At 41.7% G+C, this 144,179-nt stretch overlaps 5 protein-coding genes across 7 annotated transcripts in view; 4 read left to right on the top strand and 1 right to left on the bottom strand.

Moving 5' to 3' along the window:
* Positions 1–22,372, top strand: part of susd5 (sushi domain containing 5) — a 26,300-nt gene extending 3,928 nt beyond the window's left edge. The window contains exons 2-5 of the mRNA XM_060942246.1: positions 8,976–9,150; positions 19,641–19,750; positions 19,910–20,098; positions 20,781–22,372. Coding sequence (XP_060798229.1) covers positions 8,976–9,150; positions 19,641–19,750; positions 19,910–20,098; positions 20,781–22,351 — 2,045 coding nt within the window. The 3' untranslated portion in view covers positions 22,352–22,372. The remainder of the gene's footprint in view (positions 1–8,975; positions 9,151–19,640; positions 19,751–19,909; positions 20,099–20,780) is intronic.
* A 7,253-nt stretch (positions 22,373–29,625) lies between these two features.
* On the bottom strand, positions 29,626–44,739 carry crtap (cartilage associated protein). Its single transcript, XM_060942081.1, has 7 exons — positions 44,246–44,739; positions 38,927–39,076; positions 38,483–38,654; positions 36,965–37,093; positions 35,825–35,970; positions 35,607–35,690; positions 29,626–29,940 (listed from the first exon to the last, which is right to left on the bottom strand). Exons 1-7 carry the CDS (start codon positions 44,699–44,701, stop codon positions 29,890–29,892), a joined length of 1,188 nt encoding a protein of 395 aa, XP_060798064.1. The 5' UTR covers positions 44,702–44,739; the 3' UTR covers positions 29,626–29,889.
* Positions 44,740–62,290: 17,551 nt separating this feature from the next.
* On the top strand, positions 62,291–81,622 carry fkbp9 (FKBP prolyl isomerase 9). The gene is made up of 10 exons (XM_060942888.1): positions 62,291–62,671; positions 68,460–68,605; positions 69,351–69,540; positions 69,639–69,784; positions 71,038–71,227; positions 73,000–73,145; positions 73,419–73,605; positions 73,723–73,868; positions 80,907–81,070; positions 81,166–81,622. The coding sequence occupies exons 1-10, from the start codon at positions 62,469–62,471 to the stop codon at positions 81,340–81,342; spliced, it is 1,695 nt and encodes a 564-aa protein (XP_060798871.1). The 5' UTR covers positions 62,291–62,468; the 3' UTR covers positions 81,343–81,622.
* Positions 81,623–88,954: 7,332 nt separating this feature from the next.
* On the top strand, positions 88,955–106,958 carry sytl1 (synaptotagmin-like 1). 3 transcript variants are annotated; one of them, XM_060942885.1, is made up of 16 exons: positions 88,955–89,323; positions 94,090–94,229; positions 95,675–95,817; positions 95,976–96,117; positions 96,199–96,253; positions 98,680–98,722; positions 98,818–98,882; positions 99,022–99,111; positions 99,717–99,854; positions 101,094–101,260; positions 101,351–101,453; positions 103,467–103,628; positions 103,737–103,815; positions 104,575–104,674; positions 104,823–105,016; positions 105,901–106,958. In XM_060942885.1, the coding sequence occupies exons 2-16, from the start codon at positions 94,114–94,116 to the stop codon at positions 106,035–106,037; spliced, it is 1,734 nt and encodes a 577-aa protein (XP_060798868.1). In that variant the 5' UTR covers positions 88,955–89,323; positions 94,090–94,113; the 3' UTR covers positions 106,038–106,958. The 3 variants fall into 3 exon arrangements, with proteins under 3 accessions (XP_060798868.1, XP_060798869.1, XP_060798870.1); XM_060942886.1 differs by lacking the exon at positions 99,717–99,854; XM_060942887.1 differs by lacking the exons at positions 88,955–89,323; positions 95,976–96,117; positions 96,199–96,253 and having other exon boundaries at positions 94,112–94,229.
* An 8,559-nt stretch (positions 106,959–115,517) lies between these two features.
* On the top strand, positions 115,518–134,813 carry LOC132900652 (digestive cysteine proteinase 2-like). Its single transcript, XM_060942883.1, has 11 exons — positions 115,518–115,681; positions 120,116–120,181; positions 120,262–120,354; positions 121,189–121,361; positions 121,554–121,803; positions 121,892–122,087; positions 122,977–123,167; positions 123,251–123,342; positions 123,594–123,755; positions 133,701–133,890; positions 134,159–134,813. The coding sequence occupies exons 1-11, from the start codon at positions 115,636–115,638 to the stop codon at positions 134,344–134,346; spliced, it is 1,647 nt and encodes a 548-aa protein (XP_060798866.1). The 5' UTR covers positions 115,518–115,635; the 3' UTR covers positions 134,347–134,813.
* Positions 134,814–144,179: the final 9,366 nt, after the last annotated feature.

Here is a 144,179-nt window from a genome sequence, read left to right as displayed (position 1 = left end):
GTGTGCATGTAGGATTGGATTTCTCTGGCACCCCTGCTGGGACCCTTAGCTTGATTACCGACAGCAGCTCGATTTGGATGTGCATGTAAACGCACTGACTGTATTCTCCATGGTGGAATGAGTTTGGGAGATTATGAAGAAGGTTTAGGTCAGAGATCTGTTCAAGGCATCTAGTGGACCAGGGATCACTAGCTGAAAGAAGATGCAGTAATTGCATGGGAGCTGTGAACGATGATTGTGTTGGTTAATAACCTGTTGTTTTGATTAATAACCTGTAAAATCTTAAATGGTCCATCCCTCAAGCCAGGGATTCGATTTTTGGCAGTGCAACTGTAATTTTATATATGCCAAACACTGGGAAAGTGTGTGAGGCTTTAGATAGACACAGCAGGAAGACGACTATATGCATACACATCTTAGTGTAAAGCTGACCAGCAGTAGCATTCTGAAAGGATGTGTGCGGTGGACTTAGTTGTATAATGACATTTTAAAAGTTGCTCATGGCAAAACCTAGGGTTCTTTTCTCCCCAGGAGCGCAGGTGTCAGATCCTATTTAGCCAGATGGATCAAGGTGTCTAATTCCCACTATACCATAGCAACAATGTATTAGGGTGGAATGTTAAACTGAATGTGTTTTGCCATGTTTTATACACAGGATAGATCATCCACATTTCCGTCTGTGTACCCTGAGCAAAAAGTATGAAATTGAATCTTGAGAAATATATGGTCCACCTGCCTTGTCGTGAGTTCAGTCTTTTGTCAGCTTCTCCATCCAGCCAGTTTTGCCATGTCTGCAGGGCTGGCTTGATGGGTAGCAATCCCCCCACATTGTAATTATGTCCTGTAAGAGTCAATTTTCTGAGAAAAAGGCACATAGAACCTTTTTGGCCAGCTTACCATGCTGTTAAGACAGGACTGCTCCCACTTATACTCCACTTTTACAATGATAGGTTTTGTGGGATCAGGATTCTTGAGCAGAGGTGCTGTGGTGAACTTGGTGTCTAGTACATCTAAAGCTAAGGCTGTCTTCTCTTTCCAAGAGACTTGTCATAATGTTACTTACAAAAAGAGATGTAAGAGAGGCTGCTACTGTACTAAACCCTCTTATGAATTTTCCTGTATAAAATATAATACTTTAAACACGCATATTTGCTTCAGACCAACATTGCGTTGCCATCTGCACACCATCTCTGCTAAAAATATAACCTTTGAAGAGATTTGATGAAACAGGCAGTTTTCAGGTTTTACATGTGTACTTTTCAAGGAGTCTATGTCACACTTTTACATTATATGCCCCTGTAGGGATGTTAAATAAATTAAGAGTGTCATTTATGTAGGCTCCCAAACTTGCCAGTTATGCCTCTGAGAACCTCATTAATGAATGCTTTAAAGACAGGGCATTAGAGAGCCCACACAGCATGCCCAGATGTAGTGGAAAATGCTGTTTTCCATTTGTTTCCCTCCTTCATACTCACCAGACGGTAGACACTGCATTGATTTAGTCTGGTAAAATAGATCCACATAGCTGGAGTGGGGCAGGTGAGAAGTAATTGTCCACAGTTTGGACAGCAAGAGGAAATTGATACGTGAGGCAGCTAAAGTTTGGGAAATTGAACACTATTCTATTCTACTTTCACATCTGATTCAATTGATGCAGACCATAGTGATTTAGCTGATAAGCATTTATTAGGAAGAAATATTAAAAGTGGCTCCAAGACTAAAACTGAGAAGCAGCATGTTACTGGTTTTATGTTGACATCAAGGCAATGAGAAATTAACTCACAATGCACTTTGTGATATTAAATAGTAGTGACAGTGCCATCCTATCCAGAAACATTGACTCACTCCGAACATCTCATACGATCACATCCCTGTAACAGACATTAAATCATTGTGGCATTTAACAGCAGAGAAAAAAATAATGACAAGTCATTTATGGCGTGTCAGCTGACGATTGCTCAGTGGTCTGATGGTTGGAATTAACCACATTATTAGAACTTTGTCATCTTCATCATTCTCTTGTGCTTGTGGTTATTAATATATACAGGATATATTACTGTTCGTTTCTAATGTAGTAAAATGTTTTCCTGTAACATTTAAGTTCTGGATTAGATCAATTCAGCTAATTACGTTTAGGTGTAGCTTCCATTTTTGGTCATAGCACTGTGCCACTAGCAGATTTGATGACTTCGGTTGCATTCTGCTTAATTTGTATGTTATTTTGGTTGGATAATCCCCAAATCTATCTATCTATCTATCTATCTATCTATCTATCTATCTATCTATCTATCTATCTATCTATCTATCTATCTATCTATCTATCTATCTATCTATCTATCTATCTATCTATCACCCATATCTCAACATTCGAAAATAAAATTTTATCTATCTATCTATCTATCTATCTATCTATCTATCTATCTATCTATCTATCTATCTATCTATCTCCCACCCATATCTCAACATTCGAAAATAAAATTCTATCTATCTATCTATCTATCTATCTATCTATCTATCTATCTATCTATCTATCTATCTATCTATCTATCTATCTATCTATCTATCTCCCACCCATATCTCAACATTCGAAAATAAAATTTTATCTATCTATCTATCTATCTATCTATCTATCTATCTATCTATCTATCTATCTATCTATCTATCTATCTATCTATCTATCTATCTCCCACCCATATCTCAACATTCGAAAATAAAATTCTATCTATCTATCTATCTATCTATCTATCTATCTATCTATCTATCTATCTATCTATCTATCTATCTATCTATCTATCTCCCACCCATATCTCAACATTCGAAAATAAAATTTTATCTATCTATCTATCTATCTATCTATCTATCTATCTATCTATCTATCTATCTATCTATCTATCTATCTCCCACCCATATCTCAACATTCGAAAATAAAATTCTATCTATCTATCTATCTATCTATCTATCTATCTATCTATCTATCTATCTATCTATCTATCTCCCACCCATATCTCAACATTCGAAAATAAAATTTTATCTATCTATCTATCTATCTATCTATCTATCTATCTATCTATCTATCTATCTATCTCCCACCCATATCTCAACATTCGAAAATAAAATTTTATCTATCTATCTATCTATCTATCTATCTATCTATCTATCTATCTATCTATCTATCTATCTATCTATCTATCACCCATATCTCAACATTCGAAAATAAAATTTTATCTATCTATCTATCTATCTATCTATCTATCTATCTATCTATCTATCTATCTATCTATCTATCTATCTATCTCCCACCCATATCTCAACATTCGAAAATAAAATTTTATCTATCTATCTATCTATCTATCTATCTATCTATCTATCTATCTATCACCCATATCTCAACATTCGAAAATAAAATTTTATCTATCTATCTATCTATCTATCTATCTATCTATCTATCTATCTATCTATCTATCTATCTATCTATCTATCTATCTCCCACCCATATCTCAACATTCGAAAATAAAATTCTATCTATCTATCTATCTATCTATCTATCTATCTATCTATCTATCTATCTATCTATCTATCTATCTATCTCCCACCCATATCTCAACATTCGAAAATAAAATTTTATCTATCTATCTATCTATCTATCTATCTATCTATCTATCTATCTATCTATCTATCTATCTATCTATCTCCCACCCATATCTCAACATTCGAAAATAAAATTTTATCTATCTATCTATCTATCTATCTATCTATCTATCTATCTATCTATCTATCTATCTATCTATCTATCTCCCACCCATATCTCAACATTCGAAAATAAAATTTTATCTATCTATCTATCTATCTATCTATCTATCTATCTATCTATCTATCTATCTATCTATCTATCTATCTATCTATCTATCTATCTATCTATCTCCCACCCATATCTCAACATTCGAAAATAAAATTCTATCTATCTATCTATCTATCTATCTATCTATCTATCTATCTATCTATCTATCTATCTATCTCCCACCCATATCTCAACATTCGAAAATAAAATTTTATCTATCTATCTATCTATCTATCTATCTATCTATCTATCTATCTATCTATCTATCTATCTATCTATCTCCCACCCATATCTCAACATTCGAAAATAAAATTCTATCTATCTATCTATCTATCTATCTATCTATCTATCTATCTATCTATCTATCTATCTATCTATCTATCTATCTGTCTATCTCCCACCCATATCTCAACATTCGAAAATAAAATTTTATCTATCTATCTATCTATCTATCTATCTATCTATCTATCTATCTATCTATCTATCTATCTATCTATCTATCACCCATATCTCAACATTCGAAAATAAAATTCTATCTATCTATCTATCTATCTATCTATCTATCTATCTATCTATCTATCTATCTATCTATCTATCTATCTATCTATCTCCCACCCATATCTCAACATTCGAAAATAAAATTTTATCTATCTATCTATCTATCTATCTATCTATCTATCTATCTATCTATCTATCTATCTATCTATCTATCTATCTCCCACCCATATCTCAACATTCGAAAATAAAATTCTATCTATCTATCTATCTATCTATCTATCTATCTATCTATCTATCTATCTATCTATCTATCTATCTATCTATCTATCTCCCACCCATATCTCAACATTCGAAAATAAAATTTTATCTATCTATCTATCTATCTATCTATCTATCTATCTATCTATCTATCTATCTATCTATCTATCTATCTATCTATCTCCCACCCATATCTCAACATTCGAAAATAAAATTCTATCTATCTATCTATCTATCTATCTATCTATCTATCTATCTATCTATCTATCTATCTATCTATCTCCCACCCATATCTCAACATTCGAAAATAAAATTTTATCTATCTATCTATCTATCTATCTATCTATCTATCTATCTATCTATCTATCTCCCATATCTCAACATTCGAAAATAAAATTTTGTCAAAACACTGAGTGTAGTGAGTGAGTGTACTCTGGCCCCACTACACTGACTACCTACTACTGTTATTTTACTCCTATGTGTGAAACCGTGATTAATTGTGAAAGTGATTATAGAAATAGGAGCATGTTTGTGGCAGTTTTTGTTATAAATTAGACTGCTTAACAGTGTGTGTGTGTGTGTGTATGTGTGTGTGTGTGTGTGTGTGTGTGTTGATTGGGGTGGGGTTATGGAATGGTGCTGACTGTGGTGTTTGTGTGTATGTGTGAATTCATATTTTCACCCTGCAGTCATACATCCTGTTTGGAGCTGAGCTTCAGTCCTGATTTTGGACTTACCTTTTGTTGAGAAACTCTTTAAGTTAGTGTCCATGTGGCACACCCTATCACTAAAAATAAAACCTTAACCCTCCCAGTTACACACACATACACACACGCAGCTACCCTCATTTAACCTTACTGAACCATCATGACATACAATATTCTTCTCATCTTAAATGAATGAATTTTTAGACTTGAGATGGCAGATGAAAGTTTTCTGCTCACCATGCCGAGCCTGTTTTTTTCCCCAGATCACTGCTAAACCCTTTGTAATTTTATTGACATTCATCTGACTGAATAAGCTAGCACACTCTTTCTTGAGCACTTATATAAATAGTCCCAGTCAAAAGTTTGTACACCCGTACTCATTCATAGGTTTTTCTATATTGTGACCATTTTCTACATTGTAGAACAATACTGAAGTCATCAAAACTATGAAATAACACATGGAACATATATGGAATTATGTGGTAAACAAAAAAGTGTTAAAAATATGCTTCATATTTTAGATTCTTCAAAGTAGCCACCATTGACCTTGATGACACTTTGTACACTATTGGCATTATCTTAACCAGCTTCATGAGGGAGTCACCCGGAATGCTTTTCAATTAACAGCTGTGCCTCGTCAAAGGATAATTAGTGCAATTGCTTGCCTTCTGAATGTGTTTAAGATCAAATAGTAAATAATAAATAATAAAATACAGTAAATAGCCTGATTCCACAACTGTCATAATCCATATTATGTCAAGAACCACTCAACTAAGTAAAGAGAAACGACATCCATCATTACTTTAAGGCGTGAAGTGTCTTAATTAATAAAAATAAAGAAAAACCATTGAATTAGAAGGTGTGTCCACACTTTTGACCGGTACAGACACATGTACATGTATATATACTGTATACTGGGACTATATATATATATATATCCATCCATTATCTGTAGCTGCTTATCCTGTCCTACAGGGTCGCAGGCAAGCTGGAGCCTATCCCAGCTGACCACGGGCGAGAGGTGGGGCACACCCCGGACAAGTCGTCAGGTCATCACAGGGCTGACACATAGACACAGACGACCATTCACACCTATGGTCAATTTAGAGCCACCAATTAGCCTAACCTGCATGCCTTTGGACTGTGGGGGAAACCGGAGCACCCAGAGGAAACCCACGCAGACACGGGGAGAACATGCAAACTCCACACAGAAAGGTCCTCGCCGGCCACGGGGCTCGAACCCAGGACCTTCTTGCTGTGAGGCAACAGCGCTAACTACTACACCACCATGTGTGTGTGTGTGTGTGTATATATATATATATATATATTACTGTGCAGAAGTATTAGGCCCAATCCCAATTCTAATTTCTACCCATACCCCTTCCCCTCCCCCTTCCCCTTGGCCCTTCCCCTTGAAACTGAGCTACAAGGGATAGGGCTTGAAATTCAACCCTTACGTATTGGGATAGCCCTTCAACGATCGCATACGTCATCGCGTACCTCCGTCAGCGTTTACGTTAGCAAAACGCGACCAAATGCGTCATTGGCTGCGACCAGCCGCTACAGTCAGAGCCAGAGGCAGAACCAGAAATCTCTGCTGGCAGGGTGTGATTTGTTAACTAACACCACTGAATGGGATATCTTTGGCGCTTCGTGCACCACATCCGACAGAATGAGGTGTCAGAACACTCATGTAAACAATAAAAGCGAGAATAACAGAACAAAACGTACGCAGTCAAGCAACCGAAAACAATACTCACTCCCAAAGCTTTTTAGCAGCAGCTTGGATTTCAGAAATCGCTGCTCATTCTCAGCTCGAAAGCGAATCAAGCGGCGTGTTTGCTCTGGATAACAACTTAAAACACGTAAATAATGGAGAAAATACATTTATGACAATCTTTCGCCGCGGGAACCGCCATCTTTCTGAAATCCGCATGAAATCTCGCTGAAATCCGCATGGCATTGTGGGAAATCACTCAAACCCCTTCGTTCGGAGTCAGCTCCAGGAAAATCTCCGTTTGGAGGGGTACAGAAGCCCTACCCCTTCCCCTACCCCTCCGCGTTAACTGGGATTGGGATACCCCTACCCCTTCACGTGAACGCGCAAAATGGAGGGGAAGGGCCAAGGGGTTGGTCCAAGGGGTGAAATGGGATTCGGCCTTAGTCACATGTAAAGAAATGCTGTAGACCAAAAATGGCTTCAAAATAATTAAATTAAATGTTTCAACATTAAATTTTTTTTATAAACAGCAGTAAGCCATAATAAATGAAACACAGTCAATATTTGGTGTGAGATGACCCTTTGCTTAAAAAAAAATAGTAGTCTCAGGTACAATGAGTGCAGTTTTACAAGGAAATGATCTGTAGGTTTTACTGAGCATCTTACAGAAGCAGCCACAGTTCTTCTGGACACTTTGACTGTCATACTTGCTTCTTAATTTTGCAGTAAAACCCAGTAGCCTTCATTATGTTTTCTTTTTTAATCTGAAAAGTGCTCTCTTATGTAATATGCTGCTCAGATACAAACATTTTTTTTCTGTAACATTTAATTTTGTGCTGGAAAATGAACATTTGGAACTCAGAAAAAAAAAATATATATAAAACACAATAATCTTCATATCTTTGTGCCACCGTGCAGTATGTACATAAAAAATATGTAAGTTAATCAAAATCATTTTAATTTTAAACCAGTTCGCCATTTTGACAACACATGTCAAGTCAGCGGGAAAACACTGAAAGTGACGTCATCAATTTCCTCATGAGTGAAGATACTGGAAAATATGTTACTCAGTTCTGGGATGTAGTTTGTATGAAAAATATGAGTTTTTTCAACACAAGAAGATAAACTTCATATCTTCAAGCCAATGTGTGATTTTCTTTTAATTATATAGACACATTCACAGACAAAAAGTATACAAGTTAATGAAAACAATTCAGCGATATCCTCACTAGTGAGGATATTGGAAAATATGTTACTCAATGTACCGGATGTAGTTCGTATGAAAAATATGAGTGGCATCTTTCCCAGTAAAATTCTCGTGTCGTGTCTATATAATAAATATATATACACACAGTATATTTAACAGTTATTCCATGAAATTGAGTCGTACATGAGCTGATAGCCAAAGAGGCGCATAGTGCCGAGTTGGCTATAATCCATGTACAATGAGATTGAGTAGAATAACTGTTTTATTCTATCCACATTCACCGGATTTTGAGAAACAGAGTATTTTTATCTTTATTTTTTTGCAAATTTGATAAATAAAAACTTTATAAGAAATGTCTGACAAAATCATTTCCATTTAGAATGTAAACATACCGGCGAAATGACCGTAGCAATTTGTGAAAAATGCTGTAATAAAAAAGGTACGTTCTTACCATCAAATACTTTTATTACATATTTTGTTGGGGTTTTTTTGTATTTTGGGGAGTTTTGTCTTCGAGTAGAGTTTTTATTTCGTCCTCGGTTGGTTGAGCAACGTGCTCCGCCATTTTGTTTTTCTCTACTCATGGTATATGAGCTGATAGCCTAGTAGTAGAGTAGCCAATCAGAGTGCATGATTGCTATATCCAGTGAATGTGGATAGAATAAAAAGTATATATATTGTGGATACACCTTAGATATAAAGATTGTTGATACATTAACTCTTACATTAATTCTCTCTCTCTCTCAGGCCGGGTCTTCCTGCTAGAGTTGAGAAATGGTTCAGATACAGGCTTTGAGGCAGCTTCAAGTGCATGTGAAGATCAAGGTGCTCGGATGGCATCAGCAATGGAGCTTCGTCATGCTGTCGTTGAGTGTGCATTTTCTGCCTGTGCACGTGGTTGGCTTACTGGCCCCAGCATTGGGTAAGAGCCCCAGTCACACATTCACACTTATTGAAACTAGTTGTCATTATGATTGTTTACATTTGAGAATAACAATCCACATTTGGTGGAAGGGTGCTTTTAAGCACATTTAGAAAGGACACAATATGTTTTACAGAAGCTTTCCATTTGCACCTGCAGGCATTCAGGCCCCTGAGAGAGCTAGAACTGAGGCAATGTCACAAAATACATTAGCACTTTCTCAGTGTTCAGTGGCTGTGCAATTCCACAGTTAATGTATATTGTTCAACATGAAAGCTCAAATCCCAGAGTAATTATCACATTCTGGATTTAATGTTAGTCGGCTTCTTCTTTTGAACATAAAATCACAAATGCACAACTTGCAACCTTTAAAAATCATTCATACTGTTTAATATATTTAATGTCCTACCACAATTTTATATGAATAAAGAATGCAAGGATCTATGAATATGCATAAATATGCAAATTTGAAATGACCCATTGATGTCCTGCTATCACTTCCAGTCACTTTTCTGGATATGCTATTGCAAAAAAAACCTCAAGAGCCCAAACTGGGGAAACATATCTCACTACACTCACTGGCCACTTTATTAAGTACGCCCATACACCTGCTGTTTTATGCAGTTCTCTAATCAGCCGATCCCTTGACACCAGCACAATGCATAAAATCATACAGATACAAATCAAGAGCTTCAGTTAATGTTCACTTCGAACATCAGAATGGGAAAACTTGTGATCTCTGACTTTCACTGTGGCATGGGTGTTGGTGTCAGATGGACTGGTTTGAGTATTTCAGAAAAAGCTGATCTTTTGGGGTTTTCACACGCAATAGTCTCTAGAGTTTATACAGAATGGTGCAAAAAACATTGAGCGAGTGACAGTTCTGTGTGTGGAAACACCTTGTTGATAAGAGAGATCAGAGGAAAATGGCCAGATTGGTTCAAGCTGCCAGGAAGAATACAGCAACTCATATAATCAGTTTTGACAACTGTGGTGAGCAGAAAAGCATCTCAGCATGCAACAGCAGAAGACCACATTGGGTTCCACTCCTGCAGTCAAGAACAGGAATTTTAGAATCAAGAACAAGTTCCTATTAAATTGGCCGGTGAGTGTACTGTATGTGTGAAGCTCAGACTGACTTAAGAGTTTGTAGGATAGACCTACTGTATGTCTAGATATACACTGAAATTGGAAATTGTTGTTTTCATAAGGGCTGAGTTTCCCAAACACATTGTGAACTTAAGATCGTCTTAACTGGCAAAGAAAGTGCTTAATGTGATGCTTGCTTGCACTACCTTACTATGATCTTTGTGCTGCAATCCTTCTGAGAAACTCAATTCGGAATGAAAAGTTCTGTTTGTGTTACATTGACTGCTACTGTAAAACTGCACTGCACTCTAATTAAGAACAACCATGTAGATTAAATGCAAACTTATCACAGATGCCTTGTAAATTTAATGTACATTGCAGTCCAGTATTCAGGCCCCTTCACTTCTTCCTTATTTTATGTTACAGCCTTAAGCAATTAACTATTTTTTTTAATGAGTAAGTAGCAAAAAATATTCCACAATGGAAAAGCATAAACAGGTTTTCACTGGAAAAAAAATTAAACAGCACATTTATACAAGTATTCGCACCCTTCACAGTACTTTGCTGAAGCACCCTTGACAGCATTAAAGAGGCCGACTCACCCTTCCCAGAATCCAATTTGTTGTTTTTGTTTTGAAAGCATGTTATCATACTTTCCAGCTCTCTATGCAGTAAAAACTCTGGAAATTCACTGTTAATTATCCTTTCAAAACCCATCTTGAACTTTTTATTCATCCGTGTGTTATATGTGGAAGCTTTGAGGAAAATATGCCTTCTCTTTTCTTTCTTTCAAAAATGGAATGGATTGGTCAAAAGAATTTAAAACATAGATACTTTGACGAAATATCCTCAATTTCATGTTACAGTTTAAAATCTATGGCCTAGGATGTTGCCGCATTGTTGTGGATTGTTTTTAGGATATCGCTAGCATCGAAAATGATGGCTCATCACTTGGTGGAGAGGGTTCTGGGAAGGCTGTGTTGGCCCCTTTAAGTCTTCTTCAGTATTAATGTATCAAACCTGCACTGTAAAAAAAAAAAATCCGTTGTTTTTACAGAAAAATACTGGCAGCTGTGGTTGCCAGAATAATCCTGTTAAAAATACAGTGAAATGTAAACAACATTACAGAATAACTTGTACATTTCACTGGGATTCCATGTACAATTAATGATAACTAAATGTAAATTTTACAGGTATTCAATGTACAATAATCAATACATAACTGTTAATTTTACAGATATTCATTGTACAATAAACAATGATGTTACAAGCAATGATCTACTAGACAGATATATTTTTTTTTTTAGAATCTTTTTTTGGGCTTTTTTCACCTTTATTGTATAGGACAGTGTAGAGACAGGAAATTAGCTAGAGAGAGAGATGGGGAGGGATTGGGAAATGACCTCGGGTCAGAATCGAACCCAGGTCCCCGGATTCATGGTATGGCACCTTAGTTGACTGAGCCATGATGGTGGGCATTTTTTTTTTTAACAGGGCAATGATGTAATTTTAACTATCACATTCTGTTTTAGTATTACAGTTTGTCTGTATTTAAACTACAACAATTTGTAAATTCTACAAAAAAATATGATCAATTCAACATATTCTTACTGTTAAATTAACAGTGGTATTTGGTTAGGAGTTTTACAGTATATTGATGTAAATTACACACTGCTTCATTGTTTTTGTATTTACAGTTTTTTATGTCATGATTTTACATAAATTCGCTGTTAATTCTACGGACATTGTTTTACAGTGTGGTTTTATGGATCTTGTCCGTTTCTGCAAACGTTTAAACCTTTTTCAGTTTGGATGGGAAACAGTGCTATATCATTAATCTCACATCTCTTCAAAGATGTTCAAACAAGTTCAACTCTGGCAATACAAGGACGATCACATACAGTGGATATAAAAAATTACACACCCCGTTAAAATGATAGGTCTTTCTGATGTAAAAAAATGAGACCATGATAAATAATTTCAAAACTTTTCCCACCTTTAATGTGACCTATAACCTGTACAATTAAATTGAAAAACAAACAAATCTGTTGGGGGGGGAAACATAAAAAAATGTGCAATAAGCTGGGTGCATAAGTGTGCACACCCTTAAACTAATACTTTGTTGAAGCAACTTTTGATTTAATTACAGCGTTCAGTCTTTTGGGGTAGGAGTCCATCAGCCTGCCACATCTAGACCTGGCAATATTTGCCCACTCTTCCTTGCAGAAGCGCTCCAAATCTGTCAGATTGCGAGGGCATCTCTTGTGCACAGCCCTCTTCGGGTCAACCCACAGATTTTCAATTGGATTTAGGTCTGGGCTCTGGCTGGGCCGTTCCAAAACTTTAATTTTCTTCTGGTGAAGCCATTCTTTTGTTGATTTCGATGTATGCTTGGGGTCATTGTCATGCTGAAAGATGAAATTCCTCTTCATCTTCAGCTTTCTAGCAGACACCTGAAGGTTCTGAGCCAAAATTGACTGGTATTTAGAACTGTTCATAATTCCCTCCACCTTGACTAAAGCCCCTGTTCCAGCTAAAGAAATACAATCCCAAAACATGATGCTGCCACCACCATGCTTCACCTTGGGTATGGTGTTCTTTTGGTGATGCGCAGTGTTGTTTTTGCACCAAACATACCTTTTGGAACTATGGCCAAAAAGTTCAACTTTGGTTTCATCAGACCATAACACATTTTCCCACATGCTTTTGGGAGAGTTGATGTTTGTTTGTTTTTTTGCTAAATTTAGCTGGGCCTGGATGTTTTTCTTTGACCCTACCCCATAGTCCAGACGTTTGGCCAATACAGGAGATTGTTGTCACATGTAGTACATAACCAGTACTTGCCAGAAATTCCTGCAGCTCCTTCAGTGTTGCTGTCGGCCTCTTAGCAGCCTCCCTGACCAGTTTTTGTCTTGTCTTTTCAGCAATTTTGGAGGGACGTCCAGTTCTCTGTAATGTCACTGTTGTCCCATATTTTCTCCACTTCTTGATGACTGTCTTCACTGTGCTCCATGGTATATCTAATGCCCCGGAAATTTTTTTGTACCCTTCTCCTGACTAATACCTTTCAACAATGAAATCCCTTTGATGCTTTGTAAGCTCTCTGTGAACCCTGGCTTTTGCTGCAGGATGCAACTGAGTAAATGTCTGAACTTTATTTGGGGTTAATCAGAGTCATTTTAATTGATGGTAGGTGTGAACCCAAAAAGACAGAACGCTGTAATTAAATCAAAAGGTGCTTCAACAAAGTATTAGTTTAAGGGTGTGCACACTTGTGCAACCAGCTTATTGTACGTTTTTTATTTTTTATGTTTTTCCCCCTAACAGATTTGTTTGTTTTTCGATTGAATTGTACAGGTTATAGGTCACATTATAGGTGGGAAAAGTTTTGAAATTATTTATCATGGTCTCATTTTTTTTTACATCAGAAAAACTTATCATTTTAACGGGATGTGTACACTTTTTATATCCACTGTACTTGTCCTGAAGCCACTTCTGCATTGTCTTTTTTTGGTGTATTTTTTTCCATTATGGATAAATATGAGGTTCTGAATGTTCTGGAGCAGGTTTCCCCTCAAGGGTTGTATTAATCACTTCACTGCTGCTGAAAAACATCCCCAGGTGATGAATGATATATGGTTCTCTCTAGATTTAAATGGTTGGCGTTCATGCCAGAGAATTCAATTTAGTTTAATAAAACCACAGAATCTTATTTCTCATGACTTGAGACCTCTTTAGGTACCAAGTAAGTAACGCAAACATTATGCACCTTTTACTGAGGAGAGGCTTCCATCTGGCCACTCGACTGTTGAAGCCTAATTAGTGGAGTGCTGCATAGATGGTTGTGCTTCTGGCAGGTTCTCACATTTTCACACAGGACTGATGGAGTTCATCAGAGTGACCTTCAGATTCTTGGTCACCTTCCTGACTGGAGACTTTCTTCCCCATTTGCTGAGATGACCTGAGAAGCTAGCACTAGGATGAGATTCTGTGGTTCAAAACTTCTTCTATTTAATAAAATTCTGGATGAAGGACTCACAATCCAGTCTCAGAGATCTACAAACAATTCCTTTAACCTAATGGCTTTCTTCTTTCTCTGACATGCACCATCAACTGTAGGGCTTAACATAGACAGAGGTTTGACTTTCCATATCCGGTCCAATGAACTGAATTTACCATAGGTGACCTGTAGTTGTCGAAACATCTCTAGGATGATTACTGGAAAGGAGATGCGCCTGAGCACAATAAAGAATGTGTCACAGCAAAGGGTCTGTCATCTTGTAAATGTGATATTTCAATTTTTATAGATAGATAGATAGATAGATAGATAGATAGATAGATAGATAGATAGATAGATAGATAGATAGATAGATAGATAGATAGATAGACAGATGTTCAGAAAATTTTATACTGATTTTCTTTGTAGATATATTAGGAAACAAATGAGTGGAATCTATTTTAGTTTATGTCTGTAATGTACCATGGCAGTCTTCAGTTCCAGTTTGGCTATACCTACAGTATAATAAGTGAACTCAATAATGGGACATTTCCAAGGTAACTTTGCACTGTCCTAATGTTTTCCCAAAGTAAAATCTTGACACCCCCATGCACACACACATGCACACACACACACACACACACACACACACACACACACACACACACACACACACACACTCCAATTCTGACTCACATTCTACAAGTGAATGTTACAATGTGGGATAAGGAACCAATTTCTTGTCATCTTCAAGCACTGAGGAAAATTCCAGTAGGGAAGCAGTAAAGGTTGCCTTTCACCTAAAACTGGAGATTAAAATTTTGACTCTTTTCAGTAACTTGTCACCTCAGTCTGTTCAGAAAATGATTTGTTCAGAGTCTTTCACCTATTTATTAAGTTCGGCCAAATGTGTGGCCTGATCATGTAGCTCTCCAGGACAGCAAAACATCTTGACTAATGTAAAAACTAGCTAACAATTGTTGCCATTTTGTGTTATTTATAATATGCTAGTATGTCTGTGTTTAGTAAAATAATTATTTTCACACCCAGTCCAATATAGGCTATTATTATACATACAGGTTACTTTTTTCATGGAATAAAAACATTCTATTCCCTTCTAGTGGGTTTATTGATGGCATGCAATATTGTTATCATATCGCTTATCCTCCATGTATTACGCCACTATCCCCAATGGAGAATGAGCGTACAATGTTGTTATAATATTGCACGTTGTCAAGACAACACGACGTCACACTTTAGAACTCATGCGAAGACCCAATGACAAAAATTTTCTGCTGCGTATGCACACAATCATTTCTTCATTGGCTGGGAGAGAAGGAAGACGGAGTTAATTCAGTGCTCGGTTTAAGCACTAAATAAATAAACTGAAAACTGAAATTAAAGATGCGCTGAACACCTGAAAGGCTACCAAAACTTCATTATATATTCTTCACGCATATTTACAAGAGAAAAACAGACCAACAGACATCAAAAAACTGGAAAAGAGACACGTCGGAGACGTAAAACTTCCACACTAGTGAGTGACTGTGACAATTTGTACACAAGCATGGCCGTGAAGTTGGCTTCATTAAAAGTGGAAGATTTAAAGAGACAGATGCGCTGAACACTTGAAAGGCTACCAAAACTTCACTGGATATTCTTCATGCATATTTACAAGAGAAAAACATGCCAACGGACATCAAAAAACTGGAAAAGAGAGCAATAGCAGAAATATTGTCAAAGTTCTACTTGGAGGTGAGGAAAAGTGACGGAGACTTTTACAAGAGGACTTCACTTGTGGACTTCACTCAGCAAAGCCCTTTTGTTTTGAACAACTGCAGTGTAACCAAAAGTAACTTTGAACTTGAACTGTCAACCTGTATATAGCTTGTATACAAGTTGGGTTGTTGTTCAGGCTTTTTGGACTTGTACCATTTTTATTGTTAGAACTATGACTTTGTACATGTGTACTGGATTGACAGAAAATTGAATTACATTCTATCAGAATCAGCGTTCAATATTGGTAAGTTACCCCCCTGTTTTTAACTTTTTGTAAAATCTATTATTGTTCCATCAAATGTGTATGTCTCATCTCATTATCTCTAGCTGCTTTATCCTGTTCTACAGGGTCGCAGGCAAGCTGGAGCCTATCCCAGCTGACTACGGGCGAAAGGCAGGGTACACCCTGGACAAGTTGCCAGGTCATCACAGGGCTAACACATAGACACAGACAACCATTCACACTCACATTCACACCTACGGTCAATTTAGAGTCACCAGTTAACCTAACCTGCATGTCTTTGGACTGTGGGGGAAACCGGAGCACCCAGAGGAAACCCACGCAGACAACATGCAAACTCCGCACAGAAAGGCCCTCGCTGGCCACGGGGCTCGAACCCGGACCTTCTTGCTGTGAGGCAACAGCGCTAACCACTACACCACCGTGCCGCCCAAATGTGTATGTGTAATAATAAAAAAAAATAATAATATTGGCTGGCTTTTTCCATGGCATATCAGATATATTCCATTCAGCTAGCATGATACTGAACGAGTCGAAAATTAGTTCAATATCATGCTAGCTGAATGAAATATATCTGATATGCCACGAAAAAAGCCAGCCAATATTATTTAATTATTGCAAGCACTCCAATAGTGGCAATGTCTCGCTCTGATTGAATAAACCAGATCAGGACTCACTGAATTCAGTGACTCAAATGATCCACTGAACGAGAGAGAAGTGAATCTCAGTCAGGATTCACTGACTCAAAGGACATGTATCAGGATTGGCACAGATGGTATTGCAAATACAACTTACAACAATTCATGGATGTTTAAATAAGTTCTGACAGGTAAACATATTCCATAAACCTACATAAAATCTCTGCCTACATGTTTGGTGGTCATGAAGCCAGTTATGGATATGGAAATCTGGGGCTGTAGTTTGCATTTTTCAATTTTGCATTTTGCAATTGCAAAGACTGTCATCACCAAGTGAACAAAAGTAAAACAAACAAACAAAAACTATCTACCTCATGTAGAAGAACTGCCAACATGAAGCCACACCCACAGCTCTGTTTTACTAATTCTCTGTGTTCGCTCCAGAAGTGAAGGTGAACATTTCTCTATGGCAGTCCTGAGTTATGCTGTTTAGGTTGTGCAATACCTTTTCACAGGGCAGCATCACAACAGACCCAGACAAAATCAGCACAGAGCGTACCTACAGTGGTGCTTGAAAGTTTGTGAACCCTTTAGAATTTTCTATATTTCTGTATAAATATGACCTCAAACATCATCAGATTTTCACACAAGTCTTAAAAGTAGATAAAGAGAACCCAGTTAAACAAATGAGACAAAAATATTATACTTGGTCATTTATTTTTTGAGGAAAATGATCCAATATTACATATCTGTGAGTGGCAAAAGCATGTGAACCTTTGCTTTCAGTATCTGGTGTGACCCCCTTGTGCAGCAATAACTGCAACTAAACGTTTCCGGTAACTGTTGATTAGTCCTGCACACCGGCTTGGAGGAATTTTAGCCCGCTCCTCCATACAGAACAGCTTCAACTCTGGGATGTTGATGGGTTTCCTCACATGAACTGCTCGCTTCAGGTCCTTTCACGACATTTCGATTGGCTTAAGGTCAGGACTTTGACTTGGCCATTCCAAAACATTAACTTTATTCTTCTTTAACCATTCTTTGGTAGAACAACTTGTGTGCTTAGGGTCATTGTCTTGCTGCATGACCCGCCTTCTCTTGAGATTCAGTTCATGGACAGATGTCCTGACATTTTCCTTTAGAATTCGCTGGTATAATTCAGAATTCATAGTTCCATCAATGATGGCAATCCATCCTGGCCCAGATGCAGCAAAACAGGCCCAAACCATGATACCACCACCACCACCATGTTTCACAGATGGGATAAGGTTCTTATGCTGGAATGCAGTGCTTTGCTTTCTCCAAACATAACGCTTCTCATTTCAACCAAAAAATTCTATTTTGGTCTCATCCATCCACAAAACATTTTTCCAATAGCCTTCTGCTTGTCCACGTGATCTTTAGCAAACTGCAGACGAGCAGCAATGTTCTTTTTGGAGAGCAGTGGCTTTCTCCTTGCAACCCTGCCATGCACACCATTGTTGTTCAGTGTTCTCCTATTGGTGGACTCATGAACATTAACATTAGCCAATGTGAGAGAGGCCTTCAATTGCTTAGAAGTTACAGTGGGGTCCTTTGTGACCTCGCCGACTATTACACGCCTTGCTCTTGGAGTGATCTTTGTTGGTCGACCACTCCTGGGGAGGGCAACAATGGTCTTGAATTTCCTCCATTTGTACACAATCTGTCTGACTGTGGATTGGTGGAGTCCAAACTCTTTAGAGATGGTTTTCTAACCTTTTCCAGCCTGATGAGCATCAACAACACTTTTTCTGAGCTCCTCAGAAATCTCCTTTGTTCGTGCCATGGTACACTTCCACAAACATGTGTTGTGAAGATCAGACTTTGATAGATCCCTGTTCTTTAAATAAAACAGGGTGCCCACTCACACCTGATTGTCATCCCATTGATTGAAAACACCTGACTCTAATTTCACCTTCAAATTAACTGCTAATCCTAGAGGTTCACATACTTTTGCCACTCACAGATATGTAATATTGGATCATTTTTCTCAATAAATAAATGACCAAGTATAATATTTTTGTCTCATTTGTTTAACTGGGTTCTCTTTATCTACTTTTAGGACTTGTGTGAAAATCTGATGATGTTTGAGGTCATATTTATGCAGAAATATAGAAAATTCTAAAGGGTTCACAAACTTTCAAGCACCACTGTAGTTAATAACGTATCCTGTGCGTGTTATTAAAATTCTCCAAACTGGGCTAATTCATCACAGGCTTTGCCAGTGGTGCTACCCCCTTGCCTTACCTAACTGAAAAGGAAGCAGAGTTCTGATCATTCCCAGAATGGGAGAAATGTTTTGGTGACCTCATGGTGGACTTCCTTACTGACACTACCCATTGTTGAAGACCAGAATGGCAAGAATCAAGACACAGGGCTGGTGGTGTTGTATATCTTTTATTCTATTACAGGTAAATGCTCAATAAACTTATGATCATGATGACAGTTTTGTGCCATCTCATGCTTCATCATGAATTTATCATTCATATCAAGCATTTATCATTCATACATACTGTTCATACACTGTTAAGTGTATGTATTTTGGACCAGTAGTGGTCATTGTGGCCACAAGGAAATTGTGACTATATTTTTGACCAAGAAGCAGTGGAGAGAATAATAAAATATTGAATTCAAACTGCATTCATTTAAAAGTGTCAATTAATGTGAATTCTAATTAATTTCCACCATTGAGTAGTAACTACTTTTCTAATTGGTCTGCGTGCAGGACAACAGTGTGCAGGAGCATGTCTGGAAGCTTACGGGCAGTGGACATGCAGGTCGAGAATGTGACTGAGACGTATGAGAGGCTGGCTGTGTTCTGTGTGAAAGACAGTGGTCAGTTCAAAATCTTGTAATGTGAAATGCTCAGTGGGACTTAATAGTGTTAATATTTTCAAAGTAGTATTCTATAATAAATTATTGTTAGCTAAAAGTGCTCATATTTTAAAAGAGAAGTTTATTTTTAAATCTATTTCCTTTATCTACATGCATCAGGGGCTCCTTGCGGAGGTCCACCTTCATTTCCTAATACGCGTCTGCAGGGACAGACAGGCCTGGAGCTGGGTGACGAGATTCTGTATACTTGCAATCCAGGATACATTCTGCCCACTGGAGAAACAGCTTTCAGTCTGTTGTGTGACAGCTGTGGAGAGTGGTATGGCCTGGTGCAGCTCTGTATGAAAGGTAAGAGGTTGAACAGTACTGAAATGTAACCAAATGATATTTAAACACATAAGTGATATAGATGGAGTGCATGTCAATGGGGAAAAGCTTTGGTTTATTAGTAGGTTGGCCCAACATTTTATGAATGGCTGCAATGTCTACAATTAGGCCTTAAAAAAAAAAAAAAAAAAAAAAAAAAAAAAATATATATATATATATATATATATATATATATATATATATAAAGCCTGATGAAACACTTGTGACTATTACTATCAAGCATTGAAGGTTGCACTGTGATGAAACCCTAGGTCAAGGGTCTTCAGTCCTTATCCACAAAGGCTTGATTTGGTTGCATGCTTTTATTCCAACCAAGCAGGGAACAAAACTGTTTTCACTTGTTTAATCAGTCCATTTTAGTCTCCAATCAACTATCAAGTATGCTTCCAGTTTGGCTGTAATGAAAGTCTGGAGTCACACTGGCCCTTTGCAGATAAGTTTGAAGACCCAAGTAATTCCAACAAATTACTTATTACTATACACTACTTTCATTACTATAAATTAATTTTTAAACCTGCAATAATTGTTTCTTTATAATTCCCAAGAGTAGTAATGTTTTGCTGGGACTAACATTAGTTAAGCTAAAAAAGAATTCTGAGTTTTAAAGGGAATTGTTAGCATTGGTGTATTTGATGTATTACAGATAAAGCCGAAGCTTTCATTGACTATGAAGACAAGCTCCCAGACAACCATCATCTCTATGATGGCCGGGAGGAGGTGCATCGTGTGAGTATGATGCCTAGACCTACTGATCATGGAGAGGAAGAAGAATCTACACCTGAACCAGATCATTTAGAGCCAGTTGTGGTAGTGGAAGCAATGGACAAGATTGAGAAAAACTCTGCAGTGTCTGTAACAGAGCCGCCGGTATCTCAACTCAGCCAGAAACACATGTTCTGGTTTCCCTCAGAGGCTTTTCAGAAAGAGGAGCATCCTTTCATCACGGCAGGCACACCTATTAAAGACCCCACCGAAGATAAGCATTACATCTCAGTCAAGGCTGGCGATGACCAGTCTGAGCCGGAGATAACTACAGAGGCTCATGATGGTGGATATATGACCCAGACGCCAACTGATAAACCTGCCAGTCACAGTGTAGACAGTACAGTAGAGTCATGGCTCGATGGTTATCCTGTTCCCCAGGAGGAGGAGAGAGCAGGTGGAGAGTCTACAGTGGAGACAGTACCAGGGCAGGGGGTGGATATGGAGAGTGCAACAGACAGTTTAAAAGATTCTAAAAGTGTGACTGACATCCCAAAAGAGACAGGTTTAGGAGGTGTTGTCCACAGCCACCAAGAGGAACCAATTGAAGGTGTTTCTGAGATACCTAAGGAGCAAGAATTTAGTAAAGTGATGAATCATCAGGATGTGGGGGTAAAGAATGTAACGGAAAGCCTTGGAGAAAAGAGTTACAGAGAAGTGTTTTACAACCAAGAGGAAGATTTTCACAGTGTGACTGATATGCCTCAAGCAGAGGTTTCTGAGGTAGTGCCTATTCTTTCAGAAGGAAGATATCTTATTACAGGGGCACCAACAGTGAAGGAGGTGGAAGGAGAAGTCAAGACACCAGTGGAGGTGGAACATAAGAAAGTAGATGATGGATCTAAAGACGTACAATTCCATGGTATAATTGAAGGAGCAAATGACGTTGGATTGAGCCCCACACCTTTAATCAGCCACACTCAGATCACAGTTGGCCTAGATGAGACAACTCTCAAAAACACACCCAGAACTGCTCCCGAGAATGTCAGCACCAGCCAAGAGGGTATAGGTTTTGAACAAACTACCACACATTCAAGCATGGCACCAACAGACACCACAACTGCTTCACCAGTGCATGCCATTAGCAATGTGGCCACAGCCACAGTGAGTGTCTCTTGGGAAACCAAAGATCTTGGCGATTTTGTGGATCAGACTCCCACTGTTGATCATGATGTACTTGTAGAAACCCATGAAAATCAGAGTGTGATGGAAGGAGATATGGATCGTACCCTGGATCAACCAGAAGACGATGGCTCTTGCTCTATACACCCCTGCCACTTAGCTGGCCATGGGCCAACTATCGCTGCTATCATTGTTGGCATTCTAGCAGCGATTGTGGGTGTGGCCTTGGGTGTATGGTGTTACAAAAGAAGGCAACAGAAGACCTCTCACTATCAGCTGAATGGAACTAACAGACAAACACAGTGCATCGAACTCCAGCAGACTGTGTAACCTAAAATGCATGGCTTACATAAACACCACGTTTGAACATTATGAAATACATGCACCTACATACATACTAATATGTGGGGGGCAGAATTCTTCATGTCCCTTCAAGTAGAAATCTCTTTACTGGGCAGTGAGAGAATTGCTTTTGTGCTTTGTTAAAACATATTTTATTTTTTCAGATTTGCAGTGCAGTGTGCATGTGTTATTTCTTGTGTTATACCTGCTTATATATGATGCCTAATTATTTCTTTGTGGGTTTCTTTCATTGTGTGGACTGCATTTGAAAGGTTATTGATGTTTGCGTTTGAGACGCTAGATGCTTATTGATATTTGAATTTTACAGTATGGTAATGTTTTTCAAAGAAATTTGTGTATCAGCCTTAGCAGATTCAATATAATGTGACCAGTATAGTGTTTGTACACAGAATATAAATGCTGAAAATTGGCGCCCAGACAAATCGAGACAGTGAAACTGTAGTGTTCAAAATTTTAGTGCTCCATCAGTGGGGAATATGTGGATGGAACTGATAATATATACTGCATATTCAACCCTGTATTAATATTCACATTCATCTGCAGTACTTATTGCATAATATAATTTTATAGCACCTCGAGCAAGTATCAGTCACATACAGTGGTGCTTGAAAGTTTGTGAACCCTTTAGAATTTTCTATATTTCTGCATAAATATGACCTAAAACATCATCAGATTTTCACACAAAGAAAAAGAAAGCACAACTTTTATTCATCACACACTTGTGAAATTTCCTCTCTGCATTTAACCCATCTGAAGCAGTGAACAGACACAACACGTGAGCAATGAGCACACACACATACCCAGAGCAGTGGGCAGCCATGCTAACAGCACCCGGGGAGCAGTTGGGAGTTAGGTGCCTCGCTCAAGGGCACTTCAGCCCAAGGCTGTCCCATATTAACCTAACCGCATGTCTTTGAACTGTGGGGAAACCGGAGCACCCACTCAGAGAACATGCAAACTCCACACAGAAAGGCCCTCGCCGGCCACTGGGTTCAAACCCAGAATCTTCTTGCTGTGAGGCGACCTTGCTAACCACTTACACCACCATGCCGCCCAAGTCCTGAAAGTAGATAAAGAGAACCCAGTTAAACAAATGAGACAAAAATATTATACTTGGTCATTTATTTATTGATGAAAATGATCCAATATTACATATCCGTGAGTGGCAAAAGTATGTGAAACTTTACTTTCAGTATCTGGCATGAACTGCTTGCTTCAGGTCCTTCCACAACATTTTGATTGGATTAAGGTCAGAACTTTGACTTGGTCATTCCAAAACATTAACTTTATTCTTCTTTAACCATTCTTTGGTAGAACGACTTGTGTGTTTAGGGTCATTGTCTTGCTGCATGACCCACCTTCTCTTGAGATTCAGTTCATGGACAGATGTCCTGACATTTTCCTTTAGAATTCGCTGGTATAATTCAGAATTCATTATTCCATCAATGATAGCAAGCCGTCCTGGTTCAGATGCAGCAAAACAGGCCAAAACCATGATACTACCACCACCATGTTTCACAGATGGGAGAAGGTTCTTGTGCTGGAATGCAGTGTTTTCCTTTTTCCAAACATAAGGCTTCACATTTCAACCAAAAAATTCTATTTTGGTCTCATCCGTCCACAAAACATTTTTCCAATAGCCTTCTGGCTTGTCCACGTGATCTTTAGCAAACTGCAGATGAGCAGCAATGTTCATTTTGGAAAGCAGTGACTTTCTCCTTGCAACCCTGCCATGTGCACCATTGTTGTTCAGTGTTCTCCTGATGGTGGACTCATGAACATTAACATCAGCCAATGTGAGAGAGGCCTTCAGCTGCTTAGAAGTTACGTTGGGGTCCTTTGTGACCTCGCCGACTATTACACACTTTGCTCTTGGAGTCTTTGTTGGTCGACCACTCCTGGGGAGGGTAACAATGGTCTTGAATTTCCTCCATTTGTACACAATCTGTCTGACTGTGGATTGGTGGAGTCCAAACTCTTTAGACATGGTTTTGTAACCTTTTCCAGCCTGATGAGCATCAACAATGCTTTTTCTGAGGTCCTCAGAAATCTCCTTTGTTCATGCCATGATACACTTCCACAAACATGTGTTGTGAAGATCAGACTTTGATAGATAGATCCTTGTAAAACACCTGACTGTAATTTCACCTTCAAATTAACTGCTAATCCTAGAGGTTCACATACTTTTGCCACTCACAGATATGTAATATTGGATCATTTTCCTCAATAAATAAATGAGCAAGTATAATATTTTTGTCTCATTTGTTTAACTGGGTTCTCTTTATCTACTTTTAGGACTTGTGTGAAAATCTGATGATGTTTTAGGTCATATTTATGCAGAAATATAGAAAATTCTAAAGGGTTCACAAACTTTCAAGCACCACTGTACACGTGAGTAATATGTATTATATAAAAAATACACAAAATAGTCATTCTTTAGGAAGTGTTTGAAATGTAATTATAATGTGTTTAAGTCATCAAAGACAGGTTTTGCCTGAAAAAGTGTTGTTTTGGGCTTTTATAAGAATCAGCATTGACAGAAAGGACAGGAGTACAGGTAACAGATGAATTCAATACTAGAGAACAGGAAAAGGCAGCCACAAAGACGCGCAATCAGTGGTAGGGTCTCAAATAATCAGGGAATTTGGTTCAGAAATGCTCCTTACATTTGCAATATATTGCAAAGTACTGTGAGAACTTTGGAAGTACGTATCTAAATCTTAATGACTCAGTGAAGGTGATAATCAGAATATGGAGCCAGAAGAGAAGCAGAGCAAGATAGGACCAAGCTGCTGTAGAGTATTCAGTGCTGTGTCTGCTCTAGGGTGGAGACTCTGTGACAGTTATATATTCAGATTGAAGGGTAGATGAGGTGTTTTTGTGGATGCTGTGGATACGGTGAAGACTAATTTAACCCTTTCGGGTCTAACCAAGACGTTAGTGTTTTATTGTTCTTGTCTAGCACTTTTCTGCTTCCAGCAGATGACATTGATTTCTTCGTCAGTTCTTTGTAGTTAATCAGAATAAGATATACTGTAGAGCTTTTCACATTTTGTCATTAATGACCGTTGAAGTGTGCATGCTAGCTAGGTATCCGTTGTTTCAAGTGGTCTGATAGCCATCTTCAAAATTCCTGTGTTACTTTTTACTAAGTAAAAGCAGCCACCCATAAATTTCCATAGGTAGTCACATTATGGGGTAGTAATATTACTCTGGAGTAAATGCAAATCATTATTAAGAATCTCTCTGATAGACCTGAGGTAAACAACACAGTGCCGATCAGTGTGACTGTATTTACTTTACTGAAATTGAAAATGAAAGTGTTTTTCGCAGTTCAAAAGTTTTTAATTGGCAATTTGTTTCATTAAGAAGTTTGATGGTCAATTTTATTGACCAGGTGACTATTTGAATGTCAGTTAATTTCACTGTTATGAATGGCATGCTTATCATTTTAAACGTCATTCTAAATGTCTTTCTTTTCAAAGGTTCTCTCTGAAAAGTTTAATTAACCAGTCAGAATAATTAAACAAATTATTTTTTTCTACATCCCAGATTAGTCACATAATTTTTCCGAAGAAGTAAGTTGCAAAGTTGAGTTGCTATCTTTATTTTTAATTCAGAAACACATATTTGTTCACATATTTTAAAGGAATTACCTTTTTGTACTTACTGTGATTCTTTTCAAAATAATCAGAAACTCGTAAAGGTCCTCAAAAATGCATCACCAGTGCCAAAAGCAACGGTGTGCTAAATAATATGACATGAAGCCTTTTATTTATTCAGGATTGTGATCAAGGTAGGTGCTTTATTTTATTTAACAAATGTGATTTTTCAGAGCTGATCTCAACTTGCCTGTGAATTATTTTCAGTGTACTCGTTTCAATCTAGTGTAGGTCTGTCTTCTATTGCACAACAGCTCCATTTGTATACTAAGTACCTGTAGACTCAGGTCTACAATACAGGTCTACAATACCTGACACTTCTCTGTGACCCGGCAGACTCTCAGCTTGTTACTAGTGATGCTGTTGAAAGTAATGCTTCTTTAATTGAGTACATGGGCGTGTTATGTTCTTCAGTCACGGATATCACTGTGTTGAATAAGTGTGAAGTGTTATAAGTCATATAAGTGTTGGAGCTGAAATGAATTTATTGTCTGGAGGTATAACAGGCTTACCAGTTTATGGTCTTTTTTCCTATGATTTTTTGATTTATGAAATGTTATTCCCTGTTATACAATTTGATCAGTACCATTTCTTTTTAGGATTTTGTGATGCATCAGGATATTTATCAGAATATTACACATTTGATCAATGGTTAATACATCTTCAAGGAGAGAAGCTCAAAGTTTTATTGTAGCACCTGACTCCTGCCTCACTTGTGTGACAAACTAACTCAACAATTACAAATAAAATCCACTTTATTCATTATGGGAAAAATTACATTTGTCCTTATTTGAAATATTTGTGTGTGTATATACTGTATGTGTGAATTTGTCTGTATCCATGGTAATCATATACATATTGGTAATTCAGTGAAGAGTATAAAAACTTACTGAGAAAAAATATCCATGGTTAAAGTCAAACACACTGATACACAGTAACAGGAGGAACAGAGGCTCATTTTAAAGTGTTTGAACATGGAGCATCTGTGCAGTTTATCACACCAAAGTAAGAAACATTCAGAGAGAGAGAGAGAGAGAGAGTCATGGGTCAGCATTTCAGGCAGAAAATAGGGCTTATGTGTGTGCGTACGTGTCTAAGTACACAGTCGCATCTAAAATTTTAACATTTGAGCATAAGCTTCACTGTTTAGTCTTTTGCTGTTAAATTTAGTCAGGTTATTTTAGGATCTGCACTCTTCATTTTGTGCTTCAGTCTAGGAATTTTGTGCCTTAGTGTGTATTTCCAATTTTGTAATTGCCATTTTCCAACATGCAACTTAACAGACATCTGATGATGTTAACCATTCTATAATATTTTCATTGTACAAGATGAATAAAATAAACCTTGGTCAATTTGTAAAACAAACCTGAGCGCATATATATATATATGCGCTCAGGTTTGTTTTACAAATTGACCAAGGTTTATTTTCTTCATCTTGTACAATGAAAATATTATTCATCTTGTGTGTGTATATATATCTCATCTCATCTCATTATCTCTAGCCGCTTTATCCTTCTACAGGGTCGCAGGCAAGCTGGAGCCTATCCCAGCTGACTACGGGCGAAAGGCAGGGTACACCCTGGACAAGTCGCCAGGTCATCACAGGGCTGACACATAGACACAGACAACCATTCACACCTACGGTCAATTTAGAGTCACCAGTTAACCTAACCTGCATGTCTTTGGACTGTGGGGGAAACCGGAGCACCTGGAGGAAACCCACGCGGACACGGGGAGAACATGCAAACTCCACACAGAAAGGCCCTCGCCAGCCCCGGGGCTCGAACCCAGGACCTTCTTGCTGTGAGGCGACAGCGCTAACCACTACACCACCGTGCCGCCCCATATATATATATATACACACACATACACCTGCTGTTTTATGCAGTTCTCTAATCAGCCAATCCCTTGACAGCAGCACAATGCATAAAATCATGCAGATACGGATCATGAGCTTCAGTTAACGGTCACTTCAAACATCAGAATGGGAAAAATTCTGATCTCAAAGTGTAACTTTCACTGTGGCATGGGTGTTGGTGCCAGATGGACTGGTTTGAATATTTCAGAAACTGCTGATTTCCTGGGGTTTTCACACACAACAGTCTCTAGAGTTTACACAGAATGGTGCAAAAAAACAAAAAACACTGAGTGAGTGACAGTTCTGTAGGTGGAAACACCTTGTTGATAAGAGAGGTCAGAAGAAAATGGCCAGATTGGTTCAAGCTGCCAGGAAGGATATAGTAAGTCATGTAATCAGTTTTTACAACCATGGTGATGTCAGGAGAAACAGACGAGGACCCAAGAGCGCAAGTTAAATGTTTGAGTTTTATTGACAACAGGGGAAAGGGAGGATGTGCGTGTGTGAAGTTCAGTGGCAGGAGGACCGAGAGGCAGGGATGGCTGGTGATGTCTGTGGGCTCCCACCCAAGCACTGACCAGGCTCAACCCTGCTTAGCAGCAGAGATCAGACAGGATCAGGTGTTGCCAGAGCAGTGAGGCTGTAAGCTGACAGCACTAGGTGTTCAGGCAGTCTCCCAGCGAACAGTCCCTCAGCAGACAGACAAGACAGCACAACAGGCAGGAGTAGGGAACAGGCTGGAACACAGAGTCACAGATCAGGTAGCAAGATAAGGGACAAAAATGCAGGGTCAGGTTACCAGGATTGAAGAGTTGACAGAGTCGACGTCTAGAAGACGATCTGACACTGAAGCTTGGGAGGACAGCAGCTTAAATACACACAGAGGAGGAGCAGGTGATAGGCAACAGCCAATGACAGCCACTGAGAGTTAATAAGAGGAAGTGTATGCGGGCGTGGCCGGTAATGCTGAGTGGAGAGGAGTGGAGATGCTACCTGAAGAGAGGAAACCCACAGGTAGGACCATGACAGGTGAGCAGAAAAGCATCTCAGCATGCAACAGCAGAAAACAACATTGGGTTCCACTCCTGCAGTCAAGAACAGGAATCTTAGAAGCAAGAACAAGTTCAAAGATTCAAATATTTTTATTGTCAATTCAGTATATATCCAGGACATATAGGAGAATCGAAATGCTGTTTCTCTCTCACCTTACTTGTAAAATCAGATAAAAATATTTATATTTTAAGTATAATAGAAATATATATAGAAAGTGCTTAGAAGAGTAGCTTATGAGGTGTACATGAACAGTAGTGGAAATGACCAATAGCAGCAGATACAACAATAATGTAAATTATTGTAGTGTCATGTGCAAACGAATGAGATAGAGTTCTTGTGTAAATGAACGTGTTACAGACCAGGGGCAGGGGGTGTAGTGGACAAAGTTCCTATTAAAGTGGCCGGTGAGTGTGTGTAATATATAATTTTAAACTTGTAACTTTACTTATTGACAGTTCCCAGACAGTGTTCATACTCTCAACACAAGGCAATATTAGTACCTCAGTCCTAATAATTTAATATTGCATAATTATGAGGATACGGGCCTGGTGTCAGTGTCGTAATCTGTACCTGAGAGTAGTATATTTTGTGATATGAAGTATACTGTAATATAAATGTACTTGCACTCTGTAAATCAAAGACAAAAAAAATTGACAGCAACAAATAGAGAAATTTGACATTTATTATAAAATATTATAAAGCAACAAACAGGATTTTTATTCATCCTTTTGAATTACAGTGACTGAACTGTAAGACATCATGGAACAAATGATGATCAAATCGTTGATATGGTTTGGTACCTATAGAATACAAAAGGACCCCATTGCCAGTAATAAATACAAACATATGCTGGAAGAAGATCATAGTTCACAAAACTGTTGTATTCCTATCGTGACTCTGTTATTTTCAGTGCACAAAATATCAAATCAATACTACTCCTCTTCAGCATCAAGATACTCGTCTAGAAACTCCAGAACTTCTCCCTGAAAAAGAGAAAGATAGTGATTTCAAGGTGAGTCACTAGAGGGCAGTGGAAATTAATGCGCGCCTCTCAAAACATGACACAAGTCTACACCGCACTCTAATGGTTAAATGTGTTATGATACGCACAAATGGAGTTATGCAGTGGCCTAAACCCTTCTATTCAGACTGTACAGGAGTGCAGGAGAACTGCGACTTTATTTCATTTAGCTTCTATGCAAGTAGAGCACAGCTCTCGTGCTATTATATGATGCAAATATAACATCCAACATACCACATCATAGTGTGGAATAATGATGATTAAATTAATGATGGGTGGCACGGTGGTGTAGTAGTTAGCGCTGTCGCCTCACAGCAAGAAGGTCCGGGTTCGAGCCCCGTGGCCGGCGAGGGCCTTTCTGTGTGGAGTTTGCATGTTCTCCCCGTGTCCGCGTGGGTTTCCTCCGGGTGCTCCGGTTTCCCCCACAGTCCAAAGACATGCAGGTTAGGTTAACTGGTGACTCTAAATTGAGCGTAGGTGTGAATGTGAGTGTGAATGGTTGTCTGTGTCTATGTGTCAGCCCTGCGATGACCTGGTGACTTGTCCAGGGTGTACCCCGCCTTTCGCCCGTAGTCAGCTGGGATAGGCTCCAGCTTGCCTGCGACCCTGTAGAACAGGATAAAGTGGCTAGAGATAATGAGATGAGAAATTAACGATGTACTACCCCAAACAAAAGTTGGGAAGGTGCGTAAAATGTAAAAAAAAAAAAAAAAACAGAATGTAATGATTTGCAAATTATGGACTCTATGTTTCATTGAAAATAGTACAAAGACAATATATCAGATGTTGAAACTAAGAAATTACATTACATTAATGGCATTTAGCAGATGCTCTAATCCAGAGTGACATACAACAGACCCAGAGCAGCCTGGGAGCAATTGGGGATTAGGTGCCTTCACGGGTGCAGATAGAGGGTGGGACGGGTGGGATTCGTCCCACCCAGATTTAAATTCACCTCGTTCGGTCCCCCCCACTTATAGGGAGGAAAAAACGTCTATGCTGTCTTTCTTTGCATAAGGCAAACCTCACGGAAAAATCAAAAGACTAATTACCATTCGGTTTATTGAGGTGCACAGCAGTACAGACATAGTTGCAACAACTCATAAAACAAAACAAAGACTGATATTCGGTTGGTTGAGCTGCGCAGACTGCACAGGTTGCGAGCTCGAGCTTGGTTGCTATGGTTACCCACAACAAGTTTGACAGGCATATCGGGGACAGCGCCTCCTAGTTCAGGACCCCAACACGGCATGATGAAGGGTGCCAAACCGAAAAGGCAGAAAACGATTGCATCGTTTTTTCAAAAAACAACGACTGTAAGTAAACTGTCATATCATATATTTATCATATCACCTTGCAATTTTTTGATAGTCTGTTCAAAGTAATGTCGTAGTGAAAGTAAAATCGTACGGAGTAGAGATGCCTTTCTGGTAGCCTCCTTCTTTCGGTGGTAGCCTGTAGATACAGTGCTCAGAAGGCAGTTTTAATGTTTAATCTGGCGTTCCCTGCCATAATTTCAGCGAGCATATTGTTTCATAAGGAAACTTTGCGAAGAGCTGTTGACTGACTGCCGCTCACGCAACACACAGGCATAATTAGAAAGTTAACACATGTTGACAACACATGTTGGGGGTGGGGTTGGGGTTGGTTTGCTGGCAGCTTTGTCCCCCCAGTTCAAAAAATGTATCTGCACCCCTGGGTGCCTTGCTCAAGGGTACTTCAGCCATTCCTGCTTGTCCAGGGAATCAAACTGGTAACTTTTTGATCCCAAAGCTGTTTCTCTAACCATTAGTCCATGGCTTCCCCCATGGACCTGTTTGAATTTGATGCCAGCAACATGTTTCAAAAGTTGGAACAGGGGCATGTTTACCACTGTGAAACATCACCTCTACTTTTAACAACACTGTGTAAATGTTTGGGAACTGAGGAGACCAATTGTTGTAGTTTTGAGAGAGCAATGGTGTCCCCTTCACTGAAAAAAATGGCCTGTTAAATTAACACAAAAAAATCTTGTACATCGTACAAGATGTACATTGTAAATCATATCCACTAAGACCAATTAAGCCATGTTCTGTTTGACTGGACATGACTTAATTGGTCTTAGTGGATATGATTTTAATAAGTGCAACCGATGTACAAGATTTTTTTGTGTTAATTTAACAGGCCATTTTTTTCAGTGTTCTTGCCTGTTATATAATTTCAATTGCTCAACAGCATGGGGTCTCCTTTGTCATATTTTGCGCTTCATAATGCACCAAATGTCATCAATGGGAGACAGGTCTGGACTGCAGGCAGGCCAGTTTAGCAACTGGACTCTTTTACTACGGAGCCATGCAGTTGTAATTTGTACAGACTGCGGTTTGGCATTGAATTAAGCAAGGTCTTCTCTGAAGAAGCCTTCATCTGGATGGCAGCATGTTGTTCCAAAACCTGTATATATCATTCAGCTGGTTGTAATACAGCAGTTTCAGACTACTTTAAAAAGAAATGCTTTAATTTCAGAATTGTAAAAAATCTTCTTTCCGGCATGTCAATTGCTAACTGCTGTGTTATCCTATATGCATTTGATTATGGAGCAAAATGTGTTCAAAGCTTTACTGTATTATGTGTAAGAAAAGAAACATAAGATGTTGGACTTAGTTTGATGCTAAATTTACAGGAAACCATTAAATGCTGAACAATTTGTCCAAATAATCAAGTTAAGCAGATATTAAAAACTTGTTTAAATCCCATTTTCATGACATTAATGTTGAGAGCATATAATACATATGGATAGATATGGATTAAAACATTGTGGGTGTGCTAATACAGGAAAACAATCAGTGACATGGTTGTGTGATGCAGCCTGATGCAAAGTTTCCCACAACGTAGGTAACTGTAATAAGATTGATTATTTTCCTAAAACAGCATGCCTCAGAGTGTTTTATTCCTCTTATAATTTTCCAACAGCCAGTTGCCAACACTAACAATTTTAATTTATTATTTAGAATAACACATTGTACATTTTTATCCTTTTAAATATTGGGCAACATCCATGAAACAAGTTACTTCTCTGTAGTAATTACATTATAACAGCTATAGTACAACCCCGATTCCAAAAAAGTTGGGACAAAGTACAAATTGTAAATAAAAACGGAATGCAATGATGTAGAAGTTTCAAAATTCCATATTTTATTCAGAATAGAACACAGATGACATATCAAATGTTTAAACTGAGAAAATGTATCATTTAAAGAGAAAAATTAGGAGATTTTAAATTTCATGACAACAACACATCTCAAAAAAGTTGGGACAAGGCCATGTTTACCACTGTGAGACATCCCCTTTTCTCTTTACAACAGTGTGTAAACATCTGGGGACTGAGGAGACAAGTTGCTCAAGTTTAGGGATAGGAATGTTAACCCATTCTTGTCTAATGTAGGATTCTAGTTGCTCAACTGTCTTAGGTCTTTTTTGTTGTATCTTCCATTTTATGATGCGCCAAATGTTTTCTATGGGTGAAAGGTCTGGACTGCAGGCTGGCCAGTTCAGTACCCGGACCCTTCTTCTACGCACCCATGATGCTGTAATTGATGCAGTATGTGGTTTGGCATTGTCATGTTGGAAAATGCAAGGTCTTCCCTGAAAGAGACGTCGTCTGGATGGGAACATACGTTGCTCTAGAACCTGGATATACCTTTCAGCATTGATGGTGTCTTTCCAGATGTGTAAGCTGCCCATGCCACACGCACTAATGCAACCCCATACCATCAGAGATGCAGGCTTCTGAACTGAGCACTGATAACAACTTGGGTCGTCCTTCTCCTCTTTAGTCTGAATGACACGGCGTCCCTGATTTCCATAAAGAACTTCAAATTTTGATTCGTCTGACCACAGAACAGTTTTCCACTTTGCCACAGTCCATTTTAAATGAGCCTTGGCCCAGAGAAGATGTCTGCGCTTCTGGATCATGTTTAGATACGGCTTCTTCTTTAAACTATAGAGTTTTAGCTGGCAACGGCGGATGGCACGGTGAATTGTGTTCACAGATAATGTTCTCTGGAAATATTCCTGAGCCCATTTTGTGATTTCCAATACAGAAGCATGCCTGTATGTGATGCAGTGCTGTCTAAGGGCCCGAAGATCACGGGCACCCAGTATGGTTTTCCGGCCTTGACCCTTACGCACAGAGATTCTTCCAGATTCTCTGAATCTTTGGATGATCTTATGCACTGTAGATGATGATATGTTCAAACTCTTTGCAATTTTACACCGTCGAACTCCTTTCTGATATTGCTCCACTATTTGTCGGTGCAGAATTAGGGGGATTGGTGATCCTCTTCCCATCTTTACTTCTGAGAGCCGCTGCCACTCCAAGATGCTCTTTTTATACCCAGTCATGTTAATGACCTATTGCCAATTGACCTAATGAGTTGCAATTTGGTCCTCCAGCTGTTCCTTTTTTGTACCTTTAACTTTTCCAGCCTCTTATTGCCCCTGTCCCAACTTTTTTGAGATGTGTTGCTGTCATGAAATTTCAAATGAACCAATATTTGGCATGAAATTTCAAAATGTCTCACTTTCGACATTTGATATGTTGTCTGTGTTCTATTGTGAATACAATATCAGTTTTTGAGATTTGTAAATTATTGCATTCCGTTTTTATTTACAATTTGTACTCTGTCCCAACTTTTTTGGAATCGGGGTTGTATAAACAGTCGTTCTCTCGCCAGCCTTTTTGCTTTTGTTTCTTTTTCAAGTTAATTAGATAAAAAATGCAGCTTGCCATGTTACTGTGAGACTACAGCGCCTTCAGTCCTGAAGACTTTTGCATGTCAGAAAACAAAAGAACAGCTTTACTTCTGACTATTACAAAAGCGGACATTAGAGACTCCTTCCACAAATGCTGAATAAATGTCTCCTTACAGAAAACACCACCATATCAACAATAATGTGTTTTTGAAAACTTTTGACTGGTACGGTATATACTACAAATCACTAGTGCTGTATAAATCACTGAAGGATTTATTATTTATTGCTTAAATGTAGTTTGCACTTTAAAAATCTACCTCTTCCTTTTGTTCATTACGCATATCTTGTATTCACTGTCTGTGCACTACTGTCTTTTATTTGTTTTGTTATACTGTACAGCCCTTGTGTTGGTATAATTACAATAAAAGATTAAAAAAAGAAAAATGATTTATAGGAGTGACCACCATACAAGGCAGGCATTGACATATACCTTAATACCTATATACCATTGATCTATGCAGCTGCTACTTTAGAAAATTAATCAACACCTTCTGACCAGTCGGATTTAAGAATTCAGCAGCGCTGTCACTGTGGTATAACATATGAAGTACAGCTCCCCTACCTTCTAATTCTATACACTATAATTGTGTAACACTATAATATGCTTTTCCAAATGGTTAACGTCAGGACTATCTACAACCTGGAGAGCATTTTTTTAAAAATACACATCATGCTCCCAAATAATAGTAATATTACTTAAGGTTATGTATTTACACGAAGATTATTTGCCCACTGTATAATGAACTCACAGAATCTTAAGACTGTCTTAAACATTTTGTTTTGTGAAGTGTTAATAATTAAACATAATTAAACAACTATCGATTCTGCTCTGCTCACCTCATCGTCCTGCTGCAGGTTTTCTTTGGCGAATTTTAACATCTGCAGCTGTAGTGTTGTCTGATTGTGGTATCGTATTGCCTCCTGTGAACAGGCAGAGAAATCAACAAGACAGAACATTACTCCTATAAATGCTACGCAAAACATGTCTGTGCATGTTCTTATAAACAGCATGTTTGTATAGATGCTTTGTATTGAGAAAGATAGGAAACACTGACTGATCTGGGTAGGAAGTCCTCATCAGCAAGACCCAATTTCTCTTTGTGATACTGATAATAATCTACATTATTCTTCATCACCTCATCATGAGGGTCAAAGAGCATGTAGCTTGCAACACATGGCACAGCATTCTTCAAGTCATTCACTGTGGTCAAGATCACACACACAAACCTTTTAATTATTAAACAGAAATGAGAAAAGCTCCTTTAATATATCACTTTTTCCCATTGAATGTTTATGTGTACAGGCTAAGGCCAAGAAAAAATAATTGTTTGTTTCCTATTACATCTTGAAAAAAAATAGGGTAGGTAGGTTTTTATTTTATTTTATTTATTTTTTTATCACACAAAATACCGGGTAGGTAGGGTTTTTTTTTTTAAATAAATTTTAGGTGTGGGACAAACAGTGGCACATAGTGGGGAAGTGTCATTCTGTGACTCAACCATCCAGAACCAGGCCTAAGAAAACCAGTGAAGCTTGTGGAATACAGGATTCGGAGCCCATGGATAAAATATGGAGTGCTCGGACGCTTAAAGGAACTATAAACATAACAACTACAAATGTTGAACCTTAACTTTATTAGGAACACTATGTTGTGAACTTGTATGTTTAATATGAATACAAAGAACATCGTGATATCGATACCGCCGTTAGCCTGGGCGCTGTGTGTATACTGTTTGCATGACTCGTCCAGCGGAGGATGATAATGTTCGTAGAGTTCTTTTACAGTTGAAAACTTATAAAATGAACTTATTGTCTTACAATCTTCCGTGTGGTCGCAACCGATCACGGTAATCGAGAACACTTCGTTGGCCGCCATGATGCCTAGCGTTGTGTACAACACAAGCCGGAGTTTCCCGGAAAGAGGTCATGACGTCAGATTGAGGCCGTGAGAAATCAATGAGTGTTTCTTGTCCGATATATGCGTTTTAGAATTAGTCACTTGTCAGATCGACAATATTATGCAAATCGTAATGCAGATATTTTTTTTTTAAAAATTTATTGTTGGTCGGCGAAAATACTTTTTTTTTTAAACATCTAACAAAAAAGTCTAGGGTCGGGGCATTTTTTAAACGGTCGGTCGGGTAACCGGAAACAAACAATTATTTTTTCTTGGCCTAAAAGACATTTTGGCTCACATTTATAATAGGCAAACTGAAGGTAGTGATACATGGTTGCCACAAACTTCTCCACAACGTATCCACCAACAACTGGAGTCAGATCGCTCTCACAGTGAACTTTCCGTTCAAGAACCTCAATGTAGTGATCTAAAGAGGGTGCAAGTGAGATAAGAAAAACATGACACTATGGTTATTCAGGTAGGTGGATAAGGTAGATACTAAAACATACCATACAGAAGGATGTAAAAAAGTCACAAATTAAAAGGAACAAGAGTGCTCTGAGAGCACTATATCCCCCGCTGGCAACTATATCTATGCTATAAGTGCTTAATACACCCTCATGAAATTGTCATAGTACAAGTTTGGTAATCAAGGGCCATAACTCTGGTGAAATGTGACCGAACTGAGCGAAACTGTAATATGCGCATTAATGACATATAGCAAAGCCTTTTGCAAAGCTTCAGAAAATTCCTGCAAAAATTGTGAGAGGAGTTGATTTCAGAAGACGAGCACACTTTCATGAAATTGTCAAAGTACAAGTTTGGTAATCAAGGGCCCTACCTCTGAAAAAATGTGACCGAATTGAACTAAATTGCAATATGCGTATTACCAACGTATAATAAAGCCTTTTGCAGAGTTTTGTGAAATTCCTCCAATAATTGTGAGAGGGGTTCATTTCAGAAGACAAGCACAGCCTCATGAAATTGTCAAAGTACAAGTTTGGTAACCAAGGGCCATAATTCTGGTAAAATGCGACCGAATTGAACGAAATTGCAATGTGCGTATTAACGACATATAACAAAGAATCCTGTCAAGTTTCATGAAATTCCTCCAAAATTTGTGAGAGGAGTTGATTTCAGAAGGTGAGTACCCTTCCTGGGATGGACAGATGGATGGACGGACAGAGAGACATCGCCACGACCTAATCCCCCTTCGGGCCTTTTGGCCAGCGGGGGATAAAAACTAGTGACTCTTATAAGGGGAATTTAACTGACTTACTTTGGATACATTTGTCCCCTTAGAGAGAAGCATCACTGCAAATCTATAATATAACATTCTTCTGACAGATCACCTTTTCCTACGATGAAACATTTCTCTTAATGATAGGAGTGGACAATGTCCCCATGCACAGGGTGCAAGAGCTCACTGAATGACTTCATGAATATGAAAATGATGTACATTACACTATGGCTTTCACAGTCACTAGATTTCAAACCAATTGAGGCTCTATGGGAAATTCTGCAGTGAAGTATTACATCACTCTCTCTACCAGCAGCATCAAAACACCAGTTGAGGGAACCTTTTAGAAAAATGGTGTTCATCACTCCAGTACAGTTCCAAAGACTTGTAGAATCTATAACAAGGCATACTGAAACTGTTCTGGTGGCCAGTGGCAGACCAACACCTTACTAAAACACTTTATATTGTTTCTTTTCCTTTAATTTGATTGTACATGGAAAATCATTGTCAGTATGTTTGGATAAGGATTTTGTCTCTTTTGTCTCTAAACATGGAGAATGTGAAGTGTTAGCCAACCTGCGATTGAGGGGTAAAAATCTTTAAAGTCTTTGATTTCCCTGGAACCCTCTGAGCCAGCAATGCATTCATCATAAGCCTTGAAGAAGTCTTGGAGTGCTAGCTCCATATCAGACACAGACGTTCGATAATTATCACCATTGTATGCCCGCACTGCTCGAATAAACAGCATCTGGAGCAGTGCAAGAAAACAACACACAAAACACAACCATCTGATAGAATGCCTCAATCATTAAAACTGACATTGGAAGTTCAGTCAGGAAGCTTGTGCTATTGCATTGATATTTTTCCAGTTGAGATGAAATCATTAGCAAATATGACAAATATACTGTGTCTCCTTTTCAGACAACATCCAATTTAAATGACATGGCAAGACATTTCATATGTAAGACAAATCTGTGTAAATTTTTATTTTACTGCTTTGTGTGTGTGTGTGTGTCTTGCCTCATACGACTTGGTCTCCAGGTCTCTAAAGTGCTCCTCAGCTCCAGGTAAACTTTTGTAGTAGTTCATATTCCTCTGCATCATCTCATCATCGGGATGCTTCACTAGGAAGGTGTGTGCAGCAGACACAGCTTTTGCCAGGTTATTGCTCTGAAACACATACAACCACCTCACACTGATCATCATTCCAACAGCTTTTCAAACATAACACAAAGCAAAAGTAACTGTACAAATGTGCTCACTTATAATAGTTTTTCATCTCATCTCATTATCTCTAGCCGCTTTATCCTGTTCTACAGGGTTGCAGGCAAGCTGGAGCCTATCCCAGCTGACTACGGGCGAAAGGCGGGGTACACCCTGGACAAGTCGCCAGGTCATCACAGGGCTGACACATAGACACAGACAACCATTCACACTCACATTCACACCTACGGTCAATTTAGAGTCACCAGTTAACCTAACCTGTATGTCTTTGGACTGTGGGGGAAACCGGAGCACCCGGAGGAAACCCACGCGGACACGGGGAGAACATGCAAACTCCGCACAGAAAGGCCCTCGCCAGCCACGGGGCTCGAACCCGGACCTTCTTGCTGTGAGGCGACAGCGCTAACCACTACACCACCGTGCCGCCGCAGAAGAAGTGAATATTGTTTATGTAATGATATGCTGAATATGCTGATATGGACAAAATACCAGAGTGAAATTATTTTTGCTACACAGTGCAAATATTAAAACTGGAAAAATAAAGAAAAAAATGGATTGACTTTATTTCTACCCACACATGGAAGATCTGATATTAAAAAAAATGTCTGAAGTCAAACATGAATAATATAAATTTTAATCTGACAGCATAAAACTAGAAAAATGCTATCAGTATGATATATAGTCCCCTCTGAAAGTACCGGACCGGCAAGAGGCTAATTCTTTTGTTTTTGCTATACACTAATATAGCATTCAATTCCTGATATTTATATCTAGATGTTAAGCAACTTAGAACATAGCACCTTTTGTTTGAACCCACACATTTTTCAACTGATCAAAAATACTAGATCATGTGACTGACAAGTGTTTCTTGTTTCCCAGGCGTATGCTGTTAGATTGATTGTTAAAACATCTCAAACCAAAATGTCTTCAGTGTATAGCAAAAACAAAAGCGTTGGCCTTGCCGTTCCAATATTTATACAATAATGAAGTCACAAATGTTGGTTGTTTGTCTATGAAAGTTATGGAATATAAAAGCTTTTGTGGCTCTAATAAATACAGAAAATGGCACATGCTTGCTTAATATGCCTAGTATTTTAGTAATTGGGCTTTGTTAATAAAATAAAAATGTTCTGTGATTATGAGGAGACATGGATTTCTTTTACACTGAAAAGATCCTGCAGGTGAAAATTGTGGAAACCAGTCCAGATGTCTGACGCTTTTCTAGGGAGATTTTATGATTAGTAATATGATTGTTTTCTAATTTAAAAGTATGTGGTGGTTTTCCTTGCACTGATATCTAGCTTTAATGATTGCTGAGACAGGACTGGCCAATTTTCTTTGTCTTTCGGCTGCTCCTGTCAGGATCGCCACAGCAGATCTGATCCGCATATTTGATTTGGCATAGGTTTTACACCAGATGCCTTTCCTGACGCAACCCTCCCCAGTCTATCCAGGCTTGGGACAAGCACCAAGTATGCACTGTCTTGTACAACCTCAGTGGCTAGGTATTTTACCTAATCTGCATGTCTTTGGGGAGGAAGCTGTGGGGGAAACCGGACACACAGACACGGGGAGAACATGCAAACTCCACACAGAAAGGCCCCCGTCGACCATGGGGCTCGAACCCAGAACCTTCTTGCTGTGAGGCGACAGTGCTAACCACTGCATCAATGTGCCTCCCACAGGACTGGCCAATATTCCATTAAAATATACCCTGCTGAAAAATACAGATTGATCTAGACAGCTTTGCCAGCTAGTAATTTATTTTGCAGCTTATTTATTACTTGGAGCGGCACGGTGGTGTAGTGGTTAGCGCCGTCACCTCACAGCAAGAAGGTCCTGGGTTCGAGCCCCGGGGCCGGCGAGGGCCTTTCTGTGTGGAGTTTGCATGTTCTCCCCGTGTCCGCGTGGGTTTCCTCCGGGTGCTCCGGTTTCCCCCACAGTCCAAAGACATGCAGGTTAGGTTAACTGGTGACTCTAAATTGACCGTAGGTGTGAATGTGAGTGTGAATGGTTGTCTGTGTCTATGTGTCAGCCCTGTGATGACCTGGCGACTTGTCCAGGGTGTACCCCACCTTTCGCCCGTAGTCAGCTGGGATAGGCTCCAGCTTGCCTGCGACCCTGCAGAAGGATAAAAGCGGCTAGAGATAATGAGATGAGATGAGATTTATTACTTGAGTAGATTTGTCTACAAAGTGTCAGTGGTCACCAGCTAGCCAGGTTGACCAGTTCTGCCTGTGTTTTGGTAGCTGGTCAGACCAAGTTGGATTTTTCAGCAGGGAAACAATTCAGGTCCACAGTGACTATAGACCGTTTGCACTTACGTCACGAACCTCCCATGATGCTCTCCGATTTTGCTGTGTCCGCCATCTTTGCAGGATAGCATCCATGGCGACCGAGGAGAGTACATTGGCGAATTGTCATTTTTCGCAAATATATCACGAATTGAGTAATAGTGACAAGGTCAGGTACAGGGAAAAGATAAAAGAATGTTCGGGATGGATCCGTACAGCAATGTTGTAGAGTATGAAGACGATGTATGGATGTGGTCGAGTGTGAATTACACAGACATTGTGAATTACCTGGTGTTAACGACTAGCTTCGTGACTGGGAAGCAGATGAAAGCATACAAAAGTTTAGCGCAAGTTTACTGTAAGGAGCTAGTAGGTTCCTGATGTGGGCAAATGTTACACGAAACACAAACCAAAAAAAAAAAAAATTATTGATGTCTTCTAAGGCAACATTTTACCGAGCTCAACTACCTACATTTTACTGGTGTGTTGTGCTATGCATTTGTAACTGCAATATAAATTGGAGTAGCGCTTACATGTATATCACTTACTGTATGTCGCATCTTTATATATATTTTGTCTATGGTTCACATAAACGGTAGAAATATAAACTTACCCTTTATGAAATGATCTGCACATACTCGTACATACTTGTAGCTGGTCTCTTATGTCCGATCTGTTCAGATTTGCAAGCCACCGTCTCTGTCGTCTACGGGTTAGGTCTTCCAGTTGGGGTCTTTCTTGCATTTTAACAGTGGGTAAACTCAACAATCTGACTCCAGCGTTAGCAGAATTTTTCAAGCAGCTGATAACTGCGCAAATTTGTGGCATTTCGTATTAAGGTACTTGTTGCTACGCATGTGTTATTCCACAAAGATGGTGGACAGAGCTAAATCAGAGAGGCTCATGGGATATGTTACGTCATGTGCAAACGGTCTATACCCTGGATCTTTACTGGATCAAGAACAAGTGGAGTCTTGTAAACAGGGCCGTAGGCAGCATTTTAAAATCACAGAGGTCCGTGATGCGCACGCAAAGCACGCGCCGAAAATTTTTCGACATATTTAAATGAGAGGGTGAATTACACGTCACACAAGAGATCTATTTCTGAAATTACTTTTAATATTTGAACTGAATATCATCAGTTTTGAAAACAAAAAATCATGTATGTGGCAAGAGTAAGAATAATTTAAGCTTGTTTAATGGTTTGATCTGGCCCAAGCAATGAGGACAAAACTGCGCTGCTTCGAAAATGTAAATTTAACAGCTTCATGAAAGTGCGCTGATGGTTGCGATGAAAAAATCGTGTCTCCTGCACTGCGTTCCTCCCCCGAGTTGCGCACTCATTCGTTTTTGTGTTCTTGGTCTCAGAGCCGCACGCACGAAACAGACACAGAAGACAGAATCAACGTTTAACATAATTAACAATGCACTTTTTACGGAGATGTTTTAATGTTATTCTTTATTTTTTTATCCAGTTGAATATTTAGCATACAAATGTATTTTCAGAGGGCGGCACGGTGGTGTAGTGGTTAGCACTGTCGCCTCACAGCAAGAAGGTCTGGGTTCGAGCCCCGTGGCCGGCGAGGGCCTTTCTGTGCGGAGTTTGCATGTTCTCCCCGTGTCCGCGTGGGTTTCCTCCAGGTGCTCCGGTTTCCCCCACAGTCCTAAGACATGCAGGTTAGGTTAACTGGTGACCCTAAATTGAGCGTAGGTGTGAATGTGAGTGTGAATGGTTGTCTGTGTCTATGTGTCAGCCCTGTGATGACCTGGCGACTTGTCCAGGGTGTACCCCGCCTTTCGCCCGTAGTCAGCTGGGATAGGCTCCAGCTTGCCTGTGACCCTGTAGAACAGGATAAAGCAGCTAGAGATAATGAGATGAGATGTATTTTCAGCTCTTAAAAATGCGGGGGCCTCATAGCTGGCTACGGCCATGCTTGTAAACCTATGGGTCAGGATGCAATTTCCATTAGGGTGTAACTTCTAAAGCTTCTTGGGGACAGTGGTGGCTTGATGGTTAAAGCTCTGGGTTGCTGATTAGAAAATTGTGGTTTCAAGCCCCAGCACCACCAAGCTACCACTATTGGGCCCTTGAGCGAGGCCCTCAACCCTTTGTACTTCAGGGGTGCTGTATCATGGCGGACTCTGAGCTCTGACCCCAGCTTCCTAACAAGCTGAGATATGTGAAGAAAAGAATTTCACTGTAATGTACACTACCGTTCAAAAGTTTGGGGTCACCCAGACAATTTTGTGTTTTCCATGAAAAGTCACACTTTTATTTACCACCATAAGTTGTAAAATGAATAGAAAATATAGTCAAGACATTTTTCTGGCCATTTTGAGCATTTAATCGACCCCACAAATGTGATGCTCCAGAAACTCAATCTGCTCAAAGAAAGGTCAGTTTTATAGCTTCTCTAAAGAGCTCAACTGTTTTCAGCTGTGCTAACATGAGGGTTTTCTAATCATCCATTAGCCTTCTGAGGCAATGAGCAAACACATTGTACCATTAGAACACTGGAGTGAGAGTTGCTGGAAATGGGCCTCTATACACCTATGGAGATATTGCACCAAAAACCAGACATTTGCAGCTAGAATAGTCATTTACCACATTAGCAATGTATAGAGTGGATTTCTGATTAGTTTAAAGTGATCTTCATTGAAAAGAACAGTGCTTTTCTTTCAAAAATAAGGACATTTCAAAGTGACCCCAAACTTTTGAACGGTAGTGTATAGGTCTTCTTCTTCTTCTTCTTCTTCATTAGGAAGGCTGAGAGGACTGGTTTGCGCATTGAGTACTGTCAGCCAACTAACTAAGACTCACCTTAAAGTAAGCAAACTGCAGGTATCGGTAAGGTTCTCGTCTCTCAAACTCGTCCAGGGTTTCTCTGCTGGGAAGAGACTGACGGAAGGCTGGCAGGCCCTGTTTGCAGCGCTTGAGGCACTGAGCGCGCTTCATCACGTTGCCAAAAGCGCGCAGCTCGGGGAAGTCGGAGAAGCGCTCCTCCGAGTCCAGGCGCGCTGAGCTGCAGTTGAGGTTACAGAAGGCCTCGCTGTCCCGGAGGAGCCGGTACAGACGGAGACTCACCTCCAAATACTCCACAGTCTCGGGCCACTTCTCCGTGGTGTACTGGTCCAGCGCGTGCCTGTACGCCGAGTCCAGTGGCATGAGCTCATGACGCGGAAAGCTGCGGAAGCTGTACTTCTCATACTGCGCCAGAACCGTCGAGAAGAACCCGAAAACAAGGGCGAAAATTACGCAGTAGGACAAGGAGGCCATTTTGGGTCTGATGTGGACGAGTTACGGAGCGGGTGTGAGTTCGAACAAGTTGAGGACCAGAGCTGAGGTTGCCAGATTGGGTGATGTCGCATAAAGTTGCGCTATTTTCATCATCGGCCTTTGGGTGGTAGACATACCCCTTCGGGTGGTGTAGTGGTTAGCGCTGTCGCCTCACAGCAAGAAAGTCTGGGTTCGAGCCCCGTGGCCGGCGAGGGCCTTTCTGTGTGGAGTTTGCATGTTCTCCCCGTGTCCGTATGGGTTTCCTCCGGGTGCTCTGGTTTCCTCCACAGTCCAAAGACATGCAGGTTAGGTTAACTGGTGACTCTAAATTGACCGTAGGTGTGAATGTGAGTGTGAATGGTTGTCTGGGTCTATGTGTCAGCCCTGTGATGACCTGGCGACTTGTCCAGGGTGTACCCCGCCTTTCGCCCGTAGTCAGCTGGGATAGGCTCCAGCTTGCCTGCGACCCTGTAGGCTAGAGATAATGAGACGAGATCAGACATACCCCTTCATCCATCCATCCATCCATAGCCACTTAACCTGTCCTACAGGGTCGCAGGAAAGCTGGAACCTATTCCAGCTGACTATGGGTGAGACCTGGGGTTGTTGTTGTTCTTGTTGGCTCCTTCGATCTCGAAAGATCATGGTGATCAGCACCAGGGGTCATCCATCAGTTATCGAGTTGCAGCGCCTAGTATGACTGTATAGACCGATGCGTGATCCGCACAGTCTGCTACAGTTGCTGCAGGTGAAGTTGCTTGGTCGGGTGTCTGTTGGTGCCGACTGCAGTCTCCACTGTCGTCGGAGCCTCCTCTCCCCCTACCGGGTCTCTCTCCTTTCCTCGGCTTCTCCAACAACAGCCTTGGTGGTGGACCGCCAGCCGGCGCGGTCTGAGGCCGCCGTCTCCAGGTCTGCGGGGTTCACAGCAAATTCTTCAGTGTTGAATTAACACTTTCAGAGTTAATTTGGGTCCAATTGGACCTATATAAACACTCTGGGTGTTAATTCAACACTGGGGATTTTGCTGTGTTGAAGCCGCCTGCCCTCAGGTCGCGCTTGCACATGTCCTTGTAGCGTAGTGCGGGTCGTCCTGTGGGTCTCGAGCCTGTGGCCAGCTCACCATACAGCATGTCCTTTGGGATGCGGCCGTCGTCCATGTGGCTGACGTGGCCTAGCCAGCGCAGGCATCTCTGGGTCAACATGGCAAACATGCTGGGCATCCCTGCAAGCTGGAACCTATCCCAGCTGACTATGGGTGAGACGTGGGGTACACCCTGGACAAGTCGCCAGGTCATCGCAGGGCTGACACAGAGACACAGACAACCATTCACACTCACATTTAGGTCAATTTAGAACCACTAATTAACCTAACCTGCATGTCTTTGGACTATGGGGGAAACCAGAGCACCCGGAGGAAACCCACACGGACAGTGTGCGAAATAGATTTTGGTTTGGGGGGGTCAGTGTCAGTGACCCTGGTCACCCAACACTTAGATGATAAACTTTATGGGAATCAGTTGCTGTTATACTGTAATAATAAGGTAAACACAACAGTGACGAGGCAAACTAAAATAAAACGCTGTCTGACTGGCGTACGAGAGACTACTTAGTAGCGCAACGTCACACAACAGCGTACAGACCCAAATAAGGGTATAGCTTTGACTCATGTGGGGGTTCAATAAACATACAGACCCAAATAAGTGCGTATAGCTCAGGGTTTTTTTTGTGAAAAAGAATAATCGTACATGTACAATTATTTGGAACATGAGAGTATACACATAAAAATTTGATGAAGTTATTGAAGTACATGTAAAAGATGTAATAAACTTACCAGTGATTGTTTGCAACACCAGTGAAAGCACATGTACACTGTATGCAGATGCAGGACAGAGGAGGGTGAGCGACCTGAGTGACCACTGTGGCCTAATTAATTAGGGAATATCTGAATAGGGATGTACCATTTTAGGTTTAGGGAAGGGGACAATAGTACATTATAAAGCTTATGCATAATGCATTTATTATATAGGCTCATGCACAGGTTTTAGAGGGGTCTTTTTGGGACCCACCCTGGTCTTTTAAAATACATCTTTTGAAGGGGCTTGTTTAGCTTTTGGGAGGGTCAAACCCCCCCCAGACCACCCCCTCATTTCGCACACTGCACGCGGACACGGGGAGAGCATGCAAACTCCACACAGAAAGGCCCTCGTCAGCCGCTGGGCTCGAACCTTCTTGCTGTGAGGCCACAGTGCTAACCACTACACCACCGTGCCACCCGGTAGACATACCCTGTGTCCTATAAATAGTGCTCTATTAGCAGCGAGTGGCCTAGTGGTTAGCGTGTCCGCCTCTCGATCGGGAGATCGGGTCATACCAAAGACCATCATAAAAATAGTGCCTACTGCCATCTGGCAAGGCACGCTGCAATACAGATGAGAGTCGGGAGTCAAACTCTCGCGGTTACCAGAGGACTAGCCCCCCACTGTAACCCTAGCTATGTAATATAGGCGAGAGGCCGAGGGCTATGAAACAGAGATCAACGCCGCCAAATGTGCCATGAATGGTGCGGGAAGGACTTTTGACTTTTATTAGCTTCGGTTTTTAAGGCGAAGGTCAAATTTCCCCCTAATTCTAATGACACCTACATAATCCGAATACTCATACTGTTTCACTGTAAAGAGATAGGTGGCAAAGGAAAGAAAACATCAACAGATATAGCTGGAAATTGGAATGACACAGAAATAAAAGAATGGTTGGCTGCTTGTGTCAAAGAGTGGTGCCATGTTGATAACTAACAAGTTAATATCTCACCTTGGGCTTTTCACAAAAAATATGTACTTGTCAATTTGTGACTTATAAGTGGTATCTGATTTAGCATGTTTGACATGGCTCGTGGAAGTAGTGTTGTAGTACTTGGGACTGGTCTCAGGACCACTTTTTGAAGGTCTCGGTCTTGTCTCAGAATCGACTGCAGTTTTACAGTGTCTTGTCTCAGCCTCAGATATAGAGAACTCGGGATTTTATTTCAAGACCAGACAAGACCACAACTGCAGGGATTTCACTGAATTTCCTTTGCATTGTCTGATTTATTTGTTAACATCGTTACTGTGATTGGATGTAAAATTTCCTGCTTTAAATGAAACCAATAACGTGACTCCCTGCTAATTTGAAAATTTTCTTCCTGTTAACATCCATCACCCTACCCCTTCACACACACTGATTTGGTGCTGGTCTTCATCTTGACTCGGTCTTGCTCTTGACTTGATCTCAACCCCTCAAAGTCTTGGTCTTGTCTTCCATCCATCCATTATCTGTAGCCACTTATCCACTACAGGGTCACAGGCAAGCTGGAGCCTATCCCAGGTGACTATGGGAGAGAGGCGGGGTACACCCTGGACAAGTCACCAGGTCATTGCAGGGCTGACACACAGAGACAAACAACCATTCACACTCACATTCATAGCTACGGTCAATTTAGAGCCACCAGTTAACCTAAACTGTATGTCTTTGGACTGTGGGGGAAACCGGAGCACCCGGAGGAAACCCAACCAGACATGTGGACAGCATGCAAACTCCACAAAGAAAGAAGAAGAAGAAACCTTTATGTGTCACATGCACACTTCAAGCACAGTGAAATTAATCCTCTGCATTTAACCCATCTGAAGCAGTGAACACACACACCCAGAGCAGTGTGAAGCTACACTAGAGTGCCCAGGGAGCAGTCAGGTACCTTGCTCAAGGGCAATTCAGCCCAAGGCCACCCCACGTTAACCTAACTGCATGTCTTTGGACTGTGGGGGAAACCGGAGGAAACCCATGCAGACACAGGGAGAACATGCAAACTCCTTCATCAGCCGCTGGGCTCAAACCCAGGACCTTCTTGCTGTGAGGCGACAGTGCTAACCACTACACCACCGTGCCGCCCTGGTCTTTTTTTGGTCTTTATCCATTTTGGTCTTGGGCGTGACTTGGTTTCGGTGGTCTTGACTACAGCACTACATGGAAGTTCATGCTCTGTAGCATCCCATTAAAGTCAGGTGGGAATACATAACACCTGGTACTTGGAATGGACAGTGCAGTGGAGGATTACTATAGCGCTGGATATACTGTTCATTATGGAGCCAGGCATCATTGTAAAATGACACATCTTCCACAATATTAAACTTTGCAGTGAGTAATGTATAATTTTGGGCAGACTACACAAATTCATTTTTATGGAAAGGCTGTGTGGAGGGGCGGCACGGTGGTATAGTGATTAGTGCTGTCGCCTCACAGCAAGTAGGTCCGGGTTTGAGCCCCGTGGCCGGCGAGGGCCTTTCTGTGCGGAGTTTGCATGTTCTCCCCATGTCCGCGTGGGTTTCCTCCGGGTGCTCCGGTTTCTCCCACAGTCCAAAGACATGCAGGTTAGGTTAACTGGTGACTCTAAGGGTGTTTTCACACCTGGTCCCCTTTAAAGGAACCAGACTCAGTCCTCTTTAAGTGGATCAAAAAGTGAACCAACAGAAAAAGAACTCAGTTCTTTTTGTGTTCACACTGTGAATTTATTACAAAGAGGACTGGGTTCTCTTTCTGGTCCAGTTAAGCTTTGATGGGGCCTCAGTCCTCTTTCTGTTCACACCAGGTCCTCTAGAGCCCTCAGACCCCCAGTGCATGGAATTCTGGGTAATTTTCTCTTGAATCAAAATGTCTGCTGCCATGCTTGCCCTGCTGTATTCTTTGATCAAAATAGTGCGGATTAAGGAAAATAGATTTATTCCAGCGGCTGTGGTAAGTTCCAAAAGGAAGTTGAGTTTCCCTGCTACAGTCACGTGACCAACTACGGCAAACGAAGAAGGTTAAACTACAGTGAAAAAGGCGAAGTGAACCCGGTGCGCTTTTTGTTCACAATGCACAGATTAGGTGAACCGTACCGTTGATTTTTAGCGAACCGTACTGAGACCACCTCCTGAGGTGGTCTCAGTTCGGTTCGCTTTAAAGGGGTCTGGGTATGGTTGGAGTGTTCACATATGCGCAAAAAATGCTGAGTCATCGATCTGAGTTTTCAGTTAGATGGCTGAAAGGGACCAAGTGTGAAAACACCCTAAATTGACCGTAGGTGTGAATGTGAGTGTGAATGGTTGTCTATGTGTCAACCCTGTGATGACCTGGTGACTTGTCCAGGGTGTATCCCGTCTTTCACCCGTAGTCAGCTGGGATAGGCTCCAGCTTGCCTGCGACCCTGTAGAACAGGATAAAGCGGCTACAGATAATGAGATGAGATGAGATGAGATGAGATGAGATGAGGCTGTGTGGGGATCAAGGTGCTTTCAGACACAGGCTGATTGATGTGGAGGTAATATCTGGCAACCCAAGGGCAAGCTCCTTCCCCTCTCTCTCTCTCCACGTCTGCACGGTCTGTGCTGCACCCTTCCCCCTGCACTGCAGGAATTCAGGTCGCACTGATTTGCTTTACTCATAAAGCGAAACCAAATATCTCTAAAGGCTAACAATAGCTTACAACCCGGGAAAAGTAACTAATTGGCGTAGAGAATAAAAAACTGCAGGCGTATTGTATAACAGGACTGAATTTGACTTTAATGAGATGCAAAGCTCACTTTGGGATTATAACAAGCGCACTGATAGAGCCATCACCAGAGCAATGTGCTGAAGCAGGCTTGGGCAGCACGGGGCTCAGATCAACTACAACTGGTTTTGGCCCTCTATAATTAAACCCTCACACGACCCCCAGGAGAGGTGCCCTTGCTCTGCTTCCCCACTCCGTGCCACGTTGGAAGCACTGCGCTGTTTACGTGTTTCCGTTAAAAACTCCCCCCCCCCCCCCCCCCCCCCGTAAAGGGAGACCAGAGACAGTGGGAAGTTTGGGAATGGAGGAGCTTCCCTTTCCTTGTGATTGGGCGTTTTCTCGAGTGAATCGTTTCATTTCGAACAATTCCTTTAAACGAGTCATAAGAATCGATTCACAAGCGAGTACCGAGCAGATGTTTTAAACATCAGTAAAGCAATAATAACAGTGAATGCAATTCAAAATTCAGTTTCAATAATGGAACAGACAGAAGATTTTAGTTAGAGCATGACTAAATGACAGGGATTTTATCTTATTTATTTTCAGGGATTCATTCTAGTCAAGTCAACTTTATTGTCAAATATGCTATACATGCTCGACTTACAGCACAGATGAAATTTCAGTCCTCTCTGACCCACGGTGCAAACAGGCAACGCAATAAATAAAAATAAAAATAGAATAATTGAAAAAACAAACAATATAAACAGTATAAACATTCTAGATAAGAACTAGACATAGACTAAACACTCAAACAATATAAACAGTATAAACACTAGATAAGAACTACACACAGACTAAACACTCAGACAATATAAACAGTGTAAACACTAGATAAGAACTAGACATAGACTAAACACTCAGACAATATAAACAGTGTAAACACTAGATAAGAACTAGACATAGACTAAACACTCAGACAATATAAACAGTGTAAACACTAGATAAGAACTACACACAGACTAAACACTCAGACAATATAAACAGTGTAAACACTAGATAAGAACTAGACATAGACTAAACACTCAGACAATATAAACAGTATAAACACTAGATAAGAACTACACACAGACTAAACACTCAGACAATATAAACAGTATAAACACTCTAGATAAGAACTAGACATAGACTAAACACTCAGACAATATAAACAGTGTAAACACTAGATAAGAACTAGACATAGACTAAACAATCAGACAATATAAACAGTGTAAACACTAGATAAGAACTAGACATAGACTAAACACTCAGACAATATAAACAGTGTAAACACTAGATAAGAACTACACACAGACTAAACACTCAGACAATATAAACAGTGTAAACACTAGATAAGAACTAGACATAGACTAAACACTCAGACAATATAAACAGTGTAAACACTAGATAAGAACTAGACACAGACTAAACACTCAGACAATATAAACAGTGTAAACACTAGATAAGAACTAGACAAAGGCAGTGTTATGGTAATACCTATTTCACAATAAAGCAAAAGAAAGAAAGAAAGAAAGAAAGAAAGCACAACTTTATTCATCACACACTTGTGAAATTTCCTGTCTGCATTTAACCCATCTGAAGCAGTGAACACACACATACGTGAGCAATGAGCACACATGCATACCCAGAGTAGTGGGCAGCCTTGCTAACAGCGCCCAGGGAGCAGTTGGGAGTTAGGTGCCTCTTATTTATTTTATTTGTTTTAATTTATTTTTTTAATTCACAATGTTTCTTGCACCTTTAGGCACCTTGTATGATATGGATGCGCATATCTATTGTATGTTTGTTATTGTGTTGTATTGTATGTTCTGTGTTGTGGCTGCAGCATGGGCGAATGGCCCAGAACAAATTTCTCACTTTTGTGAGACAATAAAGTTAATCTTGAATCTTGAATCTTGGATTTCTCCAAAAGGGAAAGTCAGTTAGCTCATTATAATAAATTAAAGTGGTAAGAAATATAAAATCAAACAATAAGAGTACCACAGGTAGAAAACACAATGAAACACACTAGCACAACAGAAGACATGAAGGGTTAAGTAATATGTCAAAAGAAATAAATAGCCCACATCATTAAAGTATACAAAAGAGGGAAAGGCGGTGTTATGGTAATACCTATTTCACAATAAAACGAAAGAAAGAAACTTTATTCATCACACACTTGTGAAATTTCCTGTCTGCATTTAACCCATCTGAAGCAGTGAACACACACATACATGAGCAATGAGCACACATGCATACCCAGAGCAGTGGGCAGCCTTGCTAACAGCGCCCAGGGAGCAGTTGGGAGTTAGGTGTCTCGCTCAAGTCCACCTCAGCCCAAGGCCGTCCCATATTAACCTAACTGCATGTCTTTGAACTGTGGGGGGAAACCGGAGCACCCGGAGGAAACCCACGCAGACACGGGGAGAACATGCAAACTCCACACAGAAAGGCCCTCGCCGGCCGCTGGATTCAAACCCAGACCTTCTTGCTGTGAGGCAACAGTGCTAACTACTACACCACCGTGCCGCCCAATAAGTCATATTTTCTATTTGTAGGAAGACGTTTACAGCATCTTTATTTATTATCTCATCTCATTATCTCTAGCCGCTTTATCCTGTTCTACAGGGTCGCAGGCAAGCTGGAGCCTATCCCAGCTGACTACGGGCGAAAGGCGGGGTACACCCTGGACAAGTCGCCAGGTCATCACAGGGCTGACACATAGACACAGACAATCATTCACACCTACGGTCAATTTAGAGTCACCAGTTAACCTAACCTGCATGTCTTTGGACTGTGGGGGAAACTGGAGCACCCGGAGGAAACCCACACAGACACGAAGAGAACATGCAAACTCCACACAGAAAGGCCCTCGCCAGCCGCTGGGTTCGAACCCAGAACCTTCTTGCTGTGAGGCGACCGTGCTAACCACTACACCACCGTGCCGCCCAATAAGTCATATTTTCTATTTGTAGGAAGACATTTACAGTGTCTTTATTTATTATTTTTTAAATTTTCATTAATGAATGTTAAAGGCAGGGTAAGTACTTTTGGAGAACCCAGCAAGAGTAAGGCCTGGGCAACCAGTTGCATGTATATGACGGCTACGTCATGGAACTGTAGCGGCTCGCATGTATATGTTTGTCTACACTGCTAGCATTGCTGCTGTTGCGGCGCTGCTACTGCCAGCTCTATCTTTCTACATTGAGTTTGCCTTTGATAATAATGTCTATCAATAATCGAATGTTTGATTTTATTTCATGATAATTTATATTTAGTTTAGACAGACAAAGCTTAAGAAATGTGTACTCAATTGTAATATATGTATGTATGAAACTATAGTGAAAGGTGTCAGTTATGTAATGTTGCTGATGCCAATATGATGGCAAAATAACTATCAAATGTTTTTTTCAATGTCTATTTTTGTAAAGTACCACTTACCTCTAGAGGTGGACAAAGTACCCAACTTCATTACTTAAGTCAAAGTACAGATCCCACTGGTTAAATGTTACTCCGATACAAGTGAAAGTTGTACAGTCAAATTTTTACTTAAGTTAAAGTCCTGAAGTATTTGCTTTTAAAAATACTTAAATATTAAAAGTACATTTTCTGTCAGTGCATTGTTGTATTATTGCCACAACACTTACAAAACCTAATGCTTCTGAAGCAACCGACTGGATTTACTGGATTTACAAAATGAACGCATGCTGTGCCATCATGGTGGTTTAACATTACGCTAGCTAGTCAGTGAAGCTCCACCTGACATGCTAGCAAACTCTTTTCAAACTTGAAATCATATTGGGTAGCTAATGCTACTAGAAAAGAAAGATTTCTACATTGTTTATTTGGCAAGATTATGCTAAAATATATTTCTGAAAGGGCGGCACGGTGGTGTAGTGGTTAGCGCTGTTGCCTCACAGCAAGAAGGTCCTAGGTTCGAGCCCCGTGGCCGGCGAGGGCCTTTCTGTATGGAGTTTGCATGTTCTCCCTGTGGGTTTCCTCCGGGTGCTCCGGTTTCCCCTCACAGTCCAAAGACATGCAGGTTAGGTTAACTGGTGACTCTAAATTGACCGTAGGTGTGAATGGTTGTCTGTGTCTATGTGTCAGCCCTGTGATGACCTGGCGACTTGTCCAGGGTGTACCCCGCCTTTCGCCCGTAGTCAGCTGGGATGGCTCCAGCTTGCCTGCGACCCTGTAGAACAGGATAAAGCGGCTAGAGATAATGAGATGAGAAATTTCTGAAAGCACTTCAGATAAGTTAACGTTATTCATGTTAGCATAACTCCATTTTTACATGCTAAGTGTGTCCAAGTTAACTAGCTATGTGTTAACATTAGCCGTGGACAAGGCTGTGGCAACTTGGTGGGAAAATCCATAGAAAGTCATTTGACTAACCAGACCGCATAGCTATTGCAATGTTATCGCTAGCTCTAAAAGCACAGACAACTTCATTGCAAGCTTTCTCTTGGAATAAAATGTTTACATCTCTCAATATGCTTCTGCAGGTTGGAAGGCGAGTTTTTGTAAGCTGTGATGTGGTTTGTTTTAGGCAAACAAAGCAAACATTTAAAATGAAACGAATCGTTAATCCTTTCAGAAAACTGAAACATGGGTTCTAGGTATGGCCATGGGTGCGTGCATTCCCCAGAAGAACCGTCTCCTTCCAGTCTGCCATCAACTGATCATGTTCAAATAATGCTGCTGAGAAACTGAACTTGATTTTATACAGTCTATGGACATGATGTGACACTAGTGATTGCTGATCGGCTGTCTCAGTGTGACCTGCGAAAAAAACAATCACGTTTTAGAAAAGAAAAGAAAAAAAATCTGCTTTCAAAGCTGCTTCATCATAACGAGTAACGAGGACTTTGATAGAAATGTAGTGGAGTGAAAAGTACGATATTTGTTTTTCAAATGTAGTGAAGTTAAAGTCATAAGTTTCCAAAAAAATAATACTCAAGTAAAGTACAGATACTCAAAAAGTGTACTTAAGTACAGTACTCAAGTAAATGTACTTCTTTCTGTCCACCTCTGCTTACCTCACATGTGAAAACAGGTGCCACGCCGAAGCTCTAGATGATGCACCACTGCAGTGACACTCGAACCTGAGATGTGTGTCTCATGCAGGCTGTATGGCTACTCTAGCCTGTTACCATGGGTACCAAAAAGAAAATCAAGACTTTCTGTGACTGACACACACACACACACACACACACACACACACACACACACACACACACACACACACACACAAAATGCAGCCAGTGTGGCCCAGGCCTAAGTTAGATTTTGAAAATATCCAACTGAAAAATCCCACTCTCTCCCTTCAGTCCCTCCTTCAAGGCCACACCTCTAAAACACATACCTGGATTACTGCTAGAGGATGAGTCCAGGAGAGAGAGCACTGGGTGGGGGGGAGTCAGGGGTCAGAACATAGTGCATTGTTGTTGTCATATTCAGCTACGTCATGTCTCATTCACATGCAAGAAAACATCTAACATTATCATAATGAATGTAAACAACAAACATGACTATTGTTAGTACTCACAACTATTGACTAGCTCACAAGCTTTGGCAATATGTCTGCAATAAGTGCCTCGCCTTGTGGAAGACTCTGGTCACGCACAATGACAACACAGGCAGAGTGCACAAAGGGAGGCAGGCAGGTAGGCCGTCCAATCATTTCATTCTGCAGGCTTTTTACAGCCCTGTGACTGCTACAGATGACAGATTTTTTTTTCTTTTTATTGTCAGAGCATTTGACTGATTCGTTGCCTGGGATGTAAAGAGAATTTAAAGAAATATCACCAAAAACCTTCTGGATGTTTTAAATGACCTACCATTCCTTTAAAACTCTGTGGAAGCCCATTTCTGCCACCATAATAATGAAAGGGTTTCATACAGTAATTCTAACTCAAGCTCTCATGATAATGATTTAATCTTCTTCCTCTTTGTCTAGCACTATTGTCAAGTCAGGGTCCATATGGACACTGATTCACATTTCATATTAATTGGAGCATAGTTTTACACTGGATGCCCTTCCTGCCCCAACCCTCCCATTTCTGAGCTTGGGAAACAACCATTCACACACACACACACACACACACACACACACACACACACACACACACACACACACACACACTACAAAAATTGATATCTTAGCAAGTGAAAATATTTTGAAAATAATTGAAACGATCTAGTATTTCCTATTAGAAGAGTACAAAACACCAATTCTGAGATTATTAAACCTAGTTCTAGATTGCAACCAACTTATTCTAAGATGTCTTATCAAGTAAAAATATCTGTCCATGCAGCAAGATAATTTCACTAGCATTAAGTAATTTTCTCCTCAAATTCAGTTTTTTGCAGTGCACCTATGGGCAATTTAGAGTAGCCAATTAGCCTAATGGCATGTCTTTAGACTGTGGGGGAAACCGGAGCACCCGGAGGAAACCCACGTAGACACGGGATGAACATACAAACTCCACACAGAAAGGCCCCTGTCGGCCACTGGGCTCAAACCCAGAACCTTCTTGCTGTGAGGCAACAGTGGTAACCACTGCACCACTGTGCTGCCCATGATAATGACTTAATATCTCATAACAATGTGATCATTTTCACATAATTATTACTTACTGTGGGTGGCACGGTGGTGTAGTGGTTAGCGCTGTCGCCTCACAGCAAGAAGGTCCTGGGTTCGAGCCCAGCGGCCGATGAGGGCCTTTCTGTGTGGAGTTTGCATGCTGTCCTTGTGTCCACGTGGGTTTCCTCCACAGTCCAAAGACATGCAAGTTAGGCTAATTGGTGGCTCTAAATTGACCGTAGGTGTGAATGTGAGTGTGAATGGTTGTCTGTGTCAGCCCTGTGATAACCTGGCGACTTGTCCAGGGTGTACCCCGCCTCTCACCCATAATCAGCTGGGATAGGCTCCAGCTTGCCTGCCACCCTGTAGAATAGGATAAGCGGCTACAGATAATGGATGGATAGTTGGGCGGCATGGTGGCGTAGTGGTTAGCACTGTTGCCTCACAGCAAGAAGGTCCTGGGTTCGAGCCCAGCGGCCAACGAGGGCCTTTCTGTGTGGAGTTTGCATGCTCTCCTTGTGTTCGTGTGGGTTTCCTCCACAGTCCAAAGACATGCAAGTTAGGCTAATTGGTGGTTCTAAATTGACCGTGCGTGTGAATGGTTGTCTGTATCAGCCCTGCGATAACCTGGTGACTTGTCCAGGGTGTACCCTGCCTCTCACCCATAGTCAGCTGGGATAGGCTGCAGCTTGCCTGCGACCCTGTAGAACAGGATGAACGGCTACAGATGATGAATGGATATGTCTTACTGTCTCATAATCATGAAATATGTTAAAGTTTCTTATAATAATGTGATATTAAGTCATAATTTTGAGAAAATGTTCTCATGAAGTAGGAAGTTTTATTTATTTATTTAACCTTTCTTTAACCAGGAAAAGTCCCATTGAGTTACAATAACTCTTCTCCCAGGGAGTCCTGGCCAAGACTGGCAGCAAAAAGTTTCAAAATATATAAAAAACAAGAGAAAGTTACATACTACACCACAAATCCCATACTATACATACTAAAACACAACCAAGACATTACACCTAATGTGACAAATAAGCTAATACAGACACACAACTTAAAGGGCACCTAGTTAAAAACAATTACACTGTTCAGTCAGAGTTGACATTAAAAGGTTTTTAAAAGTATTGAAAGATGGAAGTGATTCTAGATTTAAAGTGTTTTGGAGTTCATTCCAGACATTTGGTGCACAGGGCTTTACATTAGCACCCGCCCACCCGCCAAATGCGGGTAAAATTCTGCTTTGGCGGGTAATAACTTTAGTCTCACTACCCACTTTGGCGGGTGATTTATTCTGTGGTATGACAATATATTTTAATTGTAGTTTTCTCTGAAGGCATCTGATAGAATAAACGCATTGCAATGTAATATTAAGTGCCTACAACTCCCATGAGCACCTGCATAAACATTTTGACAACGTTAGAATAGTTTAGAACGTTCGTTCACGTCTCAGATAAAATCAATGATACGGTAGCCTGCGGTTAATGAACGAAGCAACAAAGATGCTGACAACTGACAAGCACACTATGTGGCGGCACATAGCTGCAGTTTCAAACCCTGCTGCTCAGGGGAAAAGGGGCAAAGATGAGCAGTGCCGGAGCAGCATTTTAAAATCACAGAGGTCCGTGATGCGCAAAGCACGCACCGAAAAATTTCCGCCATATTTAAATGAGAGGGTGAATTACACGCCACACAAGAGATCTATTCCTGAAATTACTTTTAATGGTGTTTGAACTGAATATCATCAGTTTTGAAAACAAAAAATCATGTATGTGGCAAGAGTAAGAATAATTTAAGCTTGTTTAATGGTTTGATCTGGCCCAAGCAATGAGGACAAAAGATACCCTCACCATGTAGCTTATGGAACTAAGATAAATTAACAATCTGGCATCCGTTACACCTACACAAAAAAAAAAAATTCTGGGAAAAAAATCAGTATACACCACCATGTTTTAGGCAAAGTTATCCAAGGCAAACTTTCCACTCTATTGCTTTGGCTTATCGAATTATTTATTTTTAAAATCACAAACAAGGTAGGCTACAACTGTACTGCTTCGAAAATGTAAATTTAACAGCTTCATGAAAGTGTACTGATGGTTACCATGAAAAACCCGTGTCTACTGCACTGCGTTCCTCCCTGAGTCGCGCGCTCATTTGTTTTTGTGTTCTTGGTCTCAGAGCCGCGTGCACGAAACAGACACAGAAGACAGAATCAACGTTTAACATAATTAACAATGCACTTTTTACGGAGATGTTTTAATGTTATTCTTTATTTTTTTTTATCCAGTTGAATATTTAGCATACAAATGTATTTTCAGCTCTTAAAAATGACCGAGGTCCGGACCTCGGGGGCCTCATAGCTGGCTAGGGCCATGGAGATGAACAAGACGCTAATAGGAAGATAAGACAGTTCAATGACAAATGGAAGTTAGGGCGAGATCGGCTAGTTCATAGCAAAACCGAAAGTGCCATGTACTGTGAAGACTGTAGAAAGTATGGCAAAGACAGGCACCAGTAATTTTAAACTCGAAACTATAAAGGACCACGAAAAGTCAAATGCACACATCGGTACTATAACATCAAAACAGGCAAAGACGGCTGGTTCACTACAGGACAGCATTGCTTTCAAGTCCCTGGCTGTCATGAAGTCGGCTGAGCTGGAGAGGATGGAGCCGCTGTTTAGAAACGTTCACACGATTGGAAAGAAGTTGATCCCGCCCCAGCTATCAACTTACGGCCTGCTGGAAGCCTCAGGTCACGAAGACCATTTTTCATGGACCATTCAGACTCATCTGATGATGAATGTAATGAGGACATTTAATGTGTGTCTCTACACATGTTCACACACACACACACACACACACACACACACACACACACACACACACACTATTAATAGATAATACATAATATACATAATAATACTTGATAATACACATATTTGCATATCAAAACATCAAATGTTTTTCAATGATAAATGTTTTGAATTGGACTTTTAATATTAGAATCAGTTCAGTTGTACTGAATATTATTTTTCATATTATACAATATTTCATATTGTAAGGGGCTTGAATTTGAGTTAAATAAAAAGAATACTCTGTTTATATTTTTGTCTGAACTGGTTGCATGTTTTCATATAGGGAGCTCCCTTAACAGCACTGAATACTTGAGTGCTACTGTAGAGATACATTATACGCTGCCATTCATAATTAAATCTAGATCTTCCGAACTTTAACGTATCATGGTGAAGAAAAAACTGCGATTTCCTGGCAACAAAATTGTGGCTAGTGAAAAGGCTGAATGGCTAGTGACTCGGGAAAACCACTAGCCACAGTGGCCGGTGAGCAAAAAAGTTAATGTAAAGCCCTGTTGGTGCATATGATGAGAAAGCTGTTTTACCAAGTTCTGTTCTTGCTGATGGAATAATTAGTAATATTTTTTCTGATGACCTTGTCCTATAAACACTATTATGGTAAGTAAGCAAGTTTGAAATATAGAAGGGTAATTTACCCATTAATGCTTTAATAATGAAAATCAATAAATGGAATTTCCTTCTGAGAGAGAGGGAGGACCATTGTACAGTTTCATACAGAATGCAGTGGTGAGTCCTAGCTACTGCACCTGTAATGAAACTCAAGGCTGAATGCTATAGTACATCTAGTTTTTTTAATTAAGAAGAAGAAACCTTTATTTGTCACATGCACACTTCAAGCACAGTGAAATTCATCCTCTGCATTTAACCCATCTGAAGGAGTGAAAACACGCACACACGCTCAGAGCAGTGGGCAGCCACACCAGAGCTCCCGGGGAGCAGTCAGGGGTCAGATACCTTGCTCAAGGGCACTTCAGCCCAAGGCCGCCCCACGTCAACCTAACTAGATGAAGTAGAGTGCATATAAATTAGGTCACCGTAATCCAACATTGATAAGAATGTGCTCTGCACCAGCCTTTTCCTCGTTGAAAAAGGAAAGCACTTCTTTAATCGAAAGAAAAAACCTAACTTGGGTCTGAGTTTTTTTAAAAGGCTCTCAATATGGACCCCAAAAGACAATTTATCATCCAAACAAAAACCTAGGTATTTGGAGGAAGTTACTCTCTCTATTGGACTACCATCTTGTGTTAAAATAGTGAAATCTATAAGAGAATGTGAACGTGTAAAAACCATTGATTTTGGTTTTTTTAACATTTAATACCAACTTTAATCCTACCAAAGATTTTTGTACCTGACTAAAAGCAGACTGTAGATAATGATTTGCTTCCTTCAATGATTTAGCAGAAGTGCACAAAATAGTATCATCTGCATAAAGATGAATCTTTGTTTGTTTCAGATCCATACCTAAATTCATCTAATCTCATTTTGTTATCTCTAGCTGCTTTATCCTGCTCTACAGGGTCGCAGGCAAGCTGGAGCCTATCCCAGCTGACTACGGGCGAAGGGTGGGGTACACCCTGGACAAGTCGCCAGGTCATCACAGGGCTGACGCATAGACACAGACAACCATTCACATTCACACCTACAGTCAATTTAGAGTCACCAGTTAACCTAACCTGCATGTCTTTGGACTGTGGGGGAAACCGGAGCACCTGGAGGAAACTCATGCGGACACGGGGAGAACATGCAAACTCCACACAGAAAGGCCCTTGCCGGCCATGGGGCTCGAACCCGGACCTTCTTGCTGTGAGGCGACAACGCTAACCACTACACCACCGTGCCGCCCATACCTAAATTATCAATGTAAATAGAAAATAAAATAGGACCCAAACCTGATCCTTGGGGGACACCCATTTTTACTTCTAGCAAGGATGAGGTACAGTTATCGAATACCACACACTGAGTTCTACCACTCAGGTAATTAGAAAACCAATTTAACACAGTGGGGCGGCACGGTGGTGTAGTGGTTAGCGCTGTCGCCTCACAGCAAGAAGGTCCGGGTTCGAGCCCCGTGGCCGGTGACGGCCTTTCTGTGTGGAGTTTGCATGTTGTCCGCGTGGGTTTCCTCCGGGTGCTCCGGTTTCCCCCACAGTCCAAAGACATGCAGGTTAGGTTAACTGGTGACTCTAAATTGAGCGTAGGTGTGAATGTGAGTGTGAATGGTCGTCTGTGTCTATGTGTCAGCCCTGTGATGACCTGGCGACTTGTCCAGGGTGTACCCCGCCTTTCGCCCGTAGTCGGCTGGGATAGGCTCCAGCTTGCCTGCGACCCTGTAGAACAGGATAAAGCGGCTAGAGATGATGAGATGTCATTATTATGGCTCAATAAGTCATAATTATGACATACTATCTCATAATTATAATATGCAAAGTCATAATTATAAGACATGTTTTCATTATTATGTGACTTTTACTGTATATAAGCCATGCAGTGAAACGCGGCCACTGTTTCTGGGTTCCGACCTGTGAATCAAATGAATCAAAACTCGCTGAGTTCGATTCACTTGGAAAGAATCGACACGGTGAGTCATGAATCCCGTCAGTCTTGTGTGTCTGGTCGGCTCGCTGGCCTGCTTTACCACGTCTGCAGATCTGTGCCGAGTGACTGCTCCAGCGGCCCTGTTTCCTCAGTCACACAGGCGCAGTTTGGGGACACTGGACCTGTTCGGGAAAACATTCTGCAAACCTGAACAGAAACGGAGAAGAAGATGTTCCGCCTCACAGTGAGGATGATTCTCCTGACGGTTCTGGTTAGTTTCGTGGCCTGTAATGCCCCACCGGTTCCGTTAGACGACATCACCATAGAGAAGACTTTCATCCCTGAGCGCTGTGACCGAGCCGTAAAGTCGGGCGACTTTGTCCGGTATCATTACCACGGCATGTTTCCCGACGGCAAGAAGTTTGATTCCAGGTCAGTGAACGCACTGAAGCACTTTATTACTTGATTGGTGTTGAAGGATAAGGTTTGCTCCATCCAGTAGAGTTCATGTTCAGTGGAGTTCAGCCACGCAGGCATGGGAACAGATGTGGTTCTTCAGACTGAGGAAAGATCTGAGGATCTGTGCATCTACGGTACAAAGAGCATGTATCAGAAGAGCTGATGGGTGGTGTCGCCTCACAGCAAGAAGGTCATGGGTTCGAGCCCCGTGGCCGGCGAGGGCCTTTCTGTGTGGAGTTTGCATGTTCTCCCCGTGTCCGCGTGGGTTTCCTCCGGGTGCTCCGGTTTCCCCCACAGTCCAAAGACATGCAGGTTAGGTTAACTGGTGGATCTAAATCAGAGCATTTTTTAACATAGTTACTGGTCTCCCAGTGGCCAGATTTGGTCTCCTAGTCAATGCCAAACCAGCTTCACTGGGAGACCAAATTTTAAGCCAAGTTACACTACCGTTCAAAAGTTTGGGGTCACTTTGAAATTTCCTTATTTTTGAAAGAAAAGCACTGTTCTTTTCAATGAAGATCACTTTAAAGGAACAGTCCACCGTACTTCCATAATGAAATATGTTCTTCTCTGAATTGGGACGAGCTGATCCGTACCTCTCCGAGCTTTGCGCGACCTCCCAGTCAGTCAGACGCACTGTCACTCCTGTTAGCAATGTAGCTAGGCTCAGCATGGCCAATGGTATTTTTTGGGGCTGTAGTTAGATGCGACCAAACTCTTCCGCGTTTTTCCTGTTTACATAGGTTTATATGACCAGTGACATGAAACAAAGTTCAGTTACACAAATTGAAACGTGGCGATTTTCTATGCTATGGAAAGTCCGCACTATAATGACAGGCGTACCTATGATGATGATACCTTCTGCGCGCTTCGACAGTGCATTGATACCTTCACTCGGAGTTGTACCATTATTTTTTAGACAGGGCGAACGGATCAGGGCATTCGCCCGACGAGGAGCGCTCTCGGCCGGCTTGGGAGGCAGACGGCAGCCCCTCCTGGAAGTGTGGTTTTACCATGGGCCTCATGCGGTAAGAATTAGTATTATAATTTTGTAATTATAATCCTGAGTAGGGGGCGGCACGGTGGTGTAGTGGTTAGCGCTGTCGCCTCACAGCAAGAAGGTCCTGGGTTCGAGCCCCGGGGCCGGCGAGGGCCTTTCTGTGCGGAGTTTGCATGTTCTCCCCGTGTCCGCGTGGGTTTCCTCCGGGTGCTCCGGTTTCCCCCACAGTCCAAAGACATGCAGGTTAGGTTAACTGGTGACTCTAAATTGACCGTAGGTGTGAATGTGAGTGTGAATGGTTGTCTGTGTCTATGTGTCAGCCCTGTGATGACCTGGCGACTTGTCCAGGGTGTACCCTGCCTTTCGCCCATAGTCAGCTGGGATAGGCTCCAGCTTGCCTGCGACCCTGTAGAAGGATAAAGCGGCTAGAGATAATGAGATGAGATGAGATGAGATAATCCTGAGTGAAGGTATCAATGCGCTGTCGAAGCGCGCAGAAGGTGTTAGTACGCCTGTCATTATAGTGCGGACTTTCCATAGCATAGAAAATCGCCACGTTTCAATTTGTGTAACTGAACTTTGTTTCATGTCACTGGTCATATAAACCTATGTAAACAGGAAAAACGTGGAAGAGTTTGGTCGCATCTAACTACAGCCCCAAAAAATACCATTGGCCATACTGAGCCTAGCTACATTGCTAACAGGAGTGACAGCGCGTCTGACTGACTGGGAGGTCGCGCAAAGCTCGGAGAGGTACAGAGCAGCTCGTCTCAATTCAGATAAGAGCATATTTCATTATGGAAGTACGGTGGACTGTTCCTTTAAACTAATCAGAAATCCACTCTATACATTGCTAATGTGGTAAATGACTATTCTAGCTGCAAATGTCTGGTTTTTGGTGCAGTATCTCCATAGGTGTATAGAGGCCCATTTCCAGCAACTATCACTCCAGTGTTCTAATGGTACAATGTGTTTGCTCATTGCCTCAGAAGGCTAATGGATGATTAGAAAACCCTTGTACAATCATGTTAGCACAGCTGAAAACAGTTGAGCTCTTTAGAGAAGCTATAAAACTGACCTTCCTTTGAGCAGATTGAGTTTCTGGAGCATCACATTTGTGGGGTCGATTAAATGCTCAAAATGGCCAGAAAAATGTCTTGATTATATTTTCTATTCATTTTACAACTTATGGTGGTAAATAAAAGTGTGACTTTTCATGGAAAACACAAAATTGTCTGGGTGACCCCAAACTTTTGAACGGTAGCGTATGTCTTATCATTTGGTTCAATCAGTTGCAATTAATTAACCAAGTACCATGTAAGTATACATTTAACAAGGAAAACTTGGCACTGCATTAACTATGTTGATATTATGCTGGCTGAAATGAGGATTCGTAATGCGGCAATTTGCATTACAGAATATGCCACAGCAGTGCAGCCGCATGGACTCTGGGGCCTGTGATTGTATTGCCCAGACCAGTTGGTCTCCTAGTGGAAAATCCTTAAAAAATGCTCTGATCTAAATTGACCGTGAGTGTGAATGGTTGTCTGTGTCAGCCCTGTGATGACCTGGCGACTTGTCCAGGGTGTACCCCGCCTCTCGCCCATAGTCAGCTAGGATAGGCTCCAGCTTGCCTGCGACCCTGTAGAACAGGAGAAGTGGCTACAGATGATGCATGGATGGATGAATCCCCTTCTTTTAGCATCACTAAAAATATTAAAACTTCTAAATGTAGTTAAGTGATTAATCATCTATCTTCATCATATGTCCTGATCAAGGTTACAAATATAGGGGCAGCACGGTGGTGTAGTGGTTAGCACTGTTGCCTCACAGCAAGAAGGTTCTGGATTCAAGCCCAGCGGCCGGCGAGGGCCTTTCTGTGTGGAGTTTGTATGTTCTCCTCGTGTATGCGTGGATTTCCTCCGGGTGCTCCGGTTTCCAAAGACATGCAGGTTAGGCTAACTGGTGGCTCTAAATTGACCGTGAGTGTGAATGGTTATTTGTCTCTATGCGCCAGCCCTGTGATGACCTGGCGATGGATGTACCCCGCCTCTCGCCCATCGTCAGCTGGGATAGGCTCCAGCTTGCCTGTGACCCTGTAGGACAGGATAAGCGGTTATGGATAATGGATGGATGGATGGATGGAGAAGAGCTGATGAGACAAGTACATACATAGCATGCTTTAAAGAATGAATGAACTGAGCAACTACAGGAGTGAATGACTGACACTGAGATGGTCAACTCACAATACCTCCTGAGTTCACTTCCTGAAAGGGGATATTTTTTAATATTGTGTGGACAAGAGAAATAACTTGTGCACACAAAATAAAAATATATAATATTTTGGGACTTTAGGGAGGGCGGCATGGTGGTCTAGCGGTTAGCACTGTCGCCTCACAGCAAGAAGATTCTGGGTTTGAGCCCAGTGGCCAACCGGGGCCTTTCTGTGTGGAGTTTGCATGTTGTCCCCGTGTCTGCGTAGGTGCTCTGGTTTCCCCCACAGTCCAAAGACATGTAGTTAGGCTAATTGTCTACTCTAAATTGCCCATAGTTGTGTGTGTGAATGCTTGTTTCCCAAGCCCAGAAATGGGAGGGTTGTGGCAGGAAGGGCATCTGGCGTAAAAATATGCTCTAATTAGTATGACGTGTGGATCAATAGGGTCCACATGGACCCTGGCAACAGTGCTGCTGCTGATTTTGGGATTTTAGGGGAACTGAGTGAATACAACCCCGATTCCAAAAAAGTTGGGACAAAGTACAAATTGTAAATAAAAACGGAATGCAATGATATGGAAATTTCAAAATCCCATATTTTATTCAGAATAGAACATAGATGACATATCGAATGTTTAAACTGAGAAAATGTCTCATTTTTAAAGAGAAAACTTAAGTGATTTTGCATTTAATGACAACACATCTCAAAAAAGTTGGGACAAGGCCATGTTTCCCACTGTGAGACATCCCCTTTTCTCTTTACAACAGTCTGTAAATGTCTGGGGACTGAGGAGACAAGTTGCTCAGGTTTAGGGATAGGAATGTTAACCCATTCTTGTCTAATGTAGGATTCTAGTTGCTCAACTGTCTTAGGTCTTTTTTGTTGTATCTTCCATTTTATGATGCGCCAAATGTTTTCTATGGGTGAAAGACCTGGACTGCAGGCTGGCCAGTTCAGTACCCAGACCCTTCTTCTACGCAGCCATGATGCTGTAATTGATGCAGTATGTGGTTTGGCATTGTCATGTTGGAAAATGCAAGGTCTTCCCTGAAAGAGACGCCGTCTGGATGGGAGCATATGTTGCTCTAGAACCTGGATATACCTTTCAGCATTGATGGTGCCTTTCCAGATGTGTAAGCTGCCTATGCCACACGCACTAATGCAACCCCATACTATCAGAGATGCAGGCTTCTGAACTGAGCGCTGATAACAACTTGGGTCGTCCTTCTCCTCTTTAGTCCGAATGACACGGCGTCCCTGATTTCCATAAAGAACTTCAAATTTTGATTCATCTGACCACAGAACAGTTTTCCACTTTGCCACAGTCCATTTTAAATGAGCCTTGGCCCAGAGAAGACGTCTGCGCTTCTGGATCATGTTTAGATACGATGTACTAATTGGTGGCTCTAAATTGACCGTGAGTGTGAATGGTTATTTGTCTCTATGCGCCAGCCCTGTGATGACCTGGCGATGGATGTACCCCGCCTCTCGCCCATCGTCAGCTGGGATAGGCTCCAGCTTGCCTGTGACCCTGTAGGACAGGATAAGCGGTTATGGATAATGGATGGATGGATGGAGAAGAGCTGATGAGACAAGTACATACATAGCATGCTTTAAAGAATGAATGAACTGAGCAACTACACTGAGCCCACCAATTAATGACCTATTGCCAGTTGACCTAATGAGTTGCAATTTGGTCCTCCAGCTGTTCCTTTTTTGTACCTTTTAACTTTTCCAGCCTCTTATTGCCCCTGTCCCAACTTTTTTGAGATGTGTTGCTGTCATGAAATTTCAAATGAGCCAATATTTGGCATGAAATTTCAAAATGTCTCACTTTTGACATTTGATATGTTCTCTATGTTCTATTGTGAATACAATATCAGTTTTTGAGATTTGTAAATTATTGCATTCCGTTTTTATTTACAATTTGTACTTTGTCCCAACTTTGTTGGAATTGGGGTTGTACACTATTATCTTATGTGCACAAGTTATTATCTTGTGCATACAAAATAAAAATAAAAAATCTTTCAGGATGTTATGGGCTCTGTTATAGTCCTGTGTGACATGCTCCTGTACCAGATTGTTCTGAAAAAGTGGCATCACATTCCAGTATACAAGTTATATCAAGAAATGACAATAACCCACTAGATTAATTCACTAAAAGAATCTGTTTCTCTGAATGTGTGCATATTTGCATTTTGCAAACATTTGCATTACTACTGTATCTGCTGCTATTGCTCATTTGCACTACTGTTCATATACACCTCATAAGCTGCTCTTCTAAGCACCTTCTCCGTTAGATATTGTACTGTATTTGTACTACTGCTATTTTGTACATTGTTTGATTTTCGAGTGTATTTTTATCTATATTTATAAATATTTATATGTATTGTTTTTCTTCATATAATTTTTTTTGTAATCTTTATCTATTTTTACAAGTAAGGTGAAAGAGATATGGCATTTTGATTCTCCTATATGTCCTGGATATATAGTGAATTGACAATAAAAAAAAAATCTTTGAATCTTGAATCTTTGAATATTTGCAGTTATGATCGTGGTACAACTTACAATGTGTACGTTGACCGAAAACAACTGATTGCCGGGATGGACAAAGCATTACTGGGCATGTGTGTGAACGAGAGACGTCTTGTCAAAATCCCTCCACAGCTTGCCTATGGAAAAGATGGATATGGTAATTTCATATACCTCCTTATATTATTGGTGTGTGTTGTAATGTGTGGCTCCCATTACCACTTATTTGGAGCTTGTACTGTGTGTGTGTGTGTGTGTGTGTGTGTGTGTGTGTGTGTGTTGGAAAGGGGATGTTCAAAGAGGGAAGTTGTTTATGTAAACCTGGAATGATGACAAATGTTGGGGGTGTGGACTGCTGAAGGCAGTGGCTTTATAATGGTATTTGTAAAGACATGCCCACATGTTAGTACAAGTTGTGAAGAAAAAAACTCGCCGTATCTATTTGGGTGCCATCTTAATTCTGATAGAAATATGGCATGATATGGCTCAGAAATGACTGAGGGAAGCCAGAGCAGAGGCTTTTATTTAAAACAACCTGGACAGGATGCAATCAAGATGATCTTTCCATGCTAGTTTCAGTTCAGAACACAGTTTCAAGGTGATGACCCTCTAAAAGGTACCAATGTTCTCAGTGTCACTCGTTTACTCTTTCAAAATCATAATGTGTATGTGAGAAAGGGTATACATAGTTTTCATAGACTTTTTTGTGCCGTCACAAAACTGTTACAACTTCATTTACTGTCAAGGTACTGTTTCCTGTTGCTAACCGAAACCACGTTAGCTGAGTAAAGCCCATGTGTAAAGCCTCAAGAATGAAGGGGTCTGTGGTGATGTATATTCTGAAAGATTTTTGTTTATTTGTGCAACCAAGAATGAGCAACACTATTTGTGCGTTTCCTCCCCAGGCGACCTCATCCCCCCTGATTCAGTCCTGCATTTTGATGTGCTTTTGCTTGATATTTGGAACACTGAAGACAAGGTGCAGATTCAGACTTACCACGTGCCAGAGAAGTGTGGCCGAACCGTGCAGGTCTCTGACTATGTACGCTACCACTACAATGGCACGCTGCTCGATGGCACACTCTTTGACTCGAGGTGAGCAAAACAGTCTTAACAGTAGTCCAGACACTTGCTATGCAGCTGTACATGTGTACATGTAAGTGTGTTCATTCTGCTCCGTATTCTCACTATAGCCACACACGCATGAGGACCTATGACACATACGTAGGAATTGGCTGGCTGATCGCTGGCATGGACCAAGGACTTCTAGGAATGTGCGTGGGAGAGAAACGCATCATCACGATGCCACCGTTCCTTGGCTATGGAGAACATGGAGATGGTAAATATCATTTTGTGAAGTGCTGGAATTAAAGGTGGAGTACGAGATTTTTTTCAGGAGTATTTTTACCATATTGGTTGAAAAGCTCCTCACACCCATGTTGCAAACAGTACAATAGAAGGTGTGACCCAAAAACGAAATATTTTAATCCAGTCTACAGTGTAAAATAAAGGAAAAACGCCATCCAATCCTATCGAGGTAACCACCTCAAAATGATTGGATACTGACACGTCAATCAGACTGAAGCCCGCGACCCCAAACCCCCCCCAACCCTCACCGCCCCACCCCTACCCTTGCGTGTACAGTATGCGCAGGGACCACTCCAGCCATTTCAACACCAATGAAGCATGGGTTTTTGAAACCACCTCCTCCTCCTGTATCCACTATTCGTTCGGATTCACTCTCAGGCTCTGACCTGTAAGTACCATTATGTTCACATAAACATGGTTTTGGCAACATGCTTTGGAGGCACGGGTAGATAGGGGGTTGGAGATGCGGGGGGAGGGGGAGGAGGGGTGGAGACGCGGGGGGTGGGAGCATGGCGAGGGCGGGCGTGTTTTTTTTCAAAATATGGCTTGCGGGAACGGTTATTCCAAAATCTCGTATTCCACCTTTAAAGATGTCTTGAAATCTTACAGTATGACAAATGTAATGATATTGATTATTGATTGATCAGTGCAAATTCAGTTATATTAAATATTTGTGTGGTAGGCAGCCATAATAAACATGTTTTTATAATAGTCATGTTGCTTTCTGAGTTCTGCTGTAAGTTGAACAAAAATACAACTTACAAAGTGTAATTTCTGATCATTCCCAGTGGGAATTAATCGAAACAATTGGCTAACTACTTTAAAAATAATTACCTTGCTTTATTGTATATAAATAAACAATCCACAGACTTCTGAGCAACCTTCTAAGTAAAAATACATTTGAACTTCAACAAATCAATACCAAAAAACCCCCAACAACATCTAAAATATACCTATACAGCAAATTTTTACACATTCAGTGATGTTTTTGTGTGTCTAATAGCCCACAATTGCAGCCACTCCGTACTCACCACGTCTAATGAGTGGTCTCACCTTAACCGTTCCATCCAACACAGATTGCTACTTTAATGCACACTTCTCACGTCGGTCATGGTACCTTGTTGGGAATTAATGACTAACTTAGGGGAAAATGTGATTTTTCTGGTGAAATTGGTTCCTGGTTGAGAAAATGTTTGCTCTCTCTCACTCTCAAACACTCTGCAGGAAGCGACATCCCTGGTCAGGCTTCTCTAGTATTTGATGTGGTTCTGTTGGACCTTCATAACCCCAAAGATGAGATTACAGTGGAGGTTCAAAGCCTGCCAGAGTCCTGCCAACGCAAGAGCAAGGAGGGAGATTTCATGCGCTACCACTATAATGGGACACTGCTGGATGGAACCCTATTTGACTCCAGGTAATTGAAAACAGTGGAAGCTTATAGTGTATGCATTTGATTCATAAGGCAATTCAGAATACATATTCCTTATTCAGAGCCTGCAAATCATACTTGTATGATTTGCGATATAAAGCAAAATTAAATAACAACAACAACAATGAGACCATCAGTGACGGCGTAGTTCACTCCGGCCCTGTCTAGTCTCGAAGGAACAATCTAAAGTGGGCCATCTTGCGCAATAAATGTTGCAAGCTATATACATATAAAAGCTATATACACCCTAGGAATCCCTACAGTACCTATTTGCCAGAAAGAATCCAAAACAGCGAAGAATTGACTGAGAAGAAGTGATTTTTGTTGAACTGCTCATTAAGGCTTAATTAGTCCATAACTTCATTAATAATTGTAATTTAGCAAATTTGGGTAGAAGTTATATGCACCCTAGGTTCCCCTACCTTCATGCCAGAAAGAATCAAAATCGGTGAAGAATTAAGGGAGAAGAAGTGATTTGTGTGGAAACTGCTTGTTAGGGCTTAATTACTTCATATCTTCATTATTAAATGCAATTATGCAAATTTGGGTAGAAGCTATATGCACCCCAGGCAGACTTAACTTCCTGCCAAAAAGAATAAAAAGAACTGAGAGAGAAGCGATTTTCGTGAAATGTGGACGACGCTGGACAACACATGATGGCATAAACTCACCGCCTGTCGGGTGGATGAGCTAATAATAATCTCATCTCATTATCTCTAGCCGCTTTATCCTTCTACAGGGTCGCAAGCAAGCTGGAGCCTATCCCAGCTGACTACGGGCGAAAGGCGGGGTACACCCTGGACAAGTCGCCAGGTCATCACAGGGCTGACACATAGACACAGACAACCATTCACACTCACATTCACACCTACGGTCAATTTAGACTCACCAGTTAACCTAACCTGCATGTCTTTGGACTGTGGGGGAAACCGGAGCACCCGGAGGAAACCCACGCGGACACGGGGAGAACATGCAAACTCCACACAGAAAGGCCCTCGCCAGCCCCGGGGCTCGAACCCAGGACCTTCTTGCTGTGAGGCGACAGCGCTAACCACTACACCACCGTGCCGCCGCTAATAATAATATTAATAATAATAATAATCTCTCCAATCAACATATATTTTATGTATGTACTTTTATCTCATTCTCATCTCATTATCTCTAGCCGCTTTATCCTTCTACAGGGTCGCAGGCAAGCTGGAGCCTATCCCAGCTGACTACGGGCGAAAGGCGGGGTACACCCTGGACAAGTTGCCAGGTCATCACAGGGCTGACACATAGACACAGACAACCATTCACACTCACATTCACACCTACGGTCAATTTAGAGTCACCAGTTAACCTAACCTGCATGTCTTTGGACTGTGGGGGAAACCGGAGCACCCGGAGGAAACCCACGTAGACACGGGGAGAACATGCAAACTCCGCACAGAAAGGCCCTAGCCGGCCCCGGGGCTCGAACCCAGGACCTTCTTGCTGTGAGGCGACAGCGCTAACCACTACACCACCGTGCCGCCGCTAATAATAATAATAATAATAATAATAATCTCTCCAATCAACATATATTTTATGTATGTACTTTTATTTAAGTATAAATAGTGAAAGGAGACAAAAGTACAGAAATATAGAATAAAATGAAATTTACAAAAAGTTTATAAATAATATATAACCAAAAATAAAACAATTCAAAGAATTTTACATAAAATAAAACCACAAATACCAACAAGTATGCTAATATTTGTGTGTCTGTGTTGCAGCTACTCAAGGAATCACACATACGATACATACATTGGGAAAGGCTATGTGATTGCTGGGATGGACCAGGGCCTTCTGGATGTGTGTGTCGGAGAACGCAGAAGGATCATCATCCCACCACATCTGGCATATGGAGAAGAAGGAACAGGTGTGATTAATTACCTTATTATGAATCAGGAGGATATTTACATGGGTGCTCCACGGTAGAAGCAGCTGCATACAAGCTCACACTGCTACCCGTACATGCCTTATGCTCTCTCATTGTCAGGATTTTCTCATACTCACACTCAACTCCTTTTTCTCTGTTGTACACTGTAGGCTGGTTTTGCACTTTACCTTTTTTTTCCCAGTTTACAATTCAGTTTAAAGTCCTTCTTTTCTTCTCCCTTTCTAACTTTCACTCTCTCTGGCCCTGTACCAGGCATTAAGATCCCTGGCTCTGCTGTGCTGGTGTTTGATGTCCACATAGTTGACTTCCACAACCCATCTGACACAGTGCAGATCACCAGCGAGAAGCCAGAGAACTGCAATTACACCACCAAACGTGGTGACTTTGTGAAATACCACTATAATGCTTCACTTATGGATGGAACATATATTGATGCTTCGTAAGTAACACACACATACAGTACATACTGTAGGTGTGCCATGTTGTTTTGAGCTTCAAAGTTCTACCCCATACCCATGTTGTGCTGGTGACAAACTGTTTTTGTTTGTGTGTGTAGTTACAGCTATGGAAAAACATATGATGTGGTTCTGGGAGCAGGACAGGTGATTCTAGGTATGGAGCAGGCCCTGTTGGACATGTGCGTGGGGGAGAAACGCAAAGTAGTGGTACCTCCTCACCTGGGCTATGGAGAAAGGGGTGTGGGTAAGGGTCTCTCATTCTCATCATCATCTTTTTAGTAAACTCCAACAATGATCACAGTGACACGACGGAGCCAGTGAGCTCGGCTTTAGTTTAGCATTCTGGTTTCGTCTGCCAAATGGATAAATGTAATGTAATCCATTTCTTTCTCATGCATGCACACAGGCACAACAAAGGCTGATCCATCATGTGACCCAGACAAATAGTGGTGTTTTGCATATGAGCAGATTATTGTGGTTCTTTTTATCTATTATTAAGAGCTTTAAAGAACAAATGGCTCATATTTTCTCCATGGGTACAGGAATTTCAGGAGGGTTTGGGGCCTCATGCATAAAACATTCCAGAGGTTTTATCCTAAAACTTTGGACAAACCCAAAATGTCCAAGTTACCCACATACATACGTACATTCATTGTCTGTAGCTGCCTATCCTGTTCTACACAGGCAAGCTAGAGCCTATCCCAGCTGACTATGGGCGAGAGGTGGGGTACACCCTGGACAAGTCACCAGGTTATCGCAGGGCTGACACATAGAGACACACAACCATTCACACTCACATTCACACCTACATTTAGAGCCACCAATTAACCTAACCTGCATGTCTTTGGACTGTGGGAGAAACCGGAGCACCCGGAGGAAACCCATGGGGAGAACATGCAAACTCCACACAGGAAGGCCCTTGCAAGCCGCTAGGCTTGAACCCAGGATCTTCTTGCTGTGAGGCGACAGTGCTGACCACTACACCACCGTGCCGCCTACATACATACATACATTATATAAATAAACAAATAAATAACCAGCTCAAATTTTCACACATAACTATCCAAACAAGGGGCGGCACGGTGGTGTAGTGGTTAGCGCTGTCGCCTCACAGCAAGAAGGTCCTGGGTTCGAGCCCCGGGGCCGGCGAGGGCCTTTCTGTGTGGAGTTTGCATGTTCTCCCCGTGTCCGCGTGGGTTTCCTCCGGGTGCTCCGGTTTCCCCCACAGTCCAAAGACATGCAGGTTAGGTTAACTGGTGACTCTATATTGACCGTAGGTGTGAATGTGAGTGTGAATGGTTGTGTGTCTATGTGTCAGCCCTGACCTGGCGACTTGTCCAGGGTGTACCCCGCCTTTCGCCCGTAGTCAGCTGGGATAGGCTCCAGCTTGCCTGCGACCCTGTAGAAGGATAAAGCGGCTAGAGATAATGAGATGAGATGAGATGAGATGAGAGCTATCCAAACATCTAGAAATCTAAAAAACAACTATAAACAAGCCAGTCTTAATCATCATCATCACCATCATCATCAGGTAAATCCTTACAGCCTACTAATACCCCAACACCTATATTCTAATTACCCTGAATTGAATAGCCCAACGGCACGGTGGTGTAATGGTTAGTGCTGTCGCCTCACAGCAAGAAGGTCTGGGTTCGAGCCCTGTGGCCGGCTAGGGCCTTTCTGTGCAGAGTTTGCATGTTCTCCCCGTGTCCGCGTGGGTTTCCTCTGGGTGCTCCGGTTTCCCCCACAGTCCAAAGACATGCAGGTTAGGTTAACTGGTGACTCTAAATTGACCGTAGGTGTGAATGTGAGTGCGAATGGTTGTCTGTGTCTATGTGTCAGCCCTGTGATGACCTGGCGACTTGTCCAGGGTGTACCCCGCCTTTTGCCCGTAGTCAGCTGGGATAGGCTCCAGCTTGCCTGCAACCCTGTAGAACAGGATAAAGCGGCTAGAGATAATGAGATGAGATGAATAGCCCAAAACACAAATGAATTTACTGGAAAGGGCTTCACCTATAATTTTTGACAAACCCTGTGTCCGAAATTGCTCCCTACTCACTATATAGGGCACTACATAGTGGGGACGCCATTTTGTAGTGCTCTCTGAAACCTTAGTGAGGATTATTTACACCCTATATAGTGCACTCAAAGTATCCCACAATGCATCATGAAAAGTAGTGTACAACGATGGTCACTAACCAAAGCAATATATCCCATCATGCATTGCGGTCGCGCTGAAAGAAATCAAGTCTCAAATTTGATTTAATAAAAGGCAGCAGCAAAGAAGAAAGTATTCAGCCTTGATTAAAAAAACTGAAAGATGCAGGTACTTTGTATTGATTAATGTGGGAAATACGCTCAGTATAATATGTATTTATTATTTTGAAAACCTACCAGCCGGCTGATCTGGCACATTTTAATTGTGCGACAGTAATGACGTAAATACCAGCACGACGGACTAGTGTCTGAAAGCGTTTTTTCATTTTACCAATGAGCTCACTATACAGTCCTCTATGTTGTAATTCCCTATATAGGGAATAGTGAACGAGTGAGCATTTTTGGACACAGGGAAACACTTATTCCTGGATGTCAGTTAGCATTATAATAGTAGTAGTAGTGTGTTTATTGCCTCCAAAAGAAGAAAGCATAAAATTAAATACATAAAATCAGAGCAATATACATACAACAATTAGAAATAATAATCACATTAAAAATATTAAAATGACATGAGCATCATATTAAGAACATTTCTGTCATATACAGTGGGGCAAAAAAGTATTTAGTCAGCCACCAATTGTGCAAGTTCTCCCACTTAAAAAGATGAGAGAGGCCTGTAATTTTCATCATAGGTACACTTCAACTATGAGAGACAGAATGGGGGGAAAGAATCCAGGAAATCACATTGTAGGATTTTTAATGAATTAATTGGTAAATTCCTCGGTAAAATAAGTATTTGGTCACCTACAAACAAGCAAGATTTCTGGCTCTCACAGACCTGTAACTTCTTCTTTAAGAGGCTCCTCTGTCCTCCACTCGTTACCTGTATTAATGGCACCTGTTTGAACTCGTTATCAGTGTAAAAGACACCTGTCCACAACCTCAAACAGTCACACTCCAAACTCCACTATGGCCAAGACCAAAGAGCTGTCAAAGGACACCAGAAACAAAATTGTAGACCTGCACCAGGCTGCGAAGACTGAATCTGCAATAGTTAAGCAGCTTGGTGTGAAGAAATCAACTGTGGGAGCAATTATTAGAAAATGGAAGACATACAAGACCACTGATAATCTCCCTTGATCTGGGGCTCCACACAAGATCTCACCCTGTGGGGTCAAAATGATCACAAGAACGGTGAGCAAAAATCCCAGAACCACACGGGGGGACCTAGTGAATGACCTGCAGAGAGCTGGGACCAAAGTAACAAAGGCTACCATCAGTAACACACTACGCCGCCAGGGACTCAAATCCTGCAGTGCCAGACGTGTCCCCCTGCTTAAGCCAGTACATGTCCAGGCCCGTCTGAAGTTTGCTAGAGAGCATTTGGATGATCCAGAAGAGGATTGGGAGAATATCATATGGTCAGATGAAACCAAAATAGAACTTTTTGGTAAAAACTCAACTTGTCGTGTTTGGAGGAGAAAGAATGCTGAGTTGCATCCAAAGAACACCATACCTACTGTGAAGCATGGGGGTGGAAACATCATGCTTTGGGGCTGTTTTTCTGCAAAGGGACCAGGACGACTGATTGGTGTAAAGGAAAGAATGAATGGGGCCATGTATCGTGAGATTTTGAGTGAAAACCTCCTTCCATCAGCAAGGGCATTGAAGATGAAACGTGGCTGGGTCTTTCAGCATGACAATGATCCCAAACACACCGCCCGGGCAACGAAGAAGTGGCTTCGTAAGAAGCATTTCAAGGTCCTGGAGTGGCCTAGCCAGTCTCCAGATCTCAACCCCATAGAAAATCTTTGGAGGGAGTTGAAAGTCCGTGTTGCCCAGCGACAGCCCCAAAACATCACTGCTCTAGAGGAGATCTGCATGGAGGAATGGGCCAAAATACCAGCAACAGTGTGTGAAAACCTTGTGAAGACTTACAGAAACCGTTTGACCTCTGTCATTGCCAACAAAGGGTATATAACAAAGTATTGAGATGAACTTTTGTTATTGACCAAATACTTATTTTCCACCATAATTTGCAAATAAATTATTTAAAAATCAGACAATGTGATTTTCTGGATTTTTTTTTCTCATTTTGTCTCTCATAGTTGAGGTATACCTATAATGAAAATTACAGGCCTCTCTCATCTTTTTAAGTGGGAGAACTTGCACAATTGGTGACTGACTAAATACTTTTTTGCCCCACTGTAGATCATGACTTGGCAGTAACTGGCGAATAGAATCGACTAGGCCATCATCTCTGGTAAAACACTGCAGGGTGCGTTGGCAATACCGTGCATAATTATCATCAAAAATATACTTAAGAGATATTCCATGGTTAAGACACGTTTGACTAGCTCGTGCGACTAGGTTGTCTTGACTAGATGATTTATCACATGATTTTTGGCCAAGTAAAAGTATATATAAAAAAAAAAGATCTGGCCCTAGAATCAGTCACGAACACATTTCGCAACGATTGTAAATAACCAATGCCCAGTGTAGTCTCAATCCTCATCCTGTTATGTGGGTAGGCTACTTATTCATTCAGTTCATTCAGTCAAGACTATGGTGAATTTAGAAAATTCATATCAGTCTGTTCACTAATGTGCTAGTAAAGGCACAATACACATACATATCGTTACAAGTGTGCATATGAAAGGCTAAGTGTATTACAGTGTGGAAATTTCCTTGTCAAGTACACAATATATTTACAGTATGAACACAATTTTACCCATCAGTCCTGTGCTCAGTGGTCATGAGCTCTACTGCATGACTGCAATACTAGATAGAACCAGCAGAGAACGCTCAAACCATACATTGCTGAATGTTGAACATTGGTTAAACAGACATAGGATCCCTCTGGAGAAGATTCCATGCCAGATAGAAAAGCAGTCACACTGGGGTGCTGTGAGCTTTAATTATTTATAGTAATATTAATACTTTTGTCATGCTTTAGTAATAATTCTGAAAGTCTTGATTAATGGTTTGATGCAGTAAGAACAAAGCAATAACTGAAATGCTGCATTGGTGAACTACATTCACTTCTGGCATAAAGGAAGTGTTCATCTCATCATCTCTAGCCGCTTTATCCTGTTCTACAGGGTCGCAGGCAAGCTGGAGCCTATCCCAGCTGACTACGGGCAAAAGGCGGGGTACACCCTGGACAAGTCACCAGGTCATCACAGGGCTGACACATAGACACAGACAACCATTCACACCTACAGTCAATTTAGAGTCACCAGTTAACCTAACCTGCATGTCTTTGGACTGTGGGGGAAACCAGAGCACCCGGAGGAAACCCACGGGGAGAACATGCAAACTCCACACAGAAAGGCCCTCGCCGGCCACGGGGCTCGAACCCGGACCTTCTTGCTGTGAGGCGACAGCGCTAACCACTACACCACTGTGCCGCCAGGAAGTGTTCAATTCTTTATTTTTCTTTATTAAAAAAAAAAAAGGCACACCCAGTGCTCCCTCACCCTGGCCTGTAATGATGGCTTTCCTCTATAGCACAGAGTCCTTTCCATACAGCCCAATCAATCAATCAATCAATCAATCAATCAATCAATCAATCACCTTTATTTAACCAGGTAAAATACTCATTGAGATTAAAATCTCTTTTCCAAGAGTAACCTGGCCAAGAGGGCAGCATAAACAATATTACAATAAAAATACAACCATACAAACAGACAAAATACACCTGGTGCAACATTACAGATGATTACAGATAAAATAGTATTCGGTTAAAATGCCATAAAAGCTCAAGATTAAGAATTTAATTAAAAACATAAATAGAATTTTAAAAGCAAGTGCATTGTACAAGAGGGGTATTTCCTCTATCTTTTAGAATGGATTTAAATTCACCCAGGTTTATCAGCTTTGACAGTTTCAAGTCCCAGGACGAGGATATTTAAAAGCCTTTTTTCCTAAGTCTGTTCTCACTCCAGGGACCAACATCTGTATTGTGTTATTAGAACACAGGCCATGTCGATTTTGTTTTTGACGCAAGTATAAAGGAAGATAAGGAGGAACTAGTCCAAGAACAGATTTATAACCAAACATCAAGCAGTGTGAAAGTCTGCAAACAGACAAAGATGGACAATTTGCTATATTATACAGAGTACAATGATGTACAAGAATGCCGCAGCCAGTGATAAAACATAAGGCACAGTGATAAATAGTGTCCAATTTCTTTAAGTACTGGTCACATGCATTTATAAAGAGTAGATCCCCATAGTCCAATAAGGGCAAAAAACTTGCTGAAAACAGATGCCTCCTAGCTTGGAGTGAAAAGCAGGATTTATTTCTAAAAAGGAAACCCAATTTCACTTTCAGTTTTGATACACGTTTATCGATGTGTAACTTGAATGTCAGCGTCTCATCAATAATAACACCCAAGTACTTATATGATGGGACCCTTTCAATTCAACACCTTGAGCTGTTAAAATATTAGGAAGGATAGACGGCAGCCGTTTCTCATAAGAAAATAAAATGAATTTAGATTTGTCTGTATGTATTTAAAACCAGAAAGATGAGTCAGATGAGACTGAACAAGATCAAAGGCAGACGGCAGATATTCTGGAGTCTGAACTACAGAAGGGGATGAGTCGTAGATGACTGCTCATGACTGCTTATATTCATCTCATCTCATTATCTCTAGCCGCTTTATCCTTCTACAGGGTCGCAGGCAAGCTGGAGCCTATCCCAGCTGACTATGGGCGAAAGGCGGGGTACACCCTGGACAAGTCGCCAGGTCATCACAGGGCTGACACATAGACACAGACAACCATTCACACTCTCATTCACACCTACGGTCAATTTAGAGTCACCAGTTAACCTAACCTGCATGTCTTTGGACTATGGGGGAAACCGGAGCACCCGGAGGAAACCCACGCGGACACGGGGAGAACATGCAAACTCCACACAGAAAGGCCCTCGCCGGCCACGGGGCTCGAACCCGGACCTTCTTGCTGTGAGGCGACAGCGCTAACCACTACACCACCGTGCCGCCCCACTGCTTATATTAACTCGTGAAAAAGAATACAGTTGAACTAATTTTGTATACTGTTTACAAAACACATAAGGAACGTACAGTAATGTTGTAACACTATATCAATGTGTGTAGATGGAGAAGTCCCTGGCAGTGCAGTGCTGGTGTTTGATATCGAGTTGATCGGTGTAGAGGAGGGTCTCCCCGAGGGCTACATGTTTATATGGAATGATGAAGTGTCACCCAAGCTTTTCAGTGAAATGGACAAAAACAAAGACCTACAAGTGGACCCCACTGAGGTATAGACTGACTGTGTGTATACATTTGTGTAAGTGTGTTTTATGTATGTTTGCACATGTCTGTAGTTGTGTCTGAACAATTTCTCTCTCCCTAGTTCTCAGACTACATCCTGCTTCAAGTGCAAGAAGGAAAAGGTCGTCTGGCTCCTGGCTTTGACCCTCACCGTATCATTGAGAACATGTATCACAACCAGGACCGCAATAAGGATGGACAGATCACTGAGGAGGAGTTTAAACTGAAGGCAGAAGAAGTTGCTCATGATGAGTTATGATGGCACATTCAGGGATGAAAGGAATGGGATTGGATGTGTGTTTGGATAGAAAGTCAGGGCATGGGTGGGGGTTGGGTAAAGAACATGATACATTCAGCAGTGCGAATAGTCAGTGCTTTTTAAAATGAGTGTTGATGTGTAGTATGTGAGAGATGTTTGGACATTTGAATGGGTGTGTGTTTGTGTGAGATTATTTTAAAAACATTTTCAGAGTGCCAAAAATGTGTGATCTTTTAAGGAAAAAAACCCCTTCCCTTTAATAAACACATTCCAAACCCCAGTGTGTTGTTATATCATACATCATTTCTACCAATAATCTATATATAGATTATTTCTACCAAATCACATCCACAAATATGCAATACTGAATCCCCTTCTTTTAGCATCACTAAAAATATTAAAACTCCTAAATGTAGTTAAGTGACTAATCATCTATCTTCATCATTTGTCCTGATCAAGGTTACAAATATAGGGTGGTGTAGTGGTTAGCACTGTTGCCTCACAGCAAGAAGGTTCTGGGTTCGAGCCCAGCGGCCGGAGGGGGTCTTTTCTATCCTAAAAGAAAGTGTGGCGTTTGCATGTTCTCCTGTGTCTGCGTGGGTTTCCTCTGGGTGCTCCGGTTTCCCCGACAGTTCAGAGACATGCGGTTAGGTTAACGTGGAGCGGCCTTGGGCTGAAGTGCCCTTGAGCAAGGTACCTAACCCCTGGCTGTTCCCTAGGTGCTGTAGTAAGGCTGCCCACTGCTCTGTGTGTGTGTGTTTTCACTGCTTCAGATGGGTTAAATGCAGAGGATGAATCTCACCGTGCTTGAAGTGTGCATGTGACAAAGGTTTCTTCTTCATTTAGCAAAACCAATCCACCTACATGCATGTTTTGGGAGGTGAGAGGAAACTGGAGAATTAACAGGGACCCTATGCAGACACGGGAGGAATATACAAAACCATGCTGAGACAATAGTCTAAGCTCAGAATATAACTGGGGAACCCGGAACTGTGGGGTAGAAACATTACTGTTTGATCCTAAATCTTCATATGATGCTAAAGCTTCATACAGTACCAGTCAAAAGTTTGGACACACCTGCTCATTCATAGGTTTTTCTGTATTTTGACTATTTTCTACATTGTAGAACAATATTGAAGACATTAAAACTATGTAATAACACATGGAACATGTATGGAATTATGTGGTAAACAAAAAAATCTTATAAAAACAAAATATGTTTCATATTTTAGATTCCTCAAAGTAGCCACCATTTCCCTTGGTGACGCTTTGCACACTTTTGGCATTATCTTAACCAGCTTCATGAGGGAGTCACCTGGAATGCTTTTCAATTAACAGGTGTGCCTCGTCAAAAGTTAATTAGTGCAGTTTCTTTTCATGATTAATGACCTACTTTTGTTCTCAGATCATGACTCAGTACTTGTGATAGTGAATCTGCATGTGGCACTGACAATATTGACTATTATAATTTATTAGACAGACTTGCCAGTTGAGTGGACACACACACACGATTGGACACAACCATTTAAACATAAACATTTAATAAAATCAAGTGAGTTTATGCTGTATATGAGTCCAGTGAAGGCCTTAATCAAATTGCAGTTAAAATTTTAAGAAAAGGGGAAGCACGGTGGTGTAGTGGTTAGCGCTGTTGCCTCACAGCAAGAAGGTCCGGGTTCGAGCCCCGTGGCCGGCAAGGGCCTTTCTGTGTGGAGTTTGCATGTTCTCCCTGTGTCCGCATGGGTTTCCTCTGGGTGCTCTGGTTTCCCCCACAGTCCAAAGACATGCAGGTTAGGTTAACTGGTGACTCTAAATTGACTGTAGGTGTGAATGTGAGTGTGAATGGTTGTCTGTGTCTATGCGTCAGCCCTGTGATGACCTGGCGACTTGTCCAGGGTGTACCCCGCCTCTCGCCTGTAGTCAGCTGGGATAGGCTCCAGCTTGCCTGCAACCCTGTAGAACAGGATAAAGCGGATAGAGATAATGAGATGAGATGAGATTTTAACAAAAGATGAAGCTGTGTTTTGAAAATCAAAACAAATAGATTCTCTTTCTTCAATGTTCCCTCCAAAAACATGCCTCCAAAAAGGCTGGTTGAGTGTTGGTAGTTCACAACATCTGGTGTTTTTCCTTCATCTTATAGAAACAAGGCCCAGCAGATAAAGTTTTAGTTTACATTTATGGAGCACGACCAGAAAAGTGACTTAATTTTGCTGACTGCACCTTTAATTAAAAGTTAAATTCTATTAGCCCCATTTTATGTATAATGGCGGATATGGTAATATTAAACATAATGTTAACATTCCATCCATTATCTGTAGCCGCTTATCCTGTTCTACAGGGTCGCAGGCAAGCTGGAGCCTATCCCAGCTGACTATGGGCGAGAGGCAGGGTACACCCTGGACAAGTCGCCAGGTTATCACAGGGCTGACACAGAGACAAACAACCATTCACACTCACACCTACGGTCAATTTAGAGCCTCCAACTAACCTAACCTGCATGTCTTTGGACCGTGGGGGAAACCGGAGCAAACCCACGCAGAGAACATGCAAATTCCACACAGAAAAGCTCTCGCCAGCTGCTGGGCTCAAACCCAGGACCTTCTTGCTGTGAAGCGACAGTGCTAACCACTACACCACCGTGCTGCCCTAATGTTAACATTATTTTATGTTAATTATAATATATTAATATTGTGGTGCACTGCCTATCAATACATCATGAACATGTGTATTGCTATATCTATGGACATGCATACAGTGGGATAAAACAGATCTCTTGTACACAGAACTAGAAATAAAACTACTATAATTATACTGTATATACAAGAAGTACTATAAAAAACAATGTGCAAAAAGTAAATTCATAGTGCAGTATAAATAACTAGACAGAATCCAAACAGCTCAACAGAATAAAATCAAGGTTGATTAAACAGTAGCTGCATGAAAAACAGCAGAAAGGGACATTGCATGCAACTATAAATCAAGCAAACAGCAGAGGCAGCTGTCCTCCTTGCACACTGCAATAACCTGTTATAATCTGCCTGTGTTCCTCATTTCACTCAGGAGTATGTCTGTTATGATCGCACCTAGAAGCACTAAATGAACAACAAAATAAGTCATAGCTGCAAGTAAGAAGTAGAAAGAAAATTAGAAAACAAACACCGAATTAAAATAGTGTTATAACTGATCATCAAACCAAAGGGTAGAAATAGTCTGCCTGAATAATTAATTCATTCTTTCATTCATTTTTAAGAGACCTATGGTTTCCAACCCTTTTTTCTGTGGGATTACTACAAGATGACAGTTAGGATTTACTGGCCTAGCTAATTATTATCCATCCATCTGTTGTTTATGCTGCTTATCCTACTGAGGTTCACAGCCGAACTGAAGCCAATCTTAGCCGACTTTGGGTGAGAGGCAGGGTATACCCTGGATAGGTTGCCAATCTTTGACAAAGCTAAACACAGACAGACAAACAGCCATTCGCATTCACATTCACACCTATGGGCAATTTCGAGTAGCCAGTTGACCTAATGCACACGTCTTTAGACTGCTGGAGAAAACCAGAGCAACTGGAGGAAACCCATGCAGGCATGATGAAAACATGCAAACTCCACACAGAAAGGCCCCAGTGGATGAGCAGGCTTGAACCCAGGACCTGAGATCACAGTAGAGTTGTAGTACTTGAGACCAGTCTTAGTCTCAAGACCACTTTTTGAAGATTTTGACTTTGTCTCGGAATTGACCGCATTTTTACTCGGTCTTGTTTTGGTCTCAGACATAGAAACTTGGGATTTTATTTCAAGACTGGATCTGACCACAACTGCAGGGATTTCACTAAATTGTCTGTGCATTGTTTGATTTATTTGTTAACATCATAACCGTGATTGGATGTAAAATGTCCTGCTTCAAATGTAACCAATAACGTGACTTATTGCTAATTTTGTTACTGTTAAAGACTGTCCCCCTTCCCTGGCCCCCTTCATACACACTGGTCTGGTCTTAGTCTTGACTTGATCTCAACCCCTCAAGTCTTGGTTATGAGTGGTTTAGGTTGTCTTGACTACAACACTAGGCAACAGGGCTAACCACTGCACCACCATGCCATCCTATTATTATTATTATCATCATCATCATCATCCATCCATTATCTGTAGCCGCTTATCCTGTTCTACAGAGTCGCAGGCAAGCTGGAGCCTATCCCAGCTGACTATGGGCGAGAGGCGTGGTACACCCTGGACAAGTCGGCAGGTTATCACAGGGCTAACACAGAGACAAACAACCATTCACACTCACATTCACACCTACAGTCAATTTAGAGCCACCAATTAACCTAACCTGCATGTCTTTGGACTGTGGGGGAAACCGGAGCACCCGGAGGAAACCCACACAGACACGGGGAGAACACACAAACTCCACACAGAAAAGTTCTCGCTGGCTGCTGGCTTGAACCCAGGACCTTCTTGCTGTGAGGCGACAGTGCTAACCACTACACCACCGTGCTGCCCCCACTCTATTATACATCCATCCGTTATCTGTAGCCGCTTATCCTGTTCTACAGGGCCGCAGGCAAGCTGGACCCTATCCCAGCTGACTATGGGCAAGAGGCGGGGTACACCCTGGACAAGTCATCGAAGGGCTGACACAGAGACAAACAACCATTCACACCTACAGTCAATTTAGAGCCACCAGTTAACCTAACCTGCATGTCTTTGGACTGTGGAGCACCCGGAAGAAACCCACGCGGACACGGGGAGAACACACAAACTCCACACAGAAAGGCCCTCACCGGCCACTGAGCTCAAACCCAGAACCTTCTTGTTGTGAGGCGACAGTGCGAACCAGTACACCACTCTCATCTCATCTCATCTCATCTCATCTCATCTCATTATCTCTAGCCACTTTATCCTGTTCTACAGGGTTGCAGGCAAGCTGGAGTCTATCCCAGCTGACTACGGGCGAAAGGCGGGGTACACCCTGGACAAGTCGCCAGGTCATCACAGGGCTGACACATAAACACAGACAACCATTCACACTCACATTCACACCTACGGTCAATTTAGAGTCACCAGTTAACCTAACCTGCATGTCTTTGGACTGTGGAGCACCCGGAAGAAACCCACGCGGACACGGGGAGAACATGCAAACTCCGCACAGAAAGGCCCTCGCCGGCCACTGAGCTCGAACCCAGAACCTTCTTGTTGTGAGGTGACAGTGCGAACCAGTACACCACTCTCATCTCATCTCATCTCATCTCATCTCATTATCTCTAGCCGCTTTATCCTGTTCTACAGGGTCGCAAGCAAGCTGGAGCCTATCCCAGCTGACTATAGGCGAAAGGCAGGGTACACCCTGGACAAGTCACCAGGTCATCACAGGGCTGACACATAGACACAGATACTGTAACCATTCACACTCACATTCACACCTACGCTCAATTTAGAGCCACCAGTTAACCTAACCTGCATGTCTTTAGACTGTGGAGCACCCGGAAGAAACCCACGCGGACATGGGGAGAACATGCAAACTCCACACAGAAAGGCCCTTGCCGGCCACTGAGCTCAAACCCAGAACCTTATTGTTGTGAGGCGACAGTGCTAACCAGTACACCACTCTCATCTCATCTCATTATCTCTAGCCGCTTTATCCTGTTCTACAGGGTCGCAGGTAAGCTGGAGCCTATCCCAGCTGACTACGGGCAAAAGGTGGGGTACACCCTGGACAAGTCGCCAGGTCATCACAGGGCTGACACATAGACACAGACAACCATTCACACTCACATTCACACCTACGGTCAATTTAGAGTCACCAGTTAACCTAACCTGCATGTCTTTGGACTGTGGGGGAAACCGGAGCACCCGGAGGAAACCCACGCGGACACGGGGAGAACATGCAAACTCCGCACAGAAAGGCCCTCGCCGGCCACGGGGCTCAAACCCAGAACCTTCTTGTTGTGAGGCGACAGTGCGAACCAGTACACCACTCTCATCTCATCTCATCTCATCTCATCTCATCTCATCTCATCATCTCTAGCCACTTTATCCTGTTCTACAGGGTTGCAGGCAAGCTGGAGTCTATCCCAGCTGACTACGGGCGAAAGGCGGGGTACACCCTGGACAAGTCGCCAGGTCATCACAGGGCTGACACATAAACACAGACAACCATTCACACTCACATTCACACCTACGGTCAATTTAGAGTCACCAGTTAACCTAACCTGCATGTCTTTGGACTGTGGAGCACCCGGAAGAAACCCACGCGGACACGGGGAGAACATGCAAACTCCGCACAGAAAGGCCCTCGCCGGCCACTGAGCTCGAACCCAGAACCTTCTTGTTGTGAGGTGACAGTGCGAACCAGTACACCACTCTCATCTCATCTCATCTCATCTCATCTCATTATCTCTAGCCGCTTTATCCTGTTCTACAGGGTCGCAAGCAAGCTGGAGCCTATCCCAGCTGACTATAGGCGAAAGGCAGGGTACACCCTGGACAAGTCACCAGGTCATCACAGGGCTGACACATAGACACAGATACTGTAACCATTCACACTCACATTCACACCTACGCTCAATTTAGAGCCACCAGTTAACCTAACCTGCATGTCTTTAGACTGTGGAGCACCCGGAAGAAACCCACGCGGACATGGGGAGAACATGCAAACTCCACACAGAAAGGCCCTTGCCGGCCACTGAGCTCAAACCCAGAACCTTATTGTTGTGAGGCGACAGTGCTAACCAGTACACCACTCTCATCTCATCTCATTATCTCTAGCCGCTTTATCCTGTTCTACAGGGTCGCAGGTAAGCTGGAGCCTATCCCAGCTGACTACGGGCAAAAGGTGGGGTACACCCTGGACAAGTCGCCAGGTCATCACAGGGCTGACACATAGACACAGACAACCATTCACACTCACATTCACACCTACGGTCAATTTAGAGTCACCAGTTAACCTAACCTGCATGTCTTTGGACTGTGGGGGAAACCGGAGCACCCGGAGGAAACCCACGCGGACACGGGGAGAACATGCAAACTCCGCACAGAAAGGCCCTCGCCGGCCACGGGGCTCGAACCCGGACCTTCTTGTTGTGAGGCGACAGTGCTAACCAGTACACCACTCTATTATTATTAGTAGTAGTAGTGGCGGCACGGTGGTGTAGTGGTTAGTGCTGTCGCCTCACAGCAAGAAGGTCCGGGTTCGAGCCCCGTGGCCGGCGAGGGCCTTTCTGTGCGGAGTTTGCATGTTCTCCCCGTGTCCGCGTGGGTTTCCTCCGGGTGCTCCGGTTTCCCCCACAGTCCAAAGACATGCAGGTTAGGTTAACTGGTGACTCTAAATTGACCGTAGGTGTGAGTGTGAATGGTTGTCTGTGTCTATGTGTCAGCCCTGTGATGACCTGGCGACTTGTCCAGGGTGTACCCCGCCTTTCACCCGTAGTCAGCTGGGATAGGCTCCAGCTCGCCTGCGACCCTGTAGTGCCAGCATTTACTTGAATAATCGAGAACTGATTGCATGTTGCTCGTGTTCTTTCCTGTGTATTTAGTGGGTGTACTTGAGCAAGAGTTACTGTGTATTTTGCAGGTGTGGTCTTATAGCTATTGGGACATAACTACATGACGGCATGGCCACACAGAATAGTGCAATGCAAATTTACATATGCGCATTTCTCTCTACTCGCTTGTGTTAGGGAGAAAACCGAAAAAGCAGAGAGCCATAAAGCGGGTCCCCTGAGCTGAGCTGAGCTTTTCATGATTGTGTGAACTCTGTGGTCGTGTGGAGCATATGGTCTCAGAGGCATCCGGGTCGCGTTTGGTGCTGGACTGGAGGGCGGGATCGGACCCGTCCAGGGTGTTAATACGACTAATTCAGAACCCAGAGTCTAATGGAGAATTAAAGTAAACGCTACTTTAAACTAGACGCAGTGATTTTCAACGCTGACTGAGATCCTGAATCAGCAGAGGCGCCTGGGGAACTACAGAGAGAGGTGCGTTAGAACTCATTACCTCCTGCTGCTGCTGCTTATCCCACCTGCCACACACAGTACACTAGCTACAACTAGGAGTAGACTAGTTTTAGTGAGCACGCATGAATATGCGCGCACATGGTGAGGTTTCTTGTGGTGTGCACAAGATGTAGCTGCCATCAGGAGTTACAGTAGGATTGGATAGGATAATATCCAGTTCCTGACGACCTGGACAACTTCCAAGAGTGTGAATCGGTTCTTCAACTAGATTTCGTAGGTAGAGTAAAACAGCTTTCTTAAAGAAAATGAAAGTTGTTTACTTAAGTTTGTCTCAGCAACTCGTTTGGCAGTTATACTGCGCATGCGCGCTGATATTTGGCAAGTTCCCCTTCAGCAGTAGCTCCCTATCTGAGCCTCAGGTAATGGTTTACCTAACTGTAGATCTCTTTCATCTGCAGGGAAGTACTTCTTCCCCTTACACTGTTCATTTCCCCATTTAATAGTGTGAATAAAGGTATTGTTTGTTTTTTTGTAGTGGTGCTCAAATCACCTTTTTTGTGCATTAGCTGGGACACCCTAATTACAGTGGATTTGCATAAAGAAATATACCACTTTTTAAAATTTATTGTAAAATATCTGGATGGCACAGTGGTTAGCGCTGTCGCCTCACAGCAAGAAGGTCCTGGGTTCGAGCCCAGCGGCTGGCGGGGGCCTTTCTGTGTGGAGTTTGCATGTTCTCCCCGTGTCTGGGTGCTCTGGTTTCCCCCACTGCAGGTTAGGCTAATTGGTGGCTCTAAATTGACTGTAGGTGTGAATGGTTGTTTGTCTCTGTGTCAGCCCTGCGATAACCTGGTGACTTGTCCAGAGTGTACCCTGCCTCTCGGCCATAGTCAGCTAGGATAGGCTCCAGCTTGCCTGTGACCCTGTAGAATAGGATAAGCGGCTACAGATAGTGGATGGATGTAAAGTATCTAAAGCGATGATGATGATTTTAATTGATGCCTTGGTAAAATATAGATACTTTGTGTGGTGGCCACGGTGGTGCACTGTCGCCTCACAGCAAGAAGGTTCTGGGTTCAAGCCTAGTGGCCGATGGAGGCCTTTCTGTGCAGAGTTTGTATGTTCTCCCTGTGTCTGCGTGATTTTTCTCCTTGTGCTCCGGTTTCTCCTACAGTCCAAAGACATGCGGTTAGGTTAACTGGCTACTTTAAATTATCCATAGGTGTGTTGAGAGGAGAAAACCTCTATAATAATTCAGTAGAAGGCACCAGGAAACCACTACTGTAATGTTCCCTAGACATTTTGATGGCTGAAGCCATCAGAGCAGCCACGTCACTATAGTGATATGCCAAAATTCATGGATGAAGTGGAATATAGTGGTGCTAGAATCACCTTTTTATATAGTGGAATATAGATGGGACACCCTAATTACAGTGGATTTGCATCGTACACATAAAGACATATACCACTTTTTAAAATCTATTGTAAAGTATCTAAAGTGATGATGATGGTTTTAATTGATGCCCTGGTAAAATATAGATACAGTATACTGTATGTGTTGTGGCCACGGTGGTGCAGTGGTTAGCACTGATGCCTCATAGCAAGCAGGTTCTGGGTTCAAACTTGCTGGTCAACTGGGGTCTTTCTATGTAAAGTTTGCATGTTCTCCTCGTGCTTGTGTGGGTTTCCTCTGGGTGCTCTGGTTTTCTCCCACAGTCCAAAGACATGGGAGAAATAGACCTGTCCATGGTGTACCCTGCCGCTCATTCATAGTCAACTGGGATTGGCTCTAGTTTACCTGTGACACTCAATGTATAAGCAGTAAAGAAAATAAATAAACAAATTAATGAATGATTATGTGGCGGCCTGGGAAAACCCTTCATATCATAAATTTTTTTTGGTATATATTTCACTCACAAGTAAAATCTGGTTATCTTGCAAAAGGGAGAAAATGTTACTTAAATATATAATTTCAACACTGTTTAAACATGCCCATCTACATTTATAACATAATGTATGAATTAAAAGATAACATTACTGCTAAATTTGAAAGAATAATGTTTACAATAGGAATTACTGATTATCACTTTATCAACATCACACACTTCAGTTTCTGTCTCAGTGCCCGAGGTAAAAGCCACTTCTGGCATTTAAACCTTTTTTTTCACTCAACTAATCCTGCTAACATTGGTGAGGAAATGGTCACTGATTAATTCAGTCGGTTCTATTGTGTTGAATAAATTTATGATTTTTTTTTTAAATTAGGTAATTTAAGCATTTATAAACTTTGCTGTCATCTCTAGAGAGTAAGTATTGTTTTCTCTTTTGATTATGTGATGGTTCAGGATCATCATGGACACTTTGACAGCTGGTATCCGATCACAACCTAAATTTATTAGGCTTATGTCCATTTCAGTCTGGCATGTAGCTATTCAAAAACTTGACCAAATTGTGAGAAAAGCACATCTAACTAGCAAATTTTTGCCTTTTTTAGGCAGAGTTTTTGCATTTACCACAGTATTTGTTAAACTGGCTCTTTACCTGACATGATCTTTGCAGGCAGACTCCAAGATAAAGTTATAAATTAGTCTAAAAAAAGTTTCCAAGTTATTTCTTAAATATACTTTTCAGATTTACATAAATACAGTGGCTGCACTCTTTCACTTCATCTCTCTGACTCGCATATGATGTCCTTATATATGCGCAAACTTTCTCAGAAATTTAACTATAAAGATGTGCAGTATGTTTATTTACATGGTTGCATGTGGATTATATGAAACACACTGACACAGAAAAATTCTCACAGTAAATTAACCAATATCCAACACCTCTGATATCCTGCATTCTCTGCAGGACAACATTCAGATTTGATGTTTGTTCTCTCATGATTACATTATTTTTAAGTGCAACCCCGATTCCAAAAAAGTTGGGACAAAGTACAAATTGTAAATAAAAACGGAATGCAATAATTTACAAATCTTAAAAACTGATATTGTATTCACAATAGAACATAGGCAACATATCAAATGTCAAAAGTGAGACATTTTGAAATTTTATGCCAAATATTGGCTCATTTGAAATTTCATGACAGCAACACATCTCAAAAAAGTTGGGACAGAGGCAATAAGAGGCTGGAAAAGTTAAAGGTACAAAAAAGAAACAGCTGGAGGACCAAATTGCAGCTCATTAGGTCAATTGGCAATAGGTCATTAACATGACTGGGTATAAAAAGAGCATCTTGGAGTAGTAGCGGCTCTCAGAAGTAAAGCTGGGAAGAGGATCACCAATCCCCCTAATTCTGCGCCGACAAATAGTGGAGCAATATCAGAAAGGAGTTCAACAGTGTAAAATTGCAAAGAGTTTGAACATATCATCATCTACAGTGCATAATATCATCAAAAGATTCAGAGAATCTGGAAGAATCTCTGTGCGTAAGGGTCAAGGCCGGAAAAGCATACTTGGTGCCCGTGATCTTTGGGCCCTTAGACGGCACTGCATCACATACAGGCATGCTTCTGTATTGGAAATCACAAAATGGGCTCAGGAATATTTCCAGAGAACATTATCTGTGAACACAATTCACCGTGCCATCTGCCGTTGCCAGCTAAAACTCTATAGTTCAAAGAAGAAGCCGTATCTAAACATGATCCAGAAGCGCAGACGTCTTCTCTGGGCCAAGGCTCATTTAAAATGGACTGTGGCAAAGTGGAAAACTGTTCTGTGGTCAGACGAATCAAAATTTGAAGTTCTTTATGGAAATCAGGGACGCCGTGTCATTCGGACTAAAGAGGAGAAGGACGACCCGAGTTGTTATCAGTGCTCAGTTCAGAAGCCTGCATCTCTGATGGTTTGGGGTTGCATTAGTGCATGTGGCATGGGCAGCTTACACATCTGGAAAGACACCATCAATGCTGAAAGGTATATCCAGGTTCTAGAGCAACATATGCTCCCATCCAGACGACGTCTCTTTCAGGGAAGACCTTGCATTTTTCAACATGACAATGCCAACCACATACTGCATCAATTATAGCATCATGGCTGTGTAGAAGAAGGGTCCGGGTACTGAACTGGCCAGCCTGCAGTCCAGATCTTTCACCCATAGAAAACATTTGGCGCATCATAAAACGGAAGAGACGACAAAAAAGACCTAAGACAGTTGAGCAACTAGAATCCTGCATTAGACAAGAATGGGTTAACATTCCTATCCCTAAACTTGAACAACTTGTCTCCTCAGTCCCCAGACGTTTACAGACTGTTGTAAAGAGAAAAGGGGATGTCTCACAGTGGTAAACATGGCCTTGTCCCAACTTTTTTGAGATGTGTTGTTGTCATGAAATTTAAAATCACCTAATTTTTCTCTTTAAATGATACATTTTCTCAGTTTAAACATTTGATATGTCATCTATGTTCTATTCTGAATAAAATGTGGAATTTTGAAACTTCCACATCATTGCATTCCGTTTTTATTTACAATTTGTACTTTGTCCCAACTTTTTTGGAATCGGGGTTGTAATATTTTACTGGTATTCATGCAGCTTTTCAGAGGTATTTATGCAGAGGTAAAGAGTTCCACAAAAGTCCATTTTGAAGTTATAGTAAACAAAATTTCTTGATGTGTCCCATATTCAGTATAAACTGTACTAATTTATAGATTTACATGAATACAGCCCTTTAGGTTACCAAGTTCTTACAATATCCTTGATTCTAATTGAGCCTATGGGATGGGGATTGAAGAATTATGCTATGTTGACTGATTGGCGATGATGGTGTTGATGTTTCTGATGCAGTGTTTGCTGTGAAGTGAGGCTGTTATGGAGGAGGAAACTCTCTTGGATTTGGGCCATCTGACTGAAGCGGAACAAACCGCCATTTTAAATGTGTTGCTGAAGGATAATGAATTACACAGCTCAGATGAGAGCCGGATCAGGTGTGTTTGTGGTTTAAAATGTTAGTATTATTATACAACCTCAAATAAGAAAAATTTGGGACAGGATGGAAAATGCAAATACAACAAAGAAAGCAATGATTTCTAAATTTACTTTGACTTGTATTTCATTGCAGACAGTATGAACCCAATATATTTCATGTTTTCTCTGGTCACGTTCAGTTCCTTTGTTAATATACATCCATTCCTGTGTTTCAGGCCTGCAGCAAATTTCAAAAAAGTTGGGACGGGGGCAATTTAGGGCTAGTAATGAGGTAAAACAATTAAATAATGATGTGATTTGAAACAGGTGATGTCAACAGGTGATTGTAATCATGATTTGGTACAAAATCAGTATCCAGGAAAGGCCGAGTCTTTGAGGAGCAAAGCTGGGCAGAGGATCTCCAGTTTGTCAATAAATGTGTGAGAAAAATTATTGAAATGTTTAAAAACAATGTTATTCAAAAAAAGGAAGGGATTTTGATATTTCAGCCTCTATGGTGCATAATATGCATAACTATATATTAAAGGACCATTCAGACTGTCACCAACAAGAACTGTAAAAGCCAGGGTCTGTTATGATATGGGGTTGCGTCAGTGCCCTTGGCAAAGGTAACTTGCACTTCTGTAATGAGTGTTAATGCAGAAAAGTACGGTACATTGAGATTTTGGAGCAGCACATGCTGTAGATATTTCAACAAGACAATGTAAACTACATTCTAAGCACATTACAAAGGCATAGCTGTGGAAGAAGAGGGTGCCTGTCCCCTCTGTCCCCAATAGAGAATGTATGGCAAATTTTAAAAGAAAAAAATATGACATAGACAACCGTGTACTGTTGCACACCTTAAGACCTATTTGCAGGAAGAACGGAAGAAAATAACAACGCTTGAAACGCTTCATCATTTCAAGTCAGGTCAAGTTTATTTGTATAGCGCTTTTAACAATAAACATTGTCGCAGAGCAGCTTTACAGAATTTTAACGACTTAAAACACAAGCTAATTTTATCTCTAATCTATCCCCAATCATTTACTGTCTAAACATCTTTTAAGTTTTGTGAAAAGGAATGGCAACATTATAAAGCAGTAAATACTTTACCGTCCCAACTATTTTGAAATGTTTTACAAGAATCAAAATTGAAATGTGTTTATTTAGAAAAAAATAAAATTAGTGAGGTAAAACATCAAATAATGTGCCGTTGTATTGTTTTGAGTGCAATACAGGTCAAAGATGCTTTACAAATCATTGTTTTCAGTTTTAATTTAAATTTCAACATACTGTCCCAACTTTTTCTGATTTGGGGTTGTAATATGTAAAACGAAGATTAAAGGGGATGGAATGCCCTTTAATCTTCGTTAAATCTATAATTTAATCTTATATTTAATCTTATATTGTGTGTGTGTGTGTGTGCATGTGTGTGTGTGTGTGTGTGTGTGTGTGTGTTCAGCAAACTCAAACAAGTGGAGTCAGACCCTGTGCGCCTTTACTTCCTCACAGGCGCATGGTTCAGTGAGCTACGAGCCGAGCGCTATCAGAATCGAGGGACTGATTTTGTCCAAACCTCAATACGCCGCAAAAAGAGGGACAAAGGTCATTTGATCACTCACTGCCTATTTAAATCAGAGAATGTGTCAAAATATGCTCCATGCCATATTTTAGTCCTGCATATGTAAAATGTTTATACTTTTGTTCAGCTTTGCACTTTACCATTTTTGTCAATTACAATATTTTTCATTGTGTACATTTAGCTGTGATGTCAGTGTTTAAAGAACAGAAAGAACAAAATTCAACCGAAAGGCAGGAAGAAACCACAAAAGTGAATGCTGCAGACCTGGAAGATGGAGAAATAATAGAAAAAGAAACAAAAATAAAGGAGGAGGAAAAAGAAAGGTTATTTAAAGCTTAGTTCAATCCCAAATTCACATGAATTAATGTCATCGACCTGAGCTAACTTAAATAAATCTTCCGTAGTCCCAGTGTCAGTGTGGCCCCTGAACCACGACCAAGGACCAAACTAAGCGCAAAGGTTAGTTTTGCAAGTGGTGTGTGTGAACACTCTCTAACTTTTAAAAATGGGGTTGGTTTATATATACACAGTAGGCTACTAGTCAAAAGTTTGGACATGTTTACTCATAAGTAAGTGTGTTCAAAGTTTTGACTGGTACTTTATGTATTTCAATACACTGATCAGCCATAGCATTAAAACCACCTGCCTGATACTATGTAAGCCCCATTTGTGCTGCCAAAACAGCTTTGACCTGACAAGGCATGGACTCCGCAAGACCTGTGGAGGTTTGCTGTGGTATATGGCACCAAGACATTATGAGGCGGGACCTCCATGATTCAGACATGCTTGTCCAGAACATCCCATAGATGGTCAATTAGACTGAGCTCTGGGAATTTGGAGGCCAAATAAACACCTAGAACTCTTTGTAATGTTCCTCAAACCATATCTGAGCAACTTTTGCAATGTGGCAAGGAACATTATCTTGCTGAAAGAGTCCACTGCCATTAGGGAAGGGGTGTACTTGGTCTGCAACAATATTTTGGTACAGTACATGTCAAAGGAACACCCACATTAATGCCAGGACCCAAGGTTTCCCAGCAAAACATTGCCCAGAGCATCATACTTTCTCTGTCGGCTTGCCAGCTTCCCATAGTGCACCCATCTCTTCCCCAGGAAAGCAATACACATGCACCTAGCCATCCACATGATGTGACAGAAAACGTGATTCCTCAGACCAGGCCTCCTCCTTCCATTATTCCATGGTCCAGTTCTGACGCTCACGTGCCCATTGTAGATGCTTTTGGCGGTGGACAAGGGTCAGCATGAGCACGCTGACCAGACCATGACGATGTAGCCCCATACTCAGAAAGCTGCAATACACTGTATTTTGGCATCTTTCTATCATTAACACTTTCTGCAATTTGTGCTACTGTACAGTAGCTCTTCTATGAGATTAGACCAGATGGGCTAGTCTTAGCACCCCATGCCCATCAGTGAGAATTGGCACCGATGATCCTGTCGGCAGTTCAATGGTTATCCTTCCTTGGACCATTTTTGGTAGGTACTAGCCACTGTATACTGGGAACACCCCACAAAACCTGCCATTTTGGAGATACTCTGACCCAGTCATTTAGAAAAATCACAATTTGGCCCTTGTCAGAGAGTTGCTCAGATCCTTATACTTGCTCATTTTTCCTGCCTCCAACACATCAACTTTCAGAACTACGTAAGTGTTCTCTTGCTGCCTAATATATCCCACCCCTTGACAGATGCAATTGTAATGAGATAAGTAAGGGATAATGCACAGCGAGCTGGTTATTATTGTAAAATAAACCCAGACAGAGTGATGCAGGACTCTGATGTGAAGCAAAGTAATACTGTTCTTTACTTCAAGATTAGGGTTTTAATCGTGTGGCTAATCAGTGTATTTGTATTATATTTACATCTGATACTAACAGCTGACTAATATCAGCTAAAAGCCAAATATGTAAGGGATAATGTAGAGCGAGCCAGTCATTATTGCGAAATAAACCCTGGGAAAGTGATGCAGAACCCTGATACAAAGCACAGGGGTCTTGAATCACCTTGAAAGGGTTTATTTTATGATGACCGGCTTGCTGTACATTATCCTGCTTATTACATGGCTACTTACTAAATAAATCAACCATCTGACACAAAATATTGATTTAAACATTATTTCGCTTCTCCTAATTACCGGTATGTGGTCCATAGCAATGGTCTGTTCTACAGAAATAACAGACTGTAAAATGCCATGAGTTACCAGTCAGAATCGAGTATGCAACTTGGTCATGTAATAAAGTATTATTAGTATATGGCCAAAAGTATGTGGACACCTGACCATCATACCTGTATGTTCCACAAAGTTGGAAGCACACAATTGTCTCTGTGTGTTGCCGCTTTTACAGTTTTCCTTTACTGAGGCCAAACTAAGAGGCCAAAACCTGTTTAATCATGACCATGCCCCTGTGGACAAAGTGAGGTCCATGAAGACGTCCTTTGCCAAGGTTGTTGTGGAGGAACTTGAGTGGCCGAGGCCCTGACCTCAACCCAATTAACACCTTTGGTGTGAATTGGAACACCAACTATGCACCAGGCTTATCACTTGACATTAGTGCCCGACTTCACTAATACCCTAGTTGCTCTGTGTTAATGCCCGTGATTTTGGAATGGGTACACATGGGTGTGTGGGCCAGGTATCCACATATTTTTGGCCATATAATGTATCTTAGAGCCTAATTTAGACTCCCAATAGAATCTGAGATTGTACAGTGAGTGTCTTTTTTATGCATTTAAGTATTTGATGGAATACTTGTGGGGGTTTTTTATGAAAGAATAAGCCATCCCTAAAAAAAAATTACAATAAACACAAAATTTGTATACAACTGACATTTTGCTATTGTTCTCTCAAAATGAATACCGAAAAGAGAGAAGATGTTTCAGAAGTTGAGTCAAGGGAGATTACTGAAGGTAAGTTCTATTCAAACCAAATGACCGAAGAGAAAATAGTAGACTTGTCTGTGTCCTTTATCTGTCTCCGTTTTCGGTCCACCCTATTGTTTCAGGAAGTGTTGCAGATTCAGAGGCTTTAGAGGACAGATCACTGCAGGACACAACCTCGTCACTACAGGTACATACATAACATGTATTTATAAATATGTCTATTTGGATTTATTATGCAGTAATATGTAATGTACAGTATATTCATATAGTGAGCACTACAATTAAACAGTTTGTTTTAGTGCTGTGTTTGGTCTGTTTATGTGTAGGCTGATTCTGATGGTGATATTGATTCTGGCAGCACTGAACTGGACTACACTAGATTTGGCTCAATTAACAACTTTCACTCTAATCATACGGTATGAAGGAAACACTCCTGCACACAGCTATACATTGTGTTGCAAAGATATATCCATTTATATCAATTTCACACTTCTCAGTGCTTTAGCTGACACATCTTCACCTCTCCAATCCGATATCCTTCAGCCAGTGTTTCTGAAATCATCTTCAATCTATTTCAGCCTGCAGTGTTTTGTTAGGAGGGTTATGATATATAACCCCTTCGGACATAATGTGCACAGTTGTACACACGAAGTTCCATAGCATGAAGTTCCATAGCATTTTTCCTTGTGTCCGAAGGGGATAAGATACGTCCACAAATGAACAGACTAGGAAATTGTGCACTGAGGGGTTGTTTCTATATTCAGGAAACAAACATGTTAGACCATGAAGATCTCAGCAGTCTTTACTATGTATTTATTTACACCTTCACCTTGACTTAATCAGATGATGTTCACAGAGTACAGACAGCTGGGCACCAGCTGCCTAGTAGAGTCGGGAAAGTATAAACAACTTGCATATCAAGGCAACAATTAAAAAAAAAAAAAAAAAGTGTGTCACATATTCATGTGCATAGTTGGCCCTAGAATCATAAAACAAATGTTAAATATTTAAATGCTCTCAGAGGAATAAAGAAATGAAGAGGGTGTGCTTCATCCATCCATCCATCCATCCATCCATCCATCCATCCACTATCGATACTGTTTATCCATCAGGATCGCAGGGGAAACTGGAACCAATCCCAGCTGACTTTCAGCGAGAGGTGGGGTACACACTGGGCAGATTGCCAATCATATCACAAGGCTAACACAGAGATGAACAGCTATTCACACTCGCATTTTACACCAATGGGCAATTTAGAGTGGCCAGCTGACCTAATTCACATGTCTTTGGACTGTAGGAGGAAAACTGGAACACCTGGAGGATCCCCATGCAGGCAAACTAGGCATGCTTCCTATGAAGGCCATAATTTTTTTTTTTTATTTTGGTAATATGCAATATAAGCCTATAAACTCCCCACTTTCCCAGAGATTTCCAAAATATATAAGAAAATAGGAGCAACAAATACATAGGTAACATGGTGTTGTTACCTCACAGTTCCAGAGTTCAAGCCTGAACTTAGGTTACTGTCTGCATGGAGTTCTGCATGTTTTCGTTTTGTTCATAGAGATTTCCACTGGGTGCTCTGGTTTCCCTGCGTCATACAAAAATCAAAAAGTCCCTCTCATGCCAGAATCTGGTCTTCCCAGGCAGCCTCCTGTCCCAGTATTAACCAACTCTTTAAGGCGTATGGGTGTGGCACCGATCTCCGTTTCAATAGCCCTCAGCCTCTCGCCTACACAGCTAGGGTTACAGTGGGGGGCTAGTCCTCTCGTAACCACGAGAGTTTGACTTCCTCACTCGCATCTGTAATGCAGCGTGCCTTGCCAAACAGTAGTAAGGACTATTTTTAGCAACATCAGTTCTGGGTCATACACAGTATAAGATTGGTGTTAAACAGTACAAAAGTGTGCATCCAAAATCGTATTTGAAGAACACAGGCCAGAGTAGGTACGCACAATATTGGATGCAAACCAGAACAAAGTGATATCTAAGGCAGAAAAACCAATAAAGCAATTCAGGGTCATGCACAGAGATCAATTAGAATAGCAACAGCTCAGCACTTACTCAAAAGAATAGCAAACTAGCAAGTTCATGTGTATTTTACATAATGCACACAGGAAATGAGCATAAATACTGAGGAAGAGTTCAAAATTCAGGGCAGTAACCCCTCTGGTGGCTTGGTGGAGGACTGTCCATGATGGATGTGTCATATATACATTGTGTAATATGCAAATTTATGTCCAGTGATTGGCAATACTACTAAGTAACGTATTTAACTAAACAGATTTTTTTTTTAAATCAACTTTGTGTGTCTTAAGCAGTGTTATGGTCCTGCTCTCTATCAGTGAGTCAGTGCTAACATTAGCTGCCACTGTGAGTATGTTTTTGTCTTCCACAGATAAGTGGCAGTATGATGAGCCTATACAGTGTTGGGGATTTTGGAAGTGTTCCTGTGACTGGCCAAATCCAGTTCTCTCTGCAGTACGACTCTAGGAAAGAGGAGCTTCATGTACGAGTGGGTCGTTGTCAGGACCTGGCTCCAGCGCGTAACAACCGATCTGATCCGTAAGTGCTGGGATATTTAAACATTAATGTCGAGAGACCATCTCACAAGTATTTGTACATCCATATTCACACTTTAAACATTTTTTGCAGGTATGTGAAATTGTACCTCCTTCCAGATAACTCATCTCACAGTAAAAGGAAAACTTCAGTAAAGAGGAAAACCCTAAATCCTGTATATGATGAAACACTCAAGGTAAGAATCTATTTCAGTTATAGTTGCATTGTAAAGTAGAGCTTTAAAGTATAATGTTGTTCAGCCATATTATCATAAACCAAATAGGTCATTTTGTACAGTATAATTTCATTGTGCAATGCATTACCTAACATTAACAAGCCATAATCTTTAGCATGAGTAAATGTAAATGATATTTAAGTAACAAGTAATGATGTTACATAAATATACGTACAGCCTTGTGATGAAGGGGTTTGTGAACGTCAGTGAACGTCAAGGTTATGTCACTCAGAGCTTAAGGCTCCCAGTAAGGTGAACAGTTCTGAGGAGAGAGGTCCGACAAAAGAGTGATCCTAATAACCACCATGAAAGGCATGAAAATATGTACCCTGCTCTGGATTAGGGTTATGGAGACCCACCCCTGAAGGTGGTGGTGTCCACAGGAATGTAATGGGGAGGAACAGCCTCCTGGATATGAACCTCAGTTGTGAATTGTTATTAGACTTCAGACTGTTATTAGACGTAGACTCTGCAAGCCACGGACTGTCAATAACCAACATTTAGTTTGAATATATGGTTGCTCATCAATGTACTTGGTACCAGAGAACTTTGTGCCAAAAGTCAATGATCAATTTTGTAATTGGATCATCAGTCTTGATAATCATACTTCTCAGCTTTCCATGAAAGGTCTATGCCAGGGTTCTGGACAGGACACTCCATCTGATAGCTGATGTGAGTTCCACCCAGGAGAACAGTACAACAGTGGACCAGCTCTTTGCCTTTGCGCAGCTTTGTGAGGGGTCATAGGAGTATGCTAATCTAGTCAACATGTGTTTTGTGGATTTGGAGAAGGCCTGTGATTGGGTGCCTCAACATTTGTTGAAGGAGGTACTGCAGGAGTATGAGGTGTCTTGGTGGCAACCTGCTACAGAGATTACATGAGTTTACAGAGGTTTCCATGTTAGCTTGGGATTGTTGGAGGAATCCCCTAGATATGTGACTGGGGCTCAAGAAGTCTGGGATAGAAAATGAATCCGTTCTCTGTGTGAGTGCAGTGAGAGTTTGTATCCTTTGCATTAAGTTGAAGCCATTTAAAGTGGGTGTTGGACTCTGTCAAGTTTGTCTTGTCTCCACTCATTTGTGATTTTTATGGACAGCATATCAAAATGCGAGAGAAAAAGACCATGACTCTGGCAGAGGACTTTAAGTATCTTGGGATCGTAGACACGAGTGATGGAAAAGAGAGTGCAAGATTGACAAACTGATTGGGTCTATTCTGTGGTGGTCTGGTTGTGGGTTGTAATTAAAAGGATAAGGTCACAAGTACAGGGAGTGTAAATTTTCTGCAGGGTTGCTGGGCTTACTCTCTGTAATAGGGTGACGAGGTGGTTTATCTTACAAGCATGCCCCCAGTTGGCTCCCGGTAGAGCTGTATCAAGCAAATCCCATTGGATTGAGACCTCCAGTCAGACCAAGGACCTGCTACAGAGATTACAGCGGTTTCCATGTTAGCTTGGGATCGTTGGGGGAATCCCCTAGATATGTGACTGAGGCTCAAGAAGTCTGGGACGGAAAATGAATGAATGATGCATATATTCACAATAACCAATGCTTATTTCATGCATGGCTAAAAATAAGTCCACATAAATGATCATCAATAAAATTACATGTTTCTAAATGTTGACTTTAATTGACTGTTACTAGTCATAATGAACTTATGGAATGAACAGCTGGTTCTCTTTTGGCTTATTTGGTTAATCATTTAGTACAATATCAATTAATACAAGTATTAATTACTTTGTTTACATATGGTGTATTAAATGTTGATTTTATGTTGACAGTGATAACTTGTGTCATAGTTATTTAAATAAACAATGTTTATATTTATTCAATAAACACCATGAGGAATAAGAGTGAAACAATGATTTAAAATGTATGCAAATTAAGAATGTGCACAAAATGGTACAGCTCATCTTTAAGCCCATATTTATAAATTATGCATATTAATGATAACTACTCTAATCTTTATCCTAGTATAAAGTACGTAAATCAGACCTGCTGGCTCGCGTCCTCAGTGTTTCAGTGTGGCATATGGCACGTGTGCGGAGGAACCTGTTCTTGGGGGAGGTGGAGGTACAGCTAAGCCAGTATGATTGGAGTCAGAGTAAACTGACCTGGTACCCCCTTCAGCCCAGGGTGAGTGAAATACAACCTGCACCCAAACAAGACAAATGCAGAACCAATTAAATGTGATGTGTTCAGTAAAAAGGATTTATTTGACTGCGCTATTGCTTCATGTAACAGGTACAAATGAATCCTGAAGCTGTGCTCAGAAGGGGAACCATCATACTAACACTTAAATTCATAACACCTGGCTCTGAAGGTCATTGAACACACACACACACACACACACACACCAGTTATTCCGTGAAACTGAGTCGCACATGAGTTGATAGCTGATGAGGCGCATAGCGCTGAGTTGGCTATAAGCTATATACGATGAAATTGAGTGGAATAACTGTTTTATTCTATCCACATTCACTGGATTTTGAGAAACAGAGTATTTATTTATTTTTTTTTTGCAAATTCGATAAATAAAAACTTTATACAAAATGCCTGATAAAATCCTTTCTGCTTAGAATGTAAACAAACCGGCGAAATGACAGTAGCAATTTGTGAAACATGCTATAATAATAATTCTTGAAAAATAAAACAAGATACGGTCTTACTATCAGATACTTTCGTTTCATATTTTGTTGCCTTTTTTGTATTTTTGGGGGGTTTTGTTTTCAAGTAGAGTTTTTATTTCATCCTTGGTTGGTTCAGTAACACGGGACGCCATTTTCTTCTTCTTTGGGTTTTTTGGTGGTTTGGCGCCACCGACTGGTCTGAAGGCAATGGGGGGGGGTTATATTCTTTCATCTATTTCTGTTTCTTTTGTTTTTGTCTACTCACAGTATATGAGCTGATATCCTAGTAGTAGAGTAGCCAATCAGAGCACACATGATTGCTCATATCCAGTGATATATATATATATATATATATATATATATATATATATATATATATATATATACACACACACGTGTTTTTTACATACATGTACTGTATATGCAATATCTTTGCAAATTTGTGGATACAGGAGGAGGGTTCCCTCTCACTGGTGAGCTACATATTTGGCTGAAGGAGATTGTTGGACTCCTTCCTCCAAAACGTGGCACTCCAAGCATCTCTGTAAAAAGGTAAACCTGCACACACATTCACAAACATCTACAGAAAAATCAATAACTCTGTTGGGAAAAATATTAGTATGACATAAGAATAAATCTGTACTTGTCCTCATAGAAAGTGTGTGTGTGTGTGTGTGTGTGTGTGTGTGTGTGTTCACAGTGTGGTTTTGCCAGATGAGAGTGGTGTTAGTGGTCAGCAGACACGGGTTGTCCATGGCTCAGTCAGTCCTGTGTTCAACCATACTATGGTGTACGATGGTCTGCAATCTGTTGACCTCACACAGGCCTGTGCTGAAATTACTGTGTGGAACTCTTCAAGCTATCTTGGAGGCGTGCGTCTCAGCACAGGCTCAGGTACAGTAGGTATACAGATGCATACAAAGATAAATACAATGTGATGTATAACAATTTCCACATGTAATGGTCTTTCTGGAATTGTCCTTTGCTTTTTGTTTTATTACCTTTCGCTTCTCTCTGTTTGCATCACATTCACAGAGTCTGTACCACATTCTGCAGAATACTGTTCCATTCATCTCACAAAGAATTTCAGGGGTTTTGTTTAATTTCTGAATCACTCCAGATATTTCTCATGTTCCTTTGTTTTCACTATCTTCTTCTTTTGGCTGTTCCCATTAGATGTTGCCACCATGGATCATCATTCCCATTTTATGATCTGCATATTTGATTTGGCATAGGTTTTTACACTGGATGCCCTTTTTTGTTATGCTATTTAAAAAAAAAGTTTTTCTTTTTGCTATACTGTGCTAATGTTTTCCACCTCAGACAGTGTATTCATCAGGATGTCATAATTTCCCATAGTAATATATTAGTGTCTGTTTGTACATGATCCCCTTTGATCATTTCTCAGGGTTTGGAGGACTGATCCCAGTTGACTAACATACCAATCTTCCTGGGGATTTTAATCTTCCTTGGATTTGGCCTGCATTCACAATTATTGTTGAATTCCCATGCCAAAGTGCCTGTGTAAAAGGGACTAAATGCATACAAAATTTATACCATTTAAATTCTGAAAGAATTTCCTTAACATAGGATGTTAGAATGCTGGATGTTTGGGCTAGACATGGCTAAAAACAAATAGGTACATATGCAGATATTATAAGATGATGCACAGCAGCAGCTCGCAACTCAAAATGATCCTCTAGTATGTGCAACTCTTTACATTTTGCATGTATAAAATACAAAGTGTGTGTATATGTGTGTGTACGTGTGTTATTTAGGTGTAAGCTATGGTCAGATGGTTTGCTGGATGGACTCCACTGAAGAAGAAATCAGTGTGTGGAATACAGTAATCCAGAACCCCAACAGCTGGGTGGAAGTCGCTCTGCCAATCAGAACCAATCTCCAGCTGTGCTGAGAGTAACATACCGTACCTGGCCTTGTCTATCTAACAAAACAATCCAATGATTTCCTCCTTTGTTCTTTCACAGAGAATTTTTTTTTTCTTTCCCTCTATAACTGGAAGTCATGTAAATTATATAATAGAATATGTTGGTCTGTGCGTTTTTGGTTCTTATAAGAAAGATGTATTTTGCGAATTATAAGCTTAAAAGCAATATGTAAATTATGAGGAGTTGGAGATTTGAAGACCTTGCAGAACTTTGATGCTGACCCCTCAGAAAATCACAGTGGTTGGGATTTGGCGTGATCTACTACGTTAAACCTCCTCTCATAACCTCCTAATGTCTCTGGTCCTATGGTGGCTTCATAATTTACTGGACCTTCTTTTGTGCTCAGGGATATGGTGTGAGGACAGATGATAAATCCATGTTGGCATATGAGGTGAATTTTCATGGGCTTTAAAAAAAAAAAAACACCTTGCATGCTTTACTATTTGTGGAATGTTTGAGAAAATGGCAGTAGACCTCACTGAAAATTTCACATGTTTATAGCACGTGTCTATTCAGTTATATTCTGTCACAATTTGTTACAAGCTATTTTGTTAAATGTTTTTTGTAAATAGTATTTGAAAATTGTTATATTGGGGAAATTATTTTATATATCAATACCATCTGTCCACTCTTTGTTGGGAAGGTGTCACTTCGTGTTATCAAGTTTGCCCTGTCTCAGGATTCCTGAACATACATACAGCAGTGCAGAAGATAATTAGAGCGACAAACTCTAATTATTTTCAGCAGGAGTCATGCATAGAAAAGAAGCAAGCAGCCTAGTGATACTGTTGTACAACATGGGCATAATATTGTCCTACTCCTATTGCCAACTGCACTGGCAAGTTTAGCACTTCCAGAGTGGGAGAATAAAAATAATTTGTTTAAAAGAGATATGTTCTTAAGGTTTTAAAAGACTGCATGCTTTTGTGTTTGCTAATCAAATCAACAGAAAAGTGATGTGTGTGTGTGTGTGTGTGTGTGTGTGTGTGCGCGCGCGCCATAAGATTGATCAGGTAAATCACTTTTTGAATTTTTTTGGATTATCTCTTGAATAAAAATGTTACATTCTTAGTGGCAGGGGAAAACAGGGAGACTTGGGACAGTTTGTATTCTCATAAAGTTATTTCAACCACTCAGGTTTTGGATTACATCAGAAGTTAGATATTGCCCCTTTGAGTAACCTACTTCCTTTGGAGCCACAAAGCTGGACACTGCAGTAAGGTTTGTGCAGTTAAATATTTTTGTCAACCAAAACTTGTATTTTCTACTTCGCAATCCATCTCCATTCTATGGAAGGTACGCGGGCGAATTTGGGATTTGTTAAGAATTAAAGTATGTACCTCAGCCCTGTGATGACCTGGCGACTTGTCCAGGGTGTACCCCGCCTTTCGCCCGTAGTCAGCTGGGATAGGCTCCAGATTGCCTGCGACCCTGTAGAACAGGATAAAGCAGCTACAGATGATGAGATGAGATGAGTAAAGTATGTACCCTAGAGTTACCATATATAGAATTATTTATTAAACTTAAATTCTGGGTGGAAAACATTTTAACTTTTTACCCCTTAAAGCAGTTGCTACAGCCGCCCTTGTATATGTATATACTGTTCACCCTGAGAACATACAAGAAAAAAAGTCTAAAGACAAGGTTTTAGACAAGGCATCATATGTCGTCATTATGGGATATACACGGGGTCGTCATATGTCGTCATTAAGGGGTAAAGAGTTAAGGATTTTTTTTCCAAAACGGCCAGGCCTGAGTTTCCCAAAAGCATCGCAGCACAAAGGTCATTGTTAAATGGAGAGCGAGCAACACAATGAATGCTCTCTCTACTAGTTAAGACGCTTTTAGTGTTAAAGTGCATATTCTGGACCAATTTTGGGGTTTTTTTATATGAAAGTATGTCCCTTTACACACTCATCCAGAAGGGTAATTTTGCACAAGGCCATCTGTCTACAGCAGAAAAAAATAAAATAACAAAACGCGTCTGGAAAAATCCCAAGGGAGTCTGGAGCCAGATTCATGACGTCACCTGCGGAAGCGTGAGCAGGCTGCGCGAGCTTTGCACGGTTTCAGTGCACAGCCTGTGTAGACCAAGCGCTCCCATTTCTCTCTCATTGTCCGGTCTTTTGGGAAACGATGAGCACTAATCCCATCAAGATTGGTGTTGCTACACCCTCCTACGATACATCTGTTAACCATTTTAATAATTACGTGATAACGTTGAAGAAATTTGCAGAAAACCACCAGGTCGTTTTCTCATAAACAAACCAGCGCTGACGTAGGATTCAGAGGGAGGCGTCCCGCACGTGACGTCATGAAAATCAGTGTTTGTCGGGAAATCCAAATGCCAAGTTTTTTCAGAGGCGGACCAATTCGCCTCAAATGGCTTGATTTCAACTGAATTTTTCTGGTATTGCGCAAGGTAAAAAAAACTGCACAAAATACAAGATGTGACAGATATTTGACCAAAGTTTAATATAAAATAGGAGAATTACATTGATCTTGCTCCTGAATTTACCTGTGATATGCACTTTAAAAGGCTTTTGGGAAATCCACCACAGATGGGGAGAGTGGGGACAATTCATGTTACAGGTTTTTTCTTGTGGTTCACAAACATAAAATTGTTAAAAATGTGGGCATGTACTTGCATGAGGATTAAACTTATTTCATTCCTTCTTGAGAATGGAACTGAAGAAGCAGCAGCCTTTATTTGTCACATGCACAGTGAAATTCATCCTCTGCATTTAACCCACCTGAAGCAGTGAAAACACACATACCCAGAGCAGTAGGCAGCTACACTACAGTACCCGGGGAGCACTTCAGCCCAAGGCTGCCTCATGTTAACCTAACTGCATGTCTTTGAACCGTGGGGGGAAAACAAGGGCACCCGGAGGAAACCCACGCAGACACGGGGAGAGCATGCAAACTCCACACAGAAAGGCCCCCGTCGGCCACTGGGCTCGAACCCAGAACCTTCTTGCTGTGAGGTAACAGTGCGAACCACTACACCATCATGCTGCCCGGTGACAAACTGTTTTGGCGAGTCAGGTTTTGGGTAAACTGACGTTTTCCTATCACTGTACCAGCATTGTGTGTTCATACAGTTCATATGTTACAAGTTTTGATAATAAATAAAAATTAAATATGTAGGCCTAGGTACTTTATTTTTGTTCTATGTCTCCCTACTATGTCCCAAGTTTCCCAACACAATGCCCCATGTCTGCCTGCAAAAAAAAGTCAGAAGACGCAGTGGCTTAATTTTATTTACTTCAATAATACGCCGTCGAGTCTACCTAAGACGGTGTATGTTTGTCGGAAGCATTTTCCTGAGGAATGTTTCCACAACTTGGGACAGTACCGGGCAGGTTTTGCACGTCAACTGTCACTGAAGCCTGGGTCCGTACCAAGCATCCCTGCCGCATCAGCAACAAACACCGAACAAGTAAGTGTATAACTGGTCGTTTTGCCGTGTTTTAAAATTGGTGCGTTAGCCTAGCAATGGCTACATTAGCTGTGCAGCTAACCGCTTCCTGCAGTTAGCCAGGTAATCTGCGCTACAAAACTAAAGAGCATGCAGCATGCTCTGTTAAACTGAGTTTAGTCTGGAAATTGACTGTAACTTATGAGCTTATGTTTGACTATTGCTCTGCAATGCATGTCTTCTGTTGGATAAGCGCTATGTTGCTGTAGTTGCTGCTTCTATCCTCTTTGGTTATGGAGTGCGTGTTCAAGCCTAGGGTATTATACGTTCGTAAACTACCACTCCGAACACTCTCACTCTCTGTTCTCTGTGTCACGTTGAGTTTACGAAAGGAGTCCGAGGGAGAACGGGGTTTTGTCTTAGCAGCGTGGCTACAGGCGCTGATAGCAGCGAGTATGTGTGTGCGCAGCTTGGTCAATCCCCTCCCCCTCCCCCCATGGCCCGCCCCCACCCTCTACCCTTCCCCGCCTCCTGCTTCTCATTAGCAAAACGACGCACTGTGAAAAGCGCTGAAATGGGGCTTTCTCCCAGGAGGCTATATTTACGTGCCGAGGGTTCATTTCGAGAAAGGCTGTGGATATAACATCCGGAAGTCTCCACAAGCCCGTTTAAAGCATCAACAAACCACTATGCCATGGGACCTTTAAGGTAAGAGTGAGCTCAGTTTGAGCCAGGACCTAACCTACAGTTAGTTCAAACATACTTATGCACCCAACAGCCTGCATCATTTGTGCCAAATTGTGCTGTGTGCTATTGTTCGTAATGACGTGCAGTTTGCAATTTGTCAACCTTTTGAATATGTATGTGTTTTAATAGATTCACTCTTTATGTTCATTGTATGCCATTTGTAGCATTTTAATTGGCTGGTACTGAATTGTTTGCACATTTAATTTGTCAAATTAGCTTCAGGCTTAAAATAAGTGAATGTGTGACTTAACAAAAAAGCACTGCCACTAATTTTATAGCAGTTTTGCTACCATCATGTTAAAATAAACATGCTATTTGAACTGGATTGTTATTTGTTTTATTGTGGGATAAAAAGAAAATTGTGTATGAATGTGAGTGTGAATGGTTGTCTGTGTCTATGTGTCAGCCCTGTGATGACCTGGCGACTTGTCCAGGGTGTACCCCGCCTTTCGCCCGTAGTCAGCTGGGATAGGCTCCAGCTTGCCTGCGACCCTGTAGAACAGGATAAAGCGGCTACAGATAATGAGATGAAATGAGAAAAAGAAAATTGAACTCAAATTTTGAAGTTTTTACTTGGATGAAAGATTAGTGGCCTTAAAGTTGAATTCTTATCATGTAAAACTGAAAAAATTAAGTTTGTGTGAATATGAAGGCTAAGTTATCTGAGACCAAAAGTATAAGTTGGCACAACTTTCTTCAAAACTTAAAAATCTTAGTTGTCACATAAACTCAAAAATCCTGTGCAGTAAGTTGCCTTGAATTTTTAAGTTGGCGTAACTTTTTTTTTTTTTTACAGTGTTGAATCATCATCAAATCCAAACAGGTGAAGCCCCAATTCTGACATCTCATTATATTCTTCATCCAAAGGTGAAGTAACATTGCGCTCAGGTGACAATTCCATATTTCAATGCAAAATTGCTAGCTGCTAAACTTGGTCTACACAGGCTGTGCACTGAAACCGTGCAAGCTCTCGCGGCCTGCTGGCGCTTCCGCAGGTGACGTCACGAATCTGGCTCCAGACTCCCTTGGGATTTTTCCAGACGCATTTTGTTATTTTTTTTTTTTCTGCTGTAGCCAGATGGCCTTGTGCAAAATTACCCTTCTCGATGAGTGTGTATAAAAAAAATGAAATTGGTCCAGGATATGCACTTTAAAGTGACAGCTTCAGGTTTTTATGACCTGAAATTGCATTTCCAAACCAAGGCACATAAAGACTGCATCATTAAATGCAGGACCTTCAAGTCTATGGAGCAGCATTTTGGCGTAAGTCCATCTGCTCGGACTGCCCAGACTTCTGTGATGGCTGCAATAGTTATGTTCTGCCAATTTCTTGTGGAACACAACATCCCCCCCCAACTGTGGCTGACCATTTTTCGGAGCTAGCGAAAAAAAGTTTCCCGATTCAAAGACTGCACAGGAAAGCATTTCTGTGTCTCATCTCATCTCATTATCTCTAGCCGCTTTATCCTTCTACAGGGTCGCAGGCAAGCTGGAGCCTATCCCAGCTGACTACGGGCGAAAGGCGGGGTACACCCTGGACAAGTCGCCAGGTCATCACAGGGCTGACACATAGACACAGACAACCATTCACACTCACACCTACGGTCAATTTAGAGTCACCAGTTAACCTAAACTGCATGTCTTTGGACTGTGGGGGAAACCGGAGCACCCGGAGGAAACCCACGCGGACACGGGGAGAACATGCAAACTCCACACAGAAAGGCCCTCGCCAGCCCCGGGGCTCGAACCCAGGACCTTCTTGCTGTGAGGCGACAGCGCTAACCACTACACCACCGTGCCGCCCCGCATTTCTGTGTGTTTTTTTTAATTTATTTTTTAAAAGTTTTTACTGCTTGTATGTAGGAAAGCTTCCTCCATTATCATGTTAATTTAGAGAGGCAATACTGGGAGGCACCGTTTATACAATGGCAACTGTAGTTATCCAGTGATTTCGCTTCCCTAAACATTTTAATTGCTGATAGACATTTTATCCTCCTGAGAACCAACCCATAGACTTGTGTCCTCTGTAGTTGACATTTGTTTTATGTGCACACCCTCTTACTCTTTCAAGCTATTCACTTGAATCCTGGTGTCTTGTAAAGAGTGCATCCTTTTTTTTTTTTTAAATCTAAATTGTAAGTTGTTTTTTTAACCCTACCTAGTAAGGAAATCACAACAAGAGAGAAATTGAGAGACACATTCTTCTTGGTTCCCAGGAGGATATGTAGACACAGATGACCAACACTCGTTACTACCATCAGTCTTCAGTAAACTGGAAAAGTATTGAATGAAGAGTAATGGTGGTAATGACCGTTGGTAACCTGTCTCTTAAATGTGTAGTAGGGGATGGAAGCAATTTAACACCATCGACATGTTTGCCATGCTCTGATTTTCTTTTATTGACCAGGAAAATAATCTGTACTTGCCAGTTATGTACGTAGACCTAACCTTTTATTCATTTGTTGTTCACCCAGGATTTCGCATGCAAATGAATGAACACGACCATGGTCATCAAAGGAAGTTTAGCCCCTGCTTATACAAATCCTGTTGCTGAAAAAATGCGCCAGCAGCTTTTTCGCCTTATGATGGATGAGAGCAATGACAGAAACAGCACCAAGTGCTTGGTCATTCTGGCACACTGTAGCAGTCCCTGTAGGTGAGTGGAGCACAGAAGGACAGAACTGTTTTAACAAAACTCTCTTTTATTTGCACTTTTCAGCTGCAAGCACACACATCAGCTGTCTGGTTGTGGAGAGAGTCCCTCTGCTCTCACTCTCTCTCCTTAAGAAGGGCGCGGTTACTGGGAAGACACACAAACACATCAATTAACAACAGGTGTAGTGATTCTGCCACTTAACTTCCCCGACTCCGCCCTCCTGTCACAGACCGATGCTAGACCACGCCCCCGCTGCCACACACGCATTTTTGAAGATGTCTGTGTAAAAACCAGAATGCTGGATTTACCAGAACTTCCTTCTGGTAAAGCTTCAACGATATTTGAAGCTGTTGACAGCTTCATGAGGTAAGAATTTATTGTTTAAATTGTAAAATGGTGTGCCAGTTTGCTGAATCTGTATACCTGTTTAACAATCTAGACTGGAAGTGTGTAGTAATATGTATAATATTATAAATACCTCTATAACTTTTTACAATTACAAAATGAGCACTAATGCGGGCGGCACGGTGGTGTAGTGGTTAGCGCTGTCGCCTCACAGCAAGAAGGTCCGGGTTCGAGCCCCGTGGCTGGCAAGGGCCTTTCTGTGCGGAGTTTGCATGTTCTCCCCGTGTCCGCGTGGGTTTCCTCCGGGTGCTCCGGTTTCCCCCACAGTTCAAAGACATGGAGGTTAGGTTAACTGGTGACTCTAAATTGACCGTAGGTGTGAATGTGAGTGTGAATGGTTGTCTGTGTCTATGTGTCAGCCCTGTGATGACCTGGCGACTTGTCCAGGGTGTACCCTGCCTCTCGCCTGTAGTCAGCTGGGATAGGCTCCAGCTTGCCTGTGACCCTGTAGAACAGGATAAAGCAGCTAGAGATAATGAGATGAGCACTAATGCATAATGCATATTTTCAGTGAAAATGACATCCCCTGGGCCAACATGGTTGGGTTTGCAAGTGACAATTGCAACACCATGATTGGCAGGAAAGATTCTGTTTTGACCATGCTCCAAGCAAAAAGTCCCTTATGCCATTTGATGTTGTGCCATGCAGGGCAAATGATGGCAAAAAAAAAAGTACCAATAGATGTATACTGGGGAAAGGTCTTCGATGTAAAAACTGCTCTGGGTGTTGCCAGGTCTCCAGTGCTGAAACAACTTTTTACTGCTTTGCTGTGCCTCCCACATAGCAATGCAGATAGTGAGAGGGCTTTTTCACTGGTTAGGAAAAATCATATGGAGTACAGAAAAAAATCTGGCTGCAGACACATTAACTGCATATCTGCAAATTAAAATGAACTGTGATGAGGAGCTACAACTGCTACCAAGCAGTGATATTATAGCTAGTGCCAAATCTGCAACATCTTTGTACAACAAAGAACACTCCAAAAAGGAATAAGATTCAAATTCTTGTGATAAATTACTGGGAAGACTTTCAATTTAACTTCATTACTTATTAATATTTTCACTTATCCTTGTTTAGATAATATACTTGATGTGGTTCAGTCATCTTTAGTTGACTTAATATTGATTTACTATTAATACATTTTATTTGCAAAATTTACATCAATAATTCTGGTATTACTGGTACAATGTATATTAAATAATTAAGTTTATAGTTCAGTCATTCTCTTTAGTAAATAATTGTTTACTTAACTGTACATACAGTCCTTTTTAATTCAGTTGTTTTCTCTGGGATCTAAAATTTATTTTTTATTCAGTACATGCTTATTTGATCCCTTTAACTTGATGCAGTGTGATAAATATGCCTGTTACAATAGGAGTGTATAATGTGGAATAAAGCAATTGGGGCTTTGGATATTGGATTTTTTTGAGTGTATAAGGCCTCATGGGTGTATATAAGGGAAAAGTACAGATTTTGTAAGGGCATGGGTAACTAAAGGTTGACGTGTATGCTAATGCAATATGAATGTGACAAAACCTGCAAAGAATTTCACACAATCTATAAAAGCTAAAAAAAAAAAATGTCCCAAGTCTCTACCCTATGAAGGGTGGTTTTAATTTTATTTTATTAAATACACCCAAACGACTTTAGTTTGCCTTTGTGGCTTAAAAATGAAATTTAAAGCAAAAATGCATCTGAGGAGTGTTCTTAATGTAATCATTTGGACCAGAGGACAGATTTATTTTCATTTGATTTAATCCATGAACATTTTGTTTTAGAATTAGATATTTTACAGACAACCATATGATATAAAATACTAAAAGTACTTTCAGAAATACAGTTTTAAGTCGGGTATCATTATCTCTCGAGTATAATGTTTAGTTTCAGGTTTTGCTTCTCATCTTGAGTTACACAGCGTGCTTTGTATCCTGACTCTGTTCTTCTTGTCACATGTTAATCAATACTGTCTCTTTAATCTTATTGTTTAGGTTGTACTATAACTACACTACCCGTTTTTACTGCTGACTCAAGCGAAACCTATCGGCCGAATACTAAACAAATCCGGATTTGATATACAGTGCACCATGTAGGGTGTGAGTTATTATGCCGATACCCCGTATGAAGTGCACTTATAGAGGGAGTAGGGAGCGGTTTAAACGTGCTCCCAGCACGAGCGGAACTGTTTTGCTGCAGCTGACTGTGATCAGGTGAGCGCGAGTCATTTAAAGTCATGTGACTGCACAGAGCGCCGCAGCAGCGTGTTGTAGTTTAGGCTACCCGCAGCAGCGGCCAGTACAGCTGTTAATGTTGTGTTTTATTAATACATCGTTTAACCATGTGGACTTTTCTATCTGTAGCCGTGTTGGTCAGCTGTGCCTCAGGTAAGACTGCTTTTCAGAAATACACATTTGTTTTCTGTATACTCAGAAGTGTTTTTATGTATAAGAAAGGAATAAAAACACACATCGTGGCGTGCTGATTTAGTAAAATAATCACTGTCGGAATGGTATGAAGTGGAGAGTTACCACCCCGAAGTTGTTTGTTTTACATTAACAGCACAGCTTGTTGTGTTTAATGAAGCTCTTGCCAGATATGTTCACAAGTAATAAAATGCAGTTGCAAGTTGAGCCAAGAGCCCGGGTCGAGCCCTTGGGCAGGAGCCTGGGTCGAGGCACGTGACGTCATACACAAGGGGTCTATAAACGGTACACGTACCATACTACAACAGCGGGGGTATATAAAATAACTTGCAAAGCAGTAGATGAAACTGAGACTAAGGCTACATCCACACGACAACGGCAACGAGATTTAAAAAAATATATACTGCGTCCACATGGGCAACGGATCAGTAAAATATCAGGTACATATGGCAACGCAACGCTTGCTGAAAACGATGCAATACACATGCCACACCTCTAGGTGTGCTGTAAGACGGTCCCATCGGAGACACCAGAACAATAGAAGAAGTAAGGATGCATGCGCATAAACTGTTATGCGCGAGACTTCATATTAGCCACAAAGTCAGAAAAATCTGTGTGTAAAATTACATTATAATGACCAAATACAATGAAAAGTATTTTTCCAGTCTCACCTGTGAAAGGTAATCCCATGTGATCTCGTTTGGATGGCAAACCTGTTGGTACAGTTAAACGCAGCACATGAATGAGGCATCTTTATTCTCTGCTTTGCCCCATCCAATATGGCGGCGAGGATGACGTATGATTCTACGTGGAAGGAGGCGTCTTTAATGGTCCAGAATAAATTGAATGCTACACGTTGATGGATTAATTTGTTCTTCTACGCCCTTTTTGAGGACTGTATTGTAGGACTTAAACCAACATCTGAAGAGGTGAGATCACTCCTTTTTTTTTTTTTTCCCTATTTTTGCTGGCGGGATTGACTCTGCCCTAAGGGCTATTCTCTCTCTCTCACTTTGCACCATTACACAATAAATATTCACAGTGAAAATATTTTGTAAGCGCGTTTCATGAATCAAGTTATAGGATTTGTTGACAACTCGCATCGAGTTCGTTACACTTCTACCCGGCGTGAAGCACATGTGGTTGTGATGTCATTGTAAACAAATCCGTTCTACTCATCCAGACGACTTCGCAACGGCGCCGTTGCCAGATTTTTCCACTCTGGAACCCGTTCTCAAAAGATTTTCGTTTTGAGGCACCCAAAACGCCGGTGCCGTGTGGACGCCAGGCCAAAACGATAAACAATTTTATCAGATTCACCTGAATCCGTTGCCGTGTGGACAGGGCCTAAGAAAACAGCCAAGACATAATGGCGGATATGTAGTGAGGGACACTTTTAGGAACTGAAATAAAAGATCAAAAAGCCTCATTTTTGTGGTGCTAGTTCATAATGTATGCTCATTCCAACTTGCCTGGTCGGGCACGTCAGGGACATATCCCACTTGCAGGAATGCATGCTTCACTTGCCCTGGGCAATCAGGCAGTGCTTAATGTCGAGCCTCGAGTCCTTAGCCCGGAGCAAGCCTCGAGTTGTTCCCCTCACCTGCCTCTCTTCTCTCTCAAACCTAAGACAAAACATACAACTTGCTGTGATGGTGAGCGATTTCAAAGCCCTCCATCCAGAAAGGTTTTAAGGCTTTGCAGTTTTATGTCTGACTGTTAAATGCTGAAAATGGAGACCCGTTCCAAAAAAGACTAAACATCACCCACTATCAAGAATTAAACATCTTATTTTGTGTGCCGTTTCTGCCATACAGATATGTTATTGCTGTAGAAATAACTTATTAGGATGACCATAAACCTTGTAGCTGGAACTACTGTGACCCCTTTTCCACCAAATCAGTTCCAGGGCTGGTTCGGGGCCAGTGCTGGTTCACAACTTGTTCAACTTGCGAGCTAGCTGAGAACCAGTTTGCTTTTCCATAGCTCGGGGTGCTAAGGGGAGCCACGTCAGTTACGTCGCTGTATACGTCAGTTACGTCGCTGTGTTTGCATAAACCTTGGCGCGAACATCAAAGCAACAACAACACGGAGAAGAAGAAGAAGCAGCAACAATAATAATAATAATAATAATAATAATGGATGACTTCGCGTTTGTACAGCTGCTGCTTCTCGTCGCTTAAAAATGGCGACCTTTCGCAGTCTTGCTATACATAGTTTTCACTGACGTCACGGCATTCCGGGGAAAGCCCTCCAGCCGCCATCTTGTGGGTCAAACAAAACGGACCATCGCCATTACCAGCTACGTTATCTCAGACGAATTTATGAGGTTATATAGTCAGTTTTCTAAAATAAAGATCAATGTCGGCAAAATCAAGCAAACAGAAGTATATAGATACATTAGACGACATCTCACGACAATGGTATGCAGCCAAACTGGCCTTGATTGGGGGAATTGACCCCTACGAAGTGGACAAAGATGCATTTTCAAGTGACTATGCAGGGCTAGCCTGGGCCCGCCCATCCTAAGTGTGACGCAACACGGGGGGCTGTTGCGAACTTAGTCTGGCATGGCAAGCTATCTCCAGCTCTTCCAAGCTCCCGAAAAATCGGGAGCCAATCAACTTTGAGCATCTCCAACGGCCCTGGGTAGAGGCGTGTTCAAGGCTGTGACGTAGTAGAACTGCGACCGGAAGCCATAGATTGTTTACAGAATCTATGCCGGAAGCGCTTCATTCACTAGAAACATTACGAACATGGAGCAGCGGCAAGCCTTTGACACAGCGGTAGATGCTGTATTGAAAGCATTCAATGGGAAGTTCTCATTGAAAACGGAGCAAAGAGCAGCCCTGGAGGTATTTATTGAAAGGAAGGACGTTTTCGCCTTGCTCCCGACCGGCTTCGGTAAGAGTTTAATCTACCAGTTAGCTAGCCTGGGCCCGCCCATCCTAAGTGTGACGCAACACAGGGGGCTGTTGCGAAGTTTCCGTCGCGTCACATACGTCAGAGGAAAGAGTGATGTGATTGGTTTAAGCTTCGTCACAGCCTTTTCTGGCTTCGACCAGTAGCAAACTGGGGCATTTCAGGGAGGCGGGTCAACCACGCGCTTTGGGAAACGGTTGGGCTTAATATCTATGCCAGACCAATGCTCGCAGAGCTTTGAAGTTGTGTTAGCCAGACTAATGCAGGGCTGCCATCCATATTGTACCCTGATATTGTGAACTATTTCGTGAATAGTAAAAGTGCCTACACACTTGACGACCTCAAAGCATACAAGTCGCTGGAGTCATACAATTATTTTGTCTGTGGCTGGGTCCGCGAAGTCCACCATATAAAAACATGTGACAGTCGTGTCCTAATTACAGCCAAGGTATGTAAACATTGGAATTTTAGAGCTCTCAACACTGCATATAAATGTGTGTGTATAATATCGAGTTAATTTAAGACAAATTTTACATCCATTAGTGGTATTACAGTACCATGTCAGTGTACAATGTAAACGTACACTCAGCGGTTCCAGTTAGGCATTCTCCAGAGATTGTTTACATGATGTTTTGGTTTCCAAAAACAAACTTGAACACAATTGATTGTTTATTTAAACAACTTACCACTTATAAAATGATCGGAGCAGACTTTGCTGTGTTTGGAAGGCTGATAATCCTTGTGGTTGATTCTCGCAAGCCATAGATTTCGCCTTTGTATGCTGAGTTTCTTTGTTTGCTCGCCTTCGTGCTCCCGTACAGTGGGAATTCCATAAAAGCTCTGCTTGACGCCGTCATCTGACCTATTACGACAGCCATGAATACAACAGGTGTGCACCATTGCTAGCTTTAAATAGCCTGCTTGGGTTCTTTTGAAGACTTTGTACTCGCGCGTTACAATGTGTGCTCAGTGACCTGTACGGTAAGCTTGACCCACAAGATGGCCGCCACTAGGGAATCCCCAACTCTGTGATGTCATGTGCAAACTATGTATTGTCGTTGATCTTAACAACTCTGCTCCCCCCCGACGTAAGCAGTTCTTTCCTCTGGCCCAGCAAAGAGTTGGTGCTACCCTGGAACCGGTTTTTCTGGCCCCAGAGCCAGTTCTTTGTCAGTGGAAACAGAAAACCTGGTTCCAAACTAAGCACTGGCCCCGAACCAGCCCTGGAACGGCTTTGGTGGAAAAGGGGCATGTGAGAGCTGCTGTTATAGAAAATTATTCAACACCTTCTGATCAATCAGAATTGATAATTCAGCAGCACTGTAGTATGCTATACTATAGCATCAACACAAATACTAACATGTCTATATTATGACTGTTTGTGATGTCCATATTATGTGTTCTGAGTCACAAGGGTACACATGGCCACTTTGATGATTTCATATGCAAACTCACATTTTCCTTTATTTCTAGTGTTGCAAGCTTCACCTCTTTCAGGGAGGACAGTTCCTGATTTTGGACAAATGTACCATATAAAAGGTAATCACAAAAGATGTTTTATCCTTTTATCCTTTCAATGGCTGTTAAGTTTCGGACTCATCATATCCCTCCTTTTGAAGGTGTGATCTCATTACCCTATGCTGAAATCAAGGAACCATTTGAAGGCTGGTATGATCTACAGGGGAAGAGAAGCAGAATTGATTACTACCATGGTGAGGTTTTTTTTTTTTTCCTCATTGATGTTTTTAGGTCCTGTTATCTGTGTGCTGACCTGATGCATTAAGGGTAGTATCACGTATCTTAAGTTGTAACGCATTTTGGAAGTTCTCCTCCTATCCCTGCAGCTGCCAATAAAATATTTTTTCAGAGTAAAAAGTCTCTGGCACCCCAGACCCTTTATAAAGCTCATGATGATCGATAGGCTAATGATAGCTTGATAAGTAGCTGATGAGCTGGATCAGGTGTTGTAAGCAGGGAAAACAGCTTGAACTATGATCTGCTGATCGCTGTCCACTAGTAGTAATTTCATCTCTATATCTGATTGGGCATTTTTTATGTTCAGTATTGGGTCCAGATACGTTTGATTCAAACACTGCAGTGATGTAGATTTCCATGAGCAGGATGACTATTTATTTATTTATTTATTTATTTATTTATTAAATTTCCTAAAGCCTAAATGTCTTTCAGAAAATAAACTTTCTTATGTTTTAAGAGGCTAGACAGAAATGTTGCAGGAGTCTATTGTGTATGCTTCTTGTGACAAGTGTTGATTGCTCAAATTGTGAAACTGCAAGAAAAAAAAATGCTATAAGAAGGAAATACAAAACGGGGAAATTCCTAGCATTTGTTCAGGATTTAAACTACAGGAACTGTTGGAGGGAACTTGCCATTGTCAGAATAATATAATTTAGTACAGAGGTTTATTATGAAATATTAAAGTGAATTCCCAAGCTGCTACACCTACCACTTTATCCCTAGCCAGGTTATACTTATGTAGGCATAATTAATGTCTGTTACTAATGCTTTGTGCTAACTCTTTTTGGTAGGACAAGTCTCCACTTTTCAGCTTGGAGCAGTGGGAGATCAAGGTGTCAGCTACAAAATCACACCTGTGACAACAGAGACTGAATTTAATGCCATGAAATGCTTCCAAGTCAATGGCACTAAGGAGGATCCAGTTCTGCCTCAGGCTGCACTGCCTGACCTACAGGGCTTTCAGGTGTCAACTTGGTTTTAAGGAACTAACTATAGCCATAAGTGTCTGTAGTAATAGTTTTGCTTCCATTTTTGAATTATGCATCATGAAATGTAGTTCAGGTAACCTTCTGCTTGAATTCGATACAATTTTGTTTTGTGACTAGTTTTGTGGGTTTTATTATCTCCCCATTGACATGTCTGCCTTTGTGTCCAGTTTGAACAAATGGAATACTTTGGTGGACACTTGTGTGAGGTGTGGAAGAATGTCACTGTTGTTGGACACAAAAAGAACACTTACCGTCTGTGGGTGGCTCGACCAGAGGGTGGGGCATCACTTGCCAAACCTTACCATTATGAAATGATGGGTTTCAACACGCTTTTGGGTTCCCACTATGACAAATACCTCATCGACTACAGTGACTTCAGCCCTCGAACCAACCCTGAAGACTTTAATCTGCCCGAAGGTAAATTGCCCATTCTTATTTTCTCATATTTGAGAAAAATGTGGTTGTTTCATAATATTGAAATGTCTAATTGATATTTTCTTGTTAGGTACGAGCTGTGGTCCTTTTCCTGGTCCAGGAGTGGAGCACAGAATACTAGCCAACCCCATTCAAGACCTGATTCATACTTCTCCTGTGGGCCATGCCCATCGCTTATTTGGGCACTTTAAGGAAAAATATGAGCGAAACTATGAAGATGAGGTGGAACATGAAAAGCGAGAACACAACTTTGTACATAATGTTCGGTGAGGAAATAACGTTGTATTCCGTCATATTTCTAAGTCCTAAAGCCCTGTTTTATGCCCCTGCCACTAGATAGTTTTTGGGTTATCTGTTTTTCATAGATTCACATTAGCGTGATGCGTTCAACCACTCGTTCTTGGTTTTGTAGGATTATTTGGAATTGTCATTGTAACTTGCAGATGAAGTGGTTTTAGATTTTGGAATTGATCCAAGCAGGGTCAAATGTCTGAAAGGACAAGACTTGCTGGCTGTCGGTCTTCTTGTTAATATTTGACATTAGGCTTGTGCAACATAATGATTTGATCAACTCTACATTTTTACACAGGGCAGCATGGTCGTGCAGTGGTTAGCACTGTTGCCTCACAGCAAGAACGTTCTGGGTTCGAGCCTAGTGGCAGATAGTGGCCTTTCTGTGTGGAGTTTGTATGTTCTCCCTGTGTCTGCATGGGTTTCCTCTGGGTGTGCTGGGTTCCCCCACAGTCCAAAGACATGCAGGTTAGGCTAATTGGTGGCTCTAAATTGACCGTATTCGAGCGTACTCCAACACACAGCGCCTTTTCTTTTCCAGTGAATGGCATTTCTATACCTAAAGAGATAAAACATTAAAATTTTGACCTGTTTCCACACATGCTGTTAATTTGAGGTCAATTGAACAAGAATTGGCAAAGTTATTAGATTGTGAAATATCAAATTTTTTTGAAACACCCTGTAGTAGAAATGCTTGTTTTCCTGTCCTTCTTTTTAGACGGTCGATTCTGAACAATTAAACTGTTGCATTTATTGCAGTTTTTTTTTAAATGGTAAATTGTGACCAGGGAAAATGTGGTATCAAAAAATAAGTCGATTAGACACAAACTGTTTGATTTGCTGACAGTTGCTCTCCTTTTGCAGATATATTCACTCCAAGAACAGAGCAGGCCTATCATATTCCCTGTCAGTAAATCATCTGGCTGATCGCACAGAGGAAGAACTGGCAATGATGAGAGGTGGGAAACACAGGAAGACTCCTAACAAAGCCCAACCTTTCCCCACTGAACTCCTCTCTCTTAATCTGCCTGACTCCCTGGACTGGAGGCTGTCTGGTATGTTCTGTGCATTGGATTTGGTCAGGGTTTGACAGCCCTGATAAGTACAGGGTTTTATTACCATTTGCTTTATGTGTTAGGTGCTGTGACCCCTGTAAAAGACCAAGCTGTGTGTGGGTCCTGCTGGAGCTTTGCAGCAACAGGAGCACTTGAAGGAGCATTGTTTCTAAAGGTTAATGCATACAGTGTGTACACAGAATGTACACTTGTTTTGTGCATGTACTGTTCTTCATTTCTGAAGTTTGACCAAAGGGTCAGTTGGTAGAACTGTGGTTACACATAAAACTTGGGTATTGTCGGACAAGTGATTTATTCCCAAGTGAAATATTTCACCTTTGTTACTTTTCCTTTCAAAGTGTACTGAAGAATTTTACAAATGCTAAACACTGCATCAGATTCTTACCACTTTCTTTCTCATGACAGACAGGGGAGCGTGTGGTGTTGTCTCAGCAGATGCTAGTGGACTGTACATGGGGCTTTGGGAACAATGGCTGTGATGGAGGAGAGGAGTGGAGAGCATTTGAATGGATCATGAAACATGGTGGCATCTCCACTGCAGAGAGTTATGGTGGATACACTGGAATGGTGTGTATTAATTAATTCGAAACAAGTGGCATGTGTATCATATTCATACAATTTTTATGATGTTTCCACCATAGCTTGGATTTGTTACTTCCCCTGTTAATACTTGCAAGTTACCGGCCACTACCTAAAAAATGCCTAATCCTATTTTTCCTGTTAGGATATTCTTATATTTACTTAAAATATCAACTCCTGAATTATTGGTACCACTCATGAAAATAGATAAATTTATATAAATGGAGGATATTACATGGTTGCGTGAAGATAAGAAGTTTATCTTTGAGTGTTGAATTCACGAGTAGCAAACAAGTGATGTATTTTTTTCAATACAGATAAACTTCATATCTTTGTGCCACCATGTAATGATCTTTATATTACATGGACACATTCACAAAAAAAGCAAGGTAATGAAAAGAATTTTAATTTGGAACCGGTTCGCCATTTTGACAACTCTCATCTAGCCAGTGGGAAAACACTGGGAGTGACGTTATCGGCGTGAAATATCGGGAATTATTAGATGACTGTCATTCACCTGTACATTTGAACGAAATTTCGTTCCACTGGCTTACATCAGGATAACTGCTGCATATAACTATTGCACATCGTCTGGTAAACAATGTCAAATTTTACGATTAGATGCTTTAAAAAAAACAAACAAATAAAATATACCAACGATCCTACATATATTGCACAATTAAGGATTTATAACAGCATGTAGGATATTTTACATATTCTGGGTAGTGATGTTCTTGTCCAGGTATACAGTTAGGTCCATAAATATTTGGACAGACAATTTTTCTAATTTTGGTTCTGTACATAACCACAATGAATTTTGAACAGAACAAAACAATTCAGATGCAGCTGAAGTTCAGACTTTCAGCTTTAATTCAGTGGGTTGAACAAAATGATTGCATAAAAATGTGAGGAACTAAAGCATTTTTTTAAACACAATCCCTTCATTTCAGGGGCTCAAAAGTAATTGGACAAATTAAGTAATTGTAAATAAAATGTTCATTTCTAATACTTGGTTGAAAACCCTTTGTTGGCAATGACTGCCTGAAGTCTTGAACTCATGGACATCCAGACACTGTGTTTCCTCCTTTTTAATGCTGTGTCAGGCATTTACTGCAGCGGTTTTCAGTTGCTGTTTGTTTGTGGGCCTTTCTGTCTGAAGTTTAGTCTTTAACAAGTGAAATGCATGCTCAATTGGGTTGAGATCAGGTGACTGACTTGGCCATTCAAGAATATTCCACTTCTTTGTTTTAATAAACTCCTGGGTTGCTTTGGCTTTATGTTTTGGGTCATTGTCCCACGGGCGCAGATAGAGGGGGGGACGGGGGGGATTCGTCCCACCCAGAATTAAATTCACCTCGTTCGGTCCCCCCCCACTTATAGGGAGGAAAAAACGTCTATGCTGTCTTTCTTTGCATAAGGCAAACCTCACGGAAAAATCAAAAGACTAATTACCATTCGGTTTATTGCGGTGCACAGCAGTACATTTTTTTTTTTTTTTTTTTTTCCGCAATAGGAACATATACATAACATGTGAACATATAAATATTGCGGAGGATAACACAAAAAGTAAAAATACTTATTTCCATTGTGGTCCTCGAAATACATACATAGTTGCAACTGTGCAGACTGCACAGGTTGCGAGCTCGAGCTTGGTTGCTATGGTTACCCACAACAAATTTGACCGGCATATCGGGGACAGCGCCTCCTAGTTCAGGACCCCAACACGGCATGATGAAGGGTGCCAAAAGGCAGAAAACGATTGCATCATTTTTTCAAAAAACAACTGTAAGTAAACTGTGCCTTACTTTATCATATCACCTTGCAATTTTTTGATCGTCTGTTCAAAGTAATGTCATAGTGAAAGTAAAATCGTACGGAGTGATGCCTTTCTGGTAGCCTCCTTCTTTCGGTGGTAGCCTGAAGATACAGTGCTCAGAAGGCAGTTTTAATGTTTAATCTGGCGTTTCCTGCCATAATTTCAGCGAGCATATTGTTTCATAAGGAAACTTTGCGAAGAGTTGTTGACTGACTGCCGCTCACGCAACACACAGGCATAGTTAGAAAGTCAGGATGCACTGGTTTACACTCTACACACACACACGTAGCCCAGCCTCTCGCTATGTTTAACAGTTGGAACTTAGCGGTTTTAAAACTAGTTTTGCAATTTCTGTGCGTGATGATAATGTGTAAACTTTGGATTTCCATAGGCTATGTTAAAATGTTATCATTGTCCTGGCCTGCAGGTAGTTCCTGGTGATGGCAGTGAGGGAGGTGAAATAACATGTATACACACTACCGTTCAAAAGTTTGGGGTCACCCAGACAATTTTGTGTTTTCGATGAAAAGTCACACTTTTTTATTTACCACCATAAGTTGTAAAATGAATAGAAAATATAGTCAAGACATTTTTCTGGCTATTTTGAGCATTTAATCGACCCCACAAATGTGATGCTTCAGAAACTCAATCTGCTCAAAGGAAGGTCAGTTTTATAGCTTCTCTAAAGAGCTCAACTGTTTTCAGCTGTGCTAACATGATTGTACAAGGGTTTTCTAATCATCCATTAGCCTTCTGAGGCAATGAGCAAACACATTGTACCATTAGAACACTGGAGTGATAGTTGCTGGAAATGGGCCTCTATACACCTATGGAGATATTGCACCAAAAACCAGACATTTGCAGCTAGAATAGTCATTTACCACATTAGCAATGTATAGAGTGTATTTCTGATTAGTTTAAAGTGATCTTCATTGAAAAGAACAGTGCTTTTCTTTCAAAAATAAGGACATTTCAAAGTGCCCCCAAACTTTTGAACGGTTATATAATATATACACGCATGTATATTACACTCATCCATCGCATTCTCAAAGGATTTGAAGTTGAAGAGGTAAAGAAAATAAATTGTCATTTCTTCTTGCCCCTAAAGTTTTTAGTTTGCCCGGGATGACGCAGCCGGGGCCCCACCTTGGAGCCAGGCCCGGGGTTGGGGCTCGTATGCGAGCGCTTGGTGGCCGGGCCTTTGCCCATGGGGCCCGGCCGGGCTCAGCCCGAAGAAGTGACGTGGGCCCGACCTCCTGTGGGTTCACCACCCACAGAGGTAGCAGTAGGGGACTGGTGCAATGTGGATTGGGTGGCAGTCGAAGGCAGGGGCCTCGACGACCTGATCCCCGGACACAGTGGCTGGCTGTTGGGACATGGAATGTCACTTCGCTGGGGGGGAAAGAGCCTGAGCTTGTGCAGGAGGTTGAGAGGTACCGGCTAGAGATAGTCGGGCTCACCTCCACGCACAGCTTGGTCTCTGGAACCCAGCTCCTCGAGAGGGGCTGGACTCTCCACTTCTCTGGAGTCGCCCGTGGTGAGCGGCGGCGGGCTGGTGTGGGCTTGCTTATAGCTCCCCAGCTCAGCCGCCATGTGTCGGAGTTTACCCCAGTGAACGAGAGGGTCGCCTCTCTGCGCCTTCGGATTGGGGAGAGGGCTCTTGCTGTTGTTTGTGCCTACGGCTCAAATAGCAGTATGGAGTATCCGGCCTTCTTGGAGTCCCTGGGAGAGGTACTGAGGAGTGCTCAGACTGGGGACTCCATTGTGCTACTGGGGGACTTCAATGCTCACGTGGGCAATGACAGTGACACCTGGAGGGGCGTGGTTGGGAGGAACGGCCTCCCTGATCTGAACCCGAGTGGTGTTTTGTTATTGGACTTCTGTGCTAGTCACGGTTTGTCCATAACGAACACCATGTTCGAGCATAGGGGTGTCCATAAGTGCACGTGGCACCAGAACACCTTAGGTCGGAGGTCGATGATAGACTTTGTAGTCGTTTCATCTGATCTCCGGCCCTATGTCTTGGACACTCGGGTGACGAGAGGGGCTGAGCTGTCAACTGATCACCACCTGGTGGTGAGTTGGATCCGCTGGCGGAGGAGGAAGCTGGACAGACCTGGCAGGCCCAAACGTATGGTGAGGGTCTGCTGGGAACATCTGGCCGAGCACTCTGTTGGGGAGGTCTTTAACTCCCACCTCCGGGAGAGCTTTTCCCAGCTTCCGAGGGAGGCGGGGGACATTGAGTCTGAGTGGACCATGTTCTCTACCTCCATTGTGGATGCAGCTGTTCGGAGCTGTGGCCGCAAGGTCTCTGGTGCCTGTCGTGGCGGCAATCCCCGAACCCGGTGGTGGACACCAGAAGTAAGGGATGCCGTCAAGCTGAAGAAGGAGTCCTATCGGGCCATGTTATCCTCCAGGACTCCCGAGGCAGCTGACGGGTATCGGCAGGCCAGGCGTGCTGCAGCTCGGGCAGTTGCGGAGGCAAAAACTCGGAACTGGGAGGAGTTCGGGGAGGCCATGGAGAAGGACTATCGGTCGGCCTCGAAGAAATTCTGGCAAACCGTCCGGCGCCTCAGGAGGGGGAAGCAGTACTCTGCCAACACTGTTTACAGTGCGGGTGGGGAGCTGTTGACCTCGACTGGGGACATTGTCGGGTGGTGGAAGGAATACTTTGAGGATCTCCTCAATCCCACCGTCATGTCTTCCACTGAGGAGACTGAGGCTGATGACTCAGAGGTGGACTCGTCCATTACCCAAGCCGAAGTCACTGAGGTGGTTTGTAAGCTCCTCGGTGGCAAGGCACCGGGGGTGGATGAGATCCGCCCTGAGTATCTCAAGTCTCTGGATGTTGTGGGGCTGTCTTGGTTGACACGCCTCTGCAACATCGCGTGGCGGTCAGGGACAGTGCCTCTGGAGTGGCAGACTGGGGTGGTGGTCCCTCTTTTTAAGAAAGGGGACCGGAGAGTGTGCTCCAATTATAGGGGAATCACACTTCTCAGCCTCCCAGGGAAGGTTTACTCCAGGGTACTGGAGAGGAGAATTCGACCAATAGTCGAACCTCGGATCCAGGAGGAACAATACAGTTTTCGTCCTGGTCGCGGAACACTGGACCAGCTCTATACCCTTCATAGGGTGCTCGAGGGTTCATGGGAGTTTGCCCAACCAGTCCACATGTGCTTTGTGGATCTGGAGAAGGCATTCGACCGTGTCCCCCGTAGTATTCTGTGGGGGGTGCTTCGGGAGTATGGGGTTCGGGGCTCTTTGCTAAAGGCTGTCCTGTCCCTGTACGAACAGAGCAGGAGTCTGGTTTGCATTGCCGGCAGTAAGTCAGACCTGTTCCCTGTTCCCAGTGCATGTTGGACTCCGTCAGGGCTGCCCTTTGTCACCGGTTCTGTTCATAATTTTTATGGACAGAATTTCTAGGTGCAGCCAGGGGCCAGAAGGAATCCTGTTTGGGAACCACAGGATTTCATCTCTGCTTTTTGCGGATGATGTCCTGTTGGCTTCTTCAAACCAGGACCTTCAGCATGCACTGGGGCGGTTTGCAGTCGAGTGTGAAGCGGCTGGGATGAGAATCAGCACCTCCAAGTCCGAGGCCATGGTTCTCGACCGGAAAAGGGTGGCTTGCCCTCTCCAGGTTGGTGGAGAAGTTCTGCCTCAAGTGGAGGAGTTTAAGTATCTCGGGATCTTGTTCACGAGTGAGGGAAGGATGGAGCGTGAGATCGACAGGCGGATCGGTGCAGCCTCCACAGTGATGCGGTCGCTTTACCGGTCCGTTGTGGTGAAGAAGGAGCTGAGCCAAAAGGCGAAGCTCTCAATTTACCGGTCAATCTACGTTCCGACTCTCACCTATGGTCATGAGCTTTGGGTAATGACCGAAAGGACAAGATCGCGGATACAAGCGGCCAAAATGAGTTTCCTTCGCAGGGTGGCTGGGCGCTCCCTTAGAGATAGGGTGAGAAGCACAGTCACTCGGGAGGAGCTCGGAGTAGAGCCGCTGCTGCTCCACATCGAGAGGAATCAGCTGAGGTGGCTCGGGCATCTTTTTCGGATGCCTCCTGGACGCCTCCCTGGGGAGGTGTTCCAGGCATGTCCCCCCGGGAGGAGGCCCCGGGGAAGACCCAGGACACGCTGGAGGGACTATGTCTCTCGGCTGGCCTGGGAACGCCTCGGTGTTCTTCCCGAGGAGCTGGCTGAGGTGTCTGGGGAAAGGGAAGTTTGGGCTTCCCTGCTTAGGCTGCTGCCTCCGCGACCCGGTCCCGGATAAAGCGGAAGAAGACGAGACGAGACGAGATGTATATTACACACAAAATGGAATCATTTGCTGACAGCTCAATCCCCCCCAGTTCAAAAATCCTATCTGCGCCCCTGCATTGTCCATCTGTATTATGAAACGCTGACCAATCAGTTTGGCTGGATTTGAGCACACAGTATGTCTCTGAATACCTCAGAATTCATCCGGCTGCTTCTGTCCTGTGTCACATCAATAAACACTAGTGACCCAGTGCCACTGGCAGCCATGCATGCCCAAGCCATCACACTGCCTCCACCGTGTTTTACAGATGATGTGGTATGCTTTGGATCATGAGCTGTACCACGCCTTCACCATACCTTTTTTTTTTTCCCCCCATCATTCTGGTAGAGGTTGATTTTGGTTTTCATCTGTCCAAAGAATGTTCTTCCAGAACTGTGTTGGCTTTTTTAGATATTTTTTAGCAAAGTCCAATCTAGCCTTTTTATTCTTGAGGCTTATGAGTGTCTTGCACCGTGCAGTGAACCCTCTGTATTTACTTTCATGCAGTCTTCTCTTTATGGTAGATTTGGATATTGATACGCCTACCTCCTGGAGAGTGTTGTTCACTTGGTTGGCTGTTGTGAAGGGGTTTCTCTTCACCATGGAAATTATTCTGCGATCATCCACTACTGTTGTCTTCTGTGGGCGTCCAGGTCTTTTTGCATTGATGAGTTCACCAGTGCTTTCTTTCTTTCTCAGGATGTACCAAACTGTAGATTTTGCCACTCCTGATATTGTAGCAATTTCTCGGATGGGTTTTTTCTGTTTTCGCAGCTTAAGGATGGCTTGTTTCACCTCCATGGAGAGCTCCTTTGACTGCATGTTTTCTTCACAGCAAAATCTTCCAAATGCAAGCACCACACCTCAAATCAACTCCAGGCCTTTTATCTGCTTAATTGAGAATGACATAATGAAGGAATTTCCCACACCTGCCCATGAAATAGCCTTTGAGTTAATTGTCCAATTACTTTTGGTCCCTTTAAAAACAGGGTGGCACATGTTAAGGAGCTGAAACTCCTAAACCCTTCATCCAATTTTAATGTGGATACCCTCAAATGAAAGCTGAAAGTCTGGACTTTATGTCCATGTCCATTATATACCTATAACCTGAATATGTTTCAGTAAACAGGTAAAAAAACAAAATTTGTCAGTGTCCAAATTTATATGGACCTAACTGTATATGGTAGGGGATTATTTAGAGTTCAGGAGTCTGATGGCTTGGGGGGGGAAAAAGCTGTTCAAGAACCTGGCTGTTCTACTCTAGATACTGCGGAACCTCTTGCCAGGGTGGGATCTTTTATAATGTTCTGTTATTATACATACAGGACACTTTTTTTGATGGAATAAAAACATGTATTTTATTCCCTTCTAGCGGGTTTCATTCATTTGGTTTCATAGCCTGCAATATTGTTAACATATCACTTATCCTACGTGTAATACATCACTCTACCCAGTGGAGAATGAGCGTTGCATATGGTTTGATATTGCATGGTTGTCAAGACAATATGACCTCACACGTCGGAGCTGATGCAAATATTCAATGAGAGTTTTCTGCTGCGCTAGCACAGAAGCATTTCTTTGTTTGCTGGCAGCACCCACAGTAAACTGTCACAGTGAATTGAAAATGCCATAAGATGCATATTACACGTAATGCACGCTAGCGAGCAACTGTGACCATTTGTAAACAAATCTATAATTGTTCCATCGAATGTGTAGTAATAATAATGGCTTTTTTTCGTGGTATATCAGATATGGAATATATCTGATATACCACTCAATGCTAGCTAATATTATTTAATTATTATTATTTTTCCACGGTCTAGTTTCCATCAAATCGTGCACTCTGATTGGCTCACAAGCAGTCCGGAGTCCTACGATCCAGACCCTGGTTACAGACAAAGACCCATGTTACAACAAAAAACATGGTAGCAATTTTTATGCCTCCGCCACTGTAAGGTGCAGGAGGCATTATGTTTTCAGGTTGTCCGTGCGTCCGTCCCGAAACCTTGTGAACGCAATCTCAAAGGCTAATGAAAGGAATTTCACCAAACTTTCACCATTTGTGCATTTGGGGACAAAGATAAACTGATTAGATTGAGATCAAAAGGCCTAAGGGCAAGGTCACTGTGAGGTCAAATGTCTGTCCGAAAACCTTGTGAACACAATATCTCCAAGGCTGATGCAAGTAATTTCACCAGGTCATGATTACTGTGAGGTCAAATGTCCATCCCCAAATCATAACTTTAAGGCGTGTAGTCTACCAGGCGGAGGCATCCCCATCGACGCCGTTGGCGTCGAGTTCTATCTAGTTTGTCAACGTTTATTTTCGCATTTCTCAGTGTAATAGCATTGATTTTACAGCATGTAAAGTGCCTGGTTTTGTGTTGCCTAGATCAAGGTTTTTTTTTTTTTTTTTTTTTTTTTTGGAAAATTCCGAGCTGATGTAGCTTGTCAAACAGGTTTTTGACAAGCTTGTAGCAGGTTTGTTCTAAATATGGTTTCCCTTTTTGGGCGCTCTCATTTTTCTGTTAGAATTTGGTAAAGAAAAAAATAAATATATTATTTACCAGCTTTTAAGGTGGCGGCACGGTGGTGTAGTGGTTAGCGCTATCACCTCACAGCAAGAAGGTCCGGGTTCGAGCCCCGTGGCCGGCGAGGGCCCTTCTGTGTGGAGTTTGCATGTTCTCCCTGTGTCCGCGTGGGTTTCCTCCGGGTGCTCCGGTTTCCCCCACAGTCCAAAGACATGCAGGTTAGGTTAACTGGTGGCTCTAAATTGACCGTAGGTGTGAATGTGAGTGTGAATGGTTGTCTGTGTCAGCCCTGTGATGACCTGGCGACTTGTCCAGGGTGTACCCCGCCTTTCGCCCGTAGTCAGCTGGGATAGGCTCCAGCTTGCCTGCGACCCTGTAGAACAGGATGAAGCGGCTAGAGATAATGAGATGAGCTTTTAAGATCGGTCTGTATCATGAAGTACTGTGACCAAGGTCTCTGGGCTGAGGTCACGGTATTTCACGATACGGACCTCCCAACTGGTAAATAATGTCACGGTTGCTGTCCGGATGTAGTTCGTATGAAAAAATACAAGTGGTGTATTTCCCAGTAAAACACTTGTCTATATAATATAATGCCATATTGCCATGTTTTAAACTCCAAATTGATCTTCTGGATCATACCTGATATTGAGGTTAAGTTCCACAACGTTTGGTTTTTGAATGTCAATAACCAAGTTTATTCAGTAGCAATAGCTGTTTGAATGCATTTTATGTATGAATTTAAATTTTATGAATGTATGATTTAAATTTGTGTGAAAAAGTTTATTTTACTGTTATTTTTGCTCTTTATTTGATATACCCCTATGCTAATAATTGGTCATTCTATTTCTTAGTATCCTTTAAAAAAAAAAAGGAAACACTAAGATCTGACTACTCTTTTAACAAGAAGAATATCATGTATGATTAGCACTGACCTCTGAAATATATGTCCAAAGTTAAACAAGAACCTTGAGTCTATCGTGGGGTTTGACTATGCTACATTGCAGCAATAGCCAGCAGACTAATGTGGTAGCCCTGTCTAATCGTTTGGTTAATTTTAGGTTTTTAAACAAGTGTCCCCCCCCCCATGTCTGACATGGTACAATTTATTTATACTTGTAAGATGGGTTTATTTAAAAAATTAATCTTGTAGTACTAATATTAAAATGTATGAAAAGGACAAAACTTGCAATGCACCATTTTAAAATGGTACATGCTTACGCCTCTATTGTACTGCTGTTTTTACATTATTCTTTGTGTGACCTGACTGCCTCTTTTGGATTTGTTTTCAGAATGGCCTATGTCATTATAATGCATCCTCTCTAACTGCCCATGTGAAAAGCTACACCAATGTCACTAGTGGAGATTTGAATGCTCTGAAGGCTGCGCTGTACAAATCTGGTCCTACTGCAGTCGGCATCGATGCTGCTCACCGCTCCTTTAGCTTCTATAGTAATGGCGTATATTATGAGCCAGACTGCAGTAAGTTTATACGTTTTATACACTTTTTTTAAAAAAAAAATATGTACAGTAATGAGAATTGTAAGACAGAGACTTAATTGATTACAATCTCAGATATGTATATTAGCAAATTTTATAGCCTGCTCTTGGATGCGTGTGTGTGTGGGGGGTTCCCCCCCCCCCTTATATGCTACAGATGTGGTAGATATGTGTGGTGTTTGCCATGGCTATAAAAGTGATTTCTCTTCTCCCCCCCCCCCCCCCCCCCCCCCCCTTCCTGTGACCATAGAGAATGGCCCAGATGACTTGGACCATGCTGTGCTAGCAGTGGGTTATGGGGTATTGGATGGACAGCCTTACTGGCTGGTGAAGAACTCCTGGTCCACTTACTGGGGTAATGATGGTTATGTGCTTATGTCCATGAAGGACAACAACTGCGGCGTGGCAACTGGGGCCACATACGTTACATTGTCCTAATATACATTATTAAAGAAAAATACCCAGATATACCGTAATTGGTTACAAACTAGAGCTGATTCATGTGGAGCAACAAAACTCAGTATTTAACTCTGAAATATTTTCTCCTCTCGAAACAGCAACAAATATTGCATCGTGTCTTCTGGCCACATGGTGTCACTAATGTTAAACATTGTTTTATTAGCATACACAAGTGTATGCGTCGAAATCAAATGTTTCATGTGGTGTTTTTTTTTTTTTTTTTTTTAATGCAGCCTTATTGGTCATACACTGTGTGAGGTAGCAGTGCTAATGGGTTACTGTTGAAACTGCTGGGTACTGAATTGAACACTTTTTTTTTTTTTTTTAAGAGAAGGCTTTTAATTTAATCATTAAGCCCTACCCTGAAATAATTTCATAAAATCTTTACGCTTTGGGAAATCCTAATGTTTTGTTCTTTTTATAATTAAAGTTGTGTTTACCATAAAGTCTGGGTTTGCAATATTTTATTCCCATATACTCAACCCATTGAAGATCAAGAATAATGCTTTAATTCCTGTCACAAGACACTTGGGTGGGGGAAGCACTTCCTACGGGAGATAACTGCAAAGACTAAGAGCATTAAAATAAAGTCTGTCAGGATCAAAATAAATAGAGCTTTATAGTCAAATAACTGAATGGATAACAAGAATCCTTTTGGAAATCTAAATCTTTTGAGACCCTAGAGAGATTCCATGGGCAACATACCAGTCAACTGCACAGGGGCCGGTCTCACTTTGACATGTTTGCATATGTGCACAAAATGGTGTCCAGCTGATTCTCACCATTCATGACTGTTGGGAGAAGTGAAGCATATTTATTTACTCGCTAGATTTATTTCCTTAAAAGGACAACTATGGACAGGAAGTGAAATCTGCACCAATTTACTTGAAACCAATGATTCTCAATCCAAGGCATGATGAAAGCATACATCTGTGAATGACTTAAAACTGTGAAAATACTATACAGTACATAGGATCCCCTGGACTGACTTATACAAGAGTCATTATTACTGACCAGATGTAGAACAGGATGAAGGATCGTCTCCTTATCTGGGGAGTACGGACTAGATCTGCAGCAGAGTGCTGATTCTTCCCCTGCATCTCCTCACACTTGTCTAACTACAAGAACATCAGCATGGAAGATGTATTATACCTCTTCTTAATATCCTTGATGAAGCAGTTAAAAGTGAACATTTGGCCAAAAATGTATCCCATAAGTAAACAATCATTGGAGACATATTTAGTGTCTGAGATACAAGGAGAATGCAGCTATGGCTGACAAACCATCTTAAAATCTTAAGCAGACCTTCTTATGAGGTTTCTGGTACTGTATGCTAAACATCCATCCATTATCTGTAACCACTTATCCTGTGCAGGGTCACAGGCAAGCTGGAGCCTATCCCAGCTGACTATGGGTGAGAGGTGGGGATTGCCAGATCATTGCAGGGCTGTATGTCAAACAGTTATCTGTAAAAATGGAGAAAGGATTGCTCCATAGCTAAAACAATACTAGTCATCTTAAAACCTTTTATTTCTAAGCATGCCACACAAGCGTCAGACTGGCGTAGGTGTGATCCGGAGCGGGGATTATATGTTAAAAGTGATACAGATGATCATATGGTTACAGTTTGGTTGATGTCCTTATTTAATAAAATACTTTGTGGTAAATCCCTGATGTGGGTGGAGTACAGAAGCATGGCAGGCGGGAACTGAAGTTCTTGCAAAATATTTTTCCTTTCAGCCACACACACACTAATTGACACCAGGTGTAATGACGCTGGTGCAGATAGACTTAATTCCCAGTAACCCATACAGTTCACACAGTGTGCGTGACAAATGTAGTGCCTTGGTCTGTCAGGATTTCTTTCGGAATCCCGACCCAGGAGATAATACAGAAGAGCGCTTCCATAATACCAGTGATGGGAATAACGGCGTTAGAAATAAACGGCGTTACTAACGGCGTTACTTTTTTTTTTAGTAACGAGTAATCTAACTAATTACTTTTTACATCGTTATAACGCCGTTCCCGTTACTTACAATAAAATGCTATGCGTTACTTTATTAAAGCTGTTCTCATCTGGCACGCTGCTCATTCAGCCTTTCTTTCCTCTGCTTTAGTGTGGGGCGGGGAGACGCGAGACAACGGCATAGTCAGCCAATCAGAGTAGCTTTGGACAACATACGTAGGTAGGCTCCGCCTACTGCACTACTGCGCACACTTTCAATCAGAAGACACAGCGATGGCAAGCGGTCAGCCCAGCACTGCGCTTTCACATTGGAAATACAGACATTACTTTTCATTACTTGAAATAAAAGGCAAAAATGTCTACGTGCAATGCACATTATGTCGAGGAACAAAGCGTTTGTCCTCGTCAGTGGCCAGTAATTAGTAACAATTTTAATAACTACAAAAATATATTAAATTTGATAGATGTCTTATCTCACATTGTCCCACAAAAATATTAATATAGTGTAGATAACATTACTAACTGGTTCTGTTAAGTGTCCATTTCAGTCATTGAACACATTTAACATTCACTTTTATTATGATTACACTAATTGAAATTTTTTTTGGGGGGGGGGCACAAAATGTAACGGAATAATTACTTTCCCTGGTAATTAGTTACTTTTATGACAAAGTAACTCCGTTACTAACTCAGTTACTTTTTGGGAAAAGTAACTAGTAACTACTAATTACTTTTTGAAAGTAACGTGCCCAACACTGCATAATACTGCATGCTAAGATTCAAAGGTTTTTTTTCTTTATTGTCAATTCAGTATATATAAAAGGACATATAGGAGAATTGAAATGCCATTTCTCTCTCACCTTACTTGTAAAATCAGATTAACAATGTACAAAATAGCAGTAGTGCAAATACAGGACAATATCTGTAACGGAGGTGCGTAGAGTAGCTTATGAGGTGTATATGAGCAGTAGTGCAAATGAGCAATAGCAGCAGATACAACAGTAATGCAAATGATTGTAGTGTGATGTGCAAATGGATGAGAGAGTGTTTCTTGTGTGAATGAATGTGTTACAGACCAGGGGTGGGGGGGGGGGGGTAGGTAGTGGACAGAGTTCAGCATCCTGACAGCCTGGTGGATGAAGCTGTTCAGTAGTCTTGTGGAGCAGGCCCGGAGACTCTGGTACCTTTCCCCTGAGGGCAGGAGGCTGAAGAGGGAGTGTGAAGGGTGGGAGGTGTCACCAGCAATGCTGATGGCTCTGCGAGTGAGACAGGAGTGATGGATGTCTGTAAGGAAGGGCTGAAGGATACCAATGATCTTGCTGGCCGTGTTTACTATGCGTTGCAGAGTCTTCCGGCAGGAGGCATTGCAACCTCCGTACCATGCAGGTGCCAGTGAGGACACTCAATGGTGCCACTGTAGAAAGAGCACATGATGGGGGGTGGGACTCGTGCACTCCTCAGTTTGTGGAGGAAGTAGAGGCGAGTTTGAGCCTTCTTGGCCAGCGATGCAGTGTTGTTGGACCAGGAGAGGTCCTCAGCGATGTGCACCCCTAGGAATTTGGTGCTGCTCGCCCTCTCCATTGCAGCACCGTTGATGGTCAGAGGGGGATGCTGAGAGTGACCTCTTCTGAAGTCAACCACAATCTCTTGGTCTTCCCCACATTCAGGAAGAGATTGTTGTCTTCACTCCACTGGACCAGTTGGCTCACCTCATTCCTGTAGTTGGCTTCATTGTATTCTGATGAATACGATGATTCATCAGAATACGTAGATATTGCAGAGAGGCACCGCTTCCGGATATCACGTTGCATAGTCCACCAGAACTAAAATAAAGCGATATCCCCATGCTGACTGATCTAATGGCCCTTCGAGGTCCATCCCAATTCGCTCAAATGGGGTCTCGATTAAAGGGAGGGGGTGCAAAGGCACTTTTGGAGTGGCTGCAGGATTTACTAGTTGGCATTCGCGGCATGCCGCACACCACTGACGGACATCCCCGTGAATCCCTGGCCAATAGAACTGGGCCATTATTTGGGCAAGTGTTTTATCCTGCCCTAAGTGTCCAGCCATGGGGTTAAAGTGAGCTGCGTGGAATACTAATAATACTACTGCTCTTTGGGATTAATAATTGGGTTATTTGTTCACCAATTTGAGTGTCCTGTGTCACTCGGTACAACCTATCTTTAATAAGAGTGAAATAAGGGAAGGCCGGTGTCATGCTTGGCTGAAGAGTTTGACCATCGATTACTCTCACTTGGTCAAAATCATGCTGCAGAGTTTCATCTCGCGACTGCTCTAACGGGAAATCCTCAAGGGAATCCCCAAGAGAGGGAGGAGGAGCAGGCTGCTCCTCACTCCTCGTGTTGCTCTGATGTGGTGCTGATGTAGATGGCTCTGTGACAGCTTTTCCAGTCAGCGCCACACAGGGATCTTCCCGTGACATCCTAGTGCAGGACCCACTATGTGTTAAATGTTCCATCAGCTTTTTAAACCCTGGCCAATCAGTCCCCAAAATCAATGAGTGGGTGAGACGAGGATTAACCGATGCCTTTGTTCTATGCATTTGGCCCTGGAATAGAATACGGACAGATACTAAGGGATAATTGTGAACATCCCTGTGCAGAGACACACACAACACTTTCACCACTTGTGCTCTCCTCAATGCCTCACCTTGCACCAGGCGTTGGTGAATTGAGGTCTGATTACAACCGGAATCCATCAACGCGTGATGTGTATCCCCTTGAACACTTACCGGTATGCGATAAGTTCTGGCCCGATCGGGGGCAGTCTCTGGCACATCGGGGATCCAGATCACAGCTTCCACCTGCCTCGCAGAGCCCTGACTCCGGAGATGCTCCGGCTCCCCGCCACGCCAGCATACCAGCCCAGGTTTTCCCCTCTGCATTGGTGCTATGGGCATCACTCACCTGTGGGGGGGGAGGACACAGACACGGAAGAGGGAGACGGGAGGACACCACGGGTGCGACAGGACGGCTGGGGAGGAGCTGGCCCCCGCCTCCGTGGTGGGGAAGTGGAGCAAGGACGAGAGAGAGGGAGAGAAGAGAAACGAGGAGAGGCACCTTCGCCTCATCCGCCTGCCGTAGGAACTGCCACCAGATGGTCCTCCGCTAACTCGATAGCTCATTGGAGTGATGCCGGGCGAGGACACTGGACCCATTCCGCCGGTCCTTCCGGAAGCCAAGAGATGAACTGTTTCAGTGCCACCAGGTCGATGATCCTGTCGGTGTTGCAGTCTTCCGTCCTCAGCCATTGCCGGCAGGCGTCCCGGAGTTGTTGGCTGAATGTGAACGGCTGGCGGACCTCCTCCAGTGTCAGCTTCCGGAACTGCTGGCGATGTTGTTCCAGGGAGCGGCCGACCCACTGCAAGATGGCTCTCTTGAGGTTGGTGTAGATGAGCCGGCTGTCGGCAGGGAGCTGCTGCGCCGTGAGCTGCGCCTCGCTAGTCAGGAGCAGGAGGAGGCGTGCTGCTCGAGTGGCCACCCCCACGTTTGGGCCACTTGCTCAAAGAGAGCGATGAAGGCTTCGGGCTTGTCATGCGGGACCATCTTTGTGAGGGTGACCGTGGACGCCCCTGCTGATGGAAGCAGATACCGGAACGCCTGGCGATCTTCCCGCTGGGCCAGCATCAAGGCTCCAAAGCATTGCTCTTGCTCCTTCCGGAGGGCGGTCAGTGCTTGATGCTGATTCTGCTGGGCAGCAGTGAGGGCATGGATGAGCTCCGTAAATGGGGGAGGACTTCATGGGGTGGTTCCCTTCCGTACTTGATATCCCGGCTTTCAGCACCACTGTTGTAAATCCCTGATGTGGGTGGAGTACAGAACCACAGCAGGCAGGAACTGGCGTTCTTGCAAACTTTTATTTTTTCTTTTCAGCTTCACTCGTGCTGCTCACAGACGTGCGTGTGCGCACACGTGTTCTGGTCGGGAGAGAGCTCTTCTCTGCTCTGCTCCTCCTTTTGTGCTCTATCACTGCAAAAAAAAAAAAAAAACCACACACACAGTAATTGACACCAGGTGTAATGACTTAGCCACTTACCTTCCCCAACCCCGCCCTCCGTTCACAAACTGCCACTTGGCCATGCCCCCGTTGCCACACAATTTTATACAAATGGTATTGTTACACAAGTGGGAAGCTATGACGTAATGGTTAGAGAAGCAGCTTTGGGACCAAAAGGTCACCAATTTGATTCCCTGGACCAGCAGGAATGGCTGAAGTGCCCTTGAGAGAGGCACCTAATCTCCGGGCTGCTTTGGGTATGTTGTACATCGCTTTCGAAAAGAGTGACTGCTAAATGCCTGTAATGTAATGCAGTGTGACAAAACCAGGTGATGTATAGGCAAGTTGTACAATGCTAAAATTAAATTTCATTTTTGGCCAAAATCTCCCTTTAAATCAAGGGTTCTCAAATATATATGTGTGTGTGTGTGTGTGTGTTGTGGTTTTTTTTTTTTATTTAATTTTTTTTTAATTCTACTTTCTGCCTCACGATTTAGATTAGTCTGCCAGTTTGCCTGAATAAACACTCTCTGTTTTTACCCCGTCTGTTGCTTGCCTTCCTGACATTTACATTGAAACCCTTAGCTCTTAAGGAGGGTTTGAGTTGGAGTCCTCTGAACATAATCCAACTATTCAATTATTAGGCTTATTATTTATGGCTGTCATATTCTGGCTATTTATTGAAGACAGATTTTTAAAAATATATTTGTAAATTATTATTTATAGGCCAACTTGTTTTTAGTTACTGAGTTTTAGATTAAACCTGTTTAATGCAAGTGTGATTAGGCAGGCTAATATTTAGAACAACTCAATAAATACAAGTTTGATAATGGAGTGTTGTGATTTCCATCACTATAGCATAATTAACAAACTACACTTCATAGACCCCACTTCGAGAACCACTACTTAAATATCCCACTAGTAACAAGCGAGTAAACAGTCATGGCAAAACAAGCATATATTCTGTTTGCATAGCTTGTTTTTACAGATCACATTACACCCAAACATGGACCTCTGGGACACAGCTTGCTCCTAGTGCTCAGGTGATGCCAGAGTTGCCTTAGCAATCCGCTAGCTTCAGTCTGTCACTTACAGGGTACAACGGTAGCCTGATTGGCTAACTGCCTCGAGGGGTTAACTCATTGCCATAACTTAATATCTCATTCACATGCTTTATTAATTCATGGCCACAAATTATTGATCACATAATATTTTTTCCACCCATGTCTGAAGAACATCCAATAAAAATTAGGATTAAAGTTACTTCAGGAGTTGTTTGTTTTCTAATATAACCATGATACTGGTTGGCTAGCAAGCTAACATACTGTAAACCAGGGGTTCTCAACCTTTTCTGCTTTAAGACCCATCTATTCATACTTGTACTGAGTTGGGGTCCATTAAAAAAGATCCCCAATTATTTTGGTTCATCTATTCTATTAGAATCTAATAATCTACTGTAAAGTGTATTAATGGGATGCAACATCACTCCCTGTTACAGATGGAAATTACATAAATGCAATAAAAACAAATTTTTAGATTGTAGATATTGTATTTAAAACTGTATGGATGTGCCAGAAGCCAAACCCTGCATGCAGGCCATTCTCAGTCAGAAGGGATTAATGATCCAAAAGAACTTACTCACATGTTTTTGTACAGCAAACAAGCAAGTTATAAAAGCCAAGAAGTACACTCAAAAGAAGTGGGCATAGAACCCACTCAATGGGATAGATCCTTACACGCTAACAAACAAGGATTTTTCCTATGACAGAAAAATTTACTAGCTAAATTTGACATTAGTAGAATAAATATTGATCCTATCATAGCCGTAACTAAATACAAAGACAATAGTTATGCATACTATTAACTTAATTGTGAAGATAATTAACAGATAATCAACAGATTTTAAGTTTTTTTTAAAAAGATTGTGTATATTTTTAGCCTTTTGTATTTGTAATTATTTGCAGCTGTAAATGCACAACCCCACCAGCTCTGCTGATCAACTTATCGTGTTTAAATAAAGTTATTCATTATGAACTGGAAAATTATCTATCCGTTGAGTTCCCCGACATCTCAGACTACCTGGTGCTGCAGACATCGTTCTACACGGACACACAGATGAAAACCTGGAAGAGCATGAAGGCGTACAACTTTTTATATGTGGCTGGGTTAAAGATCTGGGGATCAGGACACTACAAGATAAATCCTGTATCGTTTTTGTCCAGGTAAATAGGAGTTTCTGGGCTTTTTGTCTGTGTCTTTGCGATGATTGGTAGGACACTACAAGTTTTGGTATCGGGTGTAAACACCACAGCCACTCGATTCCCAATCCTCTCTGCTCTTCTCTTCCAGCAGGCATCACAGATGAATATAATTTACCCACAAATATATTTATTTATAGCTCTCTCTCTCTCTAGGGCGGCACGGTGGTGTAGTGGTTAGCGCTGTCGCCTCACAGCAAGAAGGTCCTGGGTTCGAGCCCCGGGGCCGGCGAGGGCCTTTCTGTGTGGAGTTTGCATGTTCTCCCCGTGTCCGCGTGGGTTTCCTCCGGGTGCTCCGGTTTCCCCCCACAGTCCAAAGACATGCAGGTGAGGTTAACTGGTGACTCTAAATTGACCGTAGGTGTGAATGTGAGTGTGAATGGTTGTCTGTGTCTATGTGTCAGCCCTGTGATGACCTGGTGACTTGTCCAGGGTGTACCCCGCCTTTCGCCCGTAGTCAGCTGGGATAGGCTCCAGCTTGCCTGCGACCCTGTAGAAGGATAAAGCGGCTAGAGATAATGAGATGAGATGAGCTCTCTCTCTCTACACTCTGTGTGTATGTGTGCGCGTGCAGTTAAATGTAGAGAAGGAATGTGACAAAATGCAGGCTTGTTCGTCTTAATTTATCCACAAATATATTTATTCCACTTGCAAAGCGTTCGGCAAACCAGCTACCGGATTTGGGACACTACGACATCCTGAACTATTTAGTATTTGGCTTCAAACTTGAAAAAAGTTTGTGGCCCACTAGACGGTGCTTCGCAGCCCAGTGGTTGAGAAATGCAGCAAACTGTTCATAACAGTAGTTTACAGACTAGCGAGCTACACTCATAGCTTTGGATTAGCAGCGAACCAAACGCATGCACACATACATATATATATATATATATATATATATATATATATATATATATATATATATATATATACACACACACACACACACACATACAGTGGTGCTTGAAAGTTTGTGAACCCTTTAGAATTTTCTATATTTCTGCATAAATATGACCTATAACAACATCAGATTTTCACACAAGTCCTAAAAGTAGATAAAGAGAACCCAGTTAAACAAATGAGACAACAATATTATACTTGGTCATTTATTTATTGAGGAAAATGATCCAATATTACACATCTGTGAGTGGCAAAAGTATGTGAACCTTTGCTTTCAGTATCTGGTGTGACCCCCCTTGTGCAGCAATAACTGCAACTAAACGTTTGCGGTAACTGTTGATCAGTCCTGCACACCGGCTTGGAGGAATTTTAGTCCATTCCTCCGTACAGAACAGCTTCAACTCTGGGATGTTGGTGGGTTTCCTCACATGAACTGCTCGCTTCAGGTCCTTCCACAACATTTCCATTGGATTAAGGTCAGGACTTTGACTTGGCCATTCCAAAACATTAACTTTATCCCTCTTTAACCATTCTTTGGTAGAACGACTTGTGTACTTAGGGTTGTTGTCTTGCTGCATGATCCACTTTCTCTTGAGATTCACTTCATGGACAGATGTCATGACATTTTCCTTTAGAATTCGCTGGTATAATTCAGAATTCATTGTTCCATCGAT

Source organism: Neoarius graeffei, chromosome 16, assembly GCF_027579695.1.
Source record: "Neoarius graeffei isolate fNeoGra1 chromosome 16, fNeoGra1.pri, whole genome shotgun sequence".
NCBI classification, from domain to species: Eukaryota; Metazoa; Chordata; class Actinopteri; order Siluriformes; family Ariidae; genus Neoarius; species Neoarius graeffei.
This window is presented reverse-complemented; position numbering and strand designations above follow the sequence as displayed.

Coding starts and splice junctions, on each gene's coding strand:
- crtap (XM_060942081.1), bottom strand. CDS start 44,701: ATGGCCTCCTTGTCCTACTGCGTAATTTTCGCCCTTGTTTTCGGGTTC. Junction 38,655..38,926: donor TGGAGACCAAGTCGTATGAG/GCAAGACACACA, acceptor GCACTGCTCCAG/ATGCTGTTTATTCGAGCAGT. Junction 35,691..35,824: donor AGGACTTCCTACCCAGATCA/GTCAGTGTTTCC, acceptor GCCTGTTCACAG/GAGGCAATACGATACCACAA.
- sytl1 (XM_060942885.1), top strand. CDS start 94,114: ATGGAGGAGGAAACTCTCTTGGATTTGGGCCATCTGACTGAAGCGGAA. Junction 98,883..99,021: donor ACACAACCTCGTCACTACAG/GTACATACATAA, acceptor GTTTATGTGTAG/GCTGATTCTGATGGTGATAT. Junction 99,112..99,716: donor ACTTTCACTCTAATCATACG/GTATGAAGGAAA, acceptor AAATGCTCTCAG/AGGAATAAAGAAATGAAGAG.
- fkbp9 (XM_060942888.1), top strand. CDS start 62,469: ATGTTCCGCCTCACAGTGAGGATGATTCTCCTGACGGTTCTGGTTAGT. Junction 69,541..69,638: donor GGCACACTCTTTGACTCGAG/GTGAGCAAAACA, acceptor TTCTCACTATAG/CCACACACGCATGAGGACCT. Junction 69,785..71,037: donor CTATGGAGAACATGGAGATG/GTAAATATCATT, acceptor AACACTCTGCAG/GAAGCGACATCCCTGGTCAG.
- LOC132900652 (XM_060942883.1), top strand. CDS start 115,636: ATGTGGACTTTTCTATCTGTAGCCGTGTTGGTCAGCTGTGCCTCAG. Junction 121,804..121,891: donor AGACTTTAATCTGCCCGAAG/GTAAATTGCCCA, acceptor TTTTCTTGTTAG/GTACGAGCTGTGGTCCTTTT. Junction 123,756..133,700: donor ATGGTGGATACACTGGAATG/GTGTGTATTAAT, acceptor ATTTGTTTTCAG/AATGGCCTATGTCATTATAA.